Source organism: Leucoraja erinacea, chromosome 14 (assembly GCF_028641065.1).
Source record: "Leucoraja erinacea ecotype New England chromosome 14, Leri_hhj_1, whole genome shotgun sequence".
In the NCBI taxonomy this organism is placed as follows: domain Eukaryota; kingdom Metazoa; phylum Chordata; class Chondrichthyes; order Rajiformes; family Rajidae; genus Leucoraja; species Leucoraja erinaceus.
In genome coordinates, this window is record NC_073390.1 from 24,764,053 (window position 1) to 24,866,689 (window position 102,637).

Here is a 102,637-nt window from a genome sequence, read left to right on the forward strand (position 1 = left end):
ATTTATGGTAAAGATTTTTGGGTTGAAGACACCGCACAATGTAAGAGCTGGAAGGTTATGGTACAGCTCTGCAGGACATTTGTGAGGCCCTGTTTTTTTGTTGTTGCAAAAGTAGGTGTATTCACAGGCACAAAATTACAGTGAAAACACTATTCTACGGAGATAAGTGTCTAAAATAAGAAATATACATATAGGTATCAGCCAAATCACTGTCACTTTCATCAAATAATGACAAGCCCCTCCAGTGTCCAGCGATGGCGGAAAGCGGCCAAGCTGTCCATGGACACCACTCCCTCTCCCGCGACCCGGGGATGAGACCGCATATTTTTTAATACAAAAGTAAGTCTATTTGCATGTACAGAATCACAATAAATACGCTTAGGCCCCATTTGTGACATTGTGCAGTTCTGGTCGCCCCATTACAGTAAATGTGCTTTTCTAAAGGGTGGAGGGTGGTTTACCACAATAGTGCTTAGAAACAGGGGGGTATTAGCCACAGGGAGAGTTTGAGCAGGCTTGGATTGTTTTCTCTGGAACGCCGGAGGTTGCGGGAATATTGCGATAGGCATACAGTCAGACAGGTAGATGTGGTAGACAGTCAGAACCTTTTTCCTAGAGTGGAAATATCAAATACTCGAGGGAATAGCTTTAAGGTGAGGGGGGAAGGAGCAAAGTTGAAATTAGGTGTGCGGATACGAGCGTTTATATTGAGGGTGGATTGGAGGGTAGCTAATGTTATCCCATTTTTAAAGAAAGGGGGGCAGGGGGGCGGGGGGGGGGGGGGGGGGGGGGGGGAAAAAAACACGGAATTATAGACCAGTTGGTCTGACATCGGTGGTGGGGAAGATGCTGGAGTCAATTATAAAAGATGAAATAGCCGCACATTTGGATAGCAGTAACAGGATCGGTCCGAGTCAGCATGGATTTACGAAGGGGAAATCATGCTAAACTAATCTTCTGGAATTTTTTGAGGATGTAACTAGGAAAATGAACCAGGGAGAGCCAGTGGATGTAGTGTACCTGGACTTTCAGAAAACATTTGATAATGCCCCACATAGGAGATTAGTGAGCAAAATTAGAGCACATGGCTTTGAGGGTAGGGTGCTGACATGGATAGAAAAGTGGTTGGCAGACAGGAAACAAAGCGTAGAGATTAACGGTTCCCTTTCAGAATGGCAGGCAGCGACCGCAAGGCTCTGTGCTGGGACCGCAGCTATTTACAATATACATTAATGATTTAGATGAAGGGATTAATAGTAACATTAGCAAATTTGCAGATGACACAAAGCTGGGTAGCAGTGGGAATTGTGAGGAGGATGCAATGGGGATGCAGGGTGATCTGGACTGGTTGGGTCAGTGGGCAGATGCATGGCAGATGCAGCTTAAAGGGGAAAATGTGAGGTTATCCACTTTGGTGGGAAGAACAGGAAAGCAGATTATTATCTGAATGGTGTCAAGTTAGGAAAAGGAGAAGTACAACGAGATTTGGGTGTCATTGTACATCAGTCACTGAAAGTAAACATGCAGGTACAGCAGGCAGTGAAGAAAGCTAATGGCATGTCGGCCTTCATAACAAGAGGAGTTGAGTATAGGAGCAAAGCGGTTCTTCTGCAATTGTATAAGGCCCTGGTGAGACCACACGGAGTATTGTATGCAGTTTTGGTCTCCAAATTAGACGAAAGACATTCTTACTATTGAGGGAGTGCAGCGTAGGTTGACGAGGTTAATAACCGTGGTGGCGGGACTGTCATAGGTTGAAATAATGGAGCTACTGGGCTTGGATACACTGGAATTTAGAAGGGTGAGAGGGGATCTTACTGAAACATATACAATTATTAAGTGATTGGACACGCTAGAGGCAGGAAACATGTTCCAGGTGTTGTGAATTACCTGCCTCAGAAGGCAATGGAGGCCGATTCTCTGGATGCTTTCAAGAGAGTTAGAGAGAGCTCTTACTGATTGTGATCAGCCATGGTCACAATGAATGGTGGTGCTGGCTCAAAGTGCCGCATGGCCTATTCCACCTATTGTCTATTGTCTACTGATCAGAAGCGTAGATTCCTGCATGTGGTCTTGCATGGAAGGCATGCAACGATAGGCCAATGTTTGCGGACTATAAGGAAAATGTCAACGCGTTCGCTGCGGGTGACAGCACGGGAGCGCCGGTGGTCACCCGGCGCAACGGTGGCCATGGGCCTGCGGTAAACCTTACCTTCCGGTAGCGTGACTGTTCCCTCGTCTGCGGATAACAAATCAGAAGCGAACGCCGCACATCGGCCTCCAAATTCTCCATCAGGCAAGGCGCGTCTTAGATAAGAATAGTAGTGGGGAGAGGGGGTGGGTGAGGTATTAGTAGAACGGGCAGTGTAGCGGGGCAGCTGGTAGTTCTGCTGCCTCACATCGCCAGAGACCCTGGTTCGATCTTACCCTCGGGTGACGTCTGTGTGGGTTTGCACGTTCTCCCCGTGACCGCGTGGATTTCCTCCGGGTGCTCCGGTTTCCTCCCACATCCCGAAGAAGTGCGGGTTTGTGGGTTAATTCGCCTTCTGTAAATTGAACCCAGGGTGTAGGGAGTGGATGAGGAAGTGGAATAACACAGAACGGGGTGATCGATTGTCGGCGTGTACTCGGTAACACCGAAAGAACGCGTTGGAAATACAAAAGCCATGGTCTGACAGAAGGTGGGTGGATATATGGGAGGTTTTTCAAAACTGTGGGCCAAGAAACACATTACAAAATGAGAGTAACGTTATCGGGGAAGAGCGTGGCGGTGAGAGGAAACGTGCGATAAATCCCCAGAAAGAGACGAATCGTTTGGCAACCGAATATCAGATCGATCGATTAATTTATTCGGAATACAGGCACACAATTCTGGAGATGCGCAAAGCCGGGTTATTGGGAATAAAATGTGATTTTATAAAGCGGTAAAATAAGTACGAAGCAGCTTAAAAGTGTTCAGCTGGGCACCGCGTCACATACATTGTGAGGAATTAATGCGCCCATCACACAGTCCAGACACCCCATCATCGATTCCTCCTACGCTTTAAGCTGCGTCGGGAAAGCAGCCAACATAATCAAAGCCTTGCCCCACCCCGGTCATCCCTACGTCTCCCCACTCCCCTCAGGCAAAGATACAGAAGCTCGAAAGCTTCCACCAGACTCAGGAACAGCTTCTGGACGGTCTCTCTTGTCATGCTTCTGGACGGTCCTTCCATAAGCTAGGGCAGTATCCCATTCATCTCTACCCCATTGCGGGCAGTGGAGTTTATCGATGGAACTGGTGCGCTATAGTGCTGAGAACTATATTCTGTGTTGCCTATTCTGTAAACATTTCTGTGCCGTCCCCTTCGTTTTACCTATTGTACTTGAGTTTAACTTGTCTATGTTTATCTGTTGTTTTATGTGGTCTTTTTGGATGGTATGCAATACAAGGATTTTCACTGTACCCCGTACACGTGACAAAAATAAACTTAACCCTAAACCTAAACCCGGTTGAGGAAATGTATTTTGTCTGGTAAACAGAAATGGTTTCCTCCGCCAGATGGCACTAAACGTGGATTAATTCATTTCGTTCAAAATCGATATAGATTTCAGTTTGACATTCAGTGAACGAATAGTAGCGACCATTGGGTTAGAGACGTTGTAGCCGAGATCACAGTAATCATTATCACGTTCAATACCCCGCGGGGTATTCATGCGTCTCGACTCTTTTGAGCTCTTCTGTGGAGAAACGGATGTGCAGGTTTACAAAACAGCACTTTTTTTAAATGGAGGAATAACTAAGCTAGTCAGGCAGCATCGCTGGAGGACACGGACAAGCGACGTTTCGAGTCAGGATTGTGCGGATTCAGTGTTCTTATGTTAGGTTGTGAGCTACCCCAAGCTGAATATCAGGTCAGTGTCAATCCAACGACTACTGTTGCTGCTAAGTCCAGGCGAGGTATTAGTTTCTCCAGCTTTTTGTGTACCTGAGGTTTAGTTTAGTTTAGTTTAGTTTAGAGATACAGCGTGAAAACAAACCCCTCGGCCCATCGAGTCCGCACCAACTATGATCACACGTACATTAGTTCTATCCTACACATACTAGAGACAATCTTTACTGGAGACAAATAACCTACAGACCTGCTCTTCTTTGGGATGTGTGAGGAAACCGGAGCATCGCGTTAAAACCCACGCGAACACAGGGAGAACGTGCAAACTCCGTACACACAGCCCCCGTAGTCAGGGTTGAACCCGGATCTCCCCAGGGCCAAACGGTCTGCATCCCAGAGTACTCAAGGAGGTAGCCCTAGAAATTGTGGATGCATAGGTGATCATTTTCTAATGTTATCTCGATTCTGGATCAGTTCCTGTGGACTGGCGGGTAGCCAGTGTAACTCCACTTTTTAAGAGAGAAAACGAGGACCACTAGCCTGATATCGGTAGTGGGGAAGATGCTGGAGTCGATTATTAAAGATGTTCTAGCAGCGCATTTGCAAAGCAGTGACGGGATCGGTCAAAGTCAGCATGGATTTATGAAGGGGAAATCACGCTTGGCTAACCTTTTGGATTTTTTTGAGGATGTAACAAGTAGATAGATAAGGGAGAGCCAGTAGATGTGGCATATCTGGACTTTCAAAAAGCCTTTGACAAGGTCCCACACAAAAGATTAGTGTGCAAAATTAGATCACACGGTATTGGGGGTAAGGTATTGACATGGATGGAGAACTGGTTGGCAGACAGGAAGCAAAGAGTAGGAATTAACAGGTCCTTTTCAGAATGGCAGACAGTAACTAGTAGGGTGCCGCAAAGCGCGGTGCTGGGACCCCTGTTATTTAAAATATATATTAACGATTCAGACGAGGGAATCAAAGGTAACATCTCTAAGTTTACGGATGACACAAAGCTGGGTGACAGTGTGAGCTGCGAGGAGGATGTTACGAGGATGCAGGGTGTCTTGGATAGCTTGGGTGAGTGGGCAGAAATATGGCAAATGCAATATAATGTGGATAAATGTGAGGTTATCCACTTTGGTGGCAAGAACAGGAACGCAGATGATTATCTGAATGGTGTCAGATTAGGAGAAGGGGAGGTACAACGAGACCTGCGTGTGCTTGTTCATCAGTCATTGTAAGTAAGCATGCAGGTACAACAGGCAGTGAAGAAAGCTAATGGCATGCTGGCCTTCATTGCAAGCGGATTTGAGTTTAGGAGCAAGGAGGCCCTACTGCAGTTGTACAAGGCCCTGGTGAGACTGCATCTGGAGTATTTTGTGCAATTCTGGTCCACTAATTTGAGAAAGGACATTATTGCTATTGAGGGAGTGCAGCGTAGGCTCACCGGGTTAATTCCCGAGATGGCGGGACTGACATTTGATAAAAGAATGGGTCGACTGAGCTTGTATTCGCTGGAATTTAGAAGGATGAGAGGATATCTTATAGAAACATACAAAATTCTTAGAGGATTGAACAGGTGAGATGCAGGAAAAATGTTCATGATGTTGGGGGAGTCCAGAACCAGGGGGTCACAGTTTACGAATAAAGGGTAGGCCATTTAGGACAGAGATGAGGAAATACGTTTCACACGAAGTTGTGAATCTGTGGAATTATCTCCCACAGAAGGCAGTGGAGGCCAATTCACTGGATGTTGTCAAGACGGAGTTAGATTTAGCTCTTAGGGTTAAGGGTATCCAGGGATATGGGGGGAAAAGTCGGAACGGGGTACTGATTTTGGATGATCAGCCATGATCAATATTGAATGGCGATGCTGGGTCGAAGGGCCGAATAGCCTACTCCTGCACCTATTTTCTATGTTTCTATGTAAGACCGTGACTCTACCGCTGCGCCGTTGTGCCGTTAGTGGACTTGGAAAAATGACAGCCAGAATACATCTAGTGACGTTGGTACTTCCTGTACGTTTAGTTCAAAGGGTTTTTCCACGTGGCGGACGCTGGCATCGGCTGGAGGTCGGTGGTGGTTGGTAACCGGGAGGATGTTTATTGTCTGCATCTGACCTGATATCGTGGTACGAATGGACATTTGGTAATAGCATTAAATAAGTGGGAAGCCGGTAGGATAATAACATGTAGATTAGTGATGGGTCGCCTATAATCATAATGAATGAAGAAGCATTCTCCAGAGTCACGTGTTTCTGCTAGTCTTGTTTCCATATTGTAAAGTAGTGCCAGGAATATTGCTATTCGTGTGGAGAAACAAAGTACTGCAGATGCTGGCGAGAGTGAAATTACGGTTTAGATAGAAATGCGAAATGTTAAATAACAGAGACACGCCGGTGTCCTTAATCGGTTAAAGAAAACATTAAGATCTTGACGTTACCAATATTTAGCACAGTTAAGAAGCGCACATGCATGCGGCGCCGAATTTCAATGCAATCCCATGGAGTCTATAGATTGAGTAAATTTTGTACAGGGGGGTTGCACGTAAGGTCACTAGGTCATAGGACTTAACGCACGGAGCCGCTCAATCCATCTGGAGGACATCCGTAACTTCAGGTATATGTTATTAATGCAAGAAACGCGTACTTTCTTACCTGTTAAAAATCGCCAAAATGTTGAATTTCTGCGCTGAAAAAAATTGTGCAAGTCGGGATAAGTGTGAGAGACATGTACACAGCATTAGAATTCCAAAATTGAAGCGAAATGAAGGTAAAGAGAAGCGAGAGAAGGGCAACAGCAGCTAAAGTGCTTGGTAAACACTGGCTGTGCAGATATCGGAATTGAAAATATTGGGAATTGCGTTTGCTCACTGCATTTCATCAACAGTAATGCCCCTGTCCCGCTGAGGAAACCTGAACGGAAAGCTCTGGAGACTTTGCGCCCCAAAAATCTGGGTGTAAATTTTTCTTCAGATGCGTTTTCATTTTGTATGTAAACCTTGAGAACCATTGGCGATTAAAAAAAAATTACAGCCAGATTTATCACTTCTGAAACTCTTTAGATGCCAAAGGAATCGAGAAAAAAACACAAATAATGCCTTAGTTGATGAAATGCAGTGAGCAAACGGCCAATGTTCCCCAAGCACTCTGGCTGTTGTTGTCCCTTCAGCTCTCGCTTCTATCTACCGTCATTTCTCCTCACTTTTGGAATTCTGAAGTAGGCTAAATGTCTCACACGCTTATCCCGATTTCCATAATTATTTACAGCGCTAAAATTGACAATTTCAGCGGGTTTTAACGGGCCCGCAACATTGGAAATAATGGTAAGTGCCTACCTGCAGTTCATCGCGTGTACTCCATTTGGTGTAGCGTAGCAACAGTACGGGTCATGAGTCGTGACCCGACTGCCGTGAAACCTCCCTATTTGCAATTATCATTAACAGTGAGGATGAGATAACCCATCATTTGCAATTGAGTTAACAATCCATGGCACTCGTGAATAAACACGTATTTTGTTTTCCTTTCATCAGAATTGATGGGTGTAAATGTACTTCTGTCGATAGTGTGAAATGGGTTTTTATCTTTAAGGGCCTGTCCCACCAGCATGCGACTGCATGCGGCAAACGCGACCTAACGTGGTCGCTTGAGCAGTACGGCCTCGCGGGGCCGGTCCCACTTCGATCGTCGGAGCCGTATGGAGTTGTGCGGGGCTGGTCCCGATTTCGCGCGGGGCTCCGAAAACTGACACTGTCCAAAAATCCCGCGCGGCAACGGTCTGTCGGCCCGCAGCCGCGTTGAGGCCGAACGCAGTGCCTCGGCGGACGTACGCAGCGTATCGACGCCGTACGCAGCGTCTTGACGGCGTACGCCTAGCGCGTGCCGTTGCGCGATGGCGTCACCACCCGGCGTGCCGTTGCGTGTTGACGTCACCGACCGACGCCGTGCAACGTCCAAATTCAGTCGGCCAGCTGATTGGTGAATATGATGTCGGGACCACTCCAGACTGCTCCGCGGTTGGAAGTGGGACCGGCCCCGCGAGGCCGTACGCCTCAAGCCACCACGTTTGGTCGCGCTAGACGCATGCAATCGCATGCTGGTAGGACAAGTCCTTTAGTCCCAGAATCCTTATTTAGTCCCTATTTTGCATTCAGTTTCCTTTTGAGCGCGGGGGGTTCAAATTTTCACTCTATAGTTAGATTAAATGTGTGGCACCGGGCGCACATTTCACAATCTATCAAATAAGACAAAACTAGAAAGCTTCAATTTGACAATTGTACTTACCTAATGGTATAGATCAACAAAATGTAAACCTGTTGCCGTTTCCAGTGCCATAATCAAAAACAAAATATCTCACGGACTCAGATATTCGAACTGGTCAGGTTTCATGAAAAGATCAAAGTCTGAATTGGTCACATGTAAGATATGAGAATCCGGGTTCTAGTAAGGTAAGGGGTACTTTCTGAGGGGGACGTAAGAAATAATTGAGAGTGTGGACATGGAAGAGGACTGTTTTTAGTTGGAAAATACGGATCCGTTTCATTGCCGTGTACATTCAATAAATTAATTATTCCAAACGGAATGTAATTGTTCTTTCGCCCACCCCTCTGTCGTCACCATCCCTCAATGACCAAGCCTACCACTGCCCCCCACCCCTACAAAAAAAAATCTCAAAAGAAAAACACACAATAATCCAAACAGGGACCTACATTATGGTCCGTCTTTATTTCAGAGAAAAGCATATTTACCAAATGACCCAGTCGACAAATACTTTTATAGCGCATCGATCAATTCTACCGCCTGTAGTTGTTAGCCTTCAAAAGTAATTATTCCTTGACAGTTCCGCTGCGAGAGGAAGTTCTCTGGCAACACAAGTAGCTAAAGCGGTAAAGAGGGTATGCTTGCCTTCATCGGTCGAAACATTCAGTATAAGAGTGATGAGGCCACATTTATGTTTTGCGCGAGGCTCGAATCGTTCCGTCACAGGAGGCATATGGAAGCTTTAGAGACGGTATATAAGTTTATCAGAAGGGAGCGCGAATTGGGGGGGGGGGGGGGGGGGGGGGGTTAACTACAGAGGCTGGACAAACTTAGATGGTGTTCTCTGGAACGCTGCAGCTTGAGGGGAGATTTGATAGAAGACCAGGGTGGCATAGATAAGGTTAGAACCTTTATCCCAATATAGACATGCCAAATACTAGAGCGCATCGCTCTCGGGTGAGAGGGGCAAAGTTAGTGAGTGCCACGAACGCGTTGTCAGGCGGCAAACACATTAGTGACGATTAGGAAACATTTAGAGAGGCACGTGGATATGCAGGAAATGGAAGGATACGGAACAGGGGCAGACGGAGCAGATTAGTTTAACATGGCATCGTGTTCTGTACAGACTATTAAGTGTCTCACAGTGCCAGACATCCCCATGGCACCTCAAGATACTTCTTACAATGGAAAGGAATATATGTTGCCTGAAATCAGTAGACATCCTTGTTACTTTACAATCTAAGGTCTCATGTCTTGCACACAAATGTGACATCCACCCTTCCACTGCCTTCGTCACCGCAGCCGTTTGCGACCAGGCAGGGTACAGATACACTGGAGAGAAATCCATTTGTTCCACAGCGCCAACATAGTTCCGAATGAGAGAGCCGGAGACACCCAGTACCCTCTTGGTGAAAAGAACAGTCATTATTTTATTTCCACTGTAACTAGCATAAATCTAATGTTTTGTCTTGTGTTTAGCAGTCACTCCACCGTAGAAGTGTCATTTGCTGCATGTAACTTATCGAAGTATTTTTAACATTTTAATCATTTCCATCTTGTAGACAGGATGCAGATGTTGTCAGCGTTGTTTGGAAACCGATTGCTGCAGTTGCATGAAATTGCTCAGATATTGCCCCCGGTGCCTTGTTGGCGGATGTTTTCCTGCTCTGTCTCAGTCTCCGTTTCCGTGGTTCCCTGAATATGGCAGCAAACTTGCTGTAATCGATTGGAGATACAGTTGATTCTCTCCTCCCATTCGCCCATCCTCTCAACCACTCGCCGGAAAGCAACCTCCGCTGCTTCCATGTGACACAGATACTCAATGGAAGGCTGGCTCGGCGTCCTTCGATACTCTGGAGGAAGCAATGGCTTCTCTGCTCTCTGCCCGTGAACAGCCCTCTCACTTTCTCTTCTCGCCTGATCGCCGAGGGTCGCGCTGTGTGATCCGCCCGGCGAAGACCCCATTGAGACCCCCGACACGTTGGCAACGCCCTGGGAATCTGCTTCCTGGTCCTGGCGCTTATCGATGGAGGATGCCATGGCTGGACAGTCGAGGATGTGCCGCAAGACTTTCGTTCAGTGATGTTACCTAGATGGCCATTGTCCGGGCGGTCTCCCTCTCCGGGGCTCTCCCTACGACTGGAATCGCACAGTTCTCTTCAGCTACACACGCAGGGACATCCGCCTATGTAAAATAGAGGTTGTCTGTCAATAGCAATGAAATGTGACTTTAAATCAATTACCGCCACGTCAGTGATCATTGCATGCCTTCAGCATCAGAAGTGCAAGGGACTCATTCACTTAACATTTGCTTGACTTTGTCCCCCCATTTCCCTTCCACCTTCTTAACCGCCCCCCCCCCCCCCCCCCCCCCCCCCCACACACACACACACACACACAACACTTCAATCAGTCTGAAGACGGGATCCGACCCGAAACGTTGCCTATCCATGCTCTCCAGAGGTGCTGCCTGACCCGCTGAGTTTCTCCCGCACTTCAAATCCTTTTATGTTGTAAACCAGCATCTGCAGTCCTTTGTGTCTCCTATCTGGCCGCATTGTTCACGTACTACGTCTTCACACACTACTGGCCGGATCCCGTTCTGGAGCTAGTTGCGTTTCTCTACACCATAATGACGCCCTTATTACCCGCAGACCTAAAGGCGCCAACATTACTGTCCTCTATCAACCGAGCAGCGAGAACTTTAGACTTTAGAGATACAGCGTGGAAACAGGCCCTTCGGCCCAGTGAGACCCTGCCGGCCAACGATCACCCCGTACACTAGCACTATCCTCCACACTAGGGACGATTTATAATTTTACCAAAGCCAATTAACCTACAAACCTGAACGTCTTGGTGCTGTGGGAAGAAACCAGAGCATCCGGAGAAAACCCACGCGGTCACAGGGAGAACGTACAAACTCTGGCGAATTCTGCGCCATTTATTCATATCTGGGACATGCTTAAGATAATACTCACCAAGGAGTTGATCGCCTGAATTGCAATGTTTAATATAAAACTTTGGCGGTGAATGAATCGTCGTGCTTTAGGCTGATAGAATATTGAGCAGGCGACAGCATAGCTTCTGGATGTTCCACCATGTTAGCTCAAGAGTTCTGGCATCGCGTCACCCTTAGAGGAAGGAAACGGACCACTTGTAACATTGTAGTGGTTAAGGGACATCACATCTCTCTTGCTGACAGCGCATGATTCACTTGTAGCTATTCCAAGGCTGGATAAACTGATAAGAAAGCCACTACGGGCTTGCACATTGCGAGAAAGGGTCTTATGATATGCTTAGAGGGTGACAAATTCGCGTTTACTCGCTGCGCTGTTTATGAACCGTATAGATAAAGATAATATTGGCAGCAGATGCCAGTTAACATCTACCTCTTACATCAGGGATGAATTTCTATCCCACTTGGTGGAGGGGGAGGAGAAGACTTGAGACTTAACACATACAGATGCCTAAAATATTAATTGCACATATTTGCACACGGGTTGTACACGTTGACCTTGCCTGGACACTTCGCTGGCCCGAAATGTCGCCTGCCCATCCCCTCCACATATGCTGCCTGGCCCATCGAGTTCCTCCAGCATTGTCACCCCCTCTGGCAGTTACCCCCTCTGACAGCTACCCCTCTGGCAGTTACCCCCACTGGCAGCTACCCCTTCTGGCAGCTACCTCATCTGCCAGCTCGTTCCATAATCCACTACCTTTGTGTGAAAAAGTTGCCCCTCAGGTTCCTGTTATATCTTTCCCCTCTTACCTTAAACATATGTCCTCTGGTTCTTGACTCCCCTCCTCTGGGTAAAAGACTGTCTATTCACCCTATCTATTCTCCTCATGATCCTATACACCTCTGCAAGATTATTATAGCCCTCTATAAGATTACCCCTCATCCTCCTGCTTTCCAAGGGATTTGTTCCTGCCCAAACTCTCCCTGTAGCTCTGGACCTCGAGTCTTTGCAACATCTGAAATTCGAAAACAATTTCAACAATGACTTTGGATTATAAATGTTGCATAATAGTACAACTAGTTTCTTGTTTTTTAATATTGGGGGATTACTTTGTTTTCGACAACGTAATCACAAAACACAATGTTCTCTTTGGACCGAAAGAGTTAGTATGTTCTTTCCAGAACGTCAATTACCCTTCAATGCAATGTCAGTGCCATGTGGCCATATCGGTCTGCTGTCAGACAACTTTATTACCTGATGTTCAAACTCAAGTCCAAACTAAACTGGCAAAAGTGAGCGACGGGTGGGTCAAGCTGGGTAGAAGATATTGTTAAGCTGAAAATGGTTTTCCCAAACCAGAAACCCTGGATGTCCAGCCAGGTCCGCACACTCCTCAGAGCCCGCGATGCTGCCTTCAGGTCAGGTGACAGAGCTCTGTACAGGGCTGCTCGAGCCGATCTGAAAAGTGGTATTAAAAAAGCCAAGGCGGACCATAAGAGGAGCATAGAGTCCCACTTGTCCAGCAATAATACACGGGAGGTATGGCGGGGCATACAAGACATTACCAACTACAGAGGCTGTGCCACAAAGTCAGAAGACCTGAGTGCGCCGCTGGCAGAAAAGCTAAATTGCTTCTTCTCCCGCTTTGAAACATCACAACAGCAGCACTCACCTGCTACAGCCCTGTTTCCACCCTCACCTAGCTCCTGTACTACTCCACTCACTGTCAGGGAACACGATGTCAGACGGGTGCTCCTGGCAGTGAACCCCAAGAAGGCTACCGGCCCAGATGGAGTCCCTGGTAAGGTGCTCAAAGCGTGCGCCCACCAGCTCACTGCCATCTTATACTGTCTCTTATTCCCTCTTATACTGTCTCTACACCTACGACTGCAGTCCGGCCCACAACAACAACCGCATCGTCAAATTTGCTGACGACACTACTGTGGTCGGACTTATTTCGAAGGGAGACGAGGCAGCCTACAGAGAGGAAGTCCTGAAGTTGACAACCTGGTGCTCAGAAAACAATCTGGCTCTGAACACCAGGAAAACAAAAGAGCTCATTGTCGACTTCAGGAGGCACAGCACCGACTTAGCCCCCCTACACATCAACGGCGAGTGTGTGGAGAGGGTCAACACCTTCCTGTTTCTCGGCGTCCATATCGCTGCTGATATCTCCTGGACGGACAACACGACAGCGGTCATCAAGAAGGCTCAGCAGCGGCTGCACTTCCTGAGGGTCCTCAGGAAGCACAACCCGGACTCTAACCTGCTGCTGACCTTCTACCGCTCGTCCGTCGAGAGCCTGCTGACATACTGCATTACAGCATGGTATGGCAGCTGCACCATGGCAGACAGGGAGAGGCTTCAGAGGGTAACCAGGACAGCGCAGAGAATCATTGGCTGCCCTCTCCCCTCCCTGATGGACATCTACACCTCCCGCTGCCTTAGCAGGGCAAAGAAGATCATCAAAGACAGCTCTCATCCTGCGTTTGGACTGTTCGACCTGCTGCCCTCTGGAAGGCGCTATAGGTGCATCAAATCCAGGACAAACAGACTCAGGAATAGTTGCTTTCCGAGAATTATATCTACTATAAATTCAAATTCACACATGCACTGACTACACCGCCCAACACGGACTTCCATCTGTATATATGTATATATGTATGTAGCGCCGCAGAATGTGTGCACCTATTCCACCCCCCATCTCCCTTCTGTTTTTTGTTTATTCTGTTTCTTGTTTTTTGTGCTAAATTGTATGTATGCACTGAGTACGAGCAGCTTTCAGTTTCACTGTACATGTATAGTGACAATAAATGGCATATCTATATCATATCTAAAATGGTATAGAAAATTATTACTATGATGTTGCCAGGACTCGAGGGCCTGAGCTATAAAGAGATGGGTGGGTAGGCTAGGAGGCTGAGGGTTGATATTATAGAGGTGTACAAGTTCATGGGATGAATAGATCGGGTAAATGCATAGGCTTTTACCCAGCGTAGGAAGATCGAGGACCAGAGAACATAGGTTTAAGGTGAGCGGGGGGAGGGGGGTTAATGGGAAACTGGGGGATAACTTTGTTACACCAAGGTATATGGAACGAGGTAGTTGCGGGCAGATACCACCACAACGTTCAAGAAACATTTACATACTACATGGTTAGGACAGGTTTAGTGGGACATGGGCCAAACGCAAGCAAGTGGGACTAGTGTAGATGGGGCTTGATGGTCGACGTGGGCAAATTGGGCCGAATGGCATGTGTAACTATGCCTCTTCTATGACTCTCTCTCAAGCGGTTGGTGCGGAGACCATACACCCAAACATATTCATTGCCCAGCTGCGATTTCTGTATTTGTAACATTAAACTTAAGCACGTATTCGCATACTGGCTTAATCTTTCAAATCGTTAGTTTTTCAATTAAAATGTTGCGACGCATTCCTCTTTTGCACGTGTAGGGATTATTGTTGTTTAATGTGTGGACGTGAAGATTAAAGTAACAATTGACCAGCGGCATCAGAAACTGCAAATGTTGAAATCTTGAGCAAAACACTAAATGCCGGAAGAACTCAGCGGTCAGGCAGCATCCGTGGAAGACATGGAAACGCGACGTTTCAAGTCAGGGCTCCTCTTCAGCCAATCTTCCAGAATACATCTAGGTTTACTGGAATCAAGTGAAATGCAAACGAGCACGATGGAGAGTATGGGGGTTCAGGAGAAACCAAAGGCAGGCAACGAGAACTCAGACCATAGAGCCAAACAAGAGACTACCACCTTTCACACCTGCCTGGAGAAGGGTCGAGACCCGAAACGTCACCCATTCCTTCACTCCAGAGATGCTGCCTGTCCCGCTGAGTTACTCTTGCATTCTGTGTCTACCACCAATCACACTCCAGCCTCTGTCTCTATGCTTCCCATCTCCTCCACCACCTGGCTCCACCTGGTCCTCACCTACTTCCACTTATCGCCTCCCGGCCCCTAGCCCCGCTGAGTTACTCCAGCTTTACTCAGGATTCCAGCATCGGCGTTTCCTTGTCGCTATGTGGACTATCCCCTTGGCTGTATTGCTGGACCTCCTGGCTTCCTCCAGTGTTATATTTGCTGCACGTTGGCTGAGGTATGTTGCAGACAGGGAATGCTGTAGGTTTAAATCATTCCCGGGGACCTACCATAAGTACAGATGGTGCAACATTATTCTTTCAGAAAATGAGACCTTCCTGGAGCCCATGCAAACGCACCAAAACTGCTGCAACGTCTTTTGCAATTGAAGGAGGTATAATCAAGCTTCTGAAGCAATGACAGACCGCAAATAAGCAATCACTTTGGCAATAGAAAGAGCTACTTTGACTTGTTCTGTCGCGCTGATGTAAGGGTTTTCCTCCTGCAACGGCTATGCCGGTATTAATCAGGTTGGGTGGGAAGGAAAGGCTGATGATGCTGGTTTACACTGAAGATAGACACAAAATGCTGGAGTAACTCGGCGGGTCAGGCAGCATCTCTGGAGAAAAGGAAGATGTGACGTTTCGGGTCGAGTCCTTTCAAACTCAGGTTGGATCTAAAACCACTGACCGAGAAGAGGCGCTTTCACCATCCGAGATGGAGAGGTCCCGGGGAGTTAGTGCCAATACCGCAGAATATACGCTCGCGTTGGTTGAAAGATCACGACATAGGAATCTGAAGTTACCGGTTTACAAAAAAAAAAAGACAACGTGCTGGAATAACAGCGAGTCAGGGAGAATCTTTGGAGAACATAGGTGGGGACGTTTCAGGTCGGGGCCTTTCTTAAGATTGATTCTGATGGGAGCAAAGGAGGGGCGGGGAAAAGTCTGACATGATGTGGACACAGCTGAAGGGGAGAGGGGGAGGTGATAGGTAGATGGATGGACAAAGTCCAGAGATGGAGACAAAAGGTGTGAGATTTTAAAAAAAGGGTCGAATTGTGAATCCAGAGAATGGAATATATGTGGAAGAGAATAGGGGGAAGGGGAACAATACGACCGGATGGGAATGGGTCAAGAGACATGGGTCGAGAGCATTATGTCATATGTACCGAAACAGAACAACGCGTTTCTGTTCACGTGGTGGCGCAGCGGTAGAATTGCTGCCGACTCGGGTTCGATCCCGACTACGGGTGCTGGCTGTAAGGAGTTTGTATGTACTCCCCGTGACCGCGTGGGTTTTCTCCGAGATCTTCGGTTTCCTCCCACACTCCAAAGACGTACAGGTTTGTAGGTTAATTGGCTTGGTGTGTGTGCAAATTGTCCCTCGCGTGTGTAGGATAGTGTTAGTGTGCGGGGATCGCTGGTCAGCGCGGATTCGGTGGGCCGAAGGGCCTGTTTCCGCGCTGTATTTCTAAATTCATGCAGAAGGTCAGCCTGATCTCCTGGTTGCTAACCATTTCAACTCCCCTTCCCATTCCCATTCTGACCTTTCTGTCCTAGGCCCCCTCCATTGCCAGAGTGAGGCCACACGCAAACTGTTAGAACCCAGCGGTTTGAATATTTGGAGAATTCAATGTTCATACCTTCAAGTTGTGAGCTTCACAATTCGCACGTCTTCCATCCTTATCTCACACTTTATATCGTGTTATATCTGGCCCACGTGTCCAAGCGTCTACCGAACTAAAAACAACTCTCACCAGTATCCTCCAGGTTTTGTCCTGTCCTGTCCCCACCTCCCTTCCAGCTTTCTCCCCCCTCCACCATCATCAGTCTGAAGAAGTGTCTCTGCCCGAAACGTTACCTATCCATGTTCTCCACAGATACTGCCTGCCTGACACACTGAGTTGCTGCAGCAGGTGTGAACTTTTTAGTTGAATCATCGCGTTTTGTAAAAAAGCATTTGGATATGTAGCCGGAATATCTCACCTGAAACTGTACGGGCCGAGGCAGGGCGACTGAGGAAGGATACCTCCTGGTGGCAATGGACACAATGCAGCAAACGGCCGCTGCCCTAACGCTGGGTGAGTTGATAAAGGTTTCGCCGTTGTTCGTCAATGTTCGCGGTATTTGCGCGGTCCACTTATGCGCCGTTAAACGCGGATATCCGGAAGTTGTTGCCTTTGGCCTTCCAGTGGGGGCGCTGCTGAGCAAACCCACGATTGAATGACCAACCCCTGAGCCCTGATGTCTTCCTGCACTTTGCTTTTATTTGCAACAGATTGGAACAAGTGTAAGTGGTCATAGAGTTATAGAGTGATACAGTGTGGAAACAGGCCCTTCTAGCCAACTTGCCCACTCCGGCCAACATGTCCCAGCTACATTAGTTCCACCTGCCTGCCCTCCAAACTTCTCCTATCCATGCATCTGTCTCACTGTTTCATTAACCTTGGGATAGTCCCAGCCTCAACTACCTCATCTGGCAGCTTCTTCCATACACCCAACACCCTTTGTGTGAAAAGGTTACCCCTCAGAAACCTTTTCCGCTTCACATTGAACCTATGTCCTCTGTCCCTCGATTCCTATCATTATTTTATACAACTCAATAAGATCACCCCTCATTCGTTGTTGCTCCAAGGAATAGAGACCCAGCCTACTCAATCTCTCCCTATAGCTCAGGCCCTCTAGTCCTGGCAACATCCTCTTGAATTTTCTCTGAACCCTTTCAAGCTCAACAAAATTATTCCTATAACATGGTGCCCAGAACAGGACACAATACTCGAAATGCGGTCTCGCCAACGTCTTATACAACTACAACATGACCTCCAAACTTCTATGTTCAACGGTGCGCCATCTGGAATTACATGTCTGTGTCCAGGTGCGGTGGGAGGGGAAGAGATGAATGAGAGGTGTTACAACGTGTCCAACGGGTAAGCGATACAGAAAGGCGGGTGGAGGGTGCCTTCCTCTGGCCCCCCGCTTCCCGGGGTTTGTTTCAGCTTTTTAATACCTGCAGTTTTGCTTCGATTTTCATATCGGAAACCCTAGAGATGTGAAGGGTAATTTGGGAATTACAAGTTTAAGATAGTTTTAAATAATTGTTTAAGAACCTCCAATGTAATGATCACAAAATCCGACAGACCAAGGCCACCAGAAGCGACCCTGGATGTGAACAGTAACAATATTTGATATTTGATATTCTATCTCGTGCACTGTTCATTGACCCCATTAACACCAGCCCATCTCTGCTTCAAATGAAGTGAAAACTGTGCTGCCAAAACCAGGATTGAGAATCGGAAAGATTTCCAACTTTCTCGAGTTTAATGACGGTCCCTCGTCTGAAACGTCAAGTGTTTCTGTTTCCACAGATGCCGCCTGACCTGCTGGGTGTTTCCTGCGTTGTCTATTGTTTTATTGGGTCAGATGTCCTTACCCAAGTCGTTAGGTCAAGCCTGTAGGTCTGGTCCCACCACCTTATCATTAACATTGGCAGCTTCTTGTGCTGACACAAGGAACCGCAGATGTTGGAATCTTGTGCAAAACACGAAATGTTGGAGGAGCTCAGGGGATCAGGCAGCGTCTGTGGAGGGAATGGACAGCCGACATTTCGGGTCAGTACCTTTCTTCATACCAATTGGAGTAGGGGAGTAAGCTGGAACGGAGATGTGGGATGGGGCCAAGCCATGGGGTCACAGAGAGAATGCACACCTCCTTTCCGAGCCAGACTGTGACAAATATCCTAGTGGGTTGTTTTAATGTTGTTGCCAAGAGCTTAAATTAGCTTAGCAGGAGATGAAAAGCGGAGAGCAGAAGAACAGGAGAAATAAAATACATAAAATGAGTGAGATGACTTGGAACATAGGGGACATTAAAGTCAGAAAATAAAAAACAAAATGCTGCTGCAGACTGCAGCGTAATGTTGAATAGCGAAATGCAAGAACAAACCCAGTTCAAAGAGGGCGATGCTAGAGAGTGGGAGTCTGACCGAAACGAGGCTAACAACGGAGGACTTGCACCTGCTATTCTTGGTTACAGAATATCTGACGAGAGAGAGGTTAGAGTGGGGTGAGGGGATTTCGCGATATTGTTGAGAGTCAGTAACAGCGCTCAGAAGATATGACGTGGGAAAGATGGTGAGTGGAGACATTATTGGATGAACTAAGTACTGTAACAAAATTGCATTCAAAAAGACAAAGTGCTGAAGTTCCACTCCCTTCCTCGGACCTCACAATTCACGCCTCTTCAATCCTTATCTCACAATCTTTTGCCTCCTTTTCATTGCAGCCTATGCCGATTACTCTGCCCATCTGAGAATCAATCTGCCCCCATCCCCTCACCTGTCACTTGTCTAGATTTTCCCCGCTCCCACCTCTCTTCCAGAGCTCCCCCCCCCCCCCCCCCCCCCCCCCCCCTCCGACTACAAGCAGCCTGAAGAAGGGCCCCGACCCGAAATTGATGGCGATAGCCTGTCCACGTTCTCCAAAAATGCTGCGTGACCGGCCATGTTATTCCAGCATGGAATTTTTTTGCTCAATATTTCAGCATCTGCAGTTCCTGGTGTCTAACTAAATCGTATTTTTGGTTGGACAGCTAGAACAGTTGTTAAGCGTCAGATCGATCAATCACCAAAACTGCAGACAAAGCTTTGAAAGGTACATATTACCATCGTTCTGAAAACTCTTGAAATGTGGTGTCATACCTGCTGAGTATTTGTAGACTTTACGCTTTTAGTGAAATTACAGATATTTAATATCTGGAGTTTTTTTGTTTTGCCTTTGGGTTCCTGTCTAAATTTAAGGCGGTTTAAATTATTGTCGAAAATTCACTGACTATATTTTCAGTGACAACTAAGAATGCATGGGAGAAGGCAGGAGAATGGGGTTGAGAGGGAAATATATATCGGCCGCGAGTGAATGGCGGAGGAGGCTCGATGGCGCGAGTGGCCTAATTCTGCTCCAATGGCTTAACAACTTGTGAACTTTTAATGCAACTTTCAGGACTCAACATCAAATTCTCCAACTTTAGATAACGCCGTTTCTTTGTGTTGTTGCCAGAGTCGACATTTCATTTGTTTAATCCATCTTGCTGTCGCTGTGACAGTAACACGCACGACACAACCTCGGCAGCATGATACATAGACGTCTGATTTTAACTGCCCCTCTAACTGGTTATCCAGTTTCCTTATTTCCTTCATCACCAGCTCCCACTTTCGTGGAACAAACTTTCTATTTCTTTCCAATTTCTGCTGAAACGCCGTCGCCACGAAACGTTCATTGTTTCTCTTTCCACATATGCCATCTGACATCCTCCGTTCTTCCAGCATTTCATGTTTATTTTTTCAAATATCCAGAAAAAACACTTTTATTTTAGTTTATAGACAATAGACAATAAACAATGGGTGCGTGAGTAGGCCATTCGGCCCTTCGAGCCAGCACCGCCATTCAACGTGATCATGGCTGATCATCCCCAATCAGTACCCCGTTCCTGCCTTCTCCCCATATCCCCTGACCCAACTATCTTTAAGAGTCATGTTTCCTCTCCCCTCTTGTGAAATGCACATTGGGTGTACAACCATGTTAAAGAATAGTCTTTGTTTAAACTGGCAACTTTCGCGGTCTAAAGACAACATTGAAGTACACGTGTGTGCTCAAAAACATCGTCAGCTTTGTTATCCCTTGGAATAGCGTGCCTACAGAGAATTCCCCAAATATCATACCAACGTTCGCCCCGTAACAATCTTAATATTAATCACACAAAATATGATTAAACTCAATTATCCAGAGAGACACTGCCTCCAGCATCCACAAAGTTTACTGATTATCATCTCACTTCACACCTGTTTACCAAGAAGCAATCTTCCTGCTATCCCAATGGGATGGTTTGAGCTATGGTCGGTTAAAGCGCACCTGGCGTGTTTACCAGCCAACATATAAATAGACACCCAGCCGCAGAACCGTGTTATACTTTCCAGTGGTGTTGAGAAACTGTTTTGACCTTAACAATGCTTCCTCTTGCTATTTGGACCTTGTCGTTCCTCTGCGCAATCCAAGCGATGACTCCAGCGACCGAAACAGCGTGCAAACTGCGAGAAAAGTTTAATCCTGGCGTGTCTCAACGTGGAGATGTCATCCTGGGCGGTTTATTCCCGTTACATTTCAGAACGGCTCCTGTGTACAACACGTTTCGCAATAAGCCTCAGCCAGTTCGCTGCCTTCAGTAAGTACGTTTATCAGTACTTTTTGGGCATTTTGGACAGAATTCGTTCCCCGAATACGCGCCCCAGGGTTGATGGTGGAGATAGATAAAATAGCAGCATTTAAGATGCTTTTGGGTAGGCACGTAGATACAGATGGAATGGAGGAATATGGGTTATGCGCAGGTAGATAAGAGATGACATCGTGTTTAGCAGCTACATTATGGACAGGTGATCCCTTGTGATCTACTGCTCAATGTTCTATGTTATATGAGTTTGAAGAAGGGTCCCGACCCGAAATGTCGCATGTCCATTCCCTTCACAGATGCTGCCTGGCTCGCTAAGTTCCTCCAGCATTTACTGTTTTTCTCAAGACTCCAGCGTCTGTAATTCCTTGTGTCTCCGTTGTCAAATGTTTGTTTATGGAATAATTCTCAATTTTTCTTTTTCTTCCACAAATAAAATCCAGGAGTCTGAATGAGAAACTTCAAATGCCCATTCCTTCCACAGACGCTGCCAGGTCTGATGAGATCCTCCGGTACTTGCGTTTTGCTCAAGATTCCAGCATCTGCAGTTTTTTGTGTCTCCGCCAACGATGACTCGTGATGAATGGACAATTTCAGTAAATTTCTGCTGTCTGTGCGTTTAGTTGCTGAATTTGTATTTTCCTTCCTTCCCTGAGATCCGAGGATGCTTTGTATGACTTCCCAACCCTTATGTATTGATCAGGTTCCGACACAGGGAGCTCCGCTGGGCGCACACCATGATCTTTGCAATAGAGGAAATAAACAGCAACGCTCAGCTCCTTCCCAACCTAACCCTGGGCTACCAGATCTTTGACAGCTGCCATACACACTCGGAATCACTCAAAGGAGTCCTCAAATTACTGAACAAGGAAGATGGGCCTGAATCAAGGTCCACGTGCGCTGATCTCCCCTCGGTCTCCATCGTGGTGGGAGACGCGGCATCCTCAGAATCAATCGCCGCGTCCCGCCTGCTGGCTCCATTCCACATTGGCCTGGTAGTGTATTGGTCAGGTTATTATTGTAACGTGTACCGAGACAGTCACAAGCTGTGTGTTTGCATGCTGTCCAAATCAGATCAGATAATACAATACATAAATACCGTCGTCAAACTCAAGTACAACAGGTAGAGCGAAGGAAGACATTGCAGAATATAGTACTGTAGCGTATCAGTTGCATGGATACGTTCAATGTCTCTGGAGTACGTGGATCGGGGACGTTTTGAGTTCAGACCTTCTTCCGACTGATTGTGGTGCTGGTGGGGGTGGGTGGGGGGGGGGTGGGGGGGGGCAGGTCTGGTTCAATTCTGGTTGGGGCACAGGGAAGAGCGGGGGAAGGGGGGGGGTCGCTCTATCAATCAGGCATGCCGCTCCTGCCCATTTCATCCTTGCACATTTCACATCTCCCATCGGGAATAAGGTACAGGGGCCTGCAAAGTGTTAGGTCCCCAGGTTCAATAACAGCTTCTTCCCTACAACCACCTTGTAGGCTATCGAACACTACAACCTCCAAATAGACCCCGAACTATGTAGACATTATTTTTGACTTTTCACGGTAATTGTCTATTAATTTAGCTGTTTTTTTAAACATATATACTGAAGACTTTTGTTGTTTATTCCGGGTTTTATAGAGTGCAACGTTTACGTAGCTGTTGTGCTGCTACAAGTAAAAATATCATTGTTCCAATTCGGTACATATGACAGTAAAACAATCTTGACTCTTGAAAATAGTTTGAGAAATTTACGATTTAAAACGTGCGTTCACTTGCAGATCAGCTATTCTTCTTCCTGCACCTGTCTGAGCGACAAAAGCGAGTTCCCAACCTTCTTGCGGACGGTCCCCAGTGACGCCGTGCAGATCAAGGCGCTGGTGCGGCTGGTCGGGCGCTTCAATTGGGCTTGGGTGGGGGTTGTGGCCGAGGACAGCGAGTATGGCCGCTTCGCCATATTATCGTTCCTTGAAGAAGTTTCAACATTTGAAACATGTATCGCGTTTATTGAATTTATCTCCGCAGCAAGCACTAGATCAAAGTTGGTCCAAGTGACGGAGACCATGAAAAAGTCATCAGCTAAAGTGGTGATCGTCTTTACGTTTGAAAGCGACACCGTGTCTTTGGTGAAAGAAATGCGGCAGCAGAACATCACAGACGTTCAGCTCATCGCAAGCGAGGGCTGGATCACGTCAGCCCAGCTGTGGACGGAAGAAACACGGGAAATATTTGCTGGGACTATTGGGTTTGGGATCAGGAGAGAGGACATTCCTGGTCTGAGAGAGTTTCTCGTCCAAGTTCACCCGTCCTCCGCACCCAACAACCCGTTCGTGGAAGAACTGTGGCGAGAGGTTTTTGGCTGCAGCGTGCAAACTTCCAATGGGACAGTGAAGGAGACCGCGGCCCGGTACCAACCGTGTACTGGTACCGAGAGCCTGGGGTCGGTTGAGAATCCCTTTACCGATGTGTCCCAGTTAACAATTGCCTACAACGTGTACAAAGCGGTGTACGCCATCGCCCACGCCCTTCACAACTTGCAATCGTGTGAAAACGGAAGAGGGCCCTTCGCCAACACAACCTGCGGCCAAAAGACCAACATTCTACCTTGGCAGGTGAGTAACGGGCCGGTTATCCAGCAGGGTAAAACTCCCACAAAGGTTAGACTAACCTTTCTCCAATATAACGATTTAAAATGATAGAACCGAAGAACTGCAGATGCAATTTTTTTATGCCCCTGTCCCACTTAGAAAACCTGTACGGAAACCTCTGGAGACTCTGCGTCCCACCCAAGGTTTCCGTGCAGTTCCCGGGGGTTCCCGGAGGTTTTTGTCAGTCGCCCTACCTGCTTCAACTACCTGCAACCTCCGGCAACCTCCGGCAACCACCTGCAACCTCCGAGGACCGCACGGAAACCTTGGGTGGGGCGCAAAGTCTACAGAGGTTTCTGTTCAGGTTTCCCAAGTGGTACAGGGGCAACACACAAAAATACGCAAAGTGCTGGAATAACTCAGCGGGTCAAGCAGCATCTCTGGAGAACATGGTTTTCTATCCATGTTCTCCAAGGAGGCTGCTCGATCCGCTGAGTACTTTGTATCCGTTTATAATAAGGACATTAAACCCCTATTTAAAAAAAATCAAAATAATTTTGCAAAGTAACTAAATTCTGAAATCTTGTGTGGAACACAAGGATAACTCAGCGGGTCAGGCAGCATCTCGGGAAACATGATGGGTTACTTTTCGGGTCGAGATCTTTTTTCAGACTGATGGTGGTAGCGGGGAGAAAGCTGGACAACATAGGCGGCGGCGGCGGCACGAATCCTGGCGAGTGATAGGTGGATAATTGTATGGTGTTTACAGCTTTTGCACTATCTCAGGGAGGTGCAGTTCACCAATCAGTTCGGAGAGCGAGTCAGCTTTGATGAGAACGGAGATCCCATCGCTTCCTATGACATGATAAATTGGCAAAGGCGTCCTGATGGCTCAGTTGACTTTGTGAAAGTTGGATATTACGATGCCGCCCTCCCTGCGGGGGAAGAATTCGTCGTGGATGCAGATGGAATCGAGTGGCACGGATCTCGACACAATGTAAGCAACGATTTCAATGATAACTGAAGAACATCGCTTTACAATGAGTCGTAGATTTTTTTCACAAATATATATCGTTGTGCGATAAATCAGTCCATTTGTACACATTCATGAGAGGAATAGATTGGGTAAAAACACCAGAGTAGAGGAATCGAGAACCAGATGACATAGGTTTAAGGTGAGGGGAGAACGATTTAATAGGAACCTGAAGGCTAATTTATTTTACACAATAGGTAGTGGGTAGATGGAACGAGAAGCCGGAGGATGTAGTTGAGGCAGTCGTTTACGAAACATTTCGAGAGGTACCTGGGTAGGATGGGTTTAGAGGTATATGGGCCTAATGCAGGCGGGTAAGACAAGTGCAGATGGGGTAGGTGTGGGTAAATTGGGCCGAAGGGCCTGTTGCCACGCTGTATCATCCTATGACCATTTATTCTTGGAGACTCAAGAAACTGTACATGTTTGAATCTTTTGCAAAATACAAAACGCTGGAGGAACTCAATGGGTCAGGTAGCGTCTGGGGGTGGGGGGGGGGGGGGGGGGGGGGGGGGGGTGGTCAAGCGACGCTTCGGGTCGGGACCCTTCTTCAGACAGATTTTTGGATTATTCGGAGCTGGAGGACTTGGGTTATTGGGAGACCAGTTAGGCTGGAACTGTTTTCCCTGGAGCGGAGTGACTGAATGATGGTTTTATATGCGGGCCAGCAGAGATAAAGTGAATCTTTTTCCCTGATATGAGGTCTAAAACTGAAGGGCATTTGCTTAAGGTGAGAAGAGAGGGATTTAAAGGGGTTTGAGGTTTTTTTTCCCCCACACAGAGGGTGGTAGGTTATGGAACGAGCTGCCAGTGGCGGTAGTTCAGGTAAGTACATCACCGACAGGTAAACTGGACAGGAAAGGTTTAAAGTTTTTTTAAGCTGGAAAGAGTGCAGAGAAGATTTACGAAGATGTCGCCAGTACTTTGGCAGGCTAGGACATTATTCTTTGGACTGCATGGGGCTGAGGGGTGATCTTATAGAGGTGTACAAAATCATGAGGGGAATATATATATGAATGAACAGTCTTTTACGCAGAGTAAGGGAATTAAGCACCAGATTGCATAGGTTTAAAGGGAGAGAGGAAACATGAACCTAAAGGGCATTTTTTCACTAAACCAATAATGCTCGCAAAAAGCGAGTTCTATGTTTAAAAAACTGCATTGGTGGGGTAAACAATCAGGACTTTTTTTTCTCTGCGTGCAAATGTCAAAAACTAGAATACATGGCATTACTGTGAGAGGGGTACATTTTAACCGAGACCAAGAGGGGCCCGTTGGGTCCCGTTCCCTCAACGCGCGGGGGAGGGGGAGGGGGGGGTGGGGAGAGAGAGAGGGCGGGGCAATGAGGGGGGGGGGGGGGGGAGGGAGAGAGGGGTGGAAGAGGGATGCCGGGGGAGGAAGAGAAAGGCTGGGGAGAGAAGGGGGGGGGAGAGTGAGAGGAGGGGTGAGACCGGAGGGGGGGGGGGGGGGGGGGGGGGGTGAGAGAGTAGGGGGTGGAGAGAGAGGAGGGGGGAGGGAGAGGAGGGGGGATAGAGGGGGGAGGGAGGGGGGGTGGAAAGGGACGAGGGAGGGGGAGAAGGGGGAGGTGCGAGAAGGGGAAAGGGGGGGGGGGGGGGGGGTGGACAGGCCGGAAATTGAGAGATATGGATTATGTGCAGGCAGGTAACAGTTGGTCTTAGCATTCTGATAGGCGCGCACACATTGTGGGACGCGGGGCCTGTTCATGTGCTGTACTATTCTATGTTCTATACGGCATTGTTCCAGGTTTGGTGTGAGTCAGTGAACGATTTCCTGTGTCCGCAGGTACCGGTGTCTGTCTGCACTGACTCCTGCGTTCCGGGTACAAGGAAGGGTGCTCGGCAAGGACAGCCCATCTGCTGCTTCGATTGCTTACCGTGTTCCGAGGGAGCGATCAGCAATCAGACAGGTAAATAGCGCCGATGACACGTGGACGGAATATAACATGCAAAGCGAAGTACCAGCGCATGGGCGACTCCGACAATTGCACATTGGGCTATCAAACCCGGGCAAGGCTCACACAGTAACTGGTGGAACCCTAGAGAGTGTTGCAGAAAAGAGAGAACACGGGTGTCACGTTTCGGATTCCGACCTTTACTCTGACTGAGGTTGGACAGGCTGGAACTTTTTTTGTTTGGAGCGTAGGAGGTTTCGGGGTGGCCTTATTGAGGTGTGCAGGATCACGAGGGGCCTGGATACACGCACATACGTCTTTTTCTCAGCGTAGAGGGTTCTAAAACTAGAGGGTATAGGCAAGAGGTAAGAGGGAGGAGATTTAACAGGGACTTCAGGGGATAGTGTTTATCTGATATGAACTGCCTGAGAAGAAGCTGCCAGCGACAAGAAGACACAGGGTGCTGGAGTAGCTCAGCATCCTCGCTGCTGTCTGTGTTGTTTCTAAAGCAATGCCGAAAGGCCCTTGTGTCTAAGCTATAGACGCGGAGAATAAAGGACAAATATATAGATGGGGAAGGATTAGGGAACTATGGGCCAAACGCAAGCAAAATATAATAGTTGTTACTTTATTTGTTTAATTTAGATGGGACTAGCCCAATCTGTCAACTTGGTCGGCATGGGCATGGTGGGCCGAAGGATCTGTTTCCGTGCTGTACAGCTCTATGCCTGATGAATCGTTTTCCCTTCCACAGATTCCACGGAATGCATGAAATGTCCGATAGATTACTGGTCCAATGACCGAAGAGACGCTTGCGTTCCTAAACAGATTGAGTTCCTGTCGTTTGGAGAGAGCATGGGGGTGACTCTCACGGCTATCTCCGTGTGTGGGGCCTGCGTCACGGGTGGGGTCGCGGCTGTCTTCTTGCGCTTCATAAACACGCCCATTGTCCGGGCCAACAACTCCGAGCTGAGCTTCCTGCTGTTAATCTCCCTCATGCTCTGCTTCCTTTGCTCAATCGCCTTCATCGGTCAGCCAACACCCTGGTCATGTGCGATGCGCCACACTGTCTTCGGGATTAGTTTTGTCCTGTGCATCTCCTGCATCCTCAGTAAAACTCTAGTGGTCCTGATGGCGTTCAAGGCCACCCTGCCGTCTAGCAACGTGATGCGATGGTTTGGACCGGCCCAACAAAGGTCAATTGTCTTCATCTCCACGCTGATCCAAGTTATAGTGTGCGCGGTCTGGTTAGCCACGTCCCCGCCATTCCCCACTCAAAACACCCAGTATCAAAACGCAAAGATCATTCTGGAGTGTGCGGTGGGTTCCACGCTCGCTTTCTGTTGTGCTTTCGGTTACATCGGGCTGCTGGCGTGCATATGCCTGGTTTTAGCCTTTTTGGGCCGAGCCTTGCCGGACAAGTTCAACGAGGCCAAGTTCATAACCTTCAGCATGTTGATCTTTTTCGCGGTCTGGCTGACCTTTGTCCCAGCCTATGTCAGCACCCCTGGCAAGTATACGGTGGCCGTGGAAATCTTTGCCATTTTAGCGTCGAGCTTCGGGCTGCTGAGTTGTATCTTTATTCCCAAATGCTACATTATCTTAATCAAACCGGAGGAAAACACGAAGAAACAGATGATGGGCAGGGCGGAGAGATTGTAGAACGGTCCACACGTTCGCCCTCGCCCCTCACTCCCTAAACCCACCTCACAAGCTTCTCCATTATCACGAAGCAGCTCTGTCGGACTTGGGTTTGGCCGCATTTGGAGTGTTGTGTGCAAGTTCTGATCGCCCCCCATTACAGGATGTAAAGGCATGGAAAGGGCGCAGAAGAGAATTACCAGACGATGCCTGGATTAGGGGGAATTAGCTACAGGGTGAGGTTGGACAGACTTGGATAGTTTTCTGTGAAACGCGGACGGTTGCAGAAGATCTGATAAAAGTATATAAAATCATGAGAGGCAGAGATTTTGTCGTTTTTATGGAACGAAATCTTATGGATTTTATTTATAATCCTTGCTATTGATAAAAACATGCTTCTTGTATGCCGTTCTCTATGTGTTTGTAGGGTAATCACATTAAACATTCGTTTCACTCCAGTAATTGCAATACATTAATTTTATTTTTGTTCAAAAGACATAAACATGTCTTCTGGCGCTTGGATTCGTCAGCTGGAATAGATTTCCTCTGGCTTTGCAGGGACTCAGAGCCATTCAAGTGTAAAGCAAGAGGAACCAGATTCAGAGTCATACAGCAGGGAAAGAGGCTCTTCAGCCCAACTTGCCCATGCCCCATCTACACTTGTCCCACCTGCCCGCATTTAACCATATACACATTCCTGTCCAAATGTCTTTTCAAATGTTGTTATAGTACCGACCTCAATTACCTCCTCTGGCATCTCATTCCATATAACCACTGCCCTCTGTGTGAAAATAATTGCTCCTCAGATTCCTATTAAATCTTTCCCCTTGCACCTTAAATCTATGCCCTCTGATTCTTGATTCCCCTATCCTGGGTAAAGGATCATGTGCATTCACCCTATCTATTCCCCTCATAATCGTATACACAATCTAATGTGTTTTAAGGTTCATTTCTTAAAGACAGCCAACTCACAATGGGTTAGGTAAACCAACACAAGCTTTACTGATCATCAGCCGGCGAGAGTGTCAGGGATACAGAGTCAAATATGCAACAGACACTTAACTCTCCCTGTGCCACCACTCCAATGAATGAAGACATACAGCATCTTTTGTAGTATTTTGGAAACATAGTCACATATTTATACAGAGTTGCAGCAATGACGTTTAACACAAATCAATCACAGGCTGTACCCATTCAAAATATACTTGTCACCAATACAATACTTGTCATCTTGTGGTTATATTGATTACAAACTGTTGATCACAAAATTTCCAAATAGGAACTTATTCAAAAGCCCAACATTTGCAATTCCATCTTAACAATGTAAGCATCAATATCAGTAACAGCCAGAAGATTTCTGTTTACAGAAACTACAGAGTCTCCAGGAAACACATCCTCTCCCACCATTGTCAATCGTCTTTTGCTTGGGCATAGCACTATCAGAACAGCTTGAATGCAGGCCTCTAACTTCCACAGCTTTTCCAATTTACCACAGAATTGCAACTTCAACTTATTCAGAACCCAAAAAGGTCAAGCTAATCTTTTACTTAATAAAATATTTTACACTAGAATTTATTACATTAACTAGGATATTCTCTTGTGTACTCAATGTTTACACTTTAAGGTGAGAGGGGAAAGAGTTAATAGGAACCTGAGGGGGCAACTATTTTACACAAAACGTGGTAGGTATTTGGAACAAGTTGCCAGAGGAGGTAGTCGAGGCAAGGACTATCACAAACCTTGAGAAACATTTAGGCAGGTATGGATAGGAACGGTTTAGACAGATGTGGGCCAAATGCAGACAGGCGAGACTAGTGTAGATGGAGCATGTTTGTCAACATAGGCAACTTGGGCCAAAGTGCCTGTTTCCATACAGTTTGACTATGACTCCATGACTCTGCTACTTATCCAATGTTTTTTCAGTGCATAATCTTTCCAATATATCTGTATATTTTGGCCCTTAGCCACAGAACAGGATGGGGAATGTTATATGTTGCAGAGGTAATGGAGCAAATAATCTTGGTACACATGGCAATAATAAACCAAAAGCAAATTCCACCTTTGTTTGTTTCAATTAAATCCCCTCACTCATCTATGCTCATTTGTGTAAAATGTTTAATCTTTCCCCGTGACAAACCTGTAACCCAAGTAATTTAAAAATAAGCAGTAATTAATGTTTCTGGTCGTGTACAAAAATGGAGCAATGAATAATGAGGCTCCTGGGGGTCTAATATCTGTAGATGTTTCCCACTCCTAACTCAATTAGAGACTTTTAATGAAACTAAAGAATTGCAGAAGGTACACAAAAAAGCTGGAGAAACTCAGCGGGTGCAGCAGCATCTATGGAGCGAAGAAAAAAAGCAACATTTCGGGCCGAAACCCTTCTTCAGACGTTGCCCGAAACGTCGCCTTTTTCCTTCGCTCCATAGATGCTGCTGCACCCGCTGAGTTTCTCCAGCTTTTTTGTGCACCTTCGATTTTCCAGCATCTGCAGTTCCTTCTTAAAAAGAATTGCAGATGCTGGTTTACAACAAAAAACACAAAGTGCTGGAATAACTTAGCGGCATCTCTGAAGAGCATGAATAAGTAACGTTTTGGTTCGGGATATTTCTTCAGAGATTCTTGTTCCCTTGCTGCTCCCGGACTCAGTCCCTTGTCTTTATCTAACATTCGAATAATTATTTGCACATAATCTACGTTCCACTGGTGTCTGCCTATAAAAACATCAGGTGCAAAAATATTAATTCATTACATTGATATCAGGAAGAAATTTGCTTCAATTGGACAATATGTTAGGAATTTTGGGAAATCAAACTTGAGTTTCACGATTGAGAATTGATTTAAAATTCACAGCAATTTCAACACTTAACAAAGGTGAAGTTCCTTTTTTTTATATCATGATGTCGTTAATTTTCACCACAGACTCTATCCATTTCCTTTGGAACATCATTCCTGGCCTTTGTCCTGGTTTCCATCTACTCTCCACAAATATGACAGGGCATTGGTTCGACCTCATTGAAGTATAGAACATTGTGAGGGACATGGAAAGGGCAGATCGAGTTTCCTTGGATGGAAATATCAAATACGTGAGGGCATTGCTTTATGCCGCGTGGGGGGAAAAGTTCCAAGGAATTGGTAAGGCAAGTTTTTTTACACAGAGAATGTGCTGCCATTGCAGAAGCTGGAAGCAGACATGATAGCCACATTTACATGGTAAAGTACTTACACATGCACATGAACATGAAAGGGAAGGAGGAATACAGATCATGATCAATAGATGGGCTTAGTTTAGATTAGCATCATGTTCGCTACAGACATTGTGGCCAAAGGGCCTGTACCTGTGATGTACTGTTCCATGTTCCATGTTATTCATACCAAGTCGAACATCATCTGCCGCTGGAAAATCAACAACCTCAAACATTACTTGGTCTGCCCAAAACCTATTGGTTTTCCAGTGTAAGGAGAGGAAATGCTGGCAACGGCACATCCCACTTTGCAGTTGGTACTGAGGGAAGCACTGGAGATTGATGCAGTCTTCGCAGAGGCCAGCCTTAGAGGCACGGTGTCATTTAGCATGGAAACAGGCTCTTTAGCTCAACTTGTCCATGCTGGCCAAGGTGGCCCATCTAAGCTGCTCCCATTAGGTCCATAATTCCTCTAAACATTTCATATCCAACAGCCTCTCAAATACTTCATTGGTATATTGTCTCAGGAGGATATATGCATAGAATATTAAATAATGTATTAGAACAAAAGTACAGTACAACAACAGGCCCTTCAGCCCACAATATATGTGCTGAACACCACAATCACAGTCACAATAATACTTTATTAGCCAAGTATGTTTTGTAACAAATGGGGAATTTCATTTGCCAAGTCAGTCATACAAATAAAAAGCAACGGAACACAGAAAAAACATTTTAACAAAAACATCCACCACAGTGACTCCTCCACATTCCTCGCTGTGATGGAAGATTCAAATTCAATCTCTTTCCATTGCTCTCCCGCGGTCGGGGGCCTTGAGCCCCCCCATTGACGGGATGATCTTGACTCCCGTAGCCAGCGGCAGGCCCCTCGTGTCGAGGTGATCAGCTCCTACATCGGGGGATGTCAGCTCCCCCTCGCCAGACGATCGAACTCGCGTCGGGGCTGGTCGAACCATCCGCGACGTTGGAGATCCCGACATCCACGGCCTCTCCCGAGACTGCGGGCTCCCAATGTCTGCATGCCACGGTTGGAGCGATCCCAGGCAAGGGATCGACTCCACCGTAAGTCCACGGCCCGCTATGGGGCCCAAGGTCCGTCTGAGGAGACCTCCAGCTCCATCGATGGTAGGCTGCAGAGCGACCGGAGAATGCGATCCAAAAATTAATCGCATCTCCGGCAAGGTGAGAAACTGAAAAAAAAAATGTCCCCTGACCCATGCCACTCCCCCCACATAAAACAAACCTGAGAACATTTACACAAACTTTAACACACACTAAAAAATGTTGGCGGAGCTGCCAATCGTGTGGCGCCCCTGGTGGCGAGTTACACAAATTTCCTCTGCCTGCATATGATACATATCCCTTCACTCCCTGCATATCCATGTGCCTATCTAAAAACCTCTTAAACACCACTATAGTATCTGCCTCCACCACCACCCTGGCATTGGATTCCAGGCACCCACAACTCTATTTATCACATATATCTCCTTTAAACTTCACTCCACTAACTTTAAAAATCTGTCATCTAGCTCGGCGTTCAATACCATCATCCCCTCCAAGCTGGATACTAAACTCACGGAATTGGGTCTCTGAGCAACCCTCTGCAATTGGATCCTCGACTTCCTCATCCACCGACCACTGTCTGTTCGAATTGGCAGAAATACTACATCCTCAGTAACAATTAGTATTCCTTGGCGTGCATATTTCCAAAGATCTTTTCTGGTCCCAGCACACTGATGCAATTATAAAGAAGGCACATCAATGCCTCTACTTCCTGAGAAGGCTACGGAGATTTGGTATGTCAACTCTTGAACCTCTACAGGTGCACAGAAGAGAGCATACTGCCTGGCTGCATCGTGGCCTGGTTTGGCAACTTGAATGTCCAGGAGCATAAAAGACTGCAAAAAGTTGTGACCACTGCCCAGTCCATCACCGGCTCTGACCTCCCCACCATCGAAGGGATCTATTGCAGTCACTGCCTCAAAAAGGCAGCCAATATTATCAAAGACCCACACCATCTTAGCCACACACTCATTTCACCATTACCATTGGGAAGAAGGTACAGGAGCCTGAAAACTGTAACGTCCAGGTTGCTTCTTCTCTACAGCCATCAGGCTGTTAAACAACAACAAATAAGCTCTGAACTGCAACAGACAATTACTATTACCTGTACTACATTATGTGTTTATTTATCGAGTATGCGTGTATATATATATATATATATATATATATACACACACTGAACTTTTTTTTCTTTTTTTCCCCCCGTTATGTACTATGTTTACATATTCTGTTGTGCTGCAGCAAGTAAGAATTTCATTGTCCTATCTGGGACAAATGACAATAAAACACTCTTGACTCTTTACATTTCCACCCTGGGAAAATGGTTCTGAATGTCTACCCTATCCATGCCTCTCCTAATTTACTCACGTCTATCAGGTATCACTCAAGTCTGTCCAATCTTTCCTTATAACAAACACCCTTTAATCCAGACAACCTCCCCTGCACCCTCTCCAAAGTCTCCATACCCTTCCTGTAATGGGATGACCAGAAGAGCATACAATACTCTTAATGCGGCCTGGCTGAAGTCCTACAAAGTTCCAAAGATGTACGCAGGTTCTATTTCCTATATTATGTTATGAACAAGATATACAGGATTCAAAAAATAAACCACTTTATAGCGCAGTGGCAGGTGACACAGTGTGGAGGAAGGAACTGCTGAAGCTGGTTTATGCTGAAGATAGTCACAGAATGCTGGAGATGTCATAATATGCCTGGTATCTTTCATTCATTGTTCTTTATCTCTCCACATCACCATCTATATCTCTCATTTCCCTTATTCCTAACCAGTCTGAAGAAGGGTCTCAACCCGAAATGTCACCTTCTCTCCATAGATGTTGCCTGTCCCACTGAGTTACTCCAGCTTTTTGTGTGTATCCTCAATAATGTTCCCTGTAACTCAAACTCCCCACATTCCCATCAATTCCCCTGCAGATTCTACCACTCAACCACGCACTGGGGTAATTTACAGTGGCCAGATAACCTATCAAACAGCATCTAATGACCACATGTAGAACGTGCAAACTCCACACAGACAGCACTAAAGGTCAGGATTTAATCAACTTCAATTCAACAATGAGGAGGCACCTCTTCCAAAACCAACTTGCATGAACGTTGAATTCTCCCAGTTTTGCTAGCCCTTGCTGTCTCCTCCCCTTCCTTAACCCTCGAGCTGTCTCCTCCCACCCCCCGCCCTCGGGCTCCTCCTCCTCCCTTTTTCCTTCCTTCTCCCCCCCACCCCCTCCCCACCCCCTATCAGTCTGAAGAAGGGTTTCGGCCCGAAACGTCGCCTATTTCCTTCGCTCCCTTGATGCTGCTGCCCCCCCTGAGTTTCTCCAGCATTTTTTTTTGTGTACCTTTGCTTTAAAACCTGTCTGCCACTAGAGGGCGTCTACTTGTCACAATACCAATTACCAAAGCAGGGAGAGTTGCTGAGGCCAAAGGAACATGTTCACAGAAAATGTTTCAAAGATTCTCTTAGATTCTTCCCTAAAGAATTTCTTCACAAAGATGTGTGAGTTTGTAGATTAATTGGCCTCTGTAAATTGCCCCTAATGCAAAGGGAGTTTAGTTCATTATTGTCATGTGTACCAAAGGTGCAGTGAAAAGCTTTTGTTTGTGTGCTATCCAGTAAAAAAAAGACTATACATGGTTACAATCGAGCCGTCTACAGCATACAGACAAAGAATAAAGGTTTGCGTACCCACGTAAAAAGTGGTGCTCAGTCATTTAAGGAAGCGAGAAAGGAGAAAGCAAAGAGAAAAAGAGAATCTCCATCCACACATGTCCGTCACGTGAGTGAAGACAAGGTTTGTCTAATCTGCCACCTCTGCTCAGAACACACTGCGGTGACCAAATATCATTGCCTTGCTGGAGAGACAGTGATAGACAACAATTTGTCATAGAGTCAGAGCTGTGCAGCATGGCCCTTCAGCCCAGCCTGTCTATTCTAACTAAGTGGGTATTGACATTTTAATTGTTTTATGCTTGTCACATGAATCATGATACAATGATGCTTTGTTTGTGTGCTACGCAGTCAAATCAGACGTGACTGGTATAGCTATTGGTTCATTCTTGTCATGTGTGCCAAGCTACAGTGGAGACCTTTATTTGTGTGCTGTTGTTGTGGACAAAGCTTCTTCTAATTGATCACAGCTGCTGCACAATCTGGTGACTAAACCCACACAAGGCCAAACTAAATAATATTCTCAGGGAAATGAGAACATTGACAAAGACAGCACCGTAAACATGGTCTTTATGGACGGGAGCAAGGCTTTGGTCAATGTCCCACATAGTCAATCCACTCGATCACTGTATAACCACCATGCCCAGATTAAATCAGGTTAAGATGTATGCGTAGCAGGGAGGGTCAGTACTGATGGAGCAGTACTGTGGGCGGGGCATTACTAGGGGAGAGCCGCACTGGGGGAGGGGCGGTACTGAGGGAGCGCCTTCCTTTCGCTTTCCTTCTATGAATACTTTTGATCCTAAATTACATTTATTGCTATGGTGGACACAAACTGCTGGAGTAACTCAGTGGGTGAGGCAGCATCTCTGGAGAGAAGGAATGGGTGACGTTTTGGGTCGAGGCCCTTCTTCAGACTGATGTCAGGGGAGGGAGAGGGACAAAGATAGAATGTAGTCGGAGACAGTAAGACTAGTGGGAGAACTGGGAAGGGGGAGGGGGTGGAGAGAGAAAACCAGGGCTATCTGAAGTTAGAGAAGTCAATGTTCATACCGCTGGGGTGTAAACTACCAAGCGAAATATGAGGTGCTGTTCCTCCAATTTGTGCTGGGCCTCACACTGACAATGGAGGAGGCCCAAAACAGAAAGGTTAGATTGGGAATGAGAGCGGGAATTGAAGTGTTGAGCCACAGGGAGATCAGGTAGGTTAAGACGGAATGAGCGGAGGTTTCAGTGAAACGATCACCGAGCCTGCGCTTGATCTCGCCGATGTAGAGAGGTAGACACCTGGAATAGCGGATACAGTAGATGAGGTGCAAATGAACCCCTGCCTCACCTGGAAAGACTGTTTGGATCCTTGTATGGAGTCAAGGGGGGAGGTAAAGGTACAGGTGTTGCATGTCCTGCGGTTGAAGGGGAAAGTACCTGGAGAGGGGGTGGTTTGGGTGAGAAGGGACAACTTGACCAGGGAGTTTCAGAGGGAACAGTCTCTGCGGAAAGCAGAAAGGGGTGGAGATGGGAAGATGTGGCCAGTAGTTGGATCCCGCTGGAGGTGATGAAAATGTTGGAAGATTATATGCTGCATACAACGGCTGATGGGGTGGAAGGTGAGGACAAGGGGACTGTCCTTGTTACAAATGGGGGGAGGGGGAGGTAAGAGCGGAGCTGCGGGGTATCGAGGAGACCCTAGTGAGAGCCTTATCTATAATTGAAAAGGGGAACCCCCATTTCCTAAAGGATGAGAACATTGCCCATGCCCTGGTATGGAACACCTCATCCTGGGCGCAGATGCTGCGTAGACAGAGGAATTGGGAGCAGGAGTTAGAGTCTTTACAGGAAGCAGGGTTCCCTAACTTCAGATAGCCCTTGCTTTCTCTCTCCATCCCCTTCCCCTTCACAGTTTTCCCACTAGTCTTATGCCCCTGTCCCACTTAGGAAACCTGACCGGAAACCTCTGGAGACTTTGCGTCCCACCCAAGGTTTCCGTGCGGTTCCCGGAGGATTTTGTGAGTCTCCCTACGTGCTTCCACTACCTGCAACCTCCGTAAACCACCTGCAACCTCCAGGAATCGCACGGAAACCTTGGGTGGGGCGCAGTCTCCAGAGGTTTCCATTCAGGTTTCCTAAGTGGGACAGTTGCATTACTGTCTCCAACTACATTCTATCTTTGTCCCGCCCCTTCCCCTGACATCAGTCTGAAGAAGGGTCTCGACCCGAAACGTCGCCCATTCCTTCTCTCCAGCGATGCTGACTCACCCGTTGAATTACTCCAGCATTTTGTGTCTACCTTCGATTTAAACCAGCATCTGCAGTTCTTTCTTACAGACTTGTTGCTATGGTGATCAGACATATTATCAGACACACCCATTCCCGGATTGCAACAAGCTCTGTTAAAACTCGCTAGAGCAGCTGTATATTAGTACATGGAGTACTTCATGGAGTATCAGCTCTCTGACAAACAGCCCAAGTCAAGTCGAGTCAAGTCAAGTTTATTTGTCACATACACTTACGAGATGTGCAGTGAAATGAAAAGTGGCAATGCTTGCGGATTGTGCAAACAACTACAAAACAGAAAGCTCAAAACAGAAATAACTCAACCTCCTTGCAACCCTAATCTTACCTTCATTATAAACCACCCTAAAGTGTCACCTCTACCCCCTGCTCTGACCCAACTACCCCTTTGATCTGCCTCTTAACTCCCAGGGTCAAAGGGCACGATGGGGGCCACAGTTCCAATTGAAGGAGTGCCGCAACATAAATTCCTATGTAATCATCTGTTATACAGAGCGATTGCATTTGATTCCACCATTTTCTCTCGCCACACATTCCAGATGTCAACCACTTTCTCTGTGAAAATCTTCCCCCTCACATCTATCTATCTATCTATCTATCTATCTATCTATCTATCTATCTATCTATCTATCTATCTATCTATCTATCTATCTATCTATCTATCTATCTATCTATCTATCTATCTCTATAAAACTCTGGGGCTATCCATCGGCTGCCGTCCGGTTCCCTTTCTGCCTTTTGATTCATGCCCGATACTCGCAGATGTCCAATCGGAATGGCCGATGCTCGCAGATGTTCAATCGGAATGGATCCATTTGCATGTACGGCTGCCGGCTGCATTTCTTCCTTTGATTCATTGCCACGCCCAATCCAGACGCTCAATCTCCGAGATCTTTTCCATTTCGGTAGAGATTTCGCTTTTCTTTCTAAGTATCCGCTCCTCATTACATTTCGTCGTGTTGAAGTACACGTTTTTAATCAAATCCTTCACCCCCCCCCAAGTATTTCAACAATAAACTGGCTTCTCCATTTACATGTCAGCTTCCAACACACTTCGAAACAAAGTTGCAAGACAGGAACACTCTGAACTTTTCACTGCTTCAGCAGGCAGGGTAGGTGCCATTGGAGGTACACAAAAAAGCTGGAGAAACTCAGCGGGTGCAGCAGCATCTATGGAGCGAAGGAAAGTGCCATTGGAATTGTTTTTAAATCCACTGCTGAGGGAGGCAGGGGAGTGCTGGAATCTTACATTTGGGAACGGCTTCAGTTCTATTGGAGGAGACGGGTGCATGGTGGAATATTAGGTTGGGGGATCACACAATTGGGGGAGCACACCCAACGGGTCTGCACTTGGTCTAGTCTATCTATCAATATATAAAACTCTCGTGCCATCCGACCGACTGCCGTCCAGCGCCCTTCCTGCCTTTTGATTCGTTCCCGCCGTGCGATGTCACAATGCCCGATGCTCGCAGACGTCCAATCGCGATGCCCGACGCTTGCAGACGTCCAATCGGAATGGATCCATTTACATGTACGGCTTCCGGCCGCATTTCTTTCTTTGATTCCCTGCAACTCCGAAATCAGACGCAGAATCGCCGACATCTTTTCCATTTCGGTAGAGGTTTCACTTTTCTTTCTAAGTATCCGCTCCTCATTACATTTCGTCGTGTTTAAGTACACGTTTTTAATCAAATCCTTCACCCCCCCCAATATTTCAAAAATAAACTGGCTTCTCACCCATAGAAGCAGCACCAGCCCCAGCCCATGGTGAACGTTCCATTGTGTGATGTCACAATGCCTGATGCTCACAGATGTCCAATCGGAATGGATTCATTTACATATGCCTTTGCAGGAGCCCCAGCCAATGGTGAACGTTCCATTGTGTGATGTCACAATGCCCAATGCTCAAAGGCATTGTTGCCATAGAGGGAGTACAGAGAAGGTTCACCAGACTGATTCCTGGGATGTCAGGACTTTCATATGAAGAAAGACTGGATAGACTCGGCTTGTACTCGCTAGATTTTAGAAGATTGAGGGAGGATCTTATAGAAACTCCTGATTACATTTTGTCGTGTTTATGTACACATTTTTAATCAAATCCTTCTCCCCCCCCCTCCCAATATTTAAAAAAAAACTGGCATCTCACCCATAGAATCAGCCCCAGCCCCAGCCCCTGGTGAAGGTTTCCATTGTGTGATGTCACAATGCCCAATGTTCACAGATGTCCAATCGGAATGGATTCATTTACATATGCCTTTGCAGGAGCCCCAGCCCATGGTGAACATTCCATCGTGTGATGTCACAATGTCCAATGCTCAAATACATTCTTGCCATAGAGGGAGTACAGAGAAGGTTCACCAGACTGATTCCTGGGATGTCAGGACTTTCATATGAAGAAAGACTAGATAGACTCGGCTTGTACTCGCTAGAATTTAGAAGATTGAGGGCAGATCTTATAGAAACGAACAAAATTCTTAAGGGGTTGGACAGGCTAGATGCAGGAAGATTGTTCCAGATGTTGGGGATGTCCAGAACAAGGGGTCACATTTTAAAGATAAGGGGGAAATCCTTTAGGACAGAGATGAGAAAAACATTTTTCACACAGAGAGTGGTGAATCTCTGGAATTCTCTGCCACAGAAGGTAGTTGAGGCCAGTTCATTGGCTATATTTAAGAGGGAGTTAGATGTGGCCCTTGTGGCTAAAGGGATCAGGGGGTATGGAGAGAAGGCAGGTACAAGATACTGAGTTGGATGATCAGCCATGATCATATTGAATGGTGGTGCAGGCTCGAAGGGCCGAATGGCCTACTACTGCACTTAATGTCTATGTTTCCCTCTCCTCACCCCGCTCCCTCTCTCACCCATCCGTCTCTCCCCCACCCCCCCTTCCCTCTCTACCCCCACCCCCTTCCCTCTCTCCACCCCCGCCCCCTTCCTCCTACCCCTATGTCCCTCTTCCATCACTCCCCCCTACCCCTCTCCTCCTCCCTCCCCACTTCCACCTCTCCCCTTCCCCCTCCACTCTCCCTCCCCACTCTTTCCCCTCTCTCTCCCCACCCCTCTCCCCCTCCATCCTCCTCCCCTCCCTCCCCCCCATACCCCCCCTCCCCCACATCTCTCCCCATCCCCCTCTCTCATCCCCTACCCCGCTCTCCTTTCCCTCCCAAATCTGTCCCATTTCCCCCTCCTCCTCTCCCCTTCCTCCCCTCTTCTCACCCCCCCTCCCCCCCCCCACCCTGTGAGTTTGAGGGGTGGTTAATTTGAGTGTGATGCCGCAGTCCCCCCTCCCCCCCCCCCCCCCCCCCCCCCCCCGCAAACGCTGTTGTGGAAACTTGGTCTAGTCCTCTTTAAATCTCCTTCCCTCCTTCCTCTCACCTTAAACTCTGCCTTCTCATTTTGATTACCTCCAAACTTGGGAACAGTATTCCGACTCTCAATGCCCTCTCAATGCCACGTAATTTTACACAGCCTTATCATGTCACTCCTCAGCCTTCATCATTACATGGAAAACAAGCCCAGCCTGTCCAATCTCTCCCCAATCTTCCAAACCAGGCAACATCCTGGTGAATCTCCTTTGCACTCTCTGCAGAACAATCACATCCTTCCTGTAGTGTAGCACCTGCATACAATATTCCAAATGCAGGCTAACCAGTGCTTAGTTTAGAGATACAGTGTGAAACAGGCCATTCAGCCCACTGAGCCCACGCTGACCAGGATCACCCGTACACTACTTCTATCATACACACCAGGGATAATTTACAGTGGACAATTATCCTATAACCAAGCATGTCTTTGAGATGTGGGAGGTAATCGGAGAACCTAGAGGTACCCTATACGGTCACAAGGAGAACGTACAAACTCTGTACAGACAGCACCTTCAGTGAGGATCAAACCTGGTTCTCTTTGTTGTGAGACAGCAAATCTACTGTCGTGCCACAAAAAAATTAATATCCATCCTTACTTAATTTTGATTGGAATTGAACTAGGTCATGAAAGGATGTTTTAAATCTTCGGCCACCGGCCTATACCAACTAAAAGCTGCGGTCTCCGGTGGGGAAGAGCCGACTCTGGACTTACCTGGACTTGTACCTTGTCCTTACCATCTGGACGCCCGCAGCGACTGCTGCGGAGGGTTGAGGTCCCGACCACGGAGGAAAATGGAGGAGGACTGGCCAAATTGTGTGCCTTCCACCACAGTGATGAATGCTGTGGTGGATGTTTATGTTAAAATTTTATTGTGTTTTTGTGTGTGCCCTTTATCATTGTATCGCTGCTGACATATCATTTCACTTGCACTTTTTGTGCAATGTGACAAATAAACCGTTGTATTGTATTGTATTGTATTGTTTTGGATGTGACAATTGGAAGCTCTCGTTTCACCAGGTGCAGAAAAGATTGTGGGAATCAGCAAAGTAAGATTAGGCATATTAACTCTCATCTGGGAATGTGTTGAAAGGTGGATGGTAAATGTAAACATGAAATAGTAGGGGAGATAACAAAGCTTGTTTTCCCTTTTGTGAGGAGTTACAGTAGATCACTCGCATCCATTACCGCAATCAGCGTAGATGCGTTGCAGTAAATGAGATGCTTATGATTGGCTCGGAGAGGGGATGGTGGCGTGAGCCATTGAAAGGCGAGATAGAATAATGTCAAAATGCCCTTGTATTGTGTTTGACTAGTATTAACCATCTGTTGTTGAATAAGATTAACATAAGCGAAAAGTATGTTATGATTAATTAAATAATTGGCACCCATGCAGTAGATAGTATATTTTCGTATAGCTGTATCTAACAAAAACAAAAGTTGTTTACTGCACAGTATAACTGTTGGCTAATTCAGATAACTGGTGAGCAGTTTTCTGCCACCATCTCTCCATGATATCATGCATTAAAGTCTCTTGAAGCAACCTGCGAAGTCTGTAACTTTCTGTTTTTTCTTTAATTTCCCTCTAAATTAATTTCTTCCACACACTCTGCTGGCAGTATAAACTGGCCAGTTGCCAGTCGCAACAGCTTCTCCTGTCGCACATTTCCTATCCATGTACCTGTCCAAGTGTCATTTAAATTCTATTCTTGTACCTGCCTCAACTCCTTTCTTTGGCAGCTCGTTCCATACACCCACCACCCTGTGGAAAATGTTGACCCCCAGGTTCCTATTACAGAGACATGGCTCCAAGAGGGCCAGGGCTGGGAACTGAATATTCAAGGGTATACCTCCTATCAAAAAGACAGACAGGTGGGCAGAGGGGGTGGGGTAGCACTGTTGATGAGGAATGAAATTCAGCCCCTTGCAAGGGGTGACATTGAAACAGGAGATGTGGAGTCAGTATGGATAGAACTAAGGAATTGGAAGGATAAAAATACCCTAATGGGACATCTACAGGCCCCCAAACAGTAGTCTGGATATAGGCTGCAAGTTGATTCAGGAGTTAAAGTTGGCATGTAGTAAAGTAATGCTATGGTTGTTATGGGAGATTTCACCATGCAGGTAGAATGGGAAAATCATGTTGGTACTGGACCCCAGGAAAGGGAGTTTGTGGAGTGCCTCCGTGGGATTCTTAGAGCAGCTTGTATTGGAGCCTACCAGGGAGAAGGCAATTCTGGATTTAGTGTTATGCAATGAGCCGTATTTGATAAAGGAACTTGAAGTTAAGGAGCCATTAGGAGGTAGTGACCATAATATGGTCAAGTTTGATCTACAATTGGAGAGGGAGAAGGGTAAATCGGAGGTGTCAGTGTTACAGTTGAATAAAAGGGACTACGGAGCCATGAAGGAGGAGCTGGCCAAAGTTGACTGGAATGATACCCCAGCAGGGATGACAGTGGAACAACAATGGCAGGTATTTCTGGGAATAATACAGAAGGTGCAGGATCAGTTCATTCCAAAGAGGAAGATTCCAAGTGGAGTAAGGGGCGACCGTGGCTGACAAGGGACATCAGGGACAGTATAAAAATAACTTTAATTCAGGAAAAAAGTCGGGAACAACTTGAGGCAGTAGATAAGCTAACAGCTGAAATTACAAAACGTACAGTACGGATGAATACACTTCATGAGCTATTTGCTTTTCTGCAAATTCAAACATTGTTAGATGCAGAAAAAGATGACTTAATTGTTCGTCACATTCAGCGTTTATGTGTGAAATATTCTGACTTGAATGCTACAGCTATGACTGCTGAAGTACATCATATTAGACGCCATATTGCTTTATTTAAAGAAGTTCATCCAGAAGAGAGCATTTCTACATGGACAGCTTTAGATTTGCTTTGCTGGATAATTAAGTGGAGGCTGCAAGAAACTTGTTTTTTTTTTTTTTATTTTTAATTTATTTTTATTAGAAGCAAATGTACAAGAATAAATCGCTCGGCATCTACCATTATACAATTATTGTACAGCTTCATTTTTTTTCAAATTTTATCATAACAGACACACAATGGACAGAAAACAAAAAAAAAAAAAAAAAAACGAGTGCGGGGCACCCAGAATATCAATCAGAGTGCAAGATCAAAGTTCGCTCAGATTAAAGATGTAGCACAGCAGCAAAATAAACAGATCAGACAGTTATGCCTCTTCAAGCAAAATCAAAAATGGTTTCCACACCTTCAAGAAATAATTTTGTAAATTCCCTTTGTTAAAATGAATCTGTTCCATCTTAGCAATAGAAAGCATTTCGTTGAGCCACCTCTTAAAACATGGGGAGAGTGGGGACTTCCAATTCAGTAATATTATTTTTTTAGCTGCAACCATACCTGCTCTAAGAATCTGCTTCTGGTGGGATGGAAGGGCCCTTGGATTGTCAGAGCAACCAAAAATAGCCAGATTACAATCAGGCGGAATATTTATTCGACATTGTTTGGAAAGACAGTTAAATATGTCACTCCAGGAATTACTTAATACTGGACAGTGCCAGAATAAATGTGATAGTGATCCTTCTGCAGTACCAAATCTGTCACACTTGGAGGAAACCGATTCAAAAATCTTGTTAAGTTTGGTTTTAGAATAATGTAGTCTATGCAAGACTTTAAATTGAATTAATCTGTATCTAGAACTAATAGAACAACTCTGTATACCGGACAAACCTTCCTCCCACAGTTCATTTGACACAGGAGTGCCCAATTCTGCAGCCCAGGCCTCCGTGAGATGACCAGCTTCAACTGGTTTCTAAAAGGCAGTGACAAAGCGGGAGATCAAGTGTTTAGAGTCAGGCTGTGAGAGAAGTAGATTGTAAAGAATGTGACTTTTTGGTTTGACTATGAATTCTGGGATACGCTCCCGTACAAAATGCCTGACTTGAAGGTAGCGATAGAAGTGTTGTTGAGGAAGGCGATATTTAGTTTGGAGCTGAAAAAATGAGGCAAATTTATTATCTATGTAGAGATCATCAATACAACACAGCCCCTTCCCCCTCCAGTCCAGAAACACTATCCATCAGTGCCGGTTTGAACAAGTGATTGTGTACTATAGGGGTATACACTGAGCTATTTACCAATCCAAATAATTTTTTTATTTGATTCAGAATCCTTACGGAGTTTCTGAGAATGAAGTTATGACCAACAAATTTGTAGGGAAACTGTGCTCCGTAAAAGAGCAACACTGGGAGAGAGGTCTCTGAAACAAACATGGATTCAATTTCTAGCCAGAGTGGGGAAACATCATCAGGAAAGCCCCACTGCCAGAAAGTGAGAGCCCTCGCATTTGCAGCCCAGCAGTAATGCTTCAGTACCGGAAGGCCAAGGCCACCCCTGTCCACATTTTTCTGTAGGTGGGCTTTAGCAATGCGAGGAGGTTTGTCTGCCCAGACAAATGAGAGTATAACCAAATCCAGTTGTTTGAAAAAAGATAAAGGTAAGTAGACAGGAAGGTTTTGGAAAAGATACAAAAATCTTGGAAGTGCAACCATTTTAATAGCATTGATGCGGCCAATCATTGAGAAGGGAAGCAGCTTCCAGCACCTAATGCTAGCTTTTAATTTGTCTACCATGTCCAAAAAATTCAATTTAAGTAGAAGTTTGGGGTTTCTGGAAATCTTCAGTCCAAGATAGGTAAAGTGGGTGGTAACTAATTTAAATGGCAAAGATTTCAAGAAAGCAGGGCTCAAATTATTCATCAAGGGCATGAATTCACTTTTATCCCAGTTAATTGTATATCCTGACAGTTTACTAAATGACTTAATGTAGTTCAGAAGATTAGGAACTGACACTACCGGATCAGATAAACAAATTAATAAATCATCCGCATATAAATTCACAAGACATTCAACATTACCAAATTTTACACCATGGATACCCAGGTGACCCCTGAATCCTATTGCAAGAGGTTCTAAAACAATATCAAACAGCAGGGGAGAAAGGGGATCACCCTCTCACACCGCGCTGCAGGTCAAAAGGTTGGGATTTTTCTGTGTTAGTCAGAATAGAAGATACTGGATTTGAATAAATTATTTTAATCCACTATAAAGTTCATCCCGAACCCAAACTGTTTTAACGTCTCTAGCACATAGGTCCATTCGATCTGATCGAAAGCCTTCTGAGCATCGAGAGATAGGATGGCAGCTTGCGTATCCTTGTCATGAACCGAATATAATGTATTTAGCAGCAGATGAACATTACTAAATGAGAATCTACCCGGTATAAATCCAATCTGATCAGGATGTACAATTTTTGAGATATGCTTACCCAATTTTGTGGCCAGGACTTTAGTTATCATCTTCTGGTCACAGTTGAGAAGAGCGATTGGACTGTAACTTGCAGGGTCAGTCTCAGCTTTTCCCTTTTTTAGGAGCAAGCAAACATTAGCTTCATAGAGTGAGCTGGGGAGCCTCTTGTTTTTCACTGAATCATTCACCATTCTTAACATGAGAGGAACTATTTTTCCATGAAATGCCTTATAGAATACGCAGCCAAAGCCATCTGGGCCTGCTGCTTTTCCAGAGGGAAATGCTCGGATAGCTTCCAGAAGGTCATCTACAGAAATCTGAGTGTCAATGTCATCTCTAGATGCTCCATCAAGTTGTGGAATATTTAGGTTAGTGAAAAAATTACAAAAATCTGTTTCAGTGGGCTTTACTTTACTGGAATAAAGTTCTTTATAAAAGTCCCTGAAGCAAGCATTTATATGCTTCAGGTCAGTAACCAGTATACCTGATTTTAATTTAATCCTATGAATGGCACGATTAGCTTGCTCACCTCTAAGTTGACTTGCTAATAATTTCTCTGGTTTATCACCGAGTTCAAAGTATTTCTGTTTGAGCTTTAGTAATTGGCTGCTAACACGTTTATTGAGGATAGTATTATATTCATATTTTAGTTTTAAGATTTTATTGTAGTCAGACTATAAGAGAGAGGATCTATACGTCGCTTCAAGCACTGGAAATATCTTATCAATATCCTAAAGGCGACGATTAAGTTCTCTTTTTGTATATAATAATAATAATAATAATAATAATAAATTTTATTTATGGGCGCCTTTCAAGAGTCTCAAGGACACCTTACAAATATTTAGCAGGTAGAGGAAAAACATGTAAGGGGAATGAAATAAATAGTAGAGACATGACTAGTACACAAAGTAAAGACAGAATTCAATACAAAACACAATATGAGGCAATTAATGCACAGATGAAAAGGGAGGGAGACGTGGGGCTAAGGATAGGCAGAGGTGAAGAGATGGGTCTTGAGGCGGGACTGGAAGATGGTGAGCGACACGGAATTGCGGATCAGTTGGGGGAGGGAGTTCCAGAGCCTGGGAGCTGCCCTGGAGAAGGCTCTGTCCCCAAAACTGCGGAGGTTGGACTTGTGGATGGAGAGGAGACTGGATGATGTGGATCTGAGGGACCGTGAGGGTTGGTAGGGGGAGAGGAGGTCAGTGAGATATGGGGGGGCCAGATGGTGGAGGGCTTTGTAGGTAAGGATTTTTATATTTGTATATGATTCAAATTAAATAATATGGCCTCTCATCACAACCTTAAAGGCCTCCCATAAAGTGGAATCAGAGACTTCCCCATTATCATTTGTGGTAAGAAACTCATCTATACATGCAGTCATTTGGTCAATAAAAGAGTGATCATTAAGAAGAAGAGGGTTGAAGCGCCAGCTATACTTTTGTTTGGACAGAATATCTTTAAATTGAAGTGACACCAGACTATGGTCAGAAATCAAAATATTATGATAGGTGGAATTTGTTATACTGGACAGTAATTCAGACGAAATCAAAAAATAGTCAATCCTGGTGTAGGATTTGTGGACATGAGAATAGAAAGAGAAATCTCTATTAGTAGGATGCTGCAAACACCAAATGTCAACCATGTTCCTAGTCTTAGTTAAATCATTTAAAGTTTGCACTGAGGCTATGGTAGGAGCCGGTTTTGTTGAGAGTCTGTCCAGGATTGGGTCTAAATAACAATTGAAGTCACCTCCAATAATGACATTAGGGCTAGAGGCTGGTATCCCGGGCTCCTCCTCCTTTTTCCTTCCCTCTCCCCACCAGGGATCGTGTTTACAACTCTCCCAGCAAGATCTGTACATAAACTGTCTGCTCACTGACAATTATACCCGTTCCAAGATGCTGGGAACTCAGAGCGAGAGGGTGGTGCCTGGAGAGTTGGATTGGACCCACACCCTCTGGGCTGCACTAGTTACCCCAGCCTTTATTGTTAAATACACCGCCATTAGTCTCAAGCAGCCAACTCCCCCCCTGCCTTACATCCACCTGGTTAAATGGAAACAGTGTAGGCCAGTCTGCATCTTCGGTGGTGGAACATAAAGTGCTGGAGTAAGTCAGCGGGTCGGGCAGCATCTCTGGAGAACATGGAAAAGTGATATTTCGGATTGAGGCTCAACATCACCGATTCACGTTCTCCAGATCTTCGGCCTAATCTGCCGAGTTACTCCAGCATTGTGTCCTAGTAAACAGAATCTGCAGTTCCCTGTTTCTTCATCCTACAGTGGTGGGGACAGTGAGAAAGGCAGAGAGAGGTGGTCGCAGAGCAATTTGCTGTGTGGCCAAAGATTGGATTAAGGCAGTGCAGAACGAGACACCTTGGCTAGGCAATCGAGTTGTGACTTGGCCAAACACTGCAGCACCCCCGACCTCTGCCCTTCTCCATCACAGCTGGGCTTTTAGCGTTAGACCCCTCGACACTTGCACACATCAGCCACGGGTAAGGCCAGGGACAGGTGTGCAGAGGCTAAAGGCCCAGCCAGTGTCTTGAGTCCATTGTCTGAAAACAGGACGATCACAAACTGCTCATCCCTATCATTCAATGGGTAACAATTCTCAAACTTTAATTGCACTTCGTTTTAGAACAATATACTGGCAGGGGTGCATGGATGAACCAAGTGGGGCTATTGAACCATAGCCCAAATTCCAACGTTAACCATGGTAGTAGACACATTCATGGAAGCCTAGATCTTCTCAAACCTGGACCTAGGGCTACTCACGTGATCTTTGGTGGACAGTGAACAACATCCCGGACACAGGAGGGGGCAATATCTTTGTGTTCCCCCTCGATAGGTTGTGTGCACATTACAACGCTCTGAAAAGGATGTTCAGATGCCTCCACTCCCTACCCCCTGCCACCCCCGTACCAGCTCCAGGAGAGTCCCATGCCCCTCACCATAAACCACACCGCAACCCATACCCACCCACCAACTGTTCCATTGACAATGGGCATGGTCCACACTTCCAGTAACAAATAATCTATGGCATCTCTTTACATTGAAGTCCTGCTCCAAAGTCAGTGAAACCACAGACCCTTAAATAGGACAGCGCGGAACATCTTGCTGCCTTGGTCCCAGTCTCCAAGTCCCAGATTTTAATAAGAACTCCACCAAAGAAACAAGGTACGACGGATCAGATGGACTGAAGGGTGGGCTTGGATTATGTACACATTCAATGCACGGTGAATCCTGCACCATTGTGCCTCGTCTGAAAGGCATATCTTCCACGTGGGACCAGAACCAAAGGGTTTCACAGTTCCAAGTGTTCCTGATTGTCCATGAGACCAGCCAGAATCGCCCGGCTACTCACTGAATCGTTTCTTGGGCCCGGTCCGAGCCCGGTTTTACCTCCTGATGTCTTGCTGGGAGTCCTTGCACTTCTGGCAGATGAAGACCTCGGCCAGTGGCAGAATTGCAGTGCCGCTGAAGGTAAGTATTGTAACATACCTACATTTACAACGGAGACGGGGAAACACTTTTTCTCACTGAAAGTTGTGAGTGTGGAATTCTCTGCCTCAGAGGGCGGCTGAGGTCGGTCCTCTTGATACTTGATTAGATAGGGCTCCTAAAGATAACAGAGGCAGGTGATATGGGGAGAAGGCAGGAACGGGGTACTGATTGGGGATGATCAGCCATGATCATATTGAATGTGGTGCTGGCTCGAAGGGCCGAATGGCCTAATTCTGCACTTATTGTCTATTAAATTTGGCCCCTCTCACTTTAAATCTATGACCTCCGGTTCTTGAATCCTCTCCCATGGATAAACGTATGCATTCACCCTCTGTTCCCGTCATGAATTTATACACCTCTGTATCATCACCCTTCAGCCTCCTGCAATCCAAGAAATGAAGTCTCAGCCTGCTCAAACTCCCCTTGTAGCTCAGGCTAGTCCTGGCAACATCCAGGTAAACTTCCTGCTGTTATTTCAGACACTCCCCGATATCTGCAGTGTGCACGCTGTGGCTCAGAGGTGTCGCATGGGGTCCACTCCTGACACCTTGCAGTGCCCTTTTAAATTTAGCTAGCTTGGTTTAAATCTGAGTGATTGCAACATGAGCCAGGTGGTGCGGTGCAGGCATGTTGGGCAAGAGAGAGGGATTGGTGGGGCAGGAGTAGGATGAGAATTGTGTGCAGTTTCAGTCCCCAAATTTGAGGAAGGACATTCTTGTTATTGAGGGAGTGCAGCGTAGTTTACAAGGTTAATTCACGGGATGGCGGGACTGTCATATGCTGAGAGACTGGTGCGGCTGGGCTTGTACACTCTGGAGTTTAGAAGGATGAGAGGGTATCTTATTGAAATATATAAGATTGTTAAGGGTTTGGACATGCTCAAGAGCGGAACTCGCTATCAAAACATTGAGGAGACTGAGGGACACAATTTTATGGCAGCCACGTGCGCATGTGCACACTCAAACACATGCGCGCGAGGCTTTGGAGGCTCAATCCAGCGCTAAATGCAGCTCAACTCTGCCTGCCTCACCAGGTTAACTACAGCCCTGTCTGGACTGACGGTATAGCAGCGCTGCTTCTCCGCGCTGGAAATATTTCCCGCAAGTCCAGGAAGGCTGTAGGCTCACCTGGTGGAACAGGCAGAGTTGAGCTGGGTTTCGCGCTGTTTCTCTGCGCTGGACCGTCTGATTCCCGACCAAAGATCCTATATCAGAGGATCTTTGCTGCTGACCTCTCTGGATACCCGCGGGGGGGGGGGGGGGGGGGCACTCGGGACAGCGCGGAGACCAGGCCGGGATCGATCCTGTTGCGGATGAAGCGCAGGTATATGCCACATCTCCCTCCTCCCAATCACCGCGTTCTATCCTCAGTCCCACCTTCCCACTCCTCCCTCCTCCAACGACTCTCTCGTCCAATCGGCGCCCTCAATCATCAGTCCCACCCCCAGATTTCACCGGGTTTTAAAATCCGGATTACAAAAACTTGGGGGGGGGGGGGGGTGTCCCCCACCTCTCAAAACATAGAGGCTCAGCCCCCCCCCCCCCCACCCCTCCGAGTTTTACGCCCCTGGACATGCTAAAGGTAGGAAACATGTTCCCGATGTTGGGGGTGTCCAGAACCAGGGGCCACAGTTTAAGAATAAGGGGTAAGACATTTAGAACGGAGACGAGGAAACACTTTTTCTCACAGAGAGTTGTGAGTATGTGGAATTCTCTGCCTCAGAGGGCGGTTGAGGGCGGTTCTCTTGATTCTTTCAAGAGAGATAGGGCTCTTAAAGATAGCGGAGTCAGGGGATATGGGGAGAAGGCAGGAATGGGGTCCAGCCATGATCACATTGAATGGCGGTGCTGGCTGGAAGGGCCGAATGGCCTAATCCTGCACCTATTGTCTATTAAATCTTGCCCCTCACCTTAAATCTCTCCGGTTCTTGAATCCCCTCCCCTGGATAAATGTGTGCATTCACCCTTTGTTCCTGTCATGATATTATACACCTCTGTATGACCACCCTTCAGCCTCCTGCAATCCAAGGAATGAAGACCCAGGCTGCTCAAAGTCCACTTATAGCTCATGCTAGTCCTGGCAACATCCAGGTAAACTGTTGTTATTTCAGACACTCCCCGATATCTGCTGTGTGCAGGCTGTGGCTCAGGGGTGTCGAGTGGGGTCCACTCCTGATACCTTGCAGTGCCCATTTATATTTAGCTAGCTTGGTTTAAATATGAGTGATTGCAACATGAGCAAGGTGGTGCTGTGCGGGCATGTTGGGCAAGAGAGGGTGGTGATTGGTGGGCAGGAGTAGGATGAGTTATACAAGGGCCAGTGTGATCAAAGATAGGCACAAAGTGCTGGAGTAAGTCAGTAGGTCCGGCAGCATCTCCAGAGAAAAAGTATTGGTGATGTTTCGGGTTGATAACTCACTCAGTGGATTTTGAAGAAACAGCAGCAAATAGAAACAGGAAATAGCACTGATTGGCTCTAGTCCAAGTGAGATGGGAGAAGTGAATCAGAGGGGGAACAACAGTTTAGAAGTGAGGAATTTGGTTTGTAAATTGGTCAATTGGTAAATTAGGCAATTTATCAGTGAATATAAGCAAGGTGGCACTTGGTGAGCAGCCTTGTGAGGGAAGTGTGAGTCTTTGGCTTGAGAGTCTTCGGCGAAAAGGCTGAGGGGAGGAGACTACGCAATACGCTGGAGAGGGAGAGACGAAAGGAGGAGATGTCAGGCAAGCTAATAAAGTGCGAAGCTTGCCGTATGTTGGAGGACAAGGACACGGCTGGTGCCTCTGGCTGCAACAAGTGTGAGCAGTGCATCAAGGTACAGCTGAACGAAGATGTGGAACTGGAGAAGCAAATAGATGTCCTCAGCGTCCAAGACGGTGAGTCATTCCTCGACGAGTCAATAGACAATAGGTGCAGGAGTGGGCCATTCGGCCCTTCGAGCCAGCACTGCCATTCAATGCGATCATAGCTGATCATCCCCGATCAGTACCCCGTTCCTGCCTTCTCCCCATACCCCCTGACTCCGCTAACTTTAACAGCCCTATCCAGCTCTCTCTCTTGAAAGCATCCAGAGAACCTGCCTCCACTGCCCTCTGAGGCAGAGAATTCCACACATTCACAACTCTCTGTGAGAAAAAGTGTTTGCTTGTCTCCGTTCTAAATGGCTTACCCCTTAATGGCATACCGTTCCGTGGCCCCTGCTCTGGGTGAAAAGGTTTTTCCTCGTCTCCATTCTAAATGGCCTACTCTTTATTTTTAAACTGTGGCCCCTGGTTCTGGACTCCCCCAACATCGGGAACATGTTTCCTGCCTCCAGCTTGTCCAAACCCTTAACAATCTTATATATTTCAATAAGATCCCCTCTCATTCTTCTAAACTCCAGAATGTACAAGCCCAGCTGCATCATTCTCTCAGCATATGTCAGTCCCGCCATCCAGGGAATTAACCTTGTAAACCTACGCTGCACTCCCTCAATAGCAAGAATGTCCTTCCTCAAATTAGGGCACCTAAACTGCACACAATACTCCAGGTGTGGTCTCACAAGGGCTCTGTACAACTGCAGAAGGACCTCTCTGCCTTCCTGTTTTTAATACCAAAGTGGATAACCTCACATTTCTCCACATTAAACGTCATCTGCCATGCATCTGCCCACTGCCTATTAATGATTAGGAAGAGGGAATTAGGAGGAACACTAGCAAGTTTGCAGATGACACAAAGCTGGGTGGCAGTGTGAACTGTGAAGAGGATGTTAGGAGGTTGCAGGGTGACCTGGACAGGTTGAGTGAGTGGGCAGATGCAGTATAATATAGATAAATGTGAGGTTATCCACTTTGGTGGCAAAAAACAAAGGGGCAGATTATTATCTCAATGGGGTTAGGTTAGGTAAGGGGGAGGTACAGCGAGACCTGGGTGTTCTTGTACACCGGTCACTGAAGGTTGGCATGCAAGTACAGCAGGCAGTGAAGAAAGCTAATGGAATGTTGGCTTTCATAACAAGAGGATTTCAGTATAGGTTATTCTGCATTTGTATAGGACTATGGTAAGACCACATCTGGAATATTGTGTACTGTTTTGGTCTCCTAATTTGAGGAAGGACATCCTTGTGCTTGAGGCAGTGCAGCGTAGGTTCACGAGATTGATCCCTGGGATGGCGAGACTGTCATATGAGGAAAGATTGAAAAGACTAGGCTTGTATTCACAGAAGTTTAGAAGGATGAGGGTGGATCTCATAGAAACATATAAAATCATAACAGGACTGGACAAGCTAGATGCAGGAAAAATGTTCCCAATGTTGGGCGGGTCCAGAACCAGGGGCCACAGTCTTAGAATAAAAGGGAGGCCATTTAAGACTGAGGTGAGAAAAAACGTTTTCACCCAGAGAGTTGTGAATTTGTGGAATTCCCTGCCACAGAGGGCAGTGAAGGCCAAATCACTGGATGGATTTAAGAGAGCGTTAGATAGAGCTCTAGGGACTAGTGGAATCGAGTGATATGGGGAGAAGGCAGGCACGGGTTACTGATTGGGGACGAACAGCCATGATCGCAATGAATGGCGGTGCTGGCTCAAAGGGCCGAATGGCCTCCTACACCTATTTTCTCTGTTTCTATGGTGGAGCTTTTCTGAAGTCAGCAGCTGCTTTGTCTCCATTCGTCCACTCATAGACAACAGCTTATACAAAGCTCAAGGGTCAACAGTGTGTACTTGTCATATTTACCGACAATGTAACAATAAACTTCTTACTTGCTGCAGCTTTTTACAGGCCTGTAAACAAAATAACACACAGAAAAATATCTAATAATCAACAATGCAACCATAATAGTGCAATAGCAAAGTCTATAGTCAACCAAAGACACAGTCCATAGAAGATCATGGTTGCTGAGGTTAGTGCTGTGCAGTTTTCGAAAGCATGATGGTTGCTGGGAAGAAACTGTTTTTAAATGTGGAGGTCACGGTTTTCAGGCTCCTGTACCTTCCTCTCGATGGCAGCAGCGAGATGAGAGTGTAGGTCTCTGATGATGCTGGCTGCTTTAATGAGGCGGTGCCTCCTCTAGATCCTGTCGATGGTGGGGAGGTCAACACCAGTGATGGACCGGACAGTGTCCACCACTCACTGTAGTCTCCTTTGTTCCTGGACGTTTGAGTTGCCGAACCAGTCAGTTAGAAGAAGGGTCCCGAACTGAACCGTCAACGATCCATGTTGTTCAAGGATGTTGCCTGACCCGCTGAGTTACTACAGCACTTTCTGTCTGAATTTTCAGTCAGTGTGCTCTCCAGAATAAGACAGAGCAATAATACCTGGCTGTGCCAACTATTTATAAACCTGTAGAAACCTGACCCAGTGCCCCACCCCATTTCTCACTTCCCCAGTGACCAGCTGGTTTCTGTGGTCAATAAGCCAGGTGTGTTCTGATACACTACTCTAGTGCAGACATCCAGCAGGACAGGGGAACACATACAGTCACACAGGTAGGAGCTTCTCTACTAACATAGGCAACTCTTTCTCCTCCCCAGCTAGTCTCTGCTATGAGGTTCCACAAGGTTCCATCCTTGGCTCCATTCTCTTCTCCCTGTATATGCTCCCCTTAGGCCAAGTCATTCAAAGGCAAGGCATTTCCTTCCATTGCTACGCAGACGATACACAACTCTATCTTCCCTTGAAGCCCAAAAACCAATCAAATCTGCTTAACCTTACCCGCTGCCTCGAGGATATAACCATATAACAATTACAGCACGGAAACAGGCCATCTCGGCCCTACAAGTCCGTGCCGACACAACTTGTTTTCCCTTAGTCCCACCTGCCTGCACTCATACCATAACCCTCCATTCCCTTCTCATCCATATGCCTATCCAATTTATTTTTAAATGATACCAACGAACCTGCCTCCACCACTTCCACTGGAAGCTCATTCCACACCGCCACCACTCTCTGAGTAAAGAAGTTCCCCCTCGTGTTACCCCTAAACTTCTGTCCCTTAATTCTCAAGTCATGTCCTCTTGTTTGAATCTTCCCTATTCTCAAAGGGAAAAGCTTGTCCACATCAACTTTGTCTATCCCTCTCATCATTTTAAAGACCTCTATCAAGTCCCCCCCCCTTAACCTTCTGCGCTCCAGAGAATAAAGACCTAACTTATTCAACCTATCTCTGTAACTTAGTTGTTGAAACCCAGGCAACATTCTAGTAAATCTCCTCTGTACTCTCTCTATTTTGTTGACATCCTTCTATAATTGGGCGACCAAAATTGTACACCATACTCTAGATTTGGTCTCACCAATGCCTTGTACAATTTTAACATTACATCCCAGCTTCTATACTCAATGCTCTGATTTATAAAGGCTAGCATACCAAAAGCTTTCTTTACCACCCTATCTATATGAGATTCCACCTTCAAGGAACTATGCACGGTTATTCCCAGATCCCTCTGTTCAAGTGTATTCTTCAATGCCCTACCATTTACCATGTACGTCCTATTTTGATTTGTCCTGCCAAGGTGTAGCACTTCACATTTATCAGCATTAAACTCCATCTGCCATCTTTCAGCCCATTTTTCCAAATGGCCTAAATCACTCTGTAGACTTTGGAAATCCTCTTCATTATCCACAACACCCCCTATCTTGGTATCATCTGCATACTTACTACTTTCATTTACCACATCATCCAGATCATTGATGTACATGACAAACAACAAAGGACCCAACACAGATCCCTGAGGCACCCCACTAGTCACCTGCCTCCAACCCGATAAACAGCCATCCACCATTACCCTCTGGCTTCTCCCATTCAGCCACTGTTGAATCCATCTTGCTATTCCTGCATTTATACCCAACAGTTGAACCTTCTTAACCAACCTTCCATGAGGAACCTTGTCAAAGGCCTTACTAAAGTCCACATAGACAACATCCACTGCTTTACCCTCGTCAATTTCCCTAGTAACCTCTTCAAAAAATTCAAGAAGCTTAGTCAATCATGACCTTCCAGGCACAAATCCATGTTGACTGTTCCTAATCAGACCCTGTTTATCCAGATGCTTATATATATTATCTCTAAGTATCTGTTCCATTAATTTGCCCACCACTGAAGTCAAACTAACAGGTCTATAATTGCTAGGTTTACTCTTAGAACCCTTTTTAAACAATGGAATAACATGCGCAGTACGCCAATCCTCGGGGACTATTCCCGTTTCTAATGACATTTGAAATATTTCTGTCATAGCCCCGGCTATTTCTACACTAACTTCCCTCAATGTCCTAGGGAATATCCTGTCAGGACCTGGAGACTTATCCACTTTTATGTTTTTCAAAATATAAAGTGTTGGATGGCCCAGAACTTCCTCCAACTAAACAAGAGTAAGTCTGAGGTCATCCTTCTCGGCCCCTCGAACTCAATCAAAATGATAGCAGGCAGCCTTGGAAGCCTTACCCCACTACTCAAACCTCACGTCAAAAACCTTGGTGTGATATTTGACTCGGTATTGAAATTTGCCAAAAAGTCAATGCCGTGGTAAAATCTAGCTTTCAGCTTCGGACGATAGCTAAAATAAAACAATTCCTCCAATCTGATGACCTCGAAAAGATCATCCACACATTTATCTCCTCCCACCTAGATGACTGCAATTCCCTTTACACAGGCATCAGCCAATCTTCCCTGTCCCGCCTGCAACTGGTCCAAAACGCCGCAGCGAGACTCCTGATGGGCACCCGAAAAAGGGACCATATTACCCCGATCCTGGCCTCTCTCCACTGACTCCCTATGTGATTCCGAATAAATTTCAAGATCCTCCTTTAAGTCTACAAAGCTCTCAATGGGCTTGCCCCCACCTACATTAAAAGTCTGCTCACCCACCACTCCACCTCCAGGTCCCTCAGATCGGCCGACTTGGGGTTGCTGAATATCTCGCTGTCTAGGCATAAACTCAGGGGCGACCGCGCCTTTGTGGTTGCAGCTCCTAGACTGTGGAACAGCATCCCTCTTCCCATCAGAACTGCCCCCTCCATCGACTCCTTTAAGTCGAGACTAAAAACCCATCTGTACTCCCAAGCCCGTCTTGACGTCCTCTGAGCGAGGGCTATATGTATGTAGTTTGTTTGTTATACTATTCTTATACAAATGTAAAGCAATTTGCCCAACGAAAGTTGTTTTTTAAATGTGCTATATAAATAAATGTGACTTGACACAGTGCAGAATTCACTGTGCCTGTCAGGCTCACTCAGTTGGGCCACTGCTCCTGGTAGAGGGAGATATTCCCAGTGGGAAATACAGTGCCGGATTTAGATGAAGAGAGGCCCTAAGCTGTTCCACTTGTGAGGCCCCCAACGACCGGACAGCCATGGCGGCCAAATCTCCCACAATTCAAAGCGAGGGAGAAAGTGCCCAGCGCCGACCAGTTGCCGTTGCAGTGCGCTTGCGCAGGGCGGCCGATGATGTGCTGGCCATGGTTGTGCGCATGTGCAAGGCGGCCTGCCGTGCCGGCGGATGAGGAGCAAGCGGAGCCCGGCGGCCCGGACATGGATAGCGGGGGGAGATGGAGAGAGAGAGAGATAGAGAGGGGGGCCACCCAGAGTTGAACGGTAGGTGTTCTGCCCTGGCTGGAGGCCCCCCTTAGACCTCGAGGCCCATCAATTTTTTCGGGGGGCCCCTTAGAAAGTGGGGGCCCCAAGCTATAGCTTGTTAGCTAATACGTAAATCCGGCACTGGGGAAATAGGTCCCACATCTGAGAAAGAATGTGGTGATGTTGGAGAGCGCCCCGAGAATGTTTACAAGAATGATCCCAGGAATGATTGGGTTAACATATGACGAGTGTTTGACGGCTCTGGGCCTGTTCCCGCTGAAGTTTAGAAGTATGAGGGGGGACCTCATTAAAACTTAATGAATAATGAAAGGCCCGGATAGAATGGATGTGGAGTAGATGTTTCTACTAGTGGGAGAGTCCGGGACCAGAGGGCACAGCCTCAGAATAATAGGATGTACCCTTAGAATGGAAATGAGGAGAAATTTCTTTAGTCAGAGGGTGGTGAATCTGTGGAATTCATTGCTTCAGGTGGCAGTGAAGGCCAAGTCAATTGATATTTTTAAGGCAGTGATTGATAGATTCTTGATTAGTACTGGTGTCAGGATTATGGGGAGAAAGCAGGAGAATGGGATGGAGTAGGAAAGATAGATGAGTCGAGATCGAATGGCGGAGTAGACGTGATGGGCCGAATGGCCTAATTCTGTTCCCACAACTTATGAACTAGTGTAAGGGTGATTGCTGGTTGGCGCAGACTCAATGGGCTGAAGGACCTGTTTCCATTCTGTATTTTTAAACTAAACCAAACTAAATGTCTGTTCCCATTCTCTACTGTTTGAATGTAAAGTTCACTCTGGAGAGAATGAGTGTTGTTAAGTAGGGTTAGATACGGGTGTAGATGGTCTTGGGTGTGTATGTTTGATGTTGAGAGACTTCTATAGAAACTCATGGGGTACCATTAATTTTTTTATAAGCAGACATTTAATACAGAAACAAGTGACACCTGTTACTCTTTCAAAAGTTTATTAGGCCCACGCAAGGAGTGTTGTATCCAGAAAAAGACACAAAGTGCTGGAGTAACAGCGGGTCAGGCAGCATCTCTGGAGAAGTTGGATAGGGTCGGGACCTTCTTCAGACTGATGATTGGGGGGAGGGGGGTGAAGAAAGCTGGAAGAGGGGAGTGGCAGGACAAAACATGGCAGGTAATAGGCTGACACAGGTGAGGAAAGTTTGACAGGCAGATGGTTGAACGAAGTCCAGAGATGAAAAGATACGTTTGGGTTGAGTACTGGAGAATTGCAAATTGTGAAACTAGAGGAGGAGATGTAGGTGGAAGTGAGTGGGACGGGAGACATAGATGTGAGTCTAGGTGGGGCATAGGGGAGAGGGTAGGTGGAGCATGTGGGTGGGGGGGGGGGGGTGGAAAGCAGGGAGCTAGGTGGAAAGAACAGAGAGGTGGAGGGTGATGGAGTTACTTAAAATTGGAGAGTTCAATCTTCATACCGTTGGGTTGGAAGCCACCGTCGCTGAATACGAGGTGCCTTTCCTTCAGTTTGCGTGTGGCCTCACTCTGGCAATGGAGGAGGCAGAGGAAAGAAAGGTCAGTATGAGAATGGGAAGTGGAGTTAAAATGGTTAGTAACTCGCAGATCCAGTAGGTCTTGGTGAACCGAGTGGAGTATCGTATGTAGCTCTGGGTCCCTCACTATGGAGTCAGACCCTGGAGGGAGCACATGCGTTCATTGATCTACCACAGATGAGAGACTTCAGTTACTGGGCAGCCAAGATGAAGCTGGGGCTGCTACCTGAAGAGCAGGAAAAGTGAGTGAAGATTTGATGGAGTCTCAATCTTGCAGGGTTTGATAGATTGTCAGGATGTGTTTCCAAGGGTATAAAGGATGGTGACCAGAGGATGTGGAGTGAAGACAATCAGCAAAGGAGCAAGAGACGAGAGGGCAGAGGAATCAAAAACAAGGGGGCGCTGGATTAAGGAGAGAGAAATTAACTTTAAAGGGCATCTGTCTGAGAGGAATTGTTTTTGTTTTAAACACAAAAAGTGGTTGATGTGTGGAACACTCTGCCAGAGGAAGTGGTAAAATCAGAAACAACTGAACACTTTCACATTCACTTTTATTGACACTGGCCTATTAATTGACACAAATTCACCATGTGGTCTGGTCAGGCATCACACTGGGCTGAGTCCAGGAAAGCAAAATTAAAGCAGCAGATGCCCGAACTTTGAAATAAAAAGGGAAAATGCTGGAATTTTTCAGTGGGTGAGATCACACATAATGTTTAAGGTCAATGTCTGTTTGGTAACATTTTCTCCACAGACGACGCCTGATCCGTTGAACATTTTCAGCATTTTTTGTTTTAAATTAGTCCACAGTGGGGAAATCCGTAGACTTTCATTGATGGGTGAACACCAGGAGCTGGCCTCAATAACTGATCTCCCGGTTGTCAAAAACACGCGCTCAGTCCATGGCCTACACAATCTCCCTGTTGCTAAACATTCCAACTCCCCTTTGCACACTGACCTTTCTGTCCTGGACCTTCCTTCCCCGACACCCTAGTCGTCCTACTAGTTCCACTATTTGTATCCTAGTCACCCTCTTATTAGAACATGTCCTCCAGCGAACAATGGGCCATTATGGAATCCACCTTTCCTGAGGTCATTTGTTGATGGCCCTGGTTTGTTCTGGCCATTTCTCGCCTTCAGTTTCCTACCCGCCTCTATCTTTCAGTCTGAAAAAGGTTTCCAAACCAAAACCCTTTTCTCCAGAGATGCTGCGCGACCCGCTAAGTTACTCCAGCATTTTCTGCCTAGTCTTAGTAAGAGCTGGGCAAAGCGGCATTCAGACCGAGGAGGAGTATTGTGCACTGAACCTCACTGCAGAAGTGCTCGCAGACCCAACAACACCCCTTAGCTGGCATCCAGTCGAGCCGCTGCCTCGAAGCACCAGAGTGCCAGGTTCAGTCACGACCTCGTGTGTTGCCTGTGTGGAATTTTTATGTTCTCTCTGTGACCGTGTGGATTTCCACTGGGTATTCCGGTTTTTTGTATTGTATTGTATTCAAATTTATTGTCATTGTCTCAAATTGAGACAACGAAATGAATTTCCCTTACAGGCAGTATCATAAAAAAAATCACACAAAAAATAAATAAATAATAAATAAATAATAAAACATATTAAAAATAAAATTGAAATTGAATTAAAAAAAAAGCACAAACACAGAAAGTCCATGACACAACATAACATAAATGGCACCAAGGTGAGGATGGCACCATAGTCCAGCCAGCCTCCCCTCCGTGTTCATCCGTGGTCGGGGCCTTCCGAGCACCCGCAGTCGCCGCCCCGGGTGGCCCGATGTTCAGGCCCTCACGCCGGGCTGGTGGAACGCCGACGCCGAACCCCGACGGTGAGCATCCTCCTCCTCAGCGGCCCGGACCTCCTGATCAGCCGCCTCCCGCAGCCGGAGTCCGCAGGCTGAGCCGGGCAGAGTCGCAGGACCCCGCGCTGTCCATCAGCGCAGCCCGCGTTGGGAGCTCCGCAAACCGCAGCTCCATGATGTCGGTGCAGCAGGTCCAGCACTCCGGGCTCCAGACGGTGACCCCCGGATAGGCATCGCCAGCCCCGCGATGTTTCAGCGCTGTCCCGCCGCTGCTGGAGCTCTGGTCGATCCCAGCAGGAAAGGCCGTGCCAATCCAGGTAGGTAGGCCGCTGTGGGGGGGGGGGGGCGAGGACACGACTCGAATAATAGTCGCGTCCTCACCAGGAAGCGGCTGAAGGACGGTATCCCCCGCACCGTGCCCTCTTCCCCCACATAAAAACACCAAAAAAACCCACAAAAAAACACACTTTTACATAACTAAATAAACAAAAAAACAAAAAGATACTGGGCTGCTGGCACCAGCGCCACCGGAAGTACAACACCGGAAGTACAACACCGGAAGTATTCCGGTTTCTGCCCACATCCGAAAGACGTAGGTTTGTGGGAGGAAACCGGAACACCCAGAGGAAACCCATGAGGTCACGGAAGAACATACAAACTCCACACAGACAGACTTCCCAAGGTCAGGCTCGAACCGGGGTCTCTGGCACTGAGATAGCGGGAGCATCCTCTGTGCCGCACTTTGTTTCATTGTTCTTTCTCTTGACAGAAGCTGGGATCGATTTTCAAATGGCAGCAAAGCCTTCTAATCATGGGAGGAGGACGGGAGGTGACGTGAATCGGGCTGGGCCTGTGAAGGGGGCAGTGCCCCGTGTTGGTCAGGCAGCCAGCCCCAAAGATCCTGAAGGATATTTGGCTTGGGGATCCACCAGCTCGAGCAGCAGAGAGGCAATGAGACACACCCAGAGTGCTCCGTCCGGCGCTACCACTGACAAGCAGCACAGCCGGCCAATCAGCAAGCAGATGTCGTCAAAAATTGAGAGCAAGACCTACGGGCAATGGACGAACCCCAATTGGTTCAAGTGGCGCAGAAACCGTATCACTGACACTGTCGCCCACAATGTGGCCCACTGCAACTTCGTAAACGGAAAGTCCAGGGAGGTGCCGTGGAGCCACCTCAAGCTCATCGTGGGCCAAGGGCCCAACGTGCTGAACCGAATCATAAAATGGGATATCAAACCCATCGCCCTCCAGCAGTACGAGAAGCTCAAGTCCAAGGAGATGAAGCGAGAGGTTGAAGTCCGTCTTTGCGGCCACTTTATCGACCCAGCCAAGAACTGGCTGGCAGCGAGTCCCGATGGGGTGGTGCAGGACAAGAAGACCAAGACCACGGTGGGCCTGGTGGAAGTGAAAGGCTTGCGCAAACACCGGCACCACAACGTCATCGAGGCCTGCGAAGACCCAGACTTCTGCTTGGAGAACAAGGACCATCTTCAGCTGAAGAAGAACCACCGTTATTTCACCCAAATTCAGTGTCAGATGGCTGTGGTGGGCATCCACAAAGCGGATCTAGTGGTCTGCACTGACCGTGATATCGAATTTGTCTCCGTGAAGTTCGACGCCGACTTCTGGCAGGAAACAGTGAAGAAGCTGGAAGACTTCTATATCAGAGCCGTCTTGCCAGAAATAAAGCGGCAAAAGCTAGCCTTGGCACAGGAAGAATAACACCAGAGAAACCTGCTTGGGTCCACATTTAATAGAAACATAAAAAATAGATGCAGGAGTAGGCCATTCGGCCCTTCGAGCCAGCACTGCCATTCAATATGATCATGGCTGATCATCCAAAATCAGATCCCCGTTCCTGCTTTCTCCCCATATCCCTTGATTCCGTTAGCCCTAAGAGTTAAATGTAACTCTCTCTTGAATAGATGTCCTATGACTATATCTCCCAATACTCCTGCCATTGGGACTTTAGGAACGATGCTTTGAGATTCCTCTGGATGTAAAGTATCTTTTGTGACAAATTGCCGAGAGCTTTATGAACCATAAACGTTCACTCTGTTTCTCTCTCCACACATGCCGCCTGACCTGTTGAGTGTTTTCAAACTTCCTCAGGTTTATTTTACTGTAAAATATTCCCAATGGTGTGCAAGGAATTTTAATTCTCTGGATGACAGTAACATTTCTTTTGCTGTGGGAGCTGGTATATTGAGCAGAAATTGCAGCAGCTTCAGGCTTGTGTCAAACGCATGTGCAAGCGTGGGAAAGCAGCCGGCGTTCATAAGATATAGGGGTAGAATTAGGCCATTAGGCCCAACAAGTCTACTCCGTCATTCAATCATAGCTGATCTATCTTTCCCTCTCAGCCCCATTCTCCCCATAACCCTGACACCCTCACCAATCAAGAATCTGTCAATCTGCACCTTAAAAATATCCAATGACGTTTCGCTTCCGGCGGTGCTATGGAATGCTAAGACCCTCGCCATTTAGCTCCACTCCGAAAAACGCGCAAAAACACCTGAAAAAAAAAAACGGACTGAAGAAAACCACTTACCGGCAGATGCCCGTTGTTGCGTAAGTGACGTCATCAGAAATCGGCCTGACACCGGTATTTTAAACGAGAAAACGGGTCCACAAAGGGAACCTTCCCATCCCTCCTCCGAGAAGATCTAGAACTCGTGGGCAAACTCCACAAGAGGAAGGTGAGGAAACTTCTCAAGACTCTGAGGAAGAAAGCTCTACTTTTACTATGGAACAAGAGCATTAACAAGCACTAAGACAGGCTATGGTGCAAGAAATTAAAGACTCGTTGGCTGAAAAGCTTGTAAAACTGGTTGAGCAACTTAATTCTGTGAAAACAGAAATATGTGAAAAAATTGATACGGTACAAGTTCGTATAGAGGAGGTGAATTCCTCCCTGAAAGGAGAAATTAAAAGGCTTGAAGCAGACATCAGCAACAAGCTAGAACCCATTATTGTCACTTCAAGAAAACATAGTGACGCCATTAGAGAACTGGAATATGCAACTACTGAGATCACCCAGACAACTCGAAAACTAATGACAGAACTCAACCGTGTTTCTGGGCAATTGGCCAAAATGACCGAAAAATGCCGAGATCTTGAAGGCCTTTCTAAACGTCAAAATCTAAGGATTGTCGGGTTGAAGGAATGAAAAGAAGATGGTAAAGATACTCGTGACTTTTCTGTCGACTTACTTCAACGGGTACTTAATCTGGATGAGAGAACCAAACTCTACCGGGTACATCGAGTCCTGAGAGTCCAACCGGGACCTGGAGCTCCACCAAGACAATTTATTTTGAAGCTACATCATGCATCAGTTCTTGAAGACATCATGAAGAAAGTGGCAAACAAAAGAAATCTAATTTTTGAAGGAGACGGCATAAGACTTTTCTGAGATTATCTAGCCGGTCATCAAGAAAAGAGCACTCAAGAGTTATCCTCGGAGACATACCAGATCTTGGATATGGACTAATGTATCCAGCCAAACTAAGGGTCACATACAGAGGGTCCGAACACTTCTTCACCGACCCAGAAGATGCATTTAAGTATGCGCAAGACATTGCAAAGAACACGTAGGATGTAACACTTTGCATAGCTTTGTCATGAAAATACATTGAGCTGACATTGAGTAGATTACTTAGGGCTATGTTTTATTTACCTTGAAGTTATACTGCTTGTTATATTGTGTGTTTAAATCACTCCTTCTGTATGCATTTATAACGGGGATATAAAAGTTGTAAGGGTTTATAAAGGGCTTATAAGTTTATAATGGGTTTAAAAATGTTCGTATAAGGCAGCCGACATGCTGCTAAGCCTAGGCTAAGATTAGAGATAGAAATGGAATGTATGTGAAAATTGAGCGAGGAGAGGGAGGGTACGGGGGAGAGATGGAGAGGGAGAGATTAATCTCTCCTTGTACATTCCAGCTGCGTCAAGAAGTTGAAATTCCTAACAATTTATCTAACATACTAACAGAAAAAATCCACGTATTAAACCGTCTATTTTAATTTAACAGTTAATATTTGATTACGAGACTTACTAAATCTATGTTATGGTTATATAGTCTGTTCATATCCAGAAGGTGGCTATAAATTACCCGATAAAAAGGTTTAGACCTCCTGACAGTCTGCAGGACAGAGCGAGAGGGAATATGGTAGAGAGGGTGGGGAGTAGAGTTAAGGTATTAAAGAACTAGGGGGTAGATGATGGAAGAGTGAGATGGGGAGAACTACAGAGTGTTATCGGAAGGGGGATTTAGTGAGAATTAGTCAGGAAGTCGGGGAAAGTTAGTGGAGTCAAGTAGAGAAGCAAGAAAATGTGATGCCCAGGGAGTGGGCAGAGGTTGATAGAGAAAGAGGGGTCAAGCAAGTGTAGACAGATATTGAGTAAGTTATAGCAAGATGTGCAGAAGGTTAGAGATGGTATTAGAACGATTGGGGAAGCTGGTGGCAGTTGATGGTGCTTGAGAAGGGAGGTGAGAAAGACCTCGCTCGGTCTGCTGAACTGCTGGAGGTACTACAGGTGCACAACCTTTTATCCGAAAGCCTTGGGACCAGACACTTGTCGGATTTCGGACATTTTTGGATTTCAGAATGGAAGATTTTTAGCGTAGATTAGGTAGGTAGCGCGGGCGGCTTGAAAAGTCTGGAGCAGCTGCCTCCTCCCCGGAGACCGGGAGAATCATTGCATAAATGTTAGTCAGTTAGTTTGGAGGGATTTTATGTGGTGGTGGTGGAGTAGGGGTGAAGGGGGAAACTTTAATTCTTAGTCCCCTACCTGGTCGGCGACTCCCAACCTAGCGGAGCTGGGGGCTCCGTCCGGCCGCGGGCGGCGCCGGTTGTAGCTCCGACCCCGGCAACTCTACCCCTGGCTGCGAGGCGCTCCAAATCCAGCGCGGCCCACGGCCGGACGTCCCAGCTCCGGGAATGTCGGGAGTCGGCGGCGTCGTCGGAGCGCTGTGGCCGCCGACTCCCAACATTCGCGGAGCGTCGCTGGATTTGGAGCCGCGGAGCTGGGGGCTCCGTCCGGCCGCGGGCGGCGCCGGTTGGAGCTCCGACCCCGGCAACTCTACCCCTGGCTGCGCGGCTCCAAATCCAGCGACGCTCCGCGATGTTGTGTGTCGGCGGCCACAGCGCTCCGGAGCTTGCCGCACGGCGACCCGGTAAGGCATTGCCCGCTCCCCGCTGGTATCCCAGCGCTGCGACGCCGCCGACTCCCGACATTCGCGGAGCTGGGGCGTCCGGCCGCGGGCCGCGCTGGATTTGGAGCGCCTCGCAGCCAGGGGTAGAGTTGCCGGGTCGGAGCTACAACCGGCGCCGCCCGCAGCCCCACCGGCCACAGCGCTGCGGAGCTTACTGCACGGCGACCCGGCAAGGCATTGACCGCTCCCCGCCTCTCCGACCAGGTAGGGGACTAAGAATTAAAGTTTACCCCTTCACCCCCCCTTCACATAAAAGCCCTCCAAACTAACTGACTAACATTTAAGCAATGATTTACAGATGTTTAAGCGTCTCCCGGTCTCCAGGGAGGAGGCAGCCGCTACAGTAGTACAGACCTGGGTTGACCGTGGGTCGTTTTGGGTCAAGTTTGGCGCCAAACGCGATCTTTGGTGCGCAGACGACATCTGGAAAAAATGGCCGGTTTTCGGAGCTTTTCGGTTTCTGGAACTCCGGATAAAAGGTTGTGCACCTGTAATAAATTCCTTTAAGTACTGATTTTAAATTGGCTATGTATTTGACATTGCTGTTATACTCTTTATCTATTCTTTTTAAGGCACTTTTTCTTGGGAGATACCTGCAGGGCTTTGGAATTGGGCTCACCCACCCAGTAACCAAAAGTTTTATTTTAAATATTGTGTTACTCCATCTGAAACAAAGGAAACCATGTAAACTTTAATGCAAGACGATCCTTCTAGAAAAACTGGAGGAATTACCTTTTGTAGTTGGAACGTTAGAGGCGTTAATGAGCCAATTAAAAGGGGTAAGATCTTAGCCCGTCTAAAATCAATTAATGCTGATATATTTTTACAGGATACGCATCTCAAGGATGAAGCTCATAACAGGCTGAAGGCTAACTTGATTGGCCAAATATATAATTCTACTTTTTCTTTCTAAAGCTAGAGGGACTGCAATCATAATTCGTAAAGGCATATCATTCAAACACAAAGCCACTATAGCCGATGAGGGTAGGTACATTATAGTATCTGGGGAGTTGTATTCAACCCCACTTACTATGGTGAATATCTATGCCTCCAATTTTGACAACCCACAATTTTAAAATAAAATAATTAATATAATCTCAGACTTCACCCAGCAAAATCAGGAGGAGACTTCAATTGTGTTCTGGACCAATATCTGGATAAATCCTCACAGCAAAGGAGATATAATACAAATCTAGCAAACTCCTAAACACTTATATAAAAAATACAAATATAACCGATGTATGGAGGATTGTGAATCCATCTGGAAGAGAATATTATTTTTATTCAGCCGTGCACAAAACGTATACACGTATTGATTATTTTCTGGTGGACACAAAACTAATCCCTTTTACAATAAATCCCAAATATCATAATATTATTTCCGACCATTGCCCATTAACATTCTCCTTAAAATTAGAAGGAACGCATAATAAAAAAAATGTTCTGGAGATTTAATCCTCAAATATTAACTGATCCAGGTTACACTGAATATTTGAAGCAACAGATGGAATTATTTTATGAGACAAATGGCACACCAGGTATTTTGGCCTGTCTATTATGGGAATCTTTTAAGGCCTTTATTAGAGGTTCTATTATCTCATATCAAGCGTATCAAAATTTTTAAAAAGGCCGGAACAATTGGAATTAGAAGAACAGATTAGACAGCTTGATTTAGAAAATGCTACCGATCCTTCTATTGACAAACACAATAAGATAGCAGTATTAACATTTAAGTTGAATCAAATTCTTTCTGCAAGTTATCGTTATTTCAATATACTAAGCAAAAAAACTTTGAATTCGGTGACAAACCGCACAAACTTCTGGCACGTCAGTTGAGAAAAATGGAAAAATATCATACCATTCAAAAAATTAGATCAGAAAAAGGTGAGCTACTTACAATCCCTAAAGATATCAACGAAAGATTTTTACAATTCTATCAAAATTTATACACATCTAAAACCAGTAGAAACAATAAAGATTAAAAATTTCCTTGACAATTGTAATCTTCCGTCACTTAGCGTGGCAGAACGTGAAGAATTAGGAGCGCAGATTGCAGTAAAAGATATTGAAGAGACTATTAAATCACTGAATAATGGTAAAACGCCAGGCCCAGATGGATTTAGTGACAAATTTTATTAAAAAATGTCATGAATTAATCTCTCCTCGTTTACAAGCTCTTTATATACACGCATTTAAAGAACAGACGTCACCACAAACTTTAACCAAATCAACTATTACACTGATACCCAAAAAAGATAAAGATCTTGATGAGCCAGGATCATATAGAGCAATAGCTCTTTTAAACATGGACCAGAAAATATTAACCAAAACCCTGGCAAGAAGACTAAGTAAGTATGCTAATAAACTAATATACCCGGATCAAACTGGGTTTATACCCAAGAGACCCTCGTTCCATAACTTGTGATGCTTGTTTAATATAATGTACTCATACAGAACAATAAATGAAGACTTATCAATTATTTCCTTAGACACAGAAAAAGCATTTGACCAAGTAGAATGGGAATATCTCGTCGCAGTATTGCAAAAATTCCAACTAGGAGAAAACTTTATTTCATGGATAAAGTTGTTATATAACAATCCGACTGCCAGAATACTGATTAATCAAACACTCTCACCTAAATTTCAATTATCCAGGGGCAATAGACAAGGGTGTGCATTACCACCACTGTTATTTGCCCTTGCGATTGAACCCTTTGCTGAAAGTATAAGAGTACATCCGAACATTCATGGCTATAATACTAAATATTCTAATAATAAGATATCGTTGTATGCAGACGATGTACTATTATATATTACCAACTCCCAAGTCAGTATCCCAAATATACTAAATCTTATAGAACAATTTGGCTTCTTTTCAGGGTATAGAATAAACTGGAACAAAAGTGAAATTATGTCGATAAAACCTCAAGACCCGTCACACCTTCTAAAATTTCCCTTTAGAATTGCTACGGAAAAATTTAAATATTTTGGAGTTTCAAGCAAATTTTCCACCACCAATCTCCAAATTAAATGCCCTTATTCAATTTTGGAAAACACTTCTGATTTCCCTCATAGGTAGAGTAAATGCCATAAAGATGATTTTCCTTCCACAATTCCTGTACTTATTTCAATCAATACCGATTTTTCTCCCTAAAAACTTTTTTTTTTTTTAAACTTGACTCTGTGATTACAAACTTTATCTGAGATTTCAAAACTCACAAAATTCACTAACAGCATTTATACAAACCTAAAGAAACCGGCGGACTGGCTTTCCCTAATTTTCTTTTCTATTACTGGGCAACTAATATTAATAATTTAATTTATTGGATGGACGATACATGCCAACAAGAAAACTGGTTAAAAATGGAGAGGGAAGATTGTTTGCCTTTCAATATAGGCGCGATTCTTCTCTCTCCAATAAATCTGAAGAAATCACCATATGAGAAAAATTTGATAATCCATATCACCTTACGAATCTGGAAACAGTTGAAATCAACCCTTAAATTGAGAAATTTATCTCTCTTCTTACCAATCGCCAATAATCCCTCCTTTAAATCGTCTACTTCAGACAAGGCGTTTGCACAATGGGAAAGCTTAGGAATTAAAAAGCTGGGAGATCTTTATGAGATAGGGACCCTCCTCTCGTTTCAAGAATTACAGTCGAAATATCATTTGAAAGGTAGTCAATACTTCAGATATCTTCAAATATGAGACTATATGAAAATACACACTCAAGATTGTCACTCTATGGGTCCAGATATACTAGATGAACGCATGAATAGAAAGTCAGGTTCAAATAAGTTAATATCGTACCTCTATAATACCCTTTTAAATGTACATATCCCACTGTCGGAAATAATTAGGTGAGCTTGGGAAGACAAATCGGGTCTAACAATTTCAAAGGATAGTTGGGAGAAAAGTCTTCTATATATACACTACTGTTCTCTTAATGTTAGGCACTCACTAATGCAATTTAAAATACTGCATAGACTTTGTTATTCATTAAGTCTAAAATGAATATGATCTTCCCAAATGTCTCCCCTATTTGTGATAAATGTCTCCTCCAAGAAGCAACCATAACCCATTCCTTTGCTTCCTGTACAAAATGTTTGTGGATCACAAACATGTCCGAGACACTACATTTGGAAAACATTAGGCTTGTCTTGGCGGGGAAAACCAGATCAATTTCTCAAGACATGGACACCCTTCACCGAATTCTTACAAGAAAAGCATGGTGCAACACAAATTTAAATTTAGATCCAATGCCGGGTTGGGTGAGGTGGGCGGAGGGGAGGGGGGGAGACGAGGGGCAAGGTATATCTCCACCTTTCTTTTTCATTTTTCTTATTTCTATAACTTTCGGCCACATTACATTGGTAGTTTAGAGATCTTTCTTTTGTGCTTTTTCGATCTATCTTTTAATTTTTTAATTTTTCCCTTTCTTGTTCTCTTTTTCTTTTCTTTTTTCATTTTCGGGTTATAAGGTTAAAAATGAAGCTGTACAATAATTGTATAATTTTAGATGCTGAATGTTTTATCTTTGTACAATTGCTTCAAATAAAAATTAAAAAATAAAAATATATATCCAATGACTTGGCCTCCACAGCCGTCTGCGGCAATGAATTCCACTGATTCACCACCCTCTGACTTTTTTATTTTGAGGTTATGGCCTCTGATCTTAGACTCTCCCACTAGTGGAAACATCCTCTACATATCCACTGTATCCAGGCCTTTCACTATTCCGTGGCGTGTCACGGTGAGATTTTGACTACTCCAGCCTTGCCTCGGAAGTGGATGATACGTGGGGTGAAACCAGTTCCATTTTAAGAGGTCAGGTGTCAAAGGTGAAAGGTACATTACGTCTCTACCTTCTGATCATGGAGGTATTGGGAATGCTGTGTCTTCAAGGTCTGAACTTTGACAAAAATCAATTTAATGTGGACTGCCTCGTGTATGGAAATATGTACCTGGGAAACAGGAGCTGCCTGTCACTTACCCTGCACTAATAACCAGAGGGAACTTCATTTGAACTCTGGCCACCCTGTTGCGTCAAACAGGGAAAGCTTTGGAATGAGTCTGGTTGGCACTTTGTCATTAAACAATTGTTAACTGGTGGGAGAAAACATTGTAACTGCCTTGCTGCGATTTTTGGTTTGTGATTTATGATGTTGCCTTGAATAAATCCCTGTTTAGCCTGCATGTAACGATCTTGCACTTTGTGTTGAAAAACACTTATGTTGAGTTGGGTATATTTGGGCAAACGTGGGTTGGTGGGACCAGCTTAGGTGGGCACCTTGGTCTGCATGCATGAAATAAGCTGCAGGACCTGTTCCCGTGCAATATGGCGCTGTGACTCCTTGAGTTATGATGAAAGGGGAAAGATTTAATAGGAATCCTAGAGGCAACTTTTTAACACAAAGGGTGGTGAATATAAGGACCGAGCTGCCAGCGGAGGTAGTTGAGGCAGGTACTGCAACATAATTTAAAAGACACATGGACAGGTACATGGATAGATAAGGATTAGAGGGATGTGGGCAAAACGTAGGCACCTTGGTCGGCACGGATGTATTGGGCTGAATCTTTCTTATCCATGGATCTGTCCAAATGTCTTTCAAATGTTTTTATAGTATCTGCTTCACCTACCTCCTCTAACAGCTTGTTCCATACACCCAACACTCTGTGTGGAAAACGTTGCCCCTCAGATTCATCTCACCTTAAAACCATGCCCTCTAGTTTTAGACTCTTGTGCGCTGGGGAATAGACAATGACTATCAACACGCTCTAGGCTGCTTATTATTTTATTAACTTTATACGGTCATCCCTCAGCTTCCTGCTGTCCACTGATCAATCCCAACTTATCCAATCATCTGAAGCTCACCATTCCAGGTAGCATCCAGGTCTGTACATCAATGTTTCTGTAGATCCCTGCATTTGCTATGTGCGGCCTGCCAATTAAATGACCCATGGTGCATCACCTCACACTGGTCTAAATTAAACTCCATCTGCCCAATTTCCCGGCTAATTTATGTTCTTCTTTATCCTTTAGCAAACATCCTCGCTATCTATTTCTCCAACTTCATGTTATCAGCGAATCTGCTGATCAATCCACCTGCATTCCCATCCATCATTAATATATACATACACACATACTTGCTACGAAGGTCCCAGCACCAATCCCTGAAGCTTAATGCTGCTTACAAAATTCCAGTCAGAAAACAACCCTGCAGTAATCCAGCCTCAAATCTGATTGAGGCTTTTAAGGAGGGCACTGAGAACATTGACACTGACAAGGCAGTAGATGTGGTTTACAAGATACAAGATACAAGATACATTTAATTGTCATTTGGACCCCTTGAGGTCCAAACGAAATGCCGTTTCTGCAGCCATACATTACAAACAAATAGACCCAAGACACAACATAATTTACATAAACATCCATCACATCGCTGTGATGGAAGGCCAAATAAACTTATCACTCCACTGCACTCTCCCCCCCCCCCCCCCCCCCCATGTCAAAGTCAAAGTCAAAGCCCCCGGCTGGCGATGGCAATTGTCCCGCGGCCATTAAAGCCACGCCGGGTGGTGCGAGGTCGCACACCGGGTCTTGGTGTTAGAGCCCCCGGCGTGCGCTCGCAGAGTCCCGCGGCCATTCCAAGCCGCGCGGGGCGGTGATGTTAGGCCCCGCTCCAGGAGCTCTTCGACCCCGCAACTCGGGCGGGAGAAGTCGCCGTTGCGAGAGCCCTGAAAAGCGGTCTCCCTCCAGGGACCCGCGGGCTCCCGGTGCCGCCGTCCGCAGACCTGCAGTTGAAGCCTCCGACTCTCCGGTCGGGCCGCAGCAGCAGCAGCAGCAGCGCTCCTCCACCGCTCCACCCGCTCCGGACTCGGCCAGCTCCGCGACGGTGAGGTGAGTCGTCGGCACCAGAGTCCCCGGTCTCTTCCTGTTGGAGGCCGCTCCTCATTGCAGCCCCAACGATAACGTAGACCCGACGAGAAAAGGTCGGGTCTCCCGTGCAGGGAGAGATTTAAAAGTTTCCCCCTCCCTCCCACCCCACCCCCACCCCCCCCACACACACACCCCAACAAAAAATAACAAAAACTACATAAAAACATAGACAGAAAATAATAAAACGCGGACGGGCTGCAGAGGCCGCTGCTGACAAGAGTCGCGCTGCCCACCGGACTTACGTGGACTTTAGCAAAGCTTTGGACACGTTTTACAGGGTAAGCTGGTCCAGAGTGTCAGGGCAGATGTCACCAAAACAAGGTGTTTTGACAAACGACAGCGAAAATCAGTTCAGTGATAGGAGGCAGAAAGTAAGTGAACATCAAATATAAAACAGTACAGCACAGGAACAGGCCCTTCAGCTCACAATGTCCTTGCCGAACATGATGCCAAGATTAACTAATTTCCTTTGCCTGCACAAGATCCATAATACTTCCATTCAAGGCATAGCCACCTGCCTGTCTAAAGACACACTTATTTATTTTTCCTGGCTATTGCCTGAACTTACTTTGTTAAACAAGGTTCCCTAATCTCACCATCGTTGCTTCCTACCCTTACAGGGACAGGCTGACTAATTCTCTTTCAAACACCTCCCACTTCTGGAAGTGTTTTTCCTCCAATAGCGGCTCCACTCTGCAATCCCATCTTCTACTGTCGGTCAGCCCTCCCCCCAATCTTAAGATGCAAACCCTAGGTCCAACCTTCTCCATTTCCAAACAACCTTAAAGACTGAGCAAATTGTGGTCCCCGTTTGCAGAGCTCCTTCACGGACACTTCCTCATTCCACATCTGCATTTCCTGATGAAGAAGGGTTTTGGCCCGAAACGTTGCCTATCTCCTTCGCTCCATAGATGCTGCTGCACCCACTGAGTTTCTCCAGCATTTTTGTGTACTTTCCTAAAGTAAGGTTGAGTACAAATTGCCCCTCAATAGAATTGCTTCATCCTGCTTTTTTATAAGCCTTCCTGGGCACATGTAACAAATTCCACACCATCTTGGCCCCCGACTCCAACACAATAACACTTCAACATTACATTCTACTCTACCCCTTTTCCTTGTGTATGGCGTCATTGCACAGCCGGATTTAGATGAAGATATGCCCTAAGCTACTCACTTGTGAGCCCCTCCCCCCTCCCAATCCCCCACCCCCCACCCCCACGACTAGAGGGCCATGACTACAGTGACAATGATAGTGTGACACTTATAGATCCTACTGTATGCGGTTAATAAACAATTGGTTTTAAAATACATATTGCATTCACCGCGGACCGGGAGATGCCTTACCTGGATCGCAGTTTGAACCTCTAGAGTGTTGGGCCTGCGGCAGGGCCGGAGGAAAGCAGGTGAGTGCACTGAGGCCGAGCCGATGTCTGGTGGAGGGGTGGGGGTGGTCAGGAGGTAGGGCGGTATGAGGACTGTAGTGTGGGTGGGGAAGAGCTGGGATCACATGGTTTGAGGGGAATGGGGAAGACCGGTGAGGGAGTGAGGAGAGTAGCCGCCCCTAGATCTTGAGGCCCTAAGCTTAAGCTTGTCTAGCTTATACGTAAATCCGGCCCTGCTTCATTGTATTCCTAGACATTATGATGAGGCTGAAGAAAGGTTCCGACCTGAAATGTCACCTATGTCCTCCAGAGATGATGCCTGACCCAGAATTACTCCAGCACTTTGTCTTATTTGTAAGGCAACATCTAGTCCCTTGTATCCACAGTGTGCTTTGAGTGGATAGCACACTTACCCTGTATGTCTAAACATATGACAATAATAAACCAATATCAAGGCAATAGAATGAGGTTAAAATCCCCACCGTTGCCCACATCCAACTGCCATTTGTCTACATATTTGTTCTTCTAGATCCCACTGACTATTTGAAGTCCCATCATAGTCACCACCCCATCCTTATTTCCAAGTTGTACCCAGTAGTCGTATTTGTTCTGGCTGTGATTAGACCTTGTTATGATATTCTTCAAGTGAGAGGCAAAATGTAAATGAGATGTGAGGGGCAAGTTAGCACTACCAGGGGTGGTGGTGGAGACCGATACAATAGGCCTTTAGATAGCCACATGGAGAGATATGCTTCACAGTTGATCTTGGCATCATGTTGGCACAGATATTTTGTGGGCTGAAGGGCCTGTTCTCCTGTCCCAAAGCACATCTAAAACCTATTGCCTAGCGGGAAAGATCAAACTGACTTTCACCACAATGGGACATTGGGGAAAGTGTCCGATTCTGTGTGAAGTTTCTCTTCCTGATATCAGGCCTGTATAGCCAGCTCTGATCACGTCCCAAACTCCCTTCACCCGCAGGCTAAAGCAGTAATGGGGCAGTAACGTTCAGTTTAGTTTATTATTGTCACGTGTACTGAGGTACAGTGAAAAGCTCTCGTTGCATGCTATCCAATCAAAGACTATATATGATTACAATCAAGCCGTCCACAATGTACAGATAAAGGTATAACATTTAGTGCTGCGAGCTGCCCTCTTGTGGTAGGATGGATAATTACATGCAGAGTAGTTGGTTAAGATTACAACAGCTCTTGGAGCCAAGGTATTTCATATGCTGGAATCTTGAGCAAAAACAAGGTGCTGGAGGAACTCAGTGGGATGGACAGGCGATGTTTCAGGTCGAGGCCCTTCTTCATCATACTGAACCTGGAGCCCCATTGAAATACAGCATGGAAATAGGCCCTTCGACCCACCAAGTCCACACTGACCATCGATCGCCCGTTCACACTTGTTCTATGTTTTCCTACTTTCTCATCCACTCCCTACACACTAGGGTCAATTTACAGAGGGCCAATTAACCTACTCACCTGCACGTCTTTGGGATGTGGGAGGAAACCAGATCACCGGAGGAAACCTTCGAGGTCACAGGGAGAACATGCAAACTCCACACAGACAGCGCCAATCTCACCATTGTGCCATTCTGTAATCTTCGTAATCCATGACAAAATTCAGGTGATTAAGTGCAAGGAGCACAGATCAGCCACATTCCCACTGGGGTAGAAAATGATCAAGGGTGAATAGCATCTTCCTGCAACACAGCTCCTCCCCTTGCGGTGGGAAAGGTCTGATTTATATGCCCGCTTCGAACACCTGATGTATTGCTTGGAGTCCTTGCACTTCTGGCAGATGAAGACCTCGGGGACGTTCGATTTCCTGATCTTAGCACAGGATAGGTGGATCCAGGTGCCACACTCGTTACATTCAATCATCGGTCTGCCCGCAAAAGGCTTCATACAGAAACATGTGATCAGATCCCAGGAATCGTCTTCTGAAAGGACACAATCAGCCAATGGATGAGTTTGCATGTTCTACCTGTGACCTCGAAGGTTTCCTCCGGTGCTCTGGTTTCCTCCCACATCCCAAAGTTGTGCGGGTTTGTAGGTTAACGTACAATATTCAGTGGCGATAGAGCCAGAGAGCAGGGACACGGGCTCGTTCACCCAACTCATCCATCCCAACTAAGATACTCCATCTAAACTAACCCCATTTGCATCTGATCACCCATATCCCTCCCATTAATTTTGCTGTTTTTAATGTATATATGACTGCCCTCTGGTGGAAATAAATGTTGAGATATTTTGATTGAATCTGGATTGAACATCCACTATATATGCAACGAGCTGCCAGAGTAGGTAGTTGAGGCAGGTACTATCACAACTTTTAAAAAGCATTTGGACAGGTACATAGACAGGATAGGTTAGGAGGAATAGGGGCCAAAGGCAGGGGTTTGGACTGGTGAAGATGAGGGCATGTTGGTCAGTGTGGGCAAGTTGAAACAAGGGGCCTGTTTCCACGCAATATGACTGTTCCACTTTCTGGACATTCCTGTCCCTTCAAACAACCTACTCCAATCAACTTGAGCAAGTCTAGTGCCTCCAAAGTTGACCATGCCCCAATTTAGCCTTTAAACATGTGGGACAGCCCTCTCTACCCATACGTAACTATCTTAAACCAACAGAACAGTGGTCACTGGTCCTAAAAGACTCATCCACAAACACTTCAACCACTTGCCCCATCCAATTTCCTAAGACTAGATCAAGCGAATGGCATGTTGGGCTTTATAATAAGATGAGTTGAGTATAGGAGCAAAGGGGTCCTTCTGCAGTTGTCTAGGACCCTAGTGAGACCACACCTGGAGTATTGTGTACAGTTTTGGTCCCCTAATTTGAGGAAGGACATTCTTGCTCTTGAGGGAGTGCAGCGTAGGTTTACAAGGTTAATTCCCAGGATGGTGGGACTGTCATATGCTGACAGAATGGAGCGGCTGGGCTTGTATACTCTGGCGTTTAGAAGGATGAGAGGGTGTCTTATTGAAACGTAAGATTATTAAGGGTTTGGATACGCGAGAGGCAGGAAACATGTTCCCGATTTTGGAGGAGTCCAGAACCAGGGGCCACAGTTTAAGAATAAGGGGTAAGCTATTTAGAACTGAGACAAGAAAACACTTTTTCACACAGAGTTTTGTGTCTGTGGAATTCTCTGCCTCAGAGGGCAATGGAGGCCTGGTCTCTGGATACTTTCAAGAGAGAGCTAGATACGGCTCTTAAAGATAGCGGAGTCTGGGGATATGGGGAGAAGGCTGGAACGGGGTACTGATTGTGGATGATCAGCCATGATCACATTGAATGGTGGTGCTAGCTCGAAGTGCCGAATGGCCTACTCCTGCACCTATTGTAGGTATGTTACAAAACCTACCTGAATCGTGGCTGAGCATCTGCCCTACCCCGTGTGTGTGATTTTGGCGCTGTTTAGAGGGGGCGGGTTTAAAACGCGATTTTTACTAGGCTGTTGCAATCGAAAATGTTCAGCCTAGTAAATCATTAACGGAAAATCGCTGAAAGACCCCGTCGCAAAAGGTATTATTAGTTTTTATGGCCTTGTAAAATAGTTATTGTAGTTTAAAAATCACTCTAAACTCGCAACCTCTGGCAGCCCCAGGGTTTTATAAAGCAAACAATTAAAGGTATGTACCTTATTTTTACATTAAATGGGGCTTGTATATAACCCTGTAATTAAAGTTTTCTATAGCGAGTAGTTCATTTTGGGCTCTTTATATCCCGCAGTATTTTTCTGGGCATTTGAGGGCACAAATCCACTGCAATGTGAACGTTCTAAACCAGCGCGTTCACAGGAACCCACTAGAAAGCCGATTTAAATGGACTTTAATTTACAGCAATTGAACACTAAATTCCTTCCATTTGGCCTCTAAATTGATGTAAATGAGATTTAAAAATCATGTTTTATGGTGAATTATTTGTGAATATTATTTAGACACTTGGGCTATTTAAAAATGTTAATCATTTATTAAGAAATGGATAGATGTTTAGATCTAGTAATTGAAGTTTGAAATTAGCTACAATTGGGTAACTAACTGATTATATGCTTTAATTTCAGGTCATCCAAGTAAGATTATTTTATATTTGTTTCAGAATGCTTCAATCTACGATAACTGAAAATTTCATTCAGTTTTCTTAATTTTTAAGAAGGTTATGGGCTTTTGATTGTCCACGATCACAGAGTTTTTGTTATGTCCATAGAAAATCAATAGGGAACAAGATGCTAATTTCCGAGTATGAAAATTGCCATAACTTTTTTATTACTTGAGATATGAAAGTGAATTAGGTGTCAAATTAAACTTATTGTTATGCTTTATCTGATGGGATAAATTGCAGACTTGATTTTTTTAATCTCAAAATTTTGTAACATTGCTACCTATTGTCTATTAAATTTTGCCCCTCTCACCTTAAATCTATGTCATCCGGTTCTTGATTCCCCTCCCATGGATAAACGTGTGCATTCACCCTCTGTTCCTGTCATGATTTTATCCACCTCTGTATGATCACCCTTCAGCCTCCTGCAATCCAAGGAATGAAGACCCAGCCTGCTCAAACTCCACTTGTAGCTCAGGCTAGTCCTGGCAACATCCAGGCAAACTTCCTGCTGTTATTTCAGACACTCCCCGATATCTGCTGTGAGCACGCTATGGCTCAGAGGTGTCGAGTGGGGTCCACTCCTGACACCTTGCAGTCAGTGCCCTTTTAAATTTAGCTAGCTTGGTTTAAATATGAGTGATTGCATCATGAGCGAGGTGGAGCCGTGTGTCTGCGGGGTGGAGGCAAGAGAGAGGTGTCCGATCGAACTCGCCAGAGTTGGGCTCCAGTTTACTTGTTTACAGGTAAGCGGCAGACTCCGGGATCCTGAAGTTTCTCCCAGAGTAAAGCTTCTGCCCAAAGCGGCGCTTCCAGTAGATCCCAAGGTCATTGCTTCAGGGAGTGAATGGGCTGGGATATCCCTGCTATTCCTCCCACTGCACCTTCTCCACCCACAGCCCATCCTCTTCCCCGTAATGTTCCACCCTTCTCGCCCCATCAACCAAACCCATCCCTCCCTCCCTGGCACACCGGGTTCTGGGGGGTCTTGCAGTAAATCTACGCTCTCCCCTTTCCCCAGTGGACATGTCGCAGATGTGTACCTCCATTAATAAAACTTTCCCCTCTCGCCTTAAACCTATGTTCTCTGGTTCGTGATTCCCATGCCCTGGTAAAAGACTCTGTGCATTCACCCTATCTATCTATTTCCCCTCATGATTTTATACACCTCTACAAGATCACCCCGCATCCTCGTGCGCTCCAAGGAATAAAGTCCTAGCCTGCACAACCACTCTGCAGCTCAGTCCCTCAAGTCCTGGCAACATCTTAGTTACCAGGACTCGAGCAGCCGTTCCCCAAATGTTTTGGGTTTATTAGGGGAGGGGAGAGGAGGTGTGACATTTATTGCTCAACAAAATAAAACACAGAAAAATATCTAATAATCAACAATGCAATAAATTTATAACCATAATATTAGGCAACCATAATAGTGCAATAACAAAGTCTATAGTCAACCAAAGACACAGTCCATAGAAGATCATGGTTGCTGAGGTTAGTGCTGTGCAGTGTTCAAAAGCATGATGGTTGCTGGGAAGAAGTTGTTTTTGAATGCGGAGGTCACGGTTTTCAGGCTCCTGTACTTTCCTCTCGATGGCAGCAGCGATATGAGAGTGTAGGTCTCTGATGATGCTGGCTGCCTTAATGAGGCGGTGCCTCCTCTAGATCCCTTTGATGGTGGGGTGGTCAATACCCGTGATGGACCGGACAGTGTCCACCACTCACTACAGTCTCCTTTGTTCCTGGACGTTTGAGTTGCCGAAACAGTCAGTATGAAGAAGGGTCCCGAACTGAACTGTCACTGATCCATGTTTTCCAAGGATGTTGCCTGACCCGCTGAGTTACTACAGCACTTTCTGTCTGAATTTTCAGTCAGTGTGCTCTCTGGCATTAGTTGAAGTTGCTGAAGTTTAGAAGGATGAGGGGGTACCTCGTTGAAACTTAATGAATAGTCAAAGGCCTGGATAGAGTGGATGTGGAGTAGGTTTCTACCAGTGGGAGAGTCCGAAACCAAAGGGTACAGCCTCAGAATAATAGGATGTACCCTTAGAATGGGGATGAGGAGGAATTTCTTTAGTCAGAGGGTGGTGAAACTGTGGAATTCATTGCCTCAGGTGGCAGTGAAGGCCAAGTCAATTGATATTTTTAAGGCAGTGATTGATAGATTCATGATTAGTACTGGTGTCAGGATTATGGGGAGAAAGCAAAAGAATGGGGAGGAGAAGGAAAGATAGATCAGTCAAGATCGAATGGCGGAGTAGACATGATGGGCCGAATGGCCTCATTCTGTTCCCACTACTTATGAACTAGTGTAAGGGTGATTGCTGGTTGGTGCAGACTCAAAGGGCTGAAGGGCCTGTTTCCATGCTGTATTTTTAAACTAAACCAAACTAAATGTCTGTTCCCATTCTCTACTGTTCAAATGCAAAGTTCTGGAGGGAATGAGCATTATTAAGTAGGGTTAGGTACGGGTGCAGATGCTCTTGTGTGTGTATGTTCGATGTTGAGAGACTTCTAAAGAAACTCATGGGGTCCCATTAATTTTTTTTATAAGCAGACATTTAATACAGAAACATGTGACACCTGCTACTGTTTCAAAGGTTTATTAGGCCCTCGCAAGTAGTGTTGTATCCAGAAAAAGACACAAAGTGCTGGAGTAACAGCAGAGGAGTGGCAGAACAAAACCTGGCAGGTAATAGGCTGACACAGGTGAGGAAAGTTATTTGACAGGCAGATGGTTGCGTGAAGGCCAGAGATTAAAATATAAGTTTGAGTTGAGTACTGGAGAATTGCAAATTGTGAAACTAGAGGGGGAGATGTAGGTGGAAGTGAGGGGGAAGGGAGAAATGGATGTGAGTCAAGGTGGGGCATAGGGGAGAGGGTAGGTGGAGCATGTGAGGGGGGGGGGGGGGGGTTGGAAGCAGGGAGCAAGGTAGAAAGAACAGAGAGGTGGAGGGTGATGTAGTTACCTAAAAGTGGAGAGTTCAATCTTCATACCGTTGGGTTGGAAGCCACCGTCGCTGAATACGAGGTGCCTTTCCTTCAGTTTGCGTGTGGCCTCACTCTGGCAATGGAGGAGGCAGAGGAAAGAAAGGTCAGTATGAGAATGAGAAGTGGAGTTAAAATGGTTAGTAACTCGCAGACCCAGTCGGTCTTGGTGAACCGAGTGGAGTATCGTATGTAGCTCTGGGTCCCTCACTATGGAGTCAGACCCTGGAGGGAGCACATGCATTCATTGATCTACCACAGACGAGAGACTTCAGTTACTGGGCAGCCAAGATGAAGCTGGGGCTGCTACCTGAAGAGCAGGAAAAGTGAGTGAAGATTTGATGGAGTCTCAATCTTGCAGGGTTTGATAGATTGTCAGGATGTGTTTCCAAGGGTATAAAGGATGGTGACCAGAGGATGTGGAGTGAAGACAATCAGCAAAGGAGCAAGAGACAAGAGGGCAGAGGAATCAAAAATAATGGGGCGCAGGATTAAGGAGAGAGAAATTAACTTTAAAGGGCATCTGTCTGAGAGGATTTTTTTTAAAACACAAAGAGTGGTTGATGTGTGGAACACTCTGCCAGAGGAAGTGGTAAAATCAGAAACCATCTCTATGTTTAAGAGACATTTAAATAGACATTAAAATAGGCAAATCATAGATCACAATGTAGGCGAGGGGCATGAGTGTAGACGGGCTGAAGGTCAGCAGAGACATGGTGGGCTGAAGGGCCTGTTAATCTGCTCCACAGTTATGATTCTGGGCAGAATCTGTGATCTGGAATGTGCTGCCGGAGAGGGAGAGGCTGCAGGAAGCAGTTTCGATGGTGAATCATCTGTTTCACAAAACAACTGAATACTTTCACGTTCACTTTTACTGACACTGCCCTATTAATTGACACAAATTCACCATGTGACCTTGTCTGGTCAGGCGTCACACTGGGCGGAGTCCGGGGAAGCAAAATTAAAGCAGCAGATGCCAGAACTTTGCAAAAATAGAAGGGAAAATGCTGGAATTTTTCAGTGGGTGAGACCGCACATAATGTTTAAGGTCAATGTCTGTTTGGTAACATTTTCTGATCCGTTGAACATTTTCAGCATTTTTTGTTTTAAATTAGTCCATGGTGCGGGGACTTTCATTGATGGGTGAACACCAGGAGTTGGCCTCAATAACTAATCTCCCGGTTGCCAATAACATTTACGCTCAGTCCATGGCCTACATGATCTCCCCATTGCTAAACATGCCAACTCCCCTTTCCACACTGACCGTTCTATCCTAGGCCTTTGAAGCACCAGAGTGCCAGGTTCAGTCACAACCTCGTGTGTTGCCTGTGTGGAGTGTTTATGTTCTCTCTGTGACCGTGTGGATTTCCACTGGATGTTCCGGTATCCGCCCACATCCGAAAGACGTGGGTTTGTGGGAGGAAACCGGAACACCCAGAGGAAACCCACGAGGTCACGGGAGAACATACAAACTCCACACAGACAGAGTACCCAGTGTCAGGCTCGAACCCGTGTCTCTGGCACTGACATAGCGGGAGTACCCGCTGTGCCGCACTGTGTTTCATTGTTCTTTCTCTTCACAGAAGCTGGGATCGATTTCCAAATGGCAGCAAAGCCTTCTGATCATGGGAGGAGGACGGGAGGAGACGTGAATCGGGCTGGGCCTGTGAAGGGGGCAGTGCCCCGTGTGGGTCAGGCAGCCAGCCCTACCTCCTCAGGCTCCAAGACCCGGGGAGTGGGAGCCCGGTCTGGGCCTGGCAGCCCCCACACACCATCCAGCGTGGGAGCTCCTACAAACCCTTGTTCCACAGCCCCGGCAGCTCGGAGAGCCACCAGCTCGAGCAGCAGAGAGCCAATGAGCTCCACCAAGAGTGCTCCGTCCCCCGGTGGGAAGGCCAGCCCAGCTCCCAGGGCAGTGGGCAAGGCCACTACCGCAGCTAAGCAGCCCAGCCGGATCAGCGAGCAGAAGGCAGCAGAAATTGAGAGGGAGACCTGCGGGCAGCGGGAGAACCCCGAGTGGTTCAAGTGGCGCAGTAACCGTATCACGGCCTCCGTCGCCCACAAGGTCTCCCACAGCAAGTTCGTGAACGGAAAGAGCAACGAGGTGCCGCGGTCTTACCTCAAGTCCATCGTGGGCCAGGGGTCCAACGTGCTGACCCCGGCCATGAGATGGGGCATCGACAACGAGCCCGTCGCCCTCCAGCAGTACGAGAAGCTCAAGTCCAAGGAGATGAAGCGAGAGGTTGAGGTCCGTCCTTGCGGCCTCTTCATCGACCCGGCCAAGAACTGGCTGGCGGCGAGTCCCGATGGGGTGGTGCAGGACAAGCTGACCAAGACCACGGTGGGCCTGGTGGAGGTGAAGTGCCCGTACAAACACCGGAACCACACCGTCACAGAGGCCTGCGAAGACCGATACTTCTGCTTGGAGAACAAGGACCATTTTCAGCTGAAGAAGAACCACACTTATTTCACCCAAATTCAGTGTCAGATGGCTGTGGCGGACATCCACAAAGCGGATCTGGTGGTCTACACTAACCGTGATATTGCCATTGTCCCCGTGGAGTTCGACCCCGACTTCTGGCAGGAAACAGTGGAGAAGCTGGAAGACTTCTATACCAGAGCCGTCTTGCCAGAAATACAGCAGCAAAACCCAGCCTTTGCACGGGAAGAATAATTCCGGAGAAACCTGCTGGGGTCCACACTTAATAGAAACATAGAAAATTGATGCAGGAGTAGGCCATTCGGCCCTTCGAGCCAGCACTGCCATTCAATATGATCATGGCTGATCATCCAAAACCAGAATCCCATTCCTGCTTTCTCCCCATATCCCTTGATTCCGTTAGCCCTTAGAGCTATATGTAACTTTCTCTTGAATAGATGTCCTATGACTACATCTCCCATACTCCTGCCATTGGGACTTTAGGAACGATGCTTTGAGATTCCTCTGGATGTAAAGTGGCTTTTGTGACAAATTGCCGAGAGCTTTATGAACCATAAACGTTCACTCTGTTTCTCTCTCCACACATGCCGCCTGACCTGTTGAGTGTTTTCAAACTTCCTCAGGTTTATTTTACTGTAAAATATTCCCAATGGTGCGCAAGGAATTTCAATTCTCTGGATGACAGTAACATTTCTTTTGCTGTGGGAGCTGGTATATTGAGCAGAAATTGCCGCAGCTTCAGGCTTGTGTCAAACGCAAGGGCAAGCGTGGGAAAGCAGCCGGCGTTCATAAGTTATAGGAGTAGAATTAGGCCATTAGGCCCATCAAGTCTACTCCATCACTCAATCATTGCTGATCTATCTTTCCCTCTCAGCCCCATTCTCCCCATAACCCTGACACCCTCACCAATCATGAATCTGTCAATCTGCACCTTAAAAATATCCAATGACTTGGCCTCCACAGCCGACTGTGGCAATGAATTCCACTGATTCACCATCCTCTGACTAAAGAAATTCCTCCTCATTTTTCTAAAAGTACATATTTTTTTATTTTGAGGTTATGGCCTCTGATCCTAGACTCTCCCACTAGTGGAAATATCCTCCCCATATCCACTCTATCCAGGCCTTTCACTATTCCGTGACGTGTCACGGTGAGATTTTGGCTACTCCAGCCTTGCCTCAGAAGTGGATGATACGTGGGGTGAAACCATCTCCATTTAAAGAGGTCAGGTTTCAAAGGTGAAAGGTACATTACGTCTCTACCTCCTGATCACGGAGGTATTGGGAATGCTGTGTCTTCAAGGTCTGAACGTTGACAAATATCAATTTAATGTGGGCTGCCTCGTGTATATATATGTACCTGGGAAACAGGGGCTGCCTGTTCATCATTTTTTCACAGAGACTCATTTTTTACACAGAGTGGTGAATCTGTGGAATTCTCTGCCACAGAAGGTAGTTGAGACCAGTTCATTGGCTATATTTAAGAGGGAGTTAGATGTGGCCCTTGTGGCTAAAGGGATCAGGGGGTATGGAGGGAAGGCAGGGATGGGATACTGAGTTGGATGATCAGCCATGATCATATTGAATGGTGGTGCAGGCTTGAAGGGTCGAATGGCCTACTCCTGCACCTATTTTCTATGTTTCTATGTCTCTTACACTGCACTAATAACCAGAGGGAACTTCATTTGAAACTTCATCTGGCCATCCTGTTGGGCCAAACAGGGAAAGCTTTGGAATGAGTCTGGTTGGCACTTTGTCATTAAACAATTGTTAACTGGAGGGCGAAAACATTGTAACTGCCTTGCTCCAATTTTTGGTTTGTGATTTATGATGTTGCCTTGAATAAATCCCTGCTTAGCCTGCGTGTAACGATCTTGCACTTTCTGTTGAAAACACTTATGTTGAGTTTGGTATGTTTGGGCAAACGTGGGTTGGTGGGACCAGCTTAGGTGGGCACCTTGGTCGGCATGCATAAAATAAGATGCAGGACCTGTTCCCGTTCAATATGACACTGACTTTGAATTAAGATGAGAGGGGAAAGATTTAATAGGTATCCTAGAGGCAACCTTTTAACACAAAGGGTGGTGGATATAAGGACCGAGCTGCCAGTGGAGGTAGTTGAGGCAGGTACTGCAACATAATTTAAAAGACACATGGACAGGTACATGGATAGATAAGGATTAGAGGGATGTGGGCAAAACGTATGCACCGACAAGGCAGTAGATGTGGGTTAGGTGGACTTTAGCAAAGCTTTGCACAAGGTTCTGCAGGGTAAGCTGGTCCAGAGTGTCGGGGCAGATGCCACCAAAACAAGGTGTTTTGACAAACGACATTGAAAATCAGTTCAGTGATAGGAGGCAGAAAGTAAGTGATCAAATATAAAACAGTACAGCACAGGAACAGGCCCTTTGGCCCACAATGTCCTTGCCGAACATGATGCCAAGATTAACTAATTTCCTTTGCCTGCTCAAGATCCATATCCCTCCTTTCCAGGCATAGCAAACTGCCTGTCTAAAGCCACACTAATTTTTTTTTCCTGGATATTGCCTCAACTTACTTTGTTAAACAACCTTCCCTAATCTCACCATCGTTGCTTCCTACCCTTACAGGGACAGGCTGACCAATTCTCTTTCAAACACCTCCCACTTCTGGAAGTGTTGTTTTTCCTCCAATAGCAGCTCCACTCTGCTATCCCATCTTCTACTATCGGTCAGCCCTCCCTCCAATCCTAAGGACGATTGAATGCGTCTAGCGCGACCAAACGTGATAGCTTGAGGCGAACGGCCTCGCGGGGCCGGTCCCACTTCTAACCACGGAGGCGTCTGGAGTTGTGCGGGGCTGGTCCCGACATCATACTCACCACAATGGGACATTGGGGAAAGTGTCCGATTCTGTGTGAAGTTTCTCTTCCTGATATCAGGCCTGTATAGCCAGCTCTGATCACGTCCCAAACTCCCTTCACTCGCAGGCGAAAGCAGTAATGGGGCCGTAACGTTCAGTTTAGTTTACTATTGTCACATGTACTGAGGTACAGTGAAAAGCTCTCGTTGCATGCTATCCAATCAAAGACTATATATGATTACAATCAAGCCGCCCACACTGTATAGATAAAGGTATAACATTTAGTGCTCCGAGCTGCCCTCTGGTGGTAGAATGGATACATGCATAGTTAAGATTACAACAGCTCTTGGAGCCAAGGTAATTCAGATGCTAGAATCTTGAGCAAAAACAAGGTGCCGGAGGAACTCAGTGGGATGGACAGGCGATGTTTCAGGTCGAGGCCCTTCTTCATCATACTGAACCTGGAGCCCCATTGAAATACAGCATGGAAATAGGCCCTTCGACCCACCAAGTCCACACTGACCATCGATCGCCCGTTCACACTTGTTCTATGTTTTCCCACTTTCTCATCCACTCCCTACACACTAGGGTCAATTTACAGAGGGCCTATTAACCTACACACCTGAACGTCTTTGGGATGTGGGAGGAAACCAGAGCACCGGAGGAAACCTACGAGGTCACAGGGAGAACATGCAAACTCCACACAGACAGCGCCAATCTCACCAATGTGCCATCCTGTAATCTTCATAATCCATGACAAAATTCAGGTGATTAAGTGCAAGGAACACAGATCAGCCACATTCCCACTGGGGTAGAAAAGGATCATGGGTGAATAGCATCTTCCTGCATCACAGCTATGGAGAAAAGGAATAGGCGATGTTTCCAGTCAAAACCCTTCCTACCTCCTCCAACAGCTTGTTCCATAATACCCCTTGTGGAGATAAAGTTGCCCCTCAGGTTCCTCTTGCTTATATCTATGCCGCTAGTTCACAATTCCCCTACTGTTTATACATGTACATTCACCCTATCTATTCCTCTCATGATTTAATACATCTTTGTATGATCACCCCTCAGCTTCCTGCGCTCCAAGAAATAAATTCATCACCTACCCATCCTCTCCTTACAGCTCGGGCCCCTCGTGTCCCGGCAACATACTCGTATATCTGCAACATTCAATTTCTCTTCCTGTTTATCCACGGCATTGCTAAAGGCAACTTCCCCATTAACTCTTTGTGGAAACCCACTCCATATTCCACTGCCACTGGATCTATCCATTGCCTCTTGGGTGCCCGTCAAGGAAGGTCCCCCTTCCCCATCAGTCATCCTTGCTCTGGTATGCCTAGCCTAGCTCTGGTATGCCAGTCCAACCTCGTACCAATTAGTTGGTTGCTAACAACCCTCGGGTGGTCTAACAATTCCAGGAGACTACACCAGGAGTAGTCCCAGAGACGATTCCAGGTGCAGTCCAGTAGACTACCCCAGGAATACATCAGGTGACTAGAGTCATAGAGTGATAAAGTGTGGAAACAGGCACTTCAGCTCAACTTATCCACACCGGCCAATATGTCCCAGCTACACTAGCCCCACGTGCCCGCATTTGGTCCATATCCCTCCAAACTTTTCCTATCCATGTACCCGTCTTACTGTTTCTTAAATGTTGGGATAATCCCTGCCTCAGCTACCTCCTCAGGCAGCTTGTTCAATACACCCATCGCCCTTTGTGTGAAAACGTTACCCCTCAGACTCCTATTAAATCTTTTTCCCTTCACCTTAAACCTAAGTCCTCTGGTCCTCAATTCCGCTACGCTGGGCACCCATCTGTTCATCTACCAAATCTATTCCTCTCATAATTTTATACACTTCCATAAGATCATCCCTCATTCTCCTGCACTCCAAAGAAGAGTCCCAGCCTACTCAAGCTCTCCCGATAGCTCAGACCCTCTAGTCCTGGAAACATCCTCGTAAAACTGTACCCTTTTAATGTGGTTAAATGTGAGGTTAATCATTTTGGTAACAAAAACATGAAGGCAGATTACTATCTAAATGGTGTCGTTGGGAAAAGGGGAAGTACAACGGGATCTGGGGGTCCTTGTTCATCAGTCAATGAAAGTCAGTATGCAGGTACAGCAAGCAGTGAAGAAAGTGAATGGCATGTTGGCCTTTATAACAAGATAAGTTGAGTATAGGAGCAAAGAGGCCCTTCTGTAGTTGTCTAGGGCCCTGGTGAGACCACACCTGGAGTATTGTGTGCAGTTTTGGTCCCCTAATTTGAGGAAGGACATTCTTGCTTTTGAGGGAGTGCAGCGTAGGTTCACAAGGTTAATTCCCAGGATGGCTGTCATATGCTGACAGAATGGAGCAGCTGGGCTTGTTTACTCGGGCGTTTAGAAGGGTGAGAGGTTTCGTATTGAAACATGTAAGATTATTACGGGTTTGGACACGCTAGAGGGAGGAAACATGTTCCCGATTTTGGGGGAGTCCAGAACCAGGGGCCACAGTTTTAGAATAAGGGGTAAGCTATTTTGAACGGAGACGAGGAAACATTTTTTCACACAGAGAGTTGTGCGTCTGTGGAATTATCTGCCTCAGAGGGCAGTGGAAACCTGGTCTCTTGATACTTTCAAGAGAGAGGAGTCAGAGGATATGGGGAGAACGCAGGAACGGGGTACTGATTGTGGATGATCAGATGTGGAGGTGGTGCTGGCTCGAAGGGCCGAATGGCCTATTCCTGCATCTATTGTCTATTAAATGTTGCCCCTCACCTTAAATCTATGTCCTCCGGTTCTTGATTCCCCTCCCATGGATAAACGTGTGCATTCACCCTCTGTTCCCGTCATGATTTTATCCACCTCTGTATGATCACCCTTCAGCCTCCTGCAATCCAAGGAATGAAGACCCAGCCTGCTCAAACTCCCCTTGTAGCTCAGGCTAGTCCTGGCAACATCCAGGTAAACTTCCTGCTGTTATTTCAGACACTCCCCGATATCTGCTGTGAGCACGCTGTGGCTCAGAGGTGTCGAGTGGGGTCCACTCCTGACACCTTGCAGTCGGTGCCCTTTTAAATTTAGCTAGCTTGGTTTAAATCAAAGATTATAGAGGATATGAGTGAATGCATCATGAGCGAGGTGGAGCCGTGTGTCCGCGGGGTGGAGGCAAGAGAGAGGTGTCCGATCGAACTCGCCAGAGTTGGGCTCCAGTTTACTTGTTTACAGGTAAGCGGCAGACTCCGGGATCCTGAAGTTTCTCCCAGATTAAAGCTTCTGCCCAAAGCGGCGCTTCCAGTAGATCCCCAAGGAGTGGATGGGCTGGGATATCCCTGCTATCCCCCCCGCTACACCTTCTCCACCCACAGCCCACCCCCTTCCCCCTAATCTCCCAGCCTCCTCGCCCCAGCACCCAAACCCACCAAGTCTAAGGGCTCCACTTTCCCCAGTGGACATGTCGCAGATGTTTACATCTGTAGCGGCGCCTGCTAGCGCTCGCATGTAGCCAACCCGCGGTCACGTGACTCGGGAGGGGCTGCTTGTTTCGCGCGAATTTTCACTTGCGCGCGTTAGTTCAGCGCTGACCACCAAAGATTATAGAGCAGAGCTCTTTGCTGACCACCGTTGTTGGCAGACGTGTCTAGAGCAGGGCCAGATTTAGATAATAATAATAATAATAAATAATAAATAGATGAAGAGAGGCCCTAAGCTATTTCACTTGTGAGACCCCCCCCATCCCCCACCACTAGAAGACCATGACTACCCGACTGTGACACGTATAGATCCTACTGTATGTTGCCATTAAACAGTTGGTTTTAAAATACATATTAGATTCACTGCGGAGCGGGCGATGCCTTACCTAGATCGCTGTTTGAAGCTCTGGAGTGTTGGGCCAGCTGCTTCAACATCATGGAGCTGTGGTTTGCGGAGCTCCCAGCCTTGGTCCGCGCTGATTTTAATTTCGCGGAGTCCTGGGAACCCTTTGCCGAGCGCCGCCAGCGTGAATCTCCACCCAGCTCAGCCTGTGGACTTTAGGAGCCGGAAGTGTCCGATTTGGAAGTCCAAGCCGCTGAGAATGTTCTCCCGTTCCGACATCGGATGGTGACCTCCAAATTTCATTGTACCAATGGCCGTGAGGTGGGGGGGGGCGGGGGGGGCAAGAGGAGGGGGTCCGTTGGAGAGGGGAAAAGGGATCATCAATGGGGGCGAGGTCTGCTATGTAAGAACGGTGTAAGGCAGAGGGGACAGAAGAAGAGCTCCAAATCGTGGCGAGCGCGGAACTCGTTGAGGTGGGGACGGAGCGGCACAAAGGTGAGGCCTCTGCTGAGGACAGACCGTTCGGTAGGTCAGGGGAGATGGTGAACACACGGCAGGGGTTGGGGCTGGAGGAAGGCAGGTGAGTGCACTGGGGCCAAAGCTGGTGGTGGTAGGGGGGTATGAAGACTGTAGTGTGGGTGGGGAAGAGCTGTGATCACATGGTTTGAGGGGAATGGGGAAGACCCAGTGGAACAGACACTGCGATTACCAGGGTTAGGGGGTTGGGGGGGGGGGGCTAGCACTAGGACCCTGCGTAGTCAAACCCAGGGGACTGAGAATCTGCAGCGTGGAAACTTCAGGCCCGGTGCTGAGTCCAGGCTGCAGGCAAGGCGACGGCTGCTGGAGGGCGGTGGAGTGGCCAGGGCAAAGAGTAGGAGGTCTCGGTGGGCAGATGGTCGGTGGGGCGGCGAGGTTCGACGGGTCTGGTGTGGCAGCGAGCTGAATAGGCCTCCCTAGATCCCGAGTCCCTAAGCTTAAGCTTGTCTAACTTATACGTAAATCCGGCCCTGGTCTGGAGAACCTGTATACTGGATATTGAACTTTTGAATAAAGATCTGTTGAAAACTCCAGTAATCGTTTCTCACAACACTAAACCTCCATTATTAAACCTTTTCCTTCTCGCCTTAAACCCATGTCCTCTGCTGCTCGCTCCCCAAATGTTTTGAGTTCATTAGGGGAGGGGAGAGGAGGTGGGTCATTAATTGCACGGTTGGCTCAACAAAGTAAAACACAGAAAAATATCTAATAATCTAATAGTGAACCAAAGATACAGTCCATAGAAGATCATGGTTGCTGAGGTTAGTGGTGTGCAGTGTTCAAAAGCATGATGGTTGCTGGGAAGAAGCTGTTTTTGAATGTGGAGGTCACGGTTTTCAGGCTCCTGTACCTTCCTCTCGATGGTAGCAACGAGATGAGAATGTAGGTGTCTGATGATGCTAGCGGCCTTAATGAGGCGGTGCCTCCTCTAGATCCCTTCGATGGTGGGGTGGTCAATACCCGTGATGGACCGGACAGTGTCCACCGTTCACTGTAGTCTCCTTTGTTCCTGGATGTTTGAGTTGCCGGACCAGTCAGTATGAAGAAGGGTCCCGAACTGAACCGTCACTGATCCATGTTTTCCAAGGATGTTGCCTGACCCGCAGAGTTACTACAGCACTTTCTGTCTGAATTTTCAGTCGGTGTGCTCTCTGGCTTTAGTTGAAGTTGCTGAAGATTAGAAGGATGAGGGGGTACCTCGTTGAAACTTAATGAATAGTCAAAGGCCTGGATAGAGTGGATGTGGAGTAGGTTTCTACTAGTGGGAGAGTCCGAGACCAGAGGGTACAGCCTCAGAATAATAGGATGTACCCTTAGAAGATGAGGAGGAATTTCTTTAGTCAGACGATGATGAATCTGTGGAATTCATTGCCGCAGGGGGCAGTGAATTGATATATATATTTTTTTGTTTTGTTTATTTTATTAGAAGTTAATACAGCACAAAACAGTACAGTGGCACCTAATTTTAGGTGCCAACTATGTAATACCGTAATCCATTCTATGTACAACCTCTAGTTTTATGTTATAAGAAGGAAGTAAGCAGGACAAGTACTCACGTCTGTATTCACATACTGAAAAAGAAAACAATAGAAAGGGGAAAAAGTGGAAAAATAGATGGTAGAGAGTAGAAAAACGTGAAGTGTGTATATAAAAAATAAAAAAAGGAAGAGAGAAAGTGGAAAGTAGAAATAGAAGAGAAGGCCCCTTAAAAGAGAATTTTTCAAATCTGTATTCGGAGATGTAGATCTATCCGCGTCATGAACTGAAATCAGCAATCCTTACGGTACCGCTGCATCACATGAATTGATATTTTTAAGGCAGTGATTGATAGTTTCATGATTAGTACTGGTGTCAGGGTTATGGGGAGAAAGCAGGAGAATGGGGTGGAGAAGGAAAGATAGATCAGTCAAGATCGAATGGCGGAGTAGACATGATGGGCCGAATGGCCTCATTCTGTTCCCACAACTTATGAACTAGTGTAAGGGTGATTGCTGGTTGGTGCAGACTCAATGGGCTGAAGGACCTGTTTCCATGCTGTATTTTTAAACTAAACCAAACTAAATGTCTGTTCCCATTCTCTACTGTTCGAATGCAAAGTTCTGGAGAGAATGAGTGTTGTTAAGTAGGGTTAGGTACGGGTGCAGATGCTCTTGGGTGTGTATGTTTGATGTTGAGAGACTTCTAAAGAAACTCATGGGGTACCATTAATTTTTTTATAAGCAGACATTTAATACAGAAACAAGTGACACCTGTTACTGTTTCAAAGGTTTATTAGGCCCACGTAAGGAGTGTTGTATCCAGAAAAAGACACAAAGTGCTGGAGTAACAGCGGGTCAGGCAGCATCTCTGGAGACGTTGGATAGGGTCGGGACCTTCTTCAGACTGATGATTGGGGCGGGGGGGGGGGGGGGGGGGGGGAAGAAAGCTGGAAGAGAGGAGTGGCAGGACAAAACCTGGCAGGTAATAGGCTGACACAGGTGAGGAAAGTTATTTGACAGGCAGATGGTTGGACGAAGTCCAGAGATGAAAAGATACGTTTGGGTTGAGTACTGGAGAATTGCAAATTGTGAAACTAGAGGAGATATAGGTGGAAGTGAGGGGGACGGGAGACATAGATGTGAGTCTAGGTGGGGCATAGGGGAGAGGGTAGGTGGAGCATGTGGGTGGGGGGGGGGGTGGGAAAGCAGGGAGCTGGGTGGAAAGAACAGAGAGGTGGAGGGTGATGTAGTTATTTAAAATTGGAGAGTTCAATCTTCATACCGTTGGGTTGGAAGCCACCGTCGCTGAATACGAGGTGCCTTTCCTTCAGTTTGCGTGTGGCCTCACTCTGGCAATGGAGGAGGCAGAGGAAAGAAAGGTCAGTATGAGAATGGGAAGTGGAGTTAATGTATAGCAACTCGCAGATCCAGTAGGTCTTGGTGAACCGAGTGGAGTATCGTATGTAGCTCTGGGTCCCTCACTATGGAGTCAGACCCTGGAGGGAGCACATGCATTCATTGATCTACCACAGATGAGAGACTTCAGTTACTGGGCAGCCAAGATGAAGCTGGGGCTGCTACCTGAAGAGCAGGAAAAGTGAGTGAAGATTTGATGGAGTCTCAATCTTGCAGGGTTTGATAGATTGTCAGGATGTGTTTCCAAGGGTATAAAGGATGGTGACCAGAGGATGTGGAGTGAAGACAATCAGCAAAGGAGCAAGAGACGAGAGGGCAGAGGAATCAAAAACAAGGGGGCGCTGGATTAAGGAGAGAGAAATTAACTTTAAAGGGCATCTGTCTGAGAGGAATTGTTTTTGTTTTAAACACAAAAAGTGGTTGATGTGTGGAACACTCTGCCAGAGGAAGTGGTAAAATCAGAAACCATCTCTGTTGAGACATGTAAATAGACTAAATAGGCAAATCATAGAACCCAATGTAGGCGAGGGGCATGAGTGTAGATAGGCTGAAGGTCAGCAGGGATGAAAGGCCTGTTTCTCTGCACCACAGTTATGATTCTGGGCAGAATCTGTGATCTGGAATGTGCTGCCGTAGAGGGAGAGGCTGCAGGAAGCAGTTTCGATGGTGAATCCGCTGTTTCACAAAACAACTGAATACTTTCACATTCACTTTTACTGACACTGGCCTATTAATTGACACAAATTCACCATGTGGTCTGGTCAGGCATCACACTGGGCTGAGGCCAGGAAAGCAAAATTAAAGCAGCAGATGCCAGAACTTTGCAATTAAAAGGGAAAATGCTGGAATTTTTCAGTGGGTGAGACCGCACATAATGTTTAAGGTCAATGTCTGTTTGGTAACATTTTCTTCACAGACGACGCCTGATCCGTTGACCATTTTCAGCATTTTTTGTTTTAAATTAGTCCATGGTGCGGGGACTTGCATTGATGGGTGATCACCAGGAGCTGGCCTCAATAACTGATCACCCGGTTGGCAAAAACATTTGTGCTCAGTCCATCTCAGGATCTCCCCATTGCTAAACATGCCAACTCCCCTTTTCACAATGACCTTTCTATCCTAGTCCTTTGAAGCACCAGAGTGCCAGGTTCAGTCACGACCTCAGTTGTTGCCTGTGTGGAGTGTTTATGTTCTCTCTGTGACCGTGTGGGTTTCCACTGGGTGTTCCGGTTTCCGCACACATCCGAAAGACATGGTTTTGTGGGAGGAAACCGGAACACCCAGAGGAAACCCACGAGGTCACGGGAGAACATACAAACTACACACAGAGTACCCAGTGTCAGGCTCGAACCCGTGTCTCTGGCACTGACATAGCGGGAGTACCCACTGTGCCGCACTGTGTTTCATTGTTCTTTCTCTTTACAGAAGCTGGGATCGATTTCCAAATGGCAGCAAAGCCTTCTAATCATGGGAGGAGGACGGGGGGAGACGTGAATCGGGCTGGGCCTGTGAAGGGGGCAGTGCCCCGTGTGGGTCAGGCAGCCAGCCCTACCTCCTCAGGCTCCAAGACCCGGGGAGTGGGAGCCCGATCTGGGCCTGGCAGCCCCCACACACCATCCAGCGTGGGAGCTCCTACAAACCCTCGTTCCACAGCCCCGGCAGCTCGGAGAGCCACCAGCTCGAGCAGCAGAGAGCCAATGAGCTCCACCAAGAGTGCTCCGTCCCCCGGTGGGAAGGCCAGCCCAGCTCCCAGGGCAGTGGGCAAGGCCACTACCGCTGCTAAGCAGCCCAGCCGGACGATCAGCGAGCAGAAGGCAGCAGAAATTGAGAGGGAGACCTGCGGGCAGCGGGAGAACCCCGAGTGGTCCAAGTGGCGCAGTAACCGTATCACGGCCTCCGTCGCCCACAAGGTCTCCCACAGCAAGTTCGTGAACGGAAAGAGCAACGAGGTGCCGCAGTCTTACCTCAAGTCCATCGTGGGCCAGGGGTCCAACGTGCTGACCCCGGCGATGAGATGGGGCATCGACAACGAGCCCGTCGCCCTCCAGCAGTACGAGAAGCTCAAGTCCAAGGAGATGAAGCGAGACGTTGAGGTCCGTCCTTGCGGCCTCTTCATCGACCCGGCCAAGAACTGGCTGGCGGCGAGTCCCGATGGGGTGGTGCAGGACAAGAAGACCAAGACCACGATGAGCCTGGTGGAGGTGAAGTGCCCGTACAAACACCGGAACCACACCGTCACTGAGGCCTGCGAAGACCGAAACTTCTGCTTGGAGAACAAGGACCATCTTCAGCTGAAGAAGAACCACCCTTATTTCACCCAAATGCAGTGTCAGATGGCCGTGGCGGGCGTCAACAAAGCGGATCTAGTGGTTCGCACTGACCGTGACACTGCCATTGTCCCCGTGAAGTTCGACCCCGACTTCTGGCAGGAAACAGTGAAGAAGCTGGAAGACTTCCACATCAGAGCCGTCTTGCCAGAAATACAGCGGCAAAACCCAGGCTTGGCACCGGAAGAATAATTCCGGAATACCTGCTGGGGTTTACGCTTAATAGAAACATGCAGCTGTTTCATAATAGATGCAGGAGTAGGCCATTCGGCCCTTCGAGCCAGCAGTGCCATTCAATACGATCATGGCTGATCATCAAAAATCAGATAACCGTTCCTGCTTTCTCCCCATATCCCTTGATTCCGTTAGCCCTTAGAGCTATATGTAACTTTCTCTTGAATAGATGTCCTATGACTACATCTCCCATACTCCTGCCATTGGGACTTTAGGAACGATGCTTTGAGATTCCTCTGGATGTAAAGTGGCTTTTGTGACAAATTGCAGAGAGCTTTGTGAACCATAAACGTTCACTCTGTTTCTCTCTCCACACATGCCGCCTGACCTGTTGAGTGTTTTCAAACTTCCTCAGATTTATTTTACTGTAAAATATTCCCAATGGTGTGCAAGGAATTTCAATTCTATGGATGACAGTAATATTTCTTTTGCTGTGGGAGCTGGTATATTGAGCAGAAATTGCAGCAGCTTGAGGCTTGTGTCAAACACAAGGACAAGCGTGGGAAAGCAGCCAGCGTTCATAAGATATAGGGGTAGAATTAGGCCATTAGGCCCATCAAGTCTACTCCGTCATTCAATCATTGCTGATTTATCTTTCCCTCTCAACTTCTCCATTCTCCCCATAACCCTGACACCCTCACCGATCATGAATCTGTCAATCTGCACCTTAAAAATATCCAATGACTTGGCCTCCACAGCCGACTGTGGCAATGAATTCCACTGATTCACCATCCTCTGACTAAAGAAATTCCTCCTCATTTTTCTAAAAGCACATATTTTTTAATATTGAGGTTATGGCCTCTGATCCTAGACTCTCCCACTAGTGGAAACATCCTCTACATATCCACTCTATCCAGGCTTTTCACTATTCCGTGACGTGTCACTGTGAGATTTTGGCTACTCCAGCCTTGCCTCGGAAGTGGATGATACGTGGGGTGAAACCAGCTCCATTTTATGAGGTCAGGTGTCAAAGGTGAAAGGTACATTACGTCTCTACCTCCTGATCACGGAGGTATTGGGAATGCTGTGTCTTCAAGGTCTGAACTTTGACAAAAATCAATTTAATGTGGACTGCCTCGTGTATGGAAATATGTACCTGGGAAACAGGAGCTGCCTGTCACTTACCCTGCACTAATAACCAGAGGGAACTTCATTTGAACTCTGGCCACCCTGTTGCGTCAAACAGGGAAAGCTTTGGAATGAGTCTGGTTGGCACTTTGTCATTAAACAATCGTTAACTGGTGGGAGAAAACATTGTAACTGCCTTGCTGCGATTTTTGGTTTGTGATTTATGATGTTGCCTTGAATAAATCCCTGCTTAGCTTGTGTGTAACGATCTTGCACTTTGTTGAAAACACTTATGTTGAGTCGGGTATGTTTGGGCAAACATGGGTTGGTGGGTCTCACCTTGGTCGGCAAGCATGAAATAGGCTGCAGGACCTGGTCCCGTGCAATATGACACTGTGACTCTTTGAATTAAGATGAGAGGGGAAAGATTTAATAGGAAACCTAGAGGCAACTTTTTAAACACAAAGATTCAGATTCAGATTCGGATTCAGATTCAATTTTAATTGTCATTGTCAGTGTACAGTACAGAGACAACGAAATGCATTTAGCATCTCCCTTGAAGAGCGACATAGCAAACGATTTGAATAAAAAAAAATAATAAGTGTCCGGGGGGGTGGTGATTGGCAGTCACCGAGGTACGTTGTTTAGTAGAGTGACAGCCGCCAGAAAGAAGCTGTTCCTCGACCTGCTGGTTCGGCAACGGAGAGACCTGTAGCGCCTCCCGGATGGTAGGAGGGTAAACAGTCCATGGTTGGGGTGAGAGCAGTCCTTGGCGAAAGGGTGATGAATATAACGACTGAGCTGCCAACGGAGGTAGTTGAGGCAGGTACTGCAACATAATTGAAAAGACACATAGATAGATAGATAGAATTTATTGCCACACAACCAGGGTCGGTGGAAATTTGGGTTGTCAGCAGCAGTACAATAATAAAGAACACACAACCACAATAAAACTGTAACACAAACATCCACCACAGCATTCGTCACTGTGGTGGAAGGCACAAAATTTGGCCAGTCCTCTTCCATTTCCCCCCCCGTGGACAGGACCAGAGTCCAGAGTCAGTCCAGGATCGGCTCTTCCTCACCGGAGACCGCGGCTTTAAGATGGTGTAGGCCGATCGATCGAGATTTAAAGACTCCGCCGCAGCCAGAAGCACCGTAGACTGCAGGGCCAGCGGTCAAAGCTCCCCTCCAGGGGTGATGGTGAGTCCATGCCGGCCCCGCGGTAGAAGTTGGCCGTGGGCCGGCAGTGATGGCTTCTTCTTCCCCCGGGTCCCCCACGAGGGATCCCGGGCTGTAGACGCCGCACCAGCTGGAGCTCTGCAGACCGCGGCTTCAGGCTGCGACTTCAGGCTGCCCCGGGCCAGCGAAACGGAGCGTTCCCCTCCAGCGAGGGCTCACCCGCTCCACACCGAGCTGTGCCCGCCGCTGTAGCCCCGGGCGTGTCTCCGGGAAAGGCCGCGCCGATCCTTGATGTTAGGCCACGGGGGAGGCGACCTGGAAAAACTCGCCTCTCCATGGAGGAGGCGACCAAAGCGGTTTCCCCCTTACCCCCCCACACAAAACACATGAAGGAACATTAAATACATACTTTAAAACATACTAAAAAATAAAAAAAGGTTGAAAATAAATAACGCGCTGCTGACATGGCTGCTGCCAGAGCAGCGCCCCCTACATGGACAGGTACATGGATAGAAAAGGATTAGAGGGATGTGGGCAAAACGTAGGCACCTTGGTCAGCACAGATGTATTGGGCTGAACCTTTCTTATCCATGGACCTGTCCAAATGTCTTTCAAATTATGTTATGGTACCTGCTTCACCTACCTCCTCTAACAGCTTGTTCCATACACCCAACATTATTTCTTAACTTTGTACGGTCATCCCTCAGCTTCCTGCTGTCCACTGATCAATCCCAATTTATCCAATCTCACCTTGCATCTCAAGCTCACCATTCCAGGTAGCATCCAGGTCTGTACATCAATGTTTCTGTAGATCCCTGCATTTCCTATGTGCGACCTGCCAATTAGATGACCCATGGTGCATCACCTCACACTGGCCTAAATTAAACTCCATCTGCCCAATTTCCGGGCTCATTTATGTTCTTCTTTATCCTTTGGCAAACATCCTCGCTATCTATTTCTCCAACTTCATGTTATCAGCAAATCTGCTGATCAATCCACCTGCATTCTCATCCAAGTCATTTATACATACATACACATACTTGCAACGAAAGTCCCAGCACCAATCCCTGAAGCTTACTGCTGCTTACAAAATTCCAGTCAGAAAACAACCCTGCAGTAATCCAGCCTCAAATCTGATTGAGGCTTTTAAGGAGGGCACTGGGACCATTGACACTGACAAGGCAGTAGATGTGGTTTACGTGGACTTTAGCAACGTTTTGGACAACTTTTACAGGGTAAGCTGGTCCAGAGTGTCAGGGCAGATGTCACCAAAACAACGTGTTTTGACAAACATCGAAAATCGGTTCAATGATAGGAGGCAGAAAGTAAGTGAACATCAAATATAAAACAGTACAGCACAGGAACAGGCCCTTCGGCCCACAATGTCCTTGCCGAATATGATGCCAAGATTAATTAATTTCCTTTGCCTGCACAAGATCCATATCCCTCCATTCCAAGCATAGTCACCTGCCTGTCTAAAGACACACTTCTTTCTTTTTCCTGGATAGTGCCTCAACTTACTTTGTTAAACAAGGTTCCCTAATCTCACCATCGTTGCTTCCTACCCTTACAGGGACAGGCTGACCAATTCTCTTTCAAACACCTCCCACTTCTGGAAGTGTTGTTTTTCCTCCAATAGCGGCTCCACTCTGCAATCCCATCTTCTACGGTCGGTCAGCCCTCCCCCCATTCTTAAGATGCAAACCCTAGGTCCAACCTTCTCCATTTCCTAACAATCTTAAAGACTCAGCAAATTGCGGTCCCGTTTGCAGAGAGCTCCTTCACAGACACTTCCTCATTCCACATCTGCATTTCCTAAAATAAGGTTGAGTACAAATTGCTCCTCAGTGGAATTGCTTCGTCCTGCTTTCAAAACCCTTCCTGGGCACATGTAACAAATTCCACACCATCTTGGCCCCCGACTCCAACACTATAACACTTCAATATTACATTCTACTCTACCCCTTTTACTTGTGTATGCCTTCATTGTATTCCTATATATTATGATGAGCCTGAAGAAAGGTTCCGACCTGAAATGTCACCTATTTCCTCCAGAGATGATGCCAGACCCAGAATTACTCCAGCACTTTGTATTATTTGTAAGGCAACATCTAGTCCCTTGTGTCCAGTGTGCTTTGAGTGGATAGCACAGTCTTACCCTGTATGTCAAAACATATGACAATAATAAACCAATATCAAGGCAATGTAATGAGGTTAAAATCCCCACCGTTGCCCACATCCAACTGCCATTTGTCTACATATTTGTTCTTCTAGATCCCACTGACTATTTGAAGTCCCATCATAGTCACCACCCCATCCTTATTTCCAAGTTGTACCCAGTAGTCTCATTTGTTCTGGCTGTGATTAGACCTTGTCATGGTATTCTTCAAGTGATTGGCAAAATGTAAATGAGATGTGAGGGGCAAGTTAGCACTACCAGGGGTGGTGGTGGAGACAGATACAATAGGCCTTTAGATAGCCACATGGAGAGATATGCTTCACAGTTGATCTTGGCATCATGTTGGCACAGATATTTTGTGGGCTGAAGGGCCTTTCCCCTGTCCCAAAGCACATCTACAACCTATTGCCTAGCGGGAAAGATCAAACTGACTTTCACCACAATGGGACATTGGGGAAAGTGTCCGATTCTGTGTGAAGTTTCTCTTCCTGATATCAGGCCTGTTGCATGCTATCCAATCAAAGATTGTATACGATTACAATCAAGCCGTCCCCAATGTACAGATAAAGGTATAACATTTAGTGCAAGATAAAGTCCAATTAAAAATTGTTCAAAGGTCTCCAATGAGGTAGATGGGTGGTCAGGTCCTCATGGTAACTGGTGAGAGGAATGTTCAGTTGCTTGATCACAGTAAAGAGCAGCCAGAGATTGCACCCCGAACTTGGTGTGCATTCAGGTCGTGAAGCACCATCTCTTATCTGTAGCAACAACATAAAACTCCAGCTCTGCCCTTTAACAGGAGCGAACCAGTTGCAGGTCTTGGCTCCGAGCCGCCCTCTTATGATGGAATGG

At 46.6% G+C, this 102,637-nt stretch overlaps 3 protein-coding genes across 4 annotated transcripts; all 3 read left to right on the plus strand.

Moving 5' to 3' along the window:
- The first annotated feature begins 19,770 nt into the window (after window positions 1-19,770).
- On the plus strand, window positions 19,771-29,788 carry LOC129703427 (extracellular calcium-sensing receptor-like). The gene is made up of 6 exons (XM_055645855.1): window positions 19,771-21,179; window positions 21,886-22,177; window positions 22,950-23,780; window positions 24,526-24,753; window positions 26,593-26,716; window positions 27,456-29,788. The coding sequence occupies exons 1-6, from the start codon at window positions 20,965-20,967 to the stop codon at window positions 28,361-28,363; spliced, it is 2,598 nt and encodes an 865-aa protein (XP_055501830.1). The 5' UTR covers window positions 19,771-20,964; the 3' UTR covers window positions 28,364-29,788.
- A 22,478-nt stretch (window positions 29,789-52,266) lies between these two features.
- LOC129703430 (uncharacterized) lies at window positions 52,267-86,587 on the plus strand. Of its 2 annotated transcripts, none has more exons than XM_055645860.1 (2): window positions 52,267-52,622; window positions 83,868-86,587. In XM_055645860.1, the coding sequence occupies exons 1-2, from the start codon at window positions 52,463-52,465 to the stop codon at window positions 84,956-84,958; spliced, it is 1,251 nt and encodes a 416-aa protein (XP_055501835.1). In that variant the 5' UTR covers window positions 52,267-52,462; the 3' UTR covers window positions 84,959-86,587. The 2 variants fall into 2 exon arrangements, with proteins under 2 accessions (XP_055501835.1, XP_055501837.1); XM_055645862.1 differs by lacking the exon at window positions 52,267-52,622 and adding an exon at window positions 79,881-80,045.
- Window positions 86,588-90,180: 3,593 nt separating this feature from the next.
- LOC129703431 (uncharacterized) lies at window positions 90,181-98,690 on the plus strand. Its single transcript, XM_055645863.1, has 2 exons — window positions 90,181-90,776; window positions 96,221-98,690. Exons 1-2 carry the CDS (start codon window positions 90,674-90,676, stop codon window positions 97,312-97,314), a joined length of 1,197 nt encoding a protein of 398 aa, XP_055501838.1. The 5' UTR covers window positions 90,181-90,673; the 3' UTR covers window positions 97,315-98,690.
- The last annotated feature ends 3,947 nt before the right edge of the window (window positions 98,691-102,637 follow it).

Coding starts and splice junctions, on each gene's coding strand:
- LOC129703427 (XM_055645855.1), top strand. CDS start 20,965: ATGCTTCCTCTTGCTATTTGGACCTTGTCGTTCCTCTGCGCAATCCAA. Junction 23,781..24,525: donor CCAACATTCTACCTTGGCAG/GTGAGTAACGGG, acceptor TGGTGTTTACAG/CTTTTGCACTATCTCAGGGA. Junction 26,717..27,455: donor AGCGATCAGCAATCAGACAG/GTAAATAGCGCC, acceptor TCCCTTCCACAG/ATTCCACGGAATGCATGAAA.
- LOC129703431 (XM_055645863.1), top strand. CDS start 90,674: ATGCATCATGAGCGAGGTGGAGCCGTGTGTCCGCGGGGTGGAGGCAAG. Junction 90,777..96,220: donor TCCAGTTTACTTGTTTACAG/GTAAGCGGCAGA, acceptor TTCTCTTTACAG/AAGCTGGGATCGATTTCCAA.
- LOC129703430 (XM_055645860.1), top strand. CDS start 52,463: ATGTCAGGCAAGCTAATAAAGTGCGAAGCTTGCCGTATGTTGGAGGAC. Junction 52,623..83,867: donor TGTCCTCAGCGTCCAAGACG/GTGAGTCATTCC, acceptor TTCTCTTCACAG/AAGCTGGGATCGATTTCCAA.